This window comes from Antechinus flavipes, chromosome 1 (assembly GCF_016432865.1).
Source record: "Antechinus flavipes isolate AdamAnt ecotype Samford, QLD, Australia chromosome 1, AdamAnt_v2, whole genome shotgun sequence".
NCBI classification, from domain to species: Eukaryota; Metazoa; Chordata; class Mammalia; order Dasyuromorphia; family Dasyuridae; genus Antechinus; species Antechinus flavipes.
The window spans coordinates 222,875,483-223,019,661 of NC_067398.1; the positions used below are offsets into that span (position 1 = coordinate 222,875,483).

The 144,179-nt window shown below is 34.0% G+C and overlaps 1 protein-coding gene across 1 annotated transcript; it reads left to right on the plus strand.

Moving 5' to 3' along the window:
- The first annotated feature begins 64,789 nt into the window (after window positions 1–64,789).
- On the plus strand, window positions 64,790–113,642 carry FAM240C (family with sequence similarity 240 member C). Its single transcript, XM_051996738.1, has 3 exons — window positions 64,790–65,326; window positions 104,831–104,979; window positions 111,386–113,642. The coding sequence occupies exons 2-3, from the start codon at window positions 104,834–104,836 to the stop codon at window positions 111,513–111,515; spliced, it is 276 nt and encodes a 91-aa protein (XP_051852698.1). The 5' UTR covers window positions 64,790–65,326; window positions 104,831–104,833; the 3' UTR covers window positions 111,516–113,642.
- Window positions 113,643–144,179: the final 30,537 nt, after the last annotated feature.

The window sequence follows — 144,179 nt, forward strand, 5'->3', positions numbered from 1 at the left end:
AAGGAGTGCTAGTGATATAATTTCATCATAATGGAATTGTTTCCAAACAGAAGTAGAAACATATGAGAAAGTGCTAAAATCAATGGTTTTTATGACTATCTCTGAGTAAAATGTGTGCACATATGTTTTCCATATATCCATATGTTTCTGTGTATATATGCATGTGTATAGACATACACATTGTCTATCTACATATGTGTTTATGTATATAATCTACCAAGCAAGCTACTCAGACATAAGATTCAGGATTAAGCAGGTAAATAGTTTACATTTACTATTGAAAGAAAAAGAACATAAGGTTCAAATTCACAAACTCTAATGAGAAATCTTGGCTTGCTCAGGAGATAAGAACCGAATTGCAGAATCTGTAGCAAACTGGGCCTCAAGATAGTCGTTTATATAATTGGCACAGAGCAGATGTTTTGTTGTTGTCGATGTTCAATCATCTTAGACACATCTTACTCTTTATGGCTCTATTTGGGGTTTTCTTGGTAAAGGTACTAAAGTATTTTGCCACTTCTTTCTCCAAATCAGATTTGAACCCAAATGGGGTCACAAAGAGTCAGATATAACTAATGACTGAACAACAACAGCCTATCAGAGAACACATTTAGTGGAACTAGCAACCAGCCTAGACATCCTAGTTCTGCCATTGACCTTGCCTGTCTTGAATGTATTTCTGTGCCTCACTAGTGAGAGCTGACTACTATCCTTAGCTGCCACTTTTCCCTCTCCCTGAAGACTGAAAGCATCTTTTACTCCTTGCAGAATGGGAAAAATAGCTGCTGACAAAATGGCATTACATCAGGCCTGTTTTAAAGGAGAATTCTATTGAGGTATATCTTCTAAGGTCTTCTACTACTCCAAGACTATATGATTTGGTTCTTTAGACTAGTTTCAAGGAAGGTTTGTACTGTCCAGGAAGCTGACCTAGATCAGCAAAACCTAGTGTCTTTATACTTGAAACTACTTCAAGGCAGAAATTTGGTCTTGGGGTATTTGTCTTTGCATGTAGGTCAACTAAACAGCATGAGAGAGCAATTTCCACATGGTAGACTTTTAATAAATCCATTTGAATTTAATTTAATTTAGCAAAAGGACTTTTAAGATTTTTTAAAGGCATAGCAGAGAGGTCAAATGATTACTACAGGTCAAAAAATTGGGCCCCATTAACTCTTAGCCATAAATCCTGACATGTAATGGTTACAGAAAGCTACCTGACCTACAGCTTTAAATTGTTGTTGCTGTCTTAGAAGAACTTTCTCTCTTGGGCTTCTTGTTGAATTAAAAAGGATGAAGAAAGGAAAGGAAAGTGAGGAAATAACAGAAAGGTGCTAATTATCTCTGTGGGGAACATGCTAATAAAGCAAAAGGAGTCAGAAAACCAAGTTTTTAGTGCTTTTAGTCAGGGCCACATGGTAACTTCCTCAGCTAGCTTTCTACACTCTAATTGTTTTGTCAGCTCTGTGACCTGTGATTTGAGCTTCAAGGAAGAGCTACTGTAATCTACACTTTTCCCTGAGGAATAATATACTTGTCCAGGTAAGTTAATTCTGAACTTTTTGGACCATTATGGTCCCATAAAAATATGCCCTCAAAGCATTCATTTGACTTGGTGCTCTTTTAATGCTGTTTTTTTTTCAGTTTTATTACTTGAGAACTTTATTATTGTGAACTATAAATTGTCTAGAAAAATAAGAGATTGAGAATACTGTAGTTTTAGAACTGATATATCTATAGTTACTTAATAAATGCTTGCTGGATGAATGAATAAAAAACAAATTATGGGTGAAAGAATGAATGAGTGAATGTGTAAGGGAGGGAGGGGGGCTGCCCAGGAAGACAAGTAAATCTTGAACATCAGCATTGGAGGCAGCTAAGTGGTACAGTGGATAGAGCACCAGCCTCGGGGTCAGGAGGACCTGAGTTCAAATGCGGCTTAGATATTTACTAGCTGTATGAGAGCCTGGGCAAATTACTTGATTGCTTCCGAACATCATCAAAAACATAAAACAAAACAAAACATTGAACTGTAACAGAACTTTACGTGCAAAATAGAGATTCCCTATTCTAGAAAGAGAAAGCAGCTTCTATATCTCAATTGCATATGAATAGGCCGGCAGAGGTAATAACTTGCCTCCAGAGTTTATTCTTTTTTTTGTCCCTAGCCTATCTGCTACATAATATTCCCAAAGGATCATGGAAGGTGAAACTGCCTGAACGGAAGCAAAATGGAGAAGTTTAATAAGGAAAGGAACTTCTGAGCCTGGAAGGATTTGTCAAATAGGAAGGGCAAGACTTCTTCCATCTTCTGCCTGGAGGAGACAAACCATCTTAAGAGCTGAAAAGCTGAATAAATCAGAGGGAAGAAATTTCTGCTGATCCTAAGCTAAAGGTTATAGCTGAAAGAGCTTTTGTTTCACTCCAATTAAAGAGAGAGAAAAATCACTCAGTCAAGCCAGTGGGTAAAGCCAGAACAAGTCTACAGCTGCCCATTGAAGAGTAAGTCCAGGAGGCCGGTCAGTCTGCCAACTAGCATTTCCTAAGTTATTCACTATGCGCCAAGCATCATGTTATGAAATGGGCATACAAAGAAAGGCAAAAAATCATCCAGCAGACTTATGCCCTGAGAAGAGCCTAGCAGCTGAGCAATCTACCTGTCATGTCTGACAGCCAGGAAGAAGCATCTGCCCAATCCAGTCAAACAGCATCAGAACCTGGTAAGGAGCCAGCACAACCAACCAGCTGAGATACTGATACTGCACCTTAGAAGCAATTGGCCAGCTCAGCCAGCTATTCTTCAAATACAAATATCTACAAATACTCTGTGGAGAGTCAACTCAACTGAACAACAGGGTGACTCACCAAAACCAAGTCCTGCAGTGAATGTTGTGAAGATGTTCTGAAGAGACGAAAGGCTATTGAGAGCCTGCAGTTTCCAGATTTCTAAGTTTCTTCAGCCATGTGCACCTTAGTATTTTTATACTTTAAGTTAATGCTCCCTCTTCCCATTCCTATATTCTAAATGTATCTAAAAAGAGTGTATTTTTGTTTGAGGGGAGCATGCTTTGTTACTATATTTCTTGGGGATTCTCAAGGAACACTGCAGTAATTGCTGTGGACTCTTCTGTTTCCTTTCAGTTAGCACCAATCCCATTAGACTCAAGAGCTCTTTACCTCACAAGGCCTTCCTCTAAACCTCTAAGTATCCACACTGAGGTAAATACTCATCATCACCATCATCTCAAGACTAGGAAAGAACAAACAAAAAAGGCAGGTCAAAGCTAAGCTCACTGGCCTAGATAGGACATGGGCTTTAAGTGCAATGTGCTCATAGCTCCCTGAAGGCTAGAATGGAAGATTAGAATAAGTTGTTTCTTTCTTCAGTATCCTCGTGGGAACCATTTTGATCTAGTCCTAGCATGATTTTCAGCTGTAAAATAAGAAACGAGGTGAGGCACATTTGCTTCCTCTATCACTAGGTCTTCTAACTTTATAGACACAAAGAAGACTTTTCATCATCTCAAAGTATAAACCTTTTGCCCTGAATCACACATAACTGGAAGAAGGCCCCAAAGTTCCCACATGAAATAATAACGTCAAATCTAAATATTTTATAGAATGGTACCTAACGACCAAGTCAACATTGATACACATATTTGCACACAGATTTCCCTAGTAGAATATAAACTGTTTGAAGAAAGAGATGTTTATTTTTGTCTTCATGTCACCTAGTACACAATAAATGCTTATGCTTAATAAATTATTTTTGCTTGTTTGGAAGGAAAAAAGAAAATGTTATTGTAAAATTTGATAAAGGGAGTTGGAAATAAATGATATTGATAGATCTCTTAATAGAGATAAATGGAGATGAGAGGAAATGGATAATAAAATGATGTAGGTTAATTTAATGGATTAGAAAGAAAAACAATCATTTTTATATCAAAAAACACATAATTATTTGAAATGAAGGGATGAAATATAATTTGTGCTTCTACTAAATGAGAAAAAAACAAGCATCGCTCAACATTTCAGCAGCAGTAAAAAATATATATGGTTGAAAAAGACAAGCAGGAAAATTATATTATACTTAAAAACACCATAGACAAGGTCTACTTTCTTTGTTTCCTTGTTCCCCTATGGAATTGACCCAAAAGGACCTCCTAGTATATTTATAATCCATGAAACAAGGTCTTCTAAATCCCTCTAGATTAACATAGATTAAATTTGATCCTAGTACCTGCCCTCAATGATAATTTTTTCTCTGGCTTATTGCCCTTACTTGGAATCAAAGTCATTCACTAATTATTCTCCCCCTTTTCTAAGAAGCATGTACCAGCAAAACCACTTTTTCTCTGGAACTTCAAGATTACAAACTCTTAAACTTAGAAATTTAAATTTGAGATTATCTATGAGACAATCCACAAAGTTAGAACTCCTTTCTTGGGCTGACTAGGTATGCATATATGTGCTTCTGTTATATGCAAGATACCTCTCAGTGTTCTCAGCTTATATTATCTTAATCTAAGAAAGCTTCTACTCTCATGCATGCAATTTGATTTGTATTTTAGAAGGGAAAGAGAAAAGAAGAAGTTGATCAGGGGACCTGTGATATAAGTACTTCCCTCTGGGCTACCTGGACAACCAAATGCAGCTCTCACAAATGTGCCTCTGTCAAGAGTCATATCATCTGCTCCTGGGATGAGGGAACTAACTGAATCGGTATAGATTTTCTCATAAGTTAAATGCAACTCTATAGTGTTGCCTCTGCCAGATGCTTTTGCCACAAATTGCCATCAACTCTTCCCAGAATGGAAGGGGAAGAAAAAAATGCTTACTTCTTACTTCAGTTTACAAGATACAAATTAAAGTGTAGAGAATGTGCTCTGAAAAAATAGAGAGACAGAACTCAGCTGTGTGCTCTCTTTTAGATAGCAACGAGTTATTCTCCTAAATCTTAGTAAATCAATTATCTTTAATTCTCAGTGTTCTCTCAATGAGATATCACTGAACATGCCTAGTTTTCCACAGATAACTTTAAATACCTCTTTATAAAGAGTAATGTTTTATAACCTAATCATGTTGATTTGAGAACTCATCAAACTGATCAGTGACTACTGTGATAACCCTTCTTACAGTTTCACATGATAAAACACTTGTTTCCCTAATTTTCTTATCCATCTTCAGAAGCAATTAATGATAATTTGTTCTAGAAGCATTTGGAGAGATGCAAGTGCTTGTAAATAACCACAAGATCAGAGATGGTGAGTAGGGATCATAGATAATATTCCAAAGCTTCTCTGTGTTGTGTAGAGGAGGGAGAATTAAAATTTTAAAGCAATGTGATACCAGAATCTAAGCTTTTAGCCAGAAATGGAAGATTTCTTTGATAGTACCACTTTTGAGAATTGCCTTTTGGGTAATTTCAAGTTTGAGAGCTCCCAAATGGTACAGTTTAGGAACTAGATCTTCTAGAGAATAGCAGGCATTTACCGATGTGGTACATTACTTGGAAAAGGAAGAGGATTGTCTACATTGTTCCTATACAGGATCCTACTTGGAAATTAAAGTCAGTACAAGATCTATTGGAAAGGGGATTTATTATTCAGCTGCCTTCAAAGTAGAGTTGCTTGATAAACTAAAAATCCCTTCCACGTTGACTGATTGATTTCTCCTCTGAGTGTGAGAATCTGGTTTACAATCAACCTTAAACCACAAACTCATTTTGGAAGATCTTCATTTATTTTAGGAACATATCTGAGACTTGGCTTCCCCTCTGAGGATGAAAGCAGCAAATTTCAAATACAGAAGAAGAAAAAAACACAGATAGAATAAGAGCTATAGTCACTTTAGGCTTACTTCTAGGCATCCTGATATATAGTGGTCATTATAATACCATTTTTAAAGTGTCACCATCCCATAGAATTTATCAGCAAAACATGAAGCAAATTTATAAATTAAGCTTTGTAATTTTTAAAGAGAACATGTGAAAAATCTATATATTTTAAATTACATAAAGAAAGGAGAAAATGAAATTTGTTATAAAGTATTTTATACAAAGTATTCTTTTGTATCTAATATTACTCCTAATTATAAAATCTCTGTTGATATGTCATCTCCTATTTATTAAATAATTTATCATATTGTAGATTTCAAATTATGCTGATTTTAAAATAAATTTTAAAACAGCTTTACTGATTTTAAATGACTATAAAAATAACAAAGGTGCTTTAGAAACATTTCTTTCCATTCACATTAAGTTGTTTTACTCATTTTTATCATCACTGTTTATTTTATTCTTATGACAACCCTATGAGAGGCAGGACATTATTATCCCCATTTCACGGATGAGGAAACTGAACTTCAGAGAGACCAATTCATTTGTCCATGCTTATCCATCTAATGTTAGTAGCAGGATTCAGATCTATGTTTTTTCTAAATCTATGGCTCCTTCTGTTATTTCATGTTGTTTCTTAACATTGTTTAATATGCCTATTTGGAATGCTAAATAGCCATTCTTATTCCAAACATGGCTAAATAGGTAATTACCACATCCAAATGAAGAATTCCTAATTAGGAACATCAGGATGCTTTACTATCTTTGTCACCACAATAAGGTTAATTCTAGCCTCTATGTGCCTCATGAGAAAAAGATTGCACTAAAGGTCTGTGACAGGTCAGGTTCAATTCAATTTTAAAATGCCTCTACCATAAGCAAGGAATGTGCTAGGTTCTGAAGATAGAATGGTCAAATTAATCAATTTTTCCCCCTCAGGAAGCTTCCAATGTTTAAAAAACAAAAGACAAAATGCAAATATCTATGAAACAAGGAAGAATGGGACCTTTACAAAGAAGAGACCTAGACAATGTTGGAAATGTAAGAAAAGGGAGATTGTAGGTTAGCCATCACATTGACCATTACTTTTCAAATAACTTTATGTACATATGGAATATATGGAAATTAATTAAGGTGCAGTGGTTAGAAAGCCTTCTCTGAAAATAAGAGGCTCACACAAGGCCAAGATGGCAGAAGAGCAGAAAGAAAAACAGCTGAGCTCTTTCCAAAATTTCTCCACATCCAAGAAAAAATTAATGAGTCATTTCTTCTAGCCTAGATCAGAATAGGGAGACAGATGGAGAGATCTATGGGGGATTGGGGAGCCAGTTTAGCTAATAACAATCATGTGGAGCATTCCAATACAAAGAAGGAAAAAAGGTTGAGGCTAATAAATCAAGATAGGAAGACATTCCAAACTCAAAAAGGGTGATTTGACTTTGCCAGGGCTTCTTAAATTTTTTCATTTGTGACTCCCTTTTCAGCCAAGAAATTTTTATACAACCACAGGTATATAGATATATAAAATAGGTATACAAGTCAAGCATTTATTGCTAATAAGTCATCATTTCATAACCCTCATATTCAGTTATACAACTTCATATTGGGTCACAATCCACAGTTTATGAAGCTTTGGTATAGGTGTAGATTAAGTGCTCGACCTGGAAGGTGGGTTTGGGGATAGAAAAGGGAAGTTTTAGCATAAAGAGAAGAACCTAGGTTATATATTAAAAGCAGCAGCCATTTGGCCCTGACCCCAGCAACAGAGTAGGAGATCTATTATAATCTGCAATCTAGTCTCCAGCATGTAGTGAAATGATCAAGGCAAGAATTCCAGGATAAAGAGGATTCTAGAATTCTGTCATTCAGAACCTGCAGAACTTTCCAGATGACTGATAGCAGCTGAAAATAACAGGAACCTATTAGAATTGTTAACCACAATTGTAATTCCAAATTCAGAACCAAAAATCAGGTCAGCAACATGTCCAGCTCCACCCAGAAGGGTAGGGATCAGATTTTGCTCTTCATCAGATCATTAGAGTTACTGTAAGTTTACCATCTCTGAGATCCTAGAATAAGAAAGCTCAATACCACCACTCTTACCCCATTACAACCAATCACAACAACAATAAAAAAAATCCTCACAAACCAGCAGCAGGAACAAAGAAGGCACAAGCTCATTCCAGGCATCACTTTAGAAGTACACAGAATCAGACCCTAATATAAAGTCTATAGTCAGGAAATAAAAAGAATAAGTAAGGAGTGTTGGGGGGTAAGGGGAGGAATCCCACCATAAAATTTATTATAGTGACAGGGATGATCAAAACATAAATCCAGAAAAAAACATGAATGTCTTCAAAATATCTACAAGCAAAGACTCAAGGAAAAATATAACATATGCATGCATTCACTAAAATTTTTGGAAAATAAGATGGAGCAAGAGGGGTTTTATAAAAAGAAATAGCACTAGAGGGAGAAATTTAGAAGAAATGAGAGAAATGGAAAAAAGAATTGGAAAACAAATAAACAGTTTAGAATACAATTTCTCTGAAAATTAGAATGGACCTAGAATCTGACTTCTTGAGGTAATAAAAAAAAAAACAACATAAAAATAAAATCAAAAGATTGAAAACAAAGAAGAAAATTACTTCTGTGTCACAACCAAAAACAAATATATATATATTCTATTTAAAGGAAACCTAATAAAAATGCTCATATTTCTTAAAATCAGAGGGCAAAGTAGAAATAGAAAGAATTCACCATTTACCTCCTGAAAAAAACTCCCAAATGAAATAGAAATATAGCCCAAATCCAGAATTCTAGAATCAAGGGATAAATGGAGCAAGAAACCTGAAAAAACGAATTCAAGTACTAAAAAGCCATTTTCAAAATCACACATGACTTAGCAGCCACCATAATAAAGGAGTATAGAAATTGAAATGTGATATTCCAGAAAGCTTTTCAAAGAAAAATTTAAGCAACAAATATAAGTATAATTCTACAAAAGAAAAAAAAATGGACTTATTTAGAAGTCTTCTAATCTTTCCTGGTAAAAATTCTAAATCTGAGTAGAAACATTAAAATATAAACATAAGAGCCAAGAGAAACATAAAAAGATACACTAAATCAAACAATCCTAAGGGACTAAACAAAGATAAGTTATATTATAATATGGGAAGGTTGTACATATATTCCTTCAGATCCCATAATTGAAGAGAAGGAAAAGTATAAAAAAATCGAATGGTGAATTTCACAATTAACTATTATATTTCTGAATGTGAATGGGATGAACTCACCTAAGAAACAGAAGAGGATAGCAGAATGGATTAAAAATCATAATACAATAATAATTTGCTCATAAGAAATATACTTGAAATATAAAGATTCATGGAAAATTAAAATCAGGGAATAAAGCAAAATTCACTATGCTTCAAATAAAGTTAAAAAAGCAAAGAGCAAAGTTAGATAGAATGAACATTGAGATCAGTAAGTGAGAATAGAAAAGAGTTTACATTATCTCAGATGAGTAAAACACCTTTATAAAAATTGATCATTAAGTCATAAAAAGTTCTCAGATAAATATAGAGGAGCAAAAATATTACGTGTATCATTTAATAGACCACAAAATAATAAAATTATATTCAAGAAGAAACAATTAAAATTATTAATTGATATAAATTTAATTCTAAAGAAGAGTTGGTCAAAAATACATTATAGGAACAGTTGATAATTTCACCAAAAATAATAAATATAATGAGCCAACACATAAAATTTTGGGGGATACAACCAAAAGCAGTCCTAAAGTCAAATATTTATATGTAAACAATTTATAAATAAAAGAGAGAAAGTACAGGCATACAACTAAAAAAAAAAACCTAAAAAAACCAACAGGTTAAAAATCTTTCAGTACAAAAATATAAATGCTGAAAAATCAAAAAGAGATTAACATAATTTAAAGCAACAAAACAAAATTGAATTAATATATAAAACTAAGAGTTGTTTATACATCGGCAAGAAAGGCAAACTATTAAGTAACATTGTTTTTATCTTCTTTTGTTAAATAAGTATTTATTGTTATCTTCTGTTTCTTATGTCATTGTAGTTAGTCCCCCCTCCTTCTCTCAGAGAACCATTTTATATAATAGGTTTTTTAAGAGAAAAAAAAATCAGCACAACTGATCAATAAATTGAAAAAGTCCAAAAAATGTGTAACAGTTGGACTTCCCAAAGAGGAGGGAGATTTGGGAGAGTCTTCTCATATTTCTTCATATAAGTCATATTTGATTTTTGTAATTCTGTTACTTTAACTTTGAGGGAGGAGTTGTCTTCTTTCCATTTACATTGTTGTAGTTATTGTGTATTTTGTTTTCTTGGTTCTTCTTATTTCACTCACTGCATTAGTTCTTTTAGATCTTTCTATTTCTCTGTATTTATCACAAATATCATTTCTTTTAACATAACAAAATCCCATTACATTGATGTTCCACAATTATTTATCCATTGCCCAATCAGGGAGTACATATTCTTCTTTGTTAACAGAAAGTGCTGCTAGAATTATTTTGTTGTGTATGGGGACTTTCTTCTTATTGATGGCTTCCTTGGGGCATAAGCCAATTTATGAAGTCTCTAGTTCAAAAAGTATGAACATCTTGCTCACTTCATGTGCATATGTCAAATTGTTTTCCAAAATGATGGTACCATCTCACAGTTTCATCAACAATTAGTGTGCCTATCATACCACAATCCTTTTAACATTGAGCATTTTTTGTTCATCTTTGCCAATTTTCAGGGTGGAAAACAATCAAGAATTGTTTTGATTTACATTTCTTTTGTTATGAGTAATTTGAAGCATTTTTCATGTGAATACTTTGCAGTTCTTTGAGAATGTGTGTGTCTTAGATATCAAACCCTTATAAGAGAAATTTAATATAAATATTTTCGTCCATTTTATTACTTACCTCTTTATCTTAGGTACATTAATTTTGTCTCCATGGAAGTTTTTCAGTTTTTAAATTGCCTCTATCTCTTATTTGGTAAAGAATTTTTACAACCCCAAATTACAGTGTCAGCAGAAATGTGAAATGTTCACATTTAGATACATCTCCACTCCAAGTGTTCATATGAACTGTTTGTGCTCATAGATCATGGTAGAACTTTAAAGTTAGTATTGGTCTGATCAGTCCCAGTCTGACACACTGTACTTTGACTCCAATATAGTGATGCTATTTTGGTCCTTTTCAAAAATGTATAGCAACCAACCATTCAACCAACCAACATCTTTTATTCATATACTGAGAAGTATGTGATCTACTTTTCTTCCAATTTTTTTAAAAAACTGCCTGATTGCTAATCTTAAGGCTGCTTATTCATTTAGAATTTCATGTAGAATGTGATATAAAGTGTTTATCTAAGCCTAATTTATATTAGACTGCTTTCTAGTTTTCCAAACAGTTTTTTTTTAATATAAACTAGGTCGTTTTTCCTATATAATTTAAGTTTTACATCTTATTAAACATTGGTCTATTTCTATTGTTTCTGATTTTTACTTGTCTAATCAGTTCTATTTTTCTTCCTCTCTGTTTTTTAACCTGTATTAGATAGTTTTGGTGACTGCCACTTTATAATATAATTTGAGAATTGCAAATACTATTCTCTGCATCTCTTCATGTCCCTTGACATTTCATATCTTTTGTTTTTTCCAAATGAATTTTGTCATTATTTTTGTCAAGTTCCATTTGATTGGTGTAGTATGAAAAAAATAAATCTGCATATATAATTTCATTGTATTGGCATGGCCCAGCCATGAACATTGAATATTTCTTCAGTTATTAAGCTGTTCTTTATTTCTGTAAAGAGAACTTTGTAATTCAATCAATCAATATTTTTTTTTCAATTGTTTCAGTTATGTGCGATTCTTCGTGACTCCATTTAGGATTTTCTTGACAGAGATGCTGGAGTGGTTTGCCATTTAGTTCTCTAGATCTCTTACAGATGGTAAAAATTGAGGCAAACAGAGTTAAGTGATTTGTAAGGGCTCACATGGCTAGGAAATGACTGAGGCTGGATTAGAACTCAGGTTTTCCTGACACCAAGCCTGACTCTCTATCCACTGTGTCATTTTGTTGCCCTACAATGCCTAATAGATGACGGGTACTGTGCTATGTGCAAATGATACAAAAAGAGGCAAAAAGCAGACAGACCTTCCCCTCAAGGAGCTCACAATCTTATGAGAGAGACAACAAACAAATAAATACAAATAGGCTAAATACAGGAGAAATGGGAAATAATTAACAGGAAAAAGATACTAGAATTAAGAGAGGTTAGCAAATACTTCCATGAAATATGAAATTTTAGTTGAGACTTAAAGGAAGTCAAGGAAGACAATAGGCAGAGATAAAGAAGGAGAGAATTCTCATAAATACAACTAGAGAAAATGTCTAGAACTGAGAGAAATACATATTCATGCTAAATTTACATTTAATTAAACCATTCAAGACAGTAAAATCCTGGGAACAGAAGTGGGGAGGAGCAAAGACTTGATTTTCAGCCTCAGTTTCCTAATTTCTCAAATATAGGGTTGGAATGAATGAATGATCTTAAACATTTATTTCAGATATGGATATATTATTTGTGTCAATATTCATATAATATCACATTTTCATTCTAGAAATATTTATGTGTGTTTTTCCCTTGTTCCAATAACAGCACAACTCTGGAGCATTAAATTAATAATGTGGATAATTTCATTAATAATGACCAAAAATGTCCTGATGAGCATGGCAGGTAGAGGCATCAATTACTTCACAGCTTGGAACACTCATTTTGAATTCCTTCCCTTTTACAGTTCCCAGGAAACAGCCACATGGTACAGAGGATAGAACCCTGGACTTGAAAACAAGAAGACTCATCTAAATAAGTTCAAATCTCATTTGAGAAACTTGTTGGCTAAATGATGCTGGGTAAGTTAATTAACTCTGTTTGCCTCAGTTTCCTCATCTGTAAAAATGAGCTAGAGAAGGAAATGGCAAACCACTCCAGTATCTTAACCAAGAAACCCCCAAATAGGGTAATGAAGAGTCAGGCAGGGCTGAACCACTGAAATGACAGAACATTAACTTTTTCCCAAAGGTATAGATTTGGTTTTCTTTTCAAGTCCAGTATGCACTGTTCTGCTGTCTTCCATGGAAAAGGAAAAAATGCAGCCTACTTCTAACACTTATTTCCATGGTTTCATAATACTTAAATTTCGAGGAAATCAGAAAGAATAAAGAATAACAACTCTCTTCTCTCTTGAGAAAATTATTAATTCTAATAAGCTCTCAACTCTATTAAATTAAACTCCCTTGACAGTTTGCACTTCTAAAAAACATCCTCATTGAGTTTATAAAACCTCAATATATCTTCCCCCTTCCAGCTTAGAATCTCTCCTTTGTTATCTCTCCTATTTACATTCAATACAATTGTCACAGTTTTGATGACTATCTATTTTTAATTTAGTTCCCAATATGTAACATGAAAACCCCACAAATACTGCTTAAAGAGATGACAAGACTAATGATGGTCACTCAGTCTGCCTTCAGGAGGACTTTCTTTTCCCTTTTCTCATTCACTAGTGAGCAGGAAAAGTTTAGGAAGCAGATGAAGATAGATGAATTCTGGAGCAGGTCCTCACTACAGCACAGTACCCAGAAGATCCTTAAACTAGTCTCCTCTATACCTGCATGCTAAATCTTGCAATCTCTAAACTGCATCACTTTTTGAAAAAAAAATTAACCCCTCCTGTCAGGGGAACATTGTCAGTCATCCCACTGTGCAATCCATAAGTTAAGGCTGCTGCTGATTCCCAAGTCGTCCTGAATCACGACTATTCTCTGCCATCTATTACCTTATTTAATACTAATTTTCACTCTCTCTTCCCTATAGAGTTTTATGCATAAGAGAAAATTCCAAGCCTTCCACTGTTCAACTGTTTTCTTTTTGAAATTTTCCTTTAAATTTAACTGGTTCAGGGAACTGAGGCTAGGTATTGATTCAACTCTGGCCATCTAGGTACAAAGTAGTCAGGTTACAAGAGGCTGGAAGTCTCCTCGAAGCTTTAGATGATAAATTAGCAGCATAAGCCAACATTAGAAATCTATGTCCAACTGAAATAATGTTTTTCTTGAATAACATTTCTCTCTTACTCTGAATATACTTCTGCTATGACTGAGTCCAACTTTTGTTAACTATTCAATGAATTACAAGTGTCTCATTTCATTCCAGTTTTGGACTGGACTGGATCGGGTCAGTCCATTACAAAAGAATACATTTCTCTAACAATCAAAGGTCTCTAACAATCAAGAAAAATCTAACAATCAAGCTCCACCCCACCAGGGACCATAACCTTCAATTTTACCTCATGATTTTCCATCATCTCAAATGCAGCCTTACCAATAGAGGCTCACACACCCCCCACTAGGATTCTACCACTGTGGTGCCTTAAAAGTGGTAAAACTGAGGCAGAGTTATGTGACTTGCCAAGGTTCACATGGCTAGAAAATGTCTGAGGCTGAATGAGGGCAATATTGTCCTTTCTCCTACTGTCCCTTCTTTTGGTCTGAATTCTCCCTATATTGTTTGGCTGTTCTTTCATCTCAGGTGAAAATATTATTAGTTATAGCTCAGGTTTCTGATTTCCTCCCTCTCTTTTCTCTCCCATTTCTCTGCTCTACACACACACACACACACACACACACACACACACACACACACACACACATTTTGTTTCTCTGTCTCTGTCTCTGTTGTTCTATCTGTCTGTGTGTTCATAAGAAAGAAAAGTAAGCTTTTCTTGAGGTATATAAAAATTAAATGAGGACAGAAATTATAATATATTCCTTTTTTTAGTTAGGGTTGGAAAGCCATTTGATTAGTAGTGAGAGCTCTTTCGTTAATTCAAGGTGTTGAGCATAACTATTAGAGATGCAGTAAATTCTCTTCCAATGAAATATAGAAGATAGAAACATTTAAACATTCTGATAAATCATATTCAGTTGAACTAGAAACTCATGTGTTTGTGTGTGTGTATGTACATTATGTGTGTTGAGATTTTCTTGCTTTTTAAAAAATTGTTAACTGGATTTTCCATTAACATCATTTTCCATTGCTCTTCCCCACAAGGCTAAATTCACAAAAGAAAATTCTACCCTTTCAATACCTTCAACTTGTACCTCCCCCACTAAAATTGTTTCCTCTAACCACCAGTTCCGTATTAATTTACAAAGAAAATGTAGCCGAACTTAAAGCGGTATTCTGTCAGATATCCTGTATTTATATGTGAATGTGTGGGATTTTTTTCCCTCCTTCTCCCATGAGATGCATAAACTCTCATCAGTCACTGCTTAAATGGTTCTCTAAATGCAGCCTTTTACAGCTCTTTCATAACTGTATGAAAACTAGCTTTAAATATTCCTTTGCCGGCTATTTAGACAAGTTTCTTAGAAGACTGAAAGAAAAATACTTTATTAGAAAAACTCACTGAAGTTCTGCATTGTATTTCATGGGAAGTAGGCGATTCACAAATGATATTTTTTTTTCCTTTTTCTCCTCTCTGTTAATTTCAGTTTCTTAGAAGAAAGATAAGACTGATTAGGTATAATATAAAATAAATCAGAAGAAGCAAGACATCAACAGAAAGCAGTTTCCCTATATCTTCATTATATTCTTCATTCTTTTCATATGACTGTTCTAAATGTACACACAAGCGCGCGCACACACACGCACACACACACACACACACACACACACCAAGGAATCCTGAGAGTGAAATAGGAAATGAGATGTTCCAAGAGCACCATAACACTTCCATGCATTTAACCATTACTTTTCCTCAGACTCTGATCAAGACCCAGAGTCCAAGATCCCTGAGAACTCCAGTGCTCCAGACCAACATACCTGCTTTTAACCAGTCATCCTCAATTGGAGCAAATGTTATTGATAAGGAGTCTGTCATAACCATCATCACCAACACCAATGGTCATCAATAGACAGGTAAGCCCATAACGCTGGGAATGAAATCAAAGGGAAATTCTAACCTTTTAATACCTTCAACCTTTTTTCCCATTTGAAAAAAAAAAATCTTAACAATAAAACCATTTCCTCTAACAGCTATTTCTAGATGCATTTACAAAGAACATATAGTCAAACAAAATAGAAATTGTCAGATATCATATATTTGGGGATGACCTCTTCCTCACTATCAATTATCTTGCCAGATATCCTGAGGAAAAATTCTCATGGAAATAAGGCCATTCCTGTTCCAATGGTCCTATGATGGAGAGCCATCTGCACCCAGAAAGAGGACTTTGGGGACTAAGTGAGGATCACAACCTAGTATTTTTACTTCTTATTGTTGTTGTTTGCTTGCATTTTGTTTTCTTTCCCATTTTTTCCTTTTGATCTGATTTTTCTTGTGCAGCATGATAATTGTGGAAATATATATAAAGGAATTGCACATGTTTAACATATATTGGATTACCTGCTACATGTGAGAAGGGGTGGAGAGAAGGGAGGGAGAAAATAAATTTGGAACACAAGGTCTTACAAAGGTGAATGTTGAAAACTATTTATGCATGTGTTTTGAAAATAAAAGGCTTTATATATATATATATATATTAAAAAGATATAAGGCCTATCAACTGCTCTTCCTGGTACTATAGACCCCAGCTTCTTAAACTGTGGATCATGACCCTATAAGGAGCTTCATAACTGAATGCAAGGGTTGTAAAATCATAATTTATTTAGTAAATTTTTTTATTTGTATAGCTCTTTTATATACCTATATATCCAGGGATGTGTAAAAATTTCTTTAGTGAAAAGGGGTCACAAGTGGAAAACATTTAAGAAGCCCTGTGTAGACTACATGTCTTCAGAGCCACAGCTACTGAAGACCAAGGAAAGAAAGTCCTCACTGTGAAGTCCTTGGCACTGTCAGTCAAATGGTTTCACCACCAAAATATATATGGTATCAACCATAGAAATTATATTAAAGGAAATGCATTACCATCTGCTTTGCAGCTGCATCCTAAGGACTCCTGGGTCTTACCATCTGTCTTAAAACCTAAGCCCCCATATGTAATTATCTCCCCCCTCCCATTAGAACAACAACTCCTTGAGAACAGAGGCTGTCTTGCTTTGCTATTTATATCTCTAGCATTTAGCAGAGTCATTCATTCTGTGATTTCATGGGATAAAGAACCACCCTTTGCCAATGAAGGTCAGAACCTTCTCTGCAACTTTACAGTATTAGAGAATTGCTTGGAGCTCTGAGAGGTTCTGACTTTCTCTAAGCCACATAATTCATATATGTCAGTAGCAGTCTATATGACATACACAGTCATACATGTTACATAGCATATATGTCATACTACATGTGACAGTAGCATATGTCACACCCAAAACTCTCTGCCCAAGAGACCAATTCTGCTTCAATGCCTGCTTCTTCTCTTGTGAATACAATGACTTCAGTATGGCATTGTCAAACTATAATCTTCTATTTTTTATATAATCTTCCAATTGACCAATAAAGGACATTTTGTGGTGACTTAGGTTCAAAGCTTTATCAATATTTTAAGTGAACATCAGTTTGCTCATTTTTAACACCAAAGAGTTGCACTAAATGGTATAAAAGCTCCCTCTAAGCTCTAAAAGTCTAGGTGATCTATCAATTGCTATGACACACTCAACTCTCAAATATCTACAAAGAGGTATTGGAGTCCATCACTCTGATTTAAAAGGACTTCAAAGAAGAATTAAATAAGCCAGTTATTAGTCAAAGCATTATACCTTTTTATTTGGTGTGTTTAAGGGCAGCCTTGTGGATCTAGTTAAGTCACCCAAAGGAGCATGGAGGAGATGAGCAATAAAGGGTTTCCTGCCCTAAGCAGGGCAGGAAAGAGCAAAGAAGGAATATAACCAGGGATATCACCAGAAGTCCATGGATTTCAGAACAAGGCAAGAGAAAGGATTCCATGATAGCCTTTGTGAGAGACCGTATACAGTACCTAGTGCATCATTATACTAAGTTCTTGACACTCTCATAGTTACTCCATGCAACACATATCTAGGTTCCCAACATGCCAGATTTCAGGAAAAGTGCAGGACAAGTAGTCAGAATCACCAGATAAAGAAAGAAAAAGGTCTGGGTTTTCAAGAACTACAATAGATAAAGAATAAAGCAGAAAGTCAGAAGAGTAGAAATAGCATAGGGAAGTAATAATCCACAGATGATGGTTCCAATCTTCAGATCATTTAAAAGAGCAAATAGAAACAACACTAATCAATATTTCTTGTCCTCTTAATTCTATGATTTATTCAATTAGAAGAATTGATGGGCAGTGAAATATCCAAAAGGCAAACAAAAACAGGAGAGCTAATGGTCAAATCCTGGAGAGTTAACTGGATTTGTGAGAATCCCCTTTTCTTTATTCTGAATGAGGTATAATAATGTGTTTACTTTAAATATAACTTTCTAACTTTTTAAATCCTACACTCTTTTATAAAGTTGGATATGTATTAATTATTCAAAATTCACATTTTTTATAAATTAAAATGATTAAACTTTTTGTGCCAAATGTTTATAGCATCTTTTAAAAATTTTTATCAATACATTTTGTTTCCAGACAAGAGACAGGTGATAACAAATACCTCTAGAAGCTATATTCCACCAAAATGAAATATATTCCACCCAGTTTGTTTATCAGCTGTTAAGAGAGAAAGCATATGTCCTTTAACCTTGAGAGTATGGTGCTAACATTGACATTTCTTTTGGACAATTTTTTTCACACTCCATGTTGACTAAATTTACATTGCTGCAGCTGACATGTCTATTATTCTCTGGGCTCTAATTTCTTCATTCTGCTTTATCACATACACGTCTTCTCACACTTTTCAGAATTAATCATATTTGCTGTTCTTCATTTACCAATGCATGGAGATGATTCTGCTTCTTCAAATGCTATGCCAATAGAATCCAAATTTTGTCTATTTTATGTCTGTACTTACATTGTTGTATTTTTTTTTAAATAATAGCTTTTTATTTTCAAAATACATGCAAAGATAGTTTTCAGCATTTACCTTTGCTTTTGTTTCTTGTGTTTCAATTTTTTCTCCCTCCCTTCTCCCCCTTCTTTAGACATCAAGTAATATAAAATATGTTAAACATGTGCAATTATTCTGTTGTATTTTTTAAAGAGCAGACTAGCTAAATGTAAAAAATTCACGTCTCCAGAAAATTAGCAATGTTGTTATAATTTTTTTGACAATGGTATTACATAATATGAACAAAAATATAAAATAGCCCTTATTCCCATTTGATGTCCCTTTGCTTATACAGTGATGGTACATGATGCTAAAATTCATACAAATTGTAAAACGTCTACAAATATTAATATAATTATTACTAAGTTTAGTTTAGGGCAACTAGTGGCAACAGTGGATAGAGTGATGGGCCTGGAGTCAGGAAAAACTCATCTTTATAAATTCTTTCCTCATACACTTATTAACTATATAACCCTGATAAGTCATTTAATATTGTTTGCCTTCATTTCTTCATCTATAAAATGAGCTGGAGGAAATTGCAGTCACCCTAATATTTCTGCCAAGAAAATCCAAAATGAGGTCACAAAATGTCAGATATGACTGAAAGATGACTGAATGACAGTCTTAGATTGAGCTGTTTGTCCAGTGATCACTGATTTGACACATTACAGAAGCAATTGAAAGATGTCCAAATTGACATTTTCTGTCTAAATGAAGGCAAATGACACAAAGAAGTTACAGCTAAATAGAACTTTGGCTTGCAGGTTCTCCTCTGAGAAGAGGAAAAAAGATTTCAAGGGATCATTTTCATCATGCACCCAAAGGCAAAAAGAAATATAATTTCATGGGACATTTGATCATCTGACCTTATGGCTCTCAGAACAACTGCCAGCATACTCCACTCCTCCCCCCCCAGCATTAATATAGATATAGATTTATATGAGAACATCTGTTATAGCAGCAAAAAAATGGATGGATGGATGAAAGAATGAGTGAAAAGGGAATAATTAATCATTTACTATGTGCCAAGCAGAATGCTAACCTCTGGAGACACAAATACAAAAGCTATGCTGGTAAGGAATTTTCATTCTAATGAGAGAAACAATACTCAAAGGGAAATGGTGAGCAGGGAGAGTCATTTTGGTCCAGAAAATTATTGGGACAATGAGTAGGGTCACTTAGAAAGAGATCATAATCTCTGATAGTAACATATGGTTTTTAAGAAACAAACTAACAACCACACACAGTTCTTAAAAATCGAGTATATAAAACACAATTTTTTCTTCAAGCTGCCCCAAAAGCTATACTACTGAGTAAGCCCACTGTCATTGCAGCTGGTCTGATAAGGATATTATCCAATGGGAATTCAAGGAGATAAACAAATAATTAGTCATTAAAAGGTACTAGTTCATATTAGACTGGAATACAAGGTTGACTAAAGGTGCTGTTTGGGAGGCAAGGAGAGCATCAGAGCAATTTTGTAACTCTCTTTTTTTGTTATATATATATAGAGAGAGATTGGTGGGGAAAAGAAAAGAGTGGCAAGCACCTGATCAGTCATGCACTCCACAATATTCTAGAGTGCTATCTAAACCACATTTAAAATGTAATTAGAAAATATTTAACAAAATTAATAAAAGCAATAATAGTATAGCATTGTTGTTCAGTCATATAGGACTTTCTGTGTTTTCGTGAACCACATCATATCAATATTGCCTAGGGAATTTTCTTAGCAAAGATACTGGAGTAGTTTGACATTTCCTTCTCCAATGAATCCCGTGGATTCTTTAGTCAAGCAACCAGAGATTAAATAATATGCCCAGAGTTAAACAGCTAGGAAGTATCTGATGCTGGAGCTGAACTTAGATATTCCTGACTCCAGGTCCGTGCTCTATCCACTGAGCTACTAGCTGCCTCAAATATATAATAAAACATAGATAATGTTAATTTGTGGTTTTCTAAGTCAATATGAGACCTTTCTATTTGACACTATTGCTGTAGATTTCTTAAATTCAACCTATACAAAATTGAACTCATTAATTTTTCCACCTCCCAAAAAAAAACTCTTCCTAACTTCTTTATTGCTCTCAAGAAAATCCCCATTCTCCCAGTTGCTCAGACTTGCAACCTAGAAGATTGACTTCTTACTCTCCTTCACCCTTCATATACAATCAGTAGTTGTTTTATTTCTTTATCTTTACTATAAGTCCCCTTCTCTCCTCTGACACTGCATCCAGTCTGGTGCAGGTCCTTCTTCCAACCAGACTATGCCTTAGTCTCCCTGCCTCAAGTTTCTCCCCACTAAAATCCATCCTCCATTCATCTGTGAAATTGGCTTTCCTAAAACACAAAACTAATTTTCTCCCTCATCCTTTTTCCCTCTCCCTTTCTCTCTCCCTCTCCTTTTCTCCTTCTCCCTCTCCTTTTCCTTTTCCCTCGCTTTCTTTCTCTCCCTCTCCCTCTGTTTCCTTCTTCCTCTCTTTCCCTCTCCCTCCCACTTTTCCTCTCCTCTCTCTCCCTCTCTTCTCCCTCTCCCTCTGCTTTCCCTGTTTATCTCTTCCTTTTCCCCTCCCTCTCCCACTCCTTCTCCCTTTACTACTGTCCCTCTCTCTCTCTCCTTCTCCCTCCCTCCCTTCTTCCCTTCCTCTCTCTCTCTCTTTCCCCACCTCGCTCTCTCAGTCTTTCTCACACAAACACACATACACACCATTCAATAAACTCTGAAGATTCATGATCAAATATAAAATTCTCTTTAGCTTTCAAAGCCCTTCCTACTTTTCCTATCTTCTGATACTTTTTTCCAACATAATCTATAATTCAATTGCACTGTGCTCTTTATTGTTTCTCACACAACACTCTATCTCAGATTTTTTATTGACTGTTCTCCAGACCTGAAACTATTTCATTCTTCAATTCCAGCTCCTAGTCTCCCTGGACTCTTTCAAGCCCTCAACTAAAGTCCTACCTTCTGTAAGAAGCTTTTACTAATCCGACTTGATCTTAGTGCCTTCCTTCTAAATTTACCCCCAACTAATCCTGTATGTCTTGTTCATACATACTGGTTTATATTAGACTGTGATCTCCTTGAGAGCAAAGACTGGTTTGTTCTTTTTTTTTTTTCTGTGTATCCTCAGAGCTTAGCACAGTACCTGACACATTACAAGTGTTTAGTAAATGCTAGTTGACTGACTAGGTCACTTGATATTGGAAGTTCTGAATTACAGTAGGGTTGAAGTCAAATAGTTGTCTGAACCAACTTTGGTACTAACATGGGGAGCCCCCTCAAGCCAGGAGCCATGTTGCTGCAGGAAGGACAAATCAGCCCCTATCAGACACAGAATAGATTAAAAAGTGACTCAGTATTATGATAAAACTTGTGTCAGCAGCATTTTCAACCTGGGCAAGATAGGGAAACTCAGTGTCAAATGGACAAACATTAAGCAAACAAAAATGCATATAAACAAATAAATAATGTTATTGTTCAAGGTCAAGTACAAATACATGAAACATTCCCCTGGCAACCTTCTTACAAGCTGATTCTAAAACAAAAAATGATTCTTTGAGTCCTGCCCTTCAATTCATTGCATTACTGTCTGCTTCTCATCTCTCTTTTCTAAAAGAAAAACATGATATACTTTATGAAGTGCCTTCCTAATATCTAGGTTAATTATAATAACAACACTCCCCTGAGCTAGGTTAATAACTCTGTCAGGATGAAGGAGAAGGAAATAAGGTTAATCTGGTAAGACCTGATTTTCATGAAGGCATACTAGATATCTGTCTGTCTGTATGTCTGTGTCTCTAATAATCATTTACTTTTTAAAGATGTTCACAAGGCTTGTCTTTAATTATCCTTTTTAGAATTTTCTCTGAAATCAAAGTCAGACTCATTGATCTCCAGTTTGCATATACTTTCTTCCCCAATCCTCCTTTTTTTTTTTGAAAATTTACCTTTGAAAAGGAAGTATTTTTTTTGACAAAGGGAAGTATTAAATCTTTCATTTTCTGAAATCTCTTAAATATTGCTGACAGCAGTTCAGCAATCTAACTAAAAAGTTCTTTCAGTGTTTGAGGATATGCTCCATCTGGAGCTGGTGACTGGAATTCATCAATGGCAGAGTGTTATTGTTATTATTGTTATCATCATAGCTAATATTTATATAGTTGATACTATGTGCCAAGAATTATGTTAAGTCCTTTACAACTATTCATTCAATTTGATCCTCACAGAAACTCAGGTAGGTGCTATTATTATATCCATTTTAGAGATGAAGAAATTAAGTTGAGTGACTTGCCCAGAGTCACATAGGAAATAAGTGACTACAGAAGAATTTAAGTTTAAGTCAGGTCTTCTTAGTTTCAGGTCCAATGTTTTACCACCAAGCATCTCACTGTTTCATGTGTCCACATATATTTATTTTAGCTGTATCTTATATGCCAATATATGTACATAAAAGCTTTTTGAGCATAATGAACAATTTTATTTTTGTCTTTGGATCCCCAGAGACCAGCACAATTCCTGGCATGTAATAAATTATTAATGGATATTTGCTGATTAATCAATTTCCCCATCATTATGAACCCAAGACTCTGGCTTAACTGCTGCCAGGGTCCACCCTAACAATCACAGCTGCTATTGATTCCTCTGTCAAGATAATTTCTCACAGCCACCTCAGCATCTGCTGGTCTGTTTTCTGACAGCTGTTGGACCCTCTGTTGCCTTGTTATCTTACATCTGTCCAGTCTATAACATCCCAATATTCCTTGGAGAGATGGGGGTAGGGGAAGAGGAAAGAGAAGACTATTCCAATAATCCCATGTGTTCCACTTCCTCCTTGCTCCCTAATATTGCTATTTATCCTCCACTAGTAGTCAATAATAATAGTTGGTTATTAACTATTCGATTACTAGTTTATATATATTTTACTAATTAAATGGAAGAGGCCACAATAATATGGCCCTAATCTTTAGCTCATAAAAACCAAGTTTAATATGGGAATGTAATGATTTAAAAGTGTTCTCGGTGAAAGCAAGTAAGAATGATAAGCTAGAATAGTAAGCTGAAGACCTCAAGGGAGAGTTTTATTGGATGCCCTCATGTCTTTTCAGCACCACATTTAGTATCTCATGATTGAAGGAGGTCAGATTCGCTGTCCTCCTGCTACAAGGAAGCGTTCTCAGCTGGACTATAAATGACAGAATGGGCAGTTAATTATAGCAAAAATGACAACAGACTCTAATCATGTTCCATCCTTGTGTTGCATAGGTCATAAGACAGGATTGCAGGCCTCATAGACTGAGATGATACTTCAGCCAGTGATTTAAGACTTGGTAGACTGGCTATGAAAGGTAACATAAGGCGATGCAGTTTGTTGTTCAGGAAAATACCAAAAAGTGCTTCTGGCAACAGTGCAGTCTGTGGGTAATCACTTGAGAACATTTGTTTTTCCAGGACTTTCTTTGCTGTGACACATTTTAAGAAGTATGTTCATCACCATGACTGTTCAATATCAGTAGTGACAGCCTTCAAAGAAAAATTATCAAGTCATGTAAAATGCCAAACCGGGAAAGTCACTAAAAGATGCAGCTTGAGATATTGTCTATGATTGTAGTTTTCTATCTGTGTGCTATATTTGAATGAGAGATGTACTAGAACAAGTTCAACAAGATGTCACTGTGTCAAAATTCAACTAGGCTCCATGAGATGAAAAAGTGATAAGTTATTGTAGTAGCAGGCTCAAGCTTCAGACTAACATGTCCATCAGAAGTTTATTAGGTTTTTTCCCTTTTTTCCTGCTTATAATGATGAAAATATTGCTAATACTTTATCAGCTTAGTGTGAATTTAACTCAAGGTTTTTTTGAGTTGTTTTGTTTTGTTTTGTTTTTTGCCTGTTTTGTTTTGTTTCTTAGTTTGGATTTGTGATTTCATCAACAGAGGGCATGAAAGAGTTCTGGGTGTAGAAATTCCCACCCATAATAAAAATGGCCATTTAATTTATAAATTCCAGGAATCATCTGAGTCAGTAAAGATTAAATAACTTTTCCATGGACTGATTCTAAGAATCAGAATTTTTTAAAGATTCTCATTTTTTAGCTGGAGTTCAATATCACACAAAGTATTTGCACTTTGGTCAATATTATTCTAGAGATCCTCTAGGTAGGTACTTTCATTGCTTTTGTTATTTTGGTTTAATTTTTAGAATGGGATCTATCTGGCTCAGGCTTACAGTTCCAAAGATTGCTTATAGATGATTTAATGCTATTCTGCTTGTCTATGTCTCCCTCAAAAAAACATTTTATTCTCTTCTTTGCATTTAAAAAAAATGCTTCCAATGACTCCTTTTTGTTTCTTATTTTCTCTTTGAGACATCACTTCAATAATCTCTTCATTCCCTCCCCTCAACTATTTTTAAACAAATAAGCCCAGTCAAAACCAATTAAAAACAAAAACATATACTGTCATAAAAATCCAAAAATTAATCTTTAATTCTTGATTTTCTGGGAAACTTGCTTCATCATTGATTGGTTCATTGGAGCTCCAATTGATTCTTCATTAGAGTTCTTAAGTCTTTCAAAGTTATTTTTCTTTTCAATAGGAATAATGGAAATGGGGGTGTAAGGGATATTTAGGAAGAACTAAACACCTTCAGTGTGATAGCTTGCCAAGCACTTTTCAAAGTTCTTCATCCATGTTTATTATCTACCATTACCCAACTCTCACCTGTGACTCCAAGAAGTTATAGCACAGGCAACAGCCATACTCCAATAAAAATATTCTCTGCAGATGGTCTAAAACACTGGTGAGGTAGGGGCATATCTACCCCAACCATTTGAAGACCCAGCAGAATGGTGGATGAGAACAATTTATTCCAGTGACAATGAAGATTGCACCTACAAATTGGTCAGACATCAAAGATGCCAAGGTCATCCATGCATCTCATGCCATTGCCAATTGTCCAACTTTTTTTACCACTAGACTTCAAAGACTCTGGAAGAGAGAGTGACACTATCAACTTTGCACAAATCTGTCTCATTTAAATCCAATTTACTCAAAAAGACATTGAGTGATGTTATTAATCCTCTTCAAAACAGGACAAACAACAATAGTGGAAACTTTTACTTCTTCCCTTATCCCATATGTACCTTACAAAGGACCAAGAAGGACATAATTAAAATGTATAAAGGGGATGCCAAGGAATCTTCTTATAATTCTACAAAGTAAGAAGAAATCTCTTAATCAACTTGAAAGGATTGTAGAACTTTGGCCATTAGATGAAAGCCATTCACACCACACAAGAAACATGTTTTTACCTGAGATAAAAAAAAATCTATGGATATTTTAGTGACAGAAATCCCCAGGATTATGAAGAATTATTTTGCACTTACTATATTCAGCAAGCTTCTACTAATAATAAATAATGTCATCTGACTGATTGTTAATGAGAAGCGCAATGAACTAATGAGACATGGGTTTAGAAACACAGACCTATGATTATATCTAGACTTCAGTCTAATCTAGACTTCAGTGGATCCAAACTATAAACACAAATAGGAGTAAAAGAATAACCTAATGGAAGTATCATACAATTTTGTATTACTGTATAAATTATTCTCTTGGTTCTGGTTATTTTACTCTACATCAATAAATATAAGTGTACTTAAGTTTTTCTGCATTAATCCTAATTAAATAATTAATTAAGGTATAATAATAGTCCCTTATATTATTAGGGATTTGAAGTATTTTTACGGGTTATTGATAACTTTTTTTCTTGAAAACTGTTTATTTATGTCTTTTTAATAATTAACAATTGGGGGGTGGAACCAAGATGATGGAGAGGACACATATATCTATCTAAGCTCTTCCTTGCCCTCAGATAACTTTTTTTCATGACAAGATCTCGGAATTAGTTGACTAAAAAAAAAAAACCACGAGTACATTATCAACAGAAGATATCCTCGAAATTTGCCAGAAAAGGTCTGTTTTTGCTCACGGGTGGGGATGGTTAGATCCGGCACAGATTGAAGGCAGGCAGTGAGAGCATGGAAGGCAGATCATGCGGAGTAGATGGTGGGGAGAGGGCAGGGTTGATCTCAGCTAGTGGAAAATTTGTGGGGAGAATTTAACTCACTGTGAGCTACTTTGCCTTGGCAGCAAGCCAGTAGATCAGCAGAGAAGCTATAAACACAAGGGGTAAAGATTCAATCCTGAAACACTGAGGTCTTCCGAGACCTGGCCACATCCACCCAGAGTGACTCAGCACACTCTCAGAGCATAACCACTGTGCAGACTCAACATAGCCATTGCTGTCCTACTGCTACTTCACTGCTACTTCCTATTGTCTATAGAAGAAGCTTGGTAACAATACATTGCCCTAAAAGCAGACCACAGTTGTTGGGGGTTTTTTGTTTTGTTTTGTTTTCTTTGTTTCTTTTTTGTCAAAATGACTGAAAAAAAATAGAAGCTAACTACAGATAGCTTGCTTCTATATTGATAGAGAGCAGACTTCAAACGCTGAGGAGACTAAAAACAGATTGTCTCCAGATGAATCCCCAAAAGGGGGATATGATCTGATCCTCACCACACAAGGATCTCATAGAAGAAATTAAAAAGGCTCTCACAAGAGAGCTAGAAGAAAAATGGACAAAGGAAAGGGAAGCTTGGCAAGAGAGTCTGGATAAGTTATCCCACTCATTTAAAGATAGAGTAGATAAAGAAATCAACTCCTTGAAAAACAGAATTAGTGAATTGGAAAACAATTCCAAGGAAAATAGAATTAATGAATTGGAAAAAGCAAATAGCTCTCTAAAAAATAAAATTGGCGAAATAGAAAAAAATTCCATAGACCAAAACAACTCACTTAAAAATTCAATTAGACAATTACAAAAAGAAAATTTAAAAAGTAAATAAAGAAAATAATTCATTAAAAATCAGAATTGAACGAATGGAAATGAATGATTCAAGGAGACACCAAGAATCAGTCAAGCAAAAACCAAAAAAATGAAAAAATAGGAAAAAATGTTAAATATGTACTTGGAAAAACAACAGACCTGGGAAATAGATCTAGGAGAGATAATCTGAGAATTATTGGACTTCCTGAAAAGTATGATGAAAAAAAAAGAACCAAGACACTATTTTTCAGGAAATCATTAAAGAGAACTGCCTAGATGTTATAGAAACAGAGGGTAAAATAGATATTGAAAGAATTCATCGAGCACCTACTGAAAGAGATTCCAAAATCAAAATACCAAGAAATATTGTCGCTAAATTCCAGAACTATCAGACCAAGGAAAAAATACTTCAAGCAGCTAGGAAAAAAAAATTCAAATACAGAAGAGCCACAATAAGGATTACTCAGGATTTAGCAATGTCCACATTAAAGGATCAAAGAGCCTGGAATCTGATAGTCCAAAAGGCTAAGGAACTTGGTATGCAGCCAAGAATAACTTACCCAGCCAAAATGAACATGTTTTTCCAGAGAAGAAGATGGACATTCAATGAAATAGGTGAATTCCATCTATTTCTGATGGAAAAATCTGACTAAACAAAAACTTTGAACTCCAAACATAGGACTCAAGAGAAACATAAAAATGTAAAAAGAAATCTTGGGAACTATATTTCTGTTATGAGTATAATAAAGAATACATATATAATTTGGTTTTACTGTTATAATATAAAAAAGAATCTAGAGGTCGAAAGGAAATTGTACCAGAAAAAGGGTAAAGTGAGGGTACTACATTTCACAAAGAGGCAAAGGAAACCTATTATATTTTAGGGAAAGAAGGGAAGGGGATGAACATAGTGTGTATCTTACTCTCATCAGAATTGGCTTAAAGAGAAAAATCTTAGACATATTCGATTTACAGAGAAATTTCTCCAACCTCATTGAAAAGTGAGAGGGGAAAAGTGAAAAGGTAAGAAGTAAGCTAAATAGAAGGGAATACAGAAATTGTGAGGAAAGGGATTAAGAAAAGGGGAGAAATTTTAAGCTGAGGGAAGAAATCCTAAAGAGGAAGGGCTGCGTGAGACATGTGGTGCTCACAAGTTTAATACTGGGGATAGGGGGAAGGGGGAAGGAAAGGAGAAAAGCATAAGCTGGGATTAACAAGATGGCAGGAAATACAGAATTAGTAATTTTAACCATAAATGTGAATGGGGTAAACTCCCCTATAAAGTAGAGGCAGATAGCAGACTAGATTAAAAGCCAGAATCCTATAATATGTTGTTTACAGGAACCACACTTGAAGCAGGGTGATACATACAGAGTAAAGATAAAAGACTGGAGCAGAATCTACTATCCTTCAGGTGAAGTCAAAAAAGCAGGAGTAGCTATCCTGATCTCAGATCAAGCAAAAGCAAAAATTGATCTAATTAAAAGAGATAAGGAAGGGCACTATACCTTGCTAAAGAGTAACATAGATAATGAAGCAATATCAATATTAAACATATATGCACTAAGTGGTGTAGCATCTAAATTCTTAAAGGAGAAGTTAAGAGAGCTGCAAGAAGAAATAGACAGCAAAACTATAATAGTGGGAGATCTCAACCTTGTACTCTCAGAATAAGATAAATCAAACCACAAAATAAATAAGAAAGAAGTCAAAGAGATAAATAGAATACTAGAAAAGTTAGGTATGATAGATTTTTGGAGAAAACTAAATGAAGACAGAAAGGAGTACACTTTCTTTTCAGCAGTTTATGGAACCTGTACAAAAATTGACCATATATTAGAAAATAAAGACCTCAAATTCAAATGCAGAAAGGCCAAAATAGTAATTGCATCCTTTTTAGATTACAATGCAATGAAAATTACATTCAATAAAAAGTCAGGGAAAAATAGACCAAAAAATAATTGGAAACTAAACAATCTCATTCTAAAGAATGATTGGGTGAAACAGCAAATCATAGACACAATTAATAATTTCACCCAAGAGAATGACAATAATAAGATGACATATCAAAATGTGTGGGATGGAGCCAAAGTGGTAATTAGGAGAATTTTATCTCTAGAGGCCTACTTGCATAAAATATAGAAAGAGAAGGTCAATGAATTGGGCTTGCAACTAAAAAAGCTAGAAAAGGAGCAAATTTAAAACCTCCAGTCAAACACTAAACTTGAAATTCTAAAAATAAAAGAAGAGATTAATAAAATGAAAGTAAAAAAAACTATTGAATTAATAAATAAAACTAAGATTTGGTTCTATGAAAAAAAAAACAACAAAATAGATAAACCCTTGGTTCATTTTTTCTCATTTTTTCCCCTTTTTGATCTGATTTTTCTTGAACAGCATGATAATTTTGAAATATATTTTTGTTGTTGCAAAGAATTAGTAACTAAGATGGGAGAGAATTCTCCTCAATTGAGAAATGACTGAACAATTATATTATATGAATAATATAATATTATTGTGCCATGGGAAATAACAAAAGAGTTGGATTCAAAGAAACCTGAAAAGACACGCACAATGATGTAGAGTTAAGTAAGTAGACCCAGGAGAATTATGTATTTAATGACTATAACTTTGTAAAGGAAAACAACTTTGAAGGACACAAGAACTTGGATCAATTTGATGACCAATCAAAATTCCAGAAGCCTTATGATAAAGCACGCTTTCCACTTCTTGGTGGAAACATGACGGACTATAGGTGCAGAATGAGACATACGCATTTAGACATGACCAATACAATATTAATTTGTTTTTCTATTGAACTCATTTATTATAGAAAATGGCTTTAATTTTAATGAGGTAGATTTGGGAGTCAATTGATAGTGAACAGAAGGAGATGAAGGGCATAAAGATGAAGGAGAGAAGAAGAAAGAAGGAGGAGGGGGAAAATGAGAAGAAATAAAAGAAGGAAGAGAAGGAAAAGAATATAAATGACAGGGTAGTACAAATAAAACATTTAAAAAATATAGAAAAGAGAGCAATGAGAGATCCAGAGGAGAACACAGATTAGAAGGTCATGCTAACACTACCAGAAAGAATGTCATATATGTGTGTGTGTATATATATATATATATATATATATGTGTGTGTGTGTGTGTGTGTGTGTGTGTGTGTGTGTGTGTGTGTATATGTAAAAAACAAGCTGTAATAGATCCATGGTTTTATATACAATTCTCTATGTGGAAATGTTCATGTTTATTTATGATTTTCTAGTTCACAATAATTTTTTTAAAAATACACTGTATTATAATTTACAAACTCTAGGATGAAGGGTATTGGTAAAAGTGTGATTTAACTTAACCTTAATGTTTTCCCATTAACTTTAATGACTCAAAACTAAAGCATAATTTTCTTAGCTGATAGAGATTTTTACCCATATTTACACTAACTATACAGAATCAGAGGTTGTAAAGTAGTATTAGAATAACTCTCTACAATATGAGAAATAGGAGTCATCAGACTTGAGACAGAATATTAATTTGGGTCCTTTAACTAAGTAGACAAGGAAAATGTAATCAAACCCTTGCAATGATGTCTCTGCATCTTTACTAGAAACCTAGTTTATCACATGGGAGTGAAAATTTTCACTGCAAAAGCATCCTTTGCTATTTTCTCAGCATGTTAATAAGAGCAATTAGATTCTGAAGGCAGAGTGAAAATTAAAACAGTTCCCCCTCCTCCCTCCTTTCTGCAAGCTTATCACCTCCCTCATTGCCCATAAATGGTCCCTACTCTAAGGAGGTAATATGTGCCTTGAACTTAATTACTCCTCAATCAGATTAGGGATTTTCTACTGTATTTATATTTGTTTGATAGCTATAACTTCTATGACTAAATTATTATAGTTTTAATATTTTAGAATATTGTTCCTCTTTTTTTCTTTGTAGATCTTGTTGTCCTAGTGCTAATTAGACTTTTCTTCCCTAAAAAGTCACTGTGGTCTCTGATCTCTCTCCCCCTTTCTCATTTAAAAATAGGATATGGTAATGAGCAAAAAACTAATCTTGCTTCAGAAAAGCAAGGTGAAAACATTTAAATATTCTCATTTAGTATTTTATGAAACTCGCTGATTATATACATGATGTATATAAATTATATACATATACATATACATATATATGTATATGTGTGCATATATATTTCCTATCAGGAGGCAATCTTTTAGCTATATTATAAGAAATGAATCTAATAGATGTAATCAGGTGAGCATCCTCTCTCTCCCTTCACTCCCATTTGCTAGACAGGGAATCATTCCCTGAAACTGAGCATTCAACCTGGCCCCTCTAGTGGACTTGGCCCTTTGCTAAAGGAAATGGGCAGTCAGAAATTTCTGTTTTGTTCCCCTGTACACAACCTTCTTCATTTCTCTAACCCATGCCCAATTGGAGCTTGTGTTGAAGATGATTGCCAAGTAAGTGGGAAGAGCCAAACACTCTATAATAAATATCTTTCTAAAATATCTTTGTGCATCTCTATCTTTCTATATATCTCTCTGTGTGTCTCTCCCTGTATCTCTCGCTTTTCTCTGTATCTCTGGCTCTGCCTCTCTGTCTCTGTCTCTCTCTCCCTGTCTCTCTCTGTCTCAGTATTTCTCTCTTTATCTTTTTAGCTCAGTGTGAATGTATCACTGTTTCTGTCTTTGTCTTTCCCCCTCCTCTGTCCCATCTGTTTAGGGTGTTAGGATTCTTCAAGCTTCCTCTTCTTCAGACTTCCTGGGGATGGGTCAGAGGCGTGATATTGAGGGTATTTCTCACCTCCCTCTGAAAACTATAATGTCTGCTTGTACATGACAGTGAAAACATGTGCTCTCTAGAAGAGTCAGAGATAGAACCTTAAAGCTCTAATTGTCTTTTCTGGTTTAATATTTCTCCCCCTGAACACAGTTAACCAAGTGGTGATTCTAAAATCAATTTTTTTAGTCTTGGCAACTTTTTGAGCTTAAAAGATCAGGAATTCCTACCTTCCAGGGCAGGCTGTCCACCAGGAAGTGATCTCTGAAACAATTTCTCAGGGGAAAAGATGACTACTGCCAGGAAGAAGAGTTCAAATAGGGACGAAGTTTGCAGAACTGGGAGAATTACAGAGAATGTGCAGAGTCAAGGTGAAAGTGAAATGCCAGCTCAGAAGTTTCCAAGTGCTTCATGTTTTAACTCTTTAAGTATCAAACTCCCAGGATAATAGAATAGAAATAATAGGTTACTTTTTAATGTTTAAGCCTTTATCAATGTGAATTATGAATGAGTTTTTAAAATATTTCTTTTGTAGTAAAGAAATACATAATTGTTGAATATTAACTTCTCTGTACATTTAAAATAAGTCGATAAGTATTTATTAACTACTTACTAAATGCAAGGCACTCTACTAAGCACTAGAAATATAAAGAAGGGAAAAGGCATGGTGTCTTCTTGTATAGAGTTCAAATCCAATGAGTACATTGAATACATTTCTAGAAGAGACCATGTTAATTAATTCTTTGTGGGAGGAACCTAGATCACAATCAAAGAAAATTCTGTTGAAGAGATTTTCCCTAGAATTCATAATGAACTATACTCTTCAAAGAGAGTCCAACTGGTATCTTGGGGTTAGCATTCTTTAGGTTTGAATCTGGATCCACTTGAGTACAGAACTGGGGCAGGACCCCTTATCGGAAGAGTGCCCATCCAGAAATCAATATGATCTTTTATTATCTGGAGAAAACATTTCACAGAAGGTTAAATTATAGAAACTTTTTTTTTCCTTTTAGCTAGAAGAATTTCAACATTATGCCATTGTTTCTTTCAGGGGTTAAGAGCCTAGCATCAAAATAGGAGATGCCTTATTGGAGTGTGAATGGCTTTTTATTTAATTAATTAATGTAAAGCCCTTTCATAATAAAAATGCTAAATAGGAGCCTAAGGTATGTGCTCTAAAGCACTGATAATGGAAGTTAAAAAGAACTTGATTGATAACATATATCTTACAAGAAATATAACTTGTACTTGGTATTCAACGAAATGGTTGTTTTCTTTTTTTTCCTTTCTTTTTTTTCCCCTGAGGCAACTGGGTTAAGTGACTTGTCCAAGATCACACAGCTAGGAAGTGTTAAGTGTCTGAGGTCAAATTTGAACTCAGGTTCTCCTGACTTCAGGGTTGGTGTTCTAATCACTGAGCCACCTAGCTGCCCCTAAATGGTTGTTTTCTTATACACAGACCAAAGAGCACTTAAGATTTTGGTTTGGTTAGATTTTTATCATTTGGAAAAGTCTGAATGAAGAGTTCCCATAATCTAAGATTTTCTACTTGGCAAATGGAAATGGCCTCACAGAGGACAAGGTTGCCATGGACTAATAAAATGTCAGGAATAGAATCAGATCTGTAATTTAATTGATATAGGGAAGTCTAGATGACAAAACTCTACCAATGCAGTATCTTCCATGCAACTTCTAGTGTCAGAGAAGAAAAGTCAAATAGTCAATAAGTATCAGAGGTAGGATTAATCAAAAATCAGCTCTTTTCACTATGGCATGTTGCTATTACTCTAGAAATTATTGAAATCTCTAAATGATACTGAAATCAATATTTTTGACTGTCAATTTTAATTGGTTTCTCTCTTTAAACCATGACTAAGAAGTTGAATTGATTTGCTTGAACTTGCCTAAAGATTGGCTAATCAGCCAAAATAATTTAATTTATCTTTTACCTTAATTCAAGGGAATTTGTAATGAAATAAGAAATGCACACAGAGAAAAATAATGTGTTTTAGATAACACCGTTGATAGATGAATTATGTCTGTAATGCTATCACTAAAAATGATGCTCTACGTTCTTAACACCATGACTCACATATAGTAATCAATTAATAAATTCATGTTGTCTATTGCTTTCATTGGCTCAATAGTGTTATAACAAGATATTTGATGAAGCAACAATTTTCTACATATGTACACACACACACATATACACATTCACATGGGGACAGCTAGGCGATGCAATGAGCAGAAGGCTGAGTCTAGAGTCCGGAAAACATCTTCCTGAATTCTAATTTAACCTCAAACACTTCTTACTTACTAGCTATGTGACCTTAGGCAAGTTACTTAACCCTGTTCACCTTAGTTTTGTCATTTGCAAAATCATCTGGAGAAGGAAATGGCAAACTACTCCACTCTCTCTGCCAAGAAAACTCCAAATGGAATCATAAAGAGTCAAACATAATTAAACCAAAAAAAAAAAAAAAACCCACATACATGTATAGAATATGTATTTGTGTGTGTGTATATATATATATATATATATATATGTGTGTGTGTGTGTGTGTGTGTGTGTGTGTATATATATATATATATATATATGTACATGTGTGTATTTTGGTTTTTCCAACATTCTACTTAGTAAATAATAAGATGTGGTAGACACCTAGGGTAGAATATAAAGGGAGATTTGCATAACAGGCTCATACTTCAAGCAGAAAGGTAATATGTCATAGTGGAAAGATAGATTGAACCCAAAATTTATCATGTAACCTTGCACGCTAGACAATGATTTTCTTGAAGGCAGCCATATTCCCCTGTCCTGCTCTTTGGATAGAGTCTTATTTATCAGTATATTCAGTTCAATTCAGTTTAATAAACATTTGTTTAAGATGATGTAAAGCAGTGGTGTCAAACATGCAGTCAACTGAACTGCTGACAGCTGCAACACTCCCAAGAGTGTGTGGCCTGAATAAGACAGAAAACTAATTGGGAAATATTCAACAAAGGAAATAAAAGTAAAATAAAAGATAGGCAACATTTTAAAGCTATCAATATGTCTGCTAATATGGAAAGATGTTTAAAATGATTGTACATGTATAACTTAGATTGCTTGCTGTCTTGGAAGTCAAGGGAAAGGTAGAAAGGAGAGAGAAAAAATTTGGAATTCAAAATCTTGCAAAAATCAATGTTATAAATTAGTTTTACATGTAATTGGAAAAACAAAATACTTTTTGGGGAAAAAAAACCTATCACTATGTCCTGGCAAGGATTCCTTATGTATCAATTTAATAGCCCCTTTTCTAGTTGAATTTGACACCATTAGGACAAAGGGTGTCATGAAAAAATAGACAATTGAAAAAGATGCTTTAGTCACAAAGTGAGACCAAAAGGTCACTAATGGATAGTCCACAAGCTTTCCTGGTAGCCTAAGGATGTCAGACAAATTCAATGACAACTCTGGTATGTTGAATGGACCTCCTGTTGCAAAACTAGAGGAGGTCTGAGATGAGAATCACACAGGAAAAACAAAGTTGTATGGGTGTATTATGCCCAATGGGAGGGAATACCTCCCAAAGAGAAGATCAGAGATACCCTGAAATATCAAGTATATGTAAGGCATAGTGTGTATTCGGGGCACAAGCGTGCGAAAAACAAGGAGTCCCTGTTTACTATAAAGATAGGTAAAATGGGGCATCTAGAAGGCACCGTGGATAGTGTGGGGCTTGGAGTCAGAAATACTGATCTTCCTGAATTCAAATCCAATCTAAAACACTTACTAGCTGGGTGACTTGAGTGACAAACACTCAAACCTGTTTGTCTCAGTTTCCTCATTTGTAAAATGAGCTGGATAAGAAAATGGCAAACCACTCCAGTATCTTTGCCCAGAATGGGGTCACAAGGAGTTGGACATGACTGAAAAACAACTGAACAATAACTAAAGGGAAGATAATCTGAAGTCTCATAGAAGAAGTGGCACCTGAACTGAGGCTTGAAGAAAGATAAAGCATTCACATTGACAAGTTCATGATGACTTGCACTGTGTTTCTTTGTCTCCCTCTCCCTCTTCATCACCCTCTTTTCCTCTCTCTCTCTCTCTCCCTCTCTCTCTCTCTCTCTCTCTCTTTCTCTCTCACTCTTTCTCTCTCTTTCTCTCTCTGCCTCTTTGTCTGTTTCTCTCTCCCTCCTCTCCTCTCCTTCTCTTTTTTCCCTCTCTTCCTTTCTCCCTTTTTCCTTTCTTTTCTCCCTCCCTTCCTCTCTCTCTCTCCATCCTTCTGTCTTTCCCTCCTTCTCTCTCTGTCTCTCCCTCCCTTTTTCCCTTCCTCTTTCTCTCTCCCTCTCTCTCTCTCTCTTCCTCTCTTTCTCCCCACCCCGCACATACACTCATTATGATGTCCACTTCACCAGTTCCTTTCTTTTTAAAAATCTGCCAGTTACTCAAGCTGACTTTTTTAAAATTTAGTTTAAATTTTCAATTAACAAGGGTCTTTGTTCTTCCTCCTACCTTGCTTAATGGAAGGAAAGTTTTTTAAATTCCTGTAACACATATGCATAATTATGTGAAATAATTTTCTACAATAAAGTAATCACTGCAAGAAACCTCCTGCAGACCTCCTTAATTTTGGTATTTTCCTCTGAGACTATTTCTGTATCAGCTAGCTAGGTAGGTGATAGAAATAAACAGATTAAGGGTACAAATATATATATTCATTCAATAAACATTTATTAAGGGCCTACTATGTGCCAGCCACACTGTGCTAAGCGCTGGAGATTACAAAAGAAGTAGGAGAGTCTACCTTGAAGGAGCTTGCAATCTAATGAAAGTGACAACATGCAAATATGTACAAAGCAAGATAATCAGAGGATGAATAGGAAAGAATTAAGAGAGTAAAAGTACTGGAATTAAGAAAGGTTAAGGTAGACTTCCTGACATATACATATCTTATTTACACATAGTTGTTTGCATATTGTCTTAATCTTAGACTATAAGCTACGTGACAGCAGAGAATATTTTTTTTTTTTTTTGCCTTTCTTTTTTCCCAGCACTTGGGACTGGATGCCTTGTAGGTAAATATTAGTTGACTGACCGACATTGCCCATGTCCAAAAGTAAATTTCTTTGCTCATCTTAAATCCAACACTTCTCTGTCAGGAGATGAGTCACAAAATTGGTCATTGGTCCTCTAGAATCATATTATCTTAATTCTGTCTGGTTTCCTATTTCTTTATCCCTGACCCACCCAATATGTCTGGATTTTCTCTTAATCCATCTCATCTGTATGCACGGTGCAGTAAATCTGTGCCAACCATTATCTTTCCTGTTTTCTAGCTCCTATTTCTGCATTAGCAAAGCCTACAAGGGCTATTGTGTATCCCTGACCAAGCACATGCATACCAACTTGTCATTATATTCAAAGGAATGTGTGTCGAACTGTAAGTCAAGAGCTATTCTAGGCTTCACCTTTAAATTATTTTATGATAAAGGACTCCTCTTTTCATTTTTTTCCTTCATAAAGTGGGGATGATATTGTACTATATCTTCCTTGATTCTTAAGAGGATTTTTTTAAAGAGGATTTTTTTTAAAAAAGCACTTTCATTGTTATTACCTGTCAAGCATAAATTATCATGATTTAAATAAAATATTTTTTGAATGGCTATGCACACCTCTCAGCTAGGGCACCTTATTATTTCACCATTTTCTAACTATGTCTCACCCAAGAAAGGAATCAACTCAGAGAATTAGAGGGAAAAATGCTATGTAATCGTGAAAATGAATAAACAGGGGTTAAAAGGTTAGTTATCTTTATCCAGGGTGATAGTCTGAGAGTTATTAGAATTGAACTTTTGCAAGGATTGTGAACCTTCATTATCCTTATTCTTAATGTAGTAGGAAAATTGGATACAGAAATACATTTTGAACAAAACATACATAATAATATAACAACAGCAATTCAATTCAAAGATATTTTATAAATCCCTTGCACTCTGTTAGGCATTGAAGGAAAAACAGAATTCTCAATCTTGTCCTTAACTAAGTGATAGTTTACTTTGGAAGAGAAAAATGATAAAAGATGGTGATGATGATGATGATAGCTAATATTTCTATTGCTCTTCTACATTCCAGGCACAATGTTCCAAGCACTAAGTGCTTTACAATTTTTATTTCATTTGATCCTCATGACATCCTTACAAAATGAGGGCTGTTATTATTCCCTTTTACATATGGGAAAACTGAGGCAACAGAGGTGCCTTAATAAAATTAAATGAATTACCCAAGGTCACATAGTTAATAGTAGCTAAGACTAAATTTGAACATGTCTCCCTGATTCCAGCTCCAGAGTTCTATCCAAAGATTAAAAAGGTATAGACATAAAAGTATAAATTAGAATATGTCAAAAACATAAAGCATTATAGAGAAGAACAAGATTCTTTCCAAACTAGAAAAGATGCAAAATAGAAAATGAGGAAATCAAAGAAAGATACATTAGAAAAGGAAGCATTTGAACAATGTTTTGAAAAATGATGGATAGGATGTTAATAGATGAAAATAAAAGGGAAGATGACTTTACTCATAAGATATGTCAGAAGCAGTGACATGGAAGTGACCTAACACATTTCATAGTACAGAGGAGTTCATAAGATAAAAAACACTGTTAAGAAAGACTTTATGGAGGAAGTCAGCCTAGATATAGACGCTCACATAAGATTTGGAATGAGAAAGAAAGGAGTGACAAGATGTTTCAAGTGCAAGTTAATACATCTTGAAAAAGCCAAATGCCTAAAATGCATGATATATTATAATGTATTGAGAAAGAAAGTTGATGTTGGGGCTCAACAGGACCCCAAAAATGTTGGGGTTCCAGAGTTATGAGGTGTTTCAAAAAGGCTCTGATCCACTTCCAAATCAAGGGACAAAGTTTATCATAATTGTGACCCCAACTAAAGTGAGCTAAATTCTAAAAGATGTTAGCAAAGTGCCAGAGCAAGAAGGTAAATTTATAAGGAAATATTAGAGAAACCAGATCCTTCATGTCACTGATTAGCTCATTTTATGACTTAGAGGTAGAATTGGGGAGTGTTCTGTTTTGATTTTGGGCACTATAGTTCCCTGGGTAGAGCTCATGGTGAGAGCCTTCCAGAGGTATGTTTGTAAGCCTGGAACATCACTAGGTCAAGTGGCAAGCACCCAATTTTGTTCTGTGCCTACATTAACTTTAAGCATCTCATTTTTGCTGCTTATTAGGCTCAGGTACCTGTTATCACTGACCAACAGATTGTTATCTGACAGCCAGCAATCTTTTGGGCTCAGCATTCTGATCATCTAGAGTAAACTAAGGCAGGATAACCTGAGAAGAAATACATCATTTCTAACTGAGTCATTCCCAAGGCCAGATGGCTTTGAGGTTATTGCTACTTCCTTCTTAAGGACCACATCATCAAGAAAAGGGGAGATACCTAGAGTTGCCTAGTTCATATAGTACCTGAAGTTTCAGAATATTGTAGAAAAAGAAATCCATTATAGACCTTTAGGGAGGGAAGTGAAGTATGTAAACTGAGAAGTCTATGCATTTCAAAAGAAGAATGGACTAGTATTTGGTAATTGAGTTCTGGAAAATGAAGTCTGGAAAATTGATAGAGCAGTTTAAAAAATAACTTTAGAGTTGTTTTTATGAGAAAGTAAGTTGTTTTGAACATTTTGAACTTAAGATGTTAGCAGGGCATCCAAGTAGAAATGTCCAGTAGGCACTAAGAAATAACATCAGAGAGTTTTTCCTCAAAAAGAATATCTTCAAAATCCCTTAAGCTTCAGGCAAGAACTATGTGTCATTTCAGATCTATGTGACATGCTGAGTATGAGATATTAATGGGACACCAGAGTAAAGATGAATTCCAGACAGATGGAAATTTGGAGTGGAGGAGTGTTGTCTTGATATAGATATACATTTATGACTCATACTTAAAAGGGAGACAGTTGAAGCCACAGGAATGAATGGATGTCAAGAGGAATAGTGTTGAGAGAGAGAGGAGAAGAGGGCTGATGATGGAGCTGTGAGGTTGCACATATTTAAAGGACAGAGAGAAGAGCCAGTAGAAGAAACAAAAGAGGAATTGTCAGGGAAACAGAGGAGAACTTAATGAGTGAAGTATTATTTAAACCATGAAGGAAAGAATTTCAAGAAAGGAGAAATGATCAACATCAATGCTGTAGATAGGACAAGAAAAATGAAGACTAAGAAAATACCATGAATTTAGAGAGGAAAGAGACACTAATTTGATTGGTTAAGAGGAAGAAGCAAGGGAGTGGGAAAGAGTAAAGGCAACATATATACCTTCCTCTTTCTATATGTTAGTAGTAAATTGAAGGCAAAATTTAAATGGTGTCCTAATAAGACTGTTTTGTTTGGGGATAATGAAAATCTAAAAATGTTTATAGAAAAAAAGAAACACTGGAAAAGAGAGATTCATTTCAATTCAGCATTTACTTATATGAGCAAAGTATTACATGATATTAAACTGCAAAAATTAAGTTAATCAATGTAGCAAGGATTCAAAGGAAATAGAATAAAATAAAACTGAGAAACCATATTCGAGAATTTGTCATGAGAAAGAGGAAAGTTATTTTCTTCAAAGAATAATGTGAAGAAAGAAGAATGGAAGGCAAAGTAAAGAAAATGGTTGTAAAATTAAGAATTATAACAGATGGCCTCAATGTCATAATACAGTAAAAATTAAAATAATTTGTTGATATTTTTGTGGTTTTAAGAGAGTAAAAATAATGGTAGCTGATATTTATATATCTCTTTAAGGATTGCAAAATATTTTTCATACACTATCTCATAGTCATAGACTTAGAGCTAAAAGAGGACATCTCTGCTAATTTCCTCATTTTACAGGTAAGAAAAAGAAGGATCATAGAGCCTGAAAATAAAGATCAGAGAGTTGACCAAGCTCACATAGGTCTCAAATGATAGGTGGGATAATAATTTAGTCTGATTGACTACAAGATGATGGCCATTTGAAATAAAAAGCAAAGGCAGATTACCGAATCTTGAGGTAGATTCAGTAAAGTTTGACATTGTAAAAAATGGGTTGAAGAAGAATAGGGAATGGAGACTGATGCTGAAATTATAATCCTGTATTCCTGGAAGAATGGAGTTTCTCTCGACAGAAAATGGGAAATTATGATGAGAAGGAATTTTATAGTAAAAATATAGTTTCCCTAATGGAAGAAGCTGATTTTGAAACACTTATGGGACTTCTCAGTGGAGGTATCAAGTGAGAGTTATTAACTTGAAATAATAAACAGGAAAGAAATGAATGCTAGATTTGTACATTTGGATAAAGATGATAATGAAACATATTTGAGCTGATATTATAACCAAGAGAAAAGAAAAAGTGCAGGAAAAAATTTTCAATCAGTAAGCAAGTATTTTTTAAATGCTTATTATAAGAGGAGAAAGGACCCACATGTGCAAAAAATGTTTGTAGTGTATTTTTTTATGGTGGCAAGGAATTGGAAAATGAGTAGATGCCCATCAATTAAGGAATGGCTGGATAAGTTATGGTATAGGAAAGTAATGGAATATTGTTATTCTATAAAAAATGATAAATAAGTTAATTTTAGAAAGATTTGGAAAAATTTACATGAACTGATTCTAAGTGGAGCAAGCAGAATCAGGAAAATGTTGTCCACAGCAACAGAAGGATTGTGAGATGATCAACTATAATAGACTTGATTCTTCTCAGCAAGTCAGTGATCCAAGACAATTTCAATAAACTTTGAATAAAAAAAAAGGAAAAAAATAAAATTTTGGATGGAAAATGCCACCAGTTTCCAGAGAGAGAGAACTATGGAGACTGAATATAGATCAGCACCTACTATTTTCACCTTTTTTTTTCCCTCATGTTTTTCCTTTTTGTTCTGATTTTTCTCTCCCAACATGATTCATATGGAAATATGTGAAAAAAAAAGAATGTACATTTATAACAAAGAAAAGTTCTTACATGTAACTAGAGAATTTTTTTTAATTCAAAAAAAATCATCATCAAAAGAGTTTTTGTTCAATCAGAGAAAACAATGTACATCTACACACACAACAACAACAACAACAACAACAACAACGTCTCCAACCCATGGAAAAAAGAATATCCAAGAGTTTCAAATAATGCAAAGAAGTCAAAAAGGATGAAGACTGAGAAGCCACCAGATTTAGCAATTAAGATACCTTTGGTAATTTTTGATGGATCAGTGTAGTTGAATAGTGAGTTAAGAAGCCAACTTGCCAAGGATAGAAAATGAGACACAAATAGTGATCCAACAGAGGAGACTAATAAGGAGCACAAGGATTACTTTCCTAAAATTCAGGGAGAAGAAGATACAAGGGAAGAAAAGATGATCAACAGGTTAAAGTATTGCAGAGATATCAAGAACATTAAGAACTGAGGAAAAAATTATTTTTAGTATTGATTATGTATATTTGTTACACTATTCTTTTTTTTAATGAAGAAGGAAAATGGTCATGTGAACTGAAAAAAAGGCAATAAAATTTAAAAGGAAAAAACCCCATCATCACAATAGAGATTATTGTTCACCCTGGGACAATAGTTTCAGTTGAGGATTAGAGTTAGAATTCAACTAATAAAGAGTTTGAAAAGTAAATATGAGGTAAGGAGGTGGGGCCATCAAGAGTAGGTGACTTTTTCTAAGGATTAAGAGAAATATGGATATGTTTGTAGGCAGAGAGGAAGGAAATATTATTTAGATAAAGAGAAATGGGAGATTAGAGAGTGGAAATATACATATTCTCCCAGTAGAATCTAAAAACCTTGAAGGGAGGAACTATTTTGTTTTGTTTAATCTTTGTTTCTCCATCATCTAATCCTATGTCTTGCATATAGTAAATGCTTAATAAATGCCTATTATTTTGCTTTGAAGGGATCAAGGATATATCAATGGATCAAGTTTCTGAAGAGGCAGAAAGAGAGGGGATCAAAGGCATATAAGGATTGGTCTTGACAAGAAGAACTTTCACTTCTTATTCAGAACCTAAATGGGGAATGATGCTCAGAATATTTGAGGGATACAAAGGGGGAACAGGGAATGGAGCTAACAATATATGGTCTTTATTTTAAGGGTAAATATGAGTCAAAGTCCTGAAATAGGAGGGAATGGAGAGTAGAGAGTATGGGCAGCTGGAAAAAAGAAGCACTTTGGTGTCCACAACTTTGTGGAGTGTGATAACCAGTTCGTGATGAGTAAAAAATTTCCACACAACAGTGGAGCCCCAAATAAAATAAGGGATATAAATAGGCAATGGACCTGTGACTAATATAGGGAATCCCAGGTTAGGAAAGTCTCAACAAAAATAGGTTGGCACTTCTGTCCCTTACTTCCTTGCAGAGCTGCCTAAAGCACTGATCAAATGACCTGCCTACAATTATACTCCATTATATGTCAAAGACAAAACTTCAATTTTGGCCTTCCTGTATTCAAAACTTGCTCTTAATTTATTATGCCATGCCATATTTCCTAAGCAAAATTAGATAACAACAATTTGTATCCTAATCAGCATAGTTTACTGCAGGATTTAATAAAACACATGTAGGATTTAAGAAGGCAGATGCTAGGGAGTAAATGAAGGCTGGGTTTAGAGACAAATGTGCAGCAATAGGACAAGATGATTAGAGGCTAAGCAGTATAAAGTTGACCTAGTTATTCATAAGGTAGAAGATAGCGTAAAGTTGCCATGATAATTTATAGGATTAAAAGTGAGAAAGGAGAAATATGAATCCAGAGAAAAGGTACAGAGATGGTAGAATGACTAGAAGACAAAATAAAGAAAAAGAGTAGATTTAGGAAAAGCAGTGAAAAGTTTTAAGAATAAGAATTTATGGTATAAGATAGGAATTTCAGAATTCTTACTCAAGGAGACTAAATAGTTCTGGTCAAGTGGTGGTGAGCTCAAGGATATCCCTATTCCTAAATGGAGCTGAAACATTATTACTATTTTGCAGATGAAAAAAATGCTCACAGTGATTGTGACCTTCATAAGCTAAAAAGTAGTATGAACTTGAACTCAATGTTTTGACTTTAATTATGTTATATATACAGAAATAACTATAATTATAACCATACATACATACATAAATCCACCTATGCTGCATGTACAAAAATAACTACAATATAAATTACAATATAAGTTCATAGGGGAAGTGCATATGAAAATCACTGTTATATAGTAAAAAGTGGATTGATATTTGAAGTCAGAAGATCTGGGTTAAAATCCTGGGGATGCTATTTGTCAACTGTAAATACTTCATCAAAATATGAAATCTTTTTAGATCTCAGTTTTCCCATCTATAATGTGAGAAGGTTAAACTAGAATATTTATTTTCAAGATTTTTTACTTCCAAATCCTGGAAAAACAAAGATATACTGAATCAGTTAAAATTTATAGGATATGAACAAGTAGAAAAAGAGTAGAATGAGGATGGGAGATGGGAGGAGGTATACATGCTAGCACTAGACATAGCATAATTAAAAGTACTTTAATCCATCCTACATTCAATAATCAGTAAATGTTTATTAATTATCTACTATGTTCCTGGCTGCCAAAATGATTTTCCTCAAAAGAGTTCTGAATACACACTCTCTCTCTCTCTCTCTCTCTCTCTCTCTCTCTTATTTGTTTATTTATTTCTAGGGTCAAAAACCTTTTTCTGTTTGGCCTTTAAAACCCCTCACAACCTACCCTTAATTTACCTTTTCAGTCTTATTATTCATTTCAGCACTCTACATATAAGCTAAATTGTCTTTTTAGGTGCTCCTCACATATAATACTGCCCTTTATAATGACTGTCCCCACTGCCTGTAATACTCTCTTCTCTCTTAAGAATCCTTTGTTTCTTTCAAAACCCTCAAGTGCTATGTTTTCCATTATGCCTTTCCTGATTCTCCCTATTGCTAACGCCTCTCAAAAAATTACTTTGTGGTTATCATGTTTAGATAGTATATTACATGTAGATAAATATGCCTAGATAGATAGATAGATAAATAGACAGACAGACAGATAGACAGATAGATAGATAGATAGATAGATAGATAAAGATGGACAGATTGAGAGCAGGAACTATTTCATTCTTGTTTTTGTGTTCCCATTGAATAGCACTGTCTAAAACATAGTTGGCCCTTAATAAATGCTTGCCAATTGATTGAATGTAAGGAAAAATCAGTAGTTAAGTTTGTTAGAAGCATAGAATTTATGAATAGAATTAGTCTGGGATAAGGCTGGAAAGGATCCAATGTTATTGAGAGTCCTCAATGCCAATCAATTAATGTTTGGCTGAAGAGTATGGATTTTTTTTTAGTCAGCAGTTGCTAGTCATTGCAGGATTTTTACTCAGGAGAATGATATGATAACAGCTGTACTCTAAGGAGATTAATTTGACAGCAGTATATAGGATGGATTAGAGGAGCTGGTAAGGAGAGACTGTTTGAGGAGGCCAATTAAGAATCCATAACACTGGTCTACAGGAGAGGTGAGAAGGGCCTGCACTAGGGTGATGGCAATGGGGATAGAAAGGAGAGCTCACTCTCAGAAAGCTTTATTACAAAGATAGAATTGACAGGACTTGGAAACTAATTAGATTCATGAGATGAGGGATAGAGAGGTATCTAGATGACTCCAAGGTTTCAAGTCTGGAAGACTAATTCCCCCTAGCTGCTGTTTTGTCATCTTTTCACTTTTCTTATGATCACAAAATCTCCAAATTTCCTTACCCCTCCTTCTCCCAGAATAAGGGCTTGGATCTTGGAATTAAATTTAAAAACCTGATCATACTCTCTGACTCAGGGGCTGCCAATCAAGGCAGCCTATTAAAATCTTTTGCTCAATTCACAATCTTCTTATAAGCTTATCTTTTTTTTCCCTTACAGCTTGTATATACTTAAAAATTCACATTTACATTTTGCTTCTGATCTAGGGTCTCCTATCAATCAATCTATAGAGATTTGGGGAATAGAGAAGGAATTTCTGCTGTATAGACATTGTTGGGCCATTACATGCTTTCTGGGGAAAAGGACAGCTACACATTCTCCTTTTTCTCACATATATCTATAATGATGCTGACCTCCAGCATTTTATGGTAGCCATTTTCCAATTTACAAATCATAAAGTGGGGGTAGAAAATGCCTTTTAAGTAGTTATGAAATCGAGATTAGATTAATAAAAAAGCCTATAAATTAAAATATCAGAGGAATTAATATTGTATTTGATAAATGACAAAACTAAAGGGTTGACTTTTTTAAAAGGATAACAATTGAACTCAATTGAGCAGAACAAACCTTAGATTTAAATCCACTCTTAAACTGAAGAAAACAGTAATCTAGTAGTAGAACTTTAGGCATTCTCACATAATTCTTGGGAAATGAGCTTAACAATACATGAATTTGTAATACCAGTGATTGTTTCAGAAGAGATGGAGGAATGGGGTAAAGCTGCTAATAATAGCAGCTAACATTTATATGGGTTTGAAAAATGTTTTACAATCATCTTATATCTCGCAAAAGATGGGAGATAAGTGTTATTATTATTATCATCCTCATTTTACAGCAGACAAAAGATAAGCAACTTGGTCAGAATCACACAACTATTTGTCTGAGGTAAGATCTAAACTCAGGTCTTCCTGTATCCAGGCCCAGCACTCTATCCACTGAAACACCTGATTGCCCCAAAATAATATTGTGGTCAAACATGAAAAACTAACCAAAAAGGGCAACATGGTGCCAAACAGAAACCTTGAGAGAAAATGAGATAGGCTTACAAGGGAAAGGGAGGCAACATGACCTGATTCATAGAGCAATAGTCTGAGTCAAAAGGTCTTTCCAAGTCCAAATCCAAAATTTTCTGTACCACATGGTGCTACTTAGTGGATGGACAGAGCAAAGACTGAACCCTGGATCCTGACCTCATTAGTACCGTGTTTTCACCAAGTGAGATAACTAGCCCAGTTGGTATCTAAATATAAACAAATACTCGTCATAACGTGCTGGCAAAAAGCAAACTTGCTATACAGACAGCTGAAATCAGATACTCTTTCATCAAAGGGAATATGAGCTTAAGGAAAAAAGTCACTTGAAGTCACGAATATATTCATGTGCTGAGCATGGCATTGAAATAAATAATTCAAATATTACTTTTGTCCCTCATAGGCAGCTAAAAAAAAAAAAAGGGACTGCCTTGTAGGAAAGAGCATCTAAGGATATTCTCTACATCAAATAGGCATTCTTTGAAAATTGCTCCAAAGACAAGAACCAAAGAAAAGAAGAGGTGCATGGACTTCCAATGTGAGAGTGTCAATGTACTTCAATTCCTGAGGCAATGAACCAAGTATGTTCAGGATAGAAGACCAAAATAAGGGGACAAGCCTATCTTTAATGGATGGTTCTCTTTTCAATTGAACCCCATGGTTTTGTATAATTTGGATAGAGGGGACAGGAAAAGAAAATAAACTTTTGCACTCTAAGTATTTGACAGAATGAATTCCAAACAAAAAGAAAAGATAAAACACTTTTTTTTTTTTAAATTTTTACTAAGATGTGGTTTGGGGCAGAAAATTATGAATAAAAATTTACCACCTTATTCAATAGCTTATAATCTGTATGTACTATTTATAAATACATTTCTACTGCTTGTTTAAAACATATGTAACTTGTCAAGAGGAAAAAACATTCTGTTTTAACACCCCTGAGTCCCATAAAACTATGGTAAAGAAAAAATAACTAATATCTATAGCTAGTCATTAAGCTAAGCACTTTCCAATTATTACATCTCATTTGATTCTCATAACAACTCTGAGAGGTAGATGCTATTATTAATACCATCATACAGATGAGTAAACTGAAACAGAGCTTAAGTGACTTACTTAGGGTCATACAAGTAGTAAGAGTTGAAGGCTAGATTTGAACTTGAGTTTTCCTGCCTGACAACAGGACCAGTGATCTGTCCACTGAGCCACATATCTGCTATTAAAGGACTCTAACTCTTCATTCAGTTAGGGTAAACTCACTCTAATCTAATTGAATGAATGAAAAAATTAATTACATTTAAATACATTTATTGTTTAGTTTGATGCCAAGCATTGTGCTAAATACATTTCTCTTGTTCAAAAATATCTTAATTTGTCAAGGAGAAGATTCCTTGGTTTTAAGCTTTTTTATTATTGTTGTTCAGTTGTTTCAATTGTGTCTGACTCCTAGAAAACCCCATGTGGGATTTTCTTGGCAGATACTAGAGTGGTTTGCCATTTCTTTCTCCAGATCATTTTATAAATGAGGAAACTGGGGCACACAGGGTTAAGTTACTTGCCCAAGGTCACATAGCTAGAAAGTGTTTGAACTCAGACTTAGCATTCTATACATTGTGCCACCTAGTTGCCCTTGTTTTAACCTTACTAAGTTACATAATGGAATGATTAAAGGACTCTGACCTCATTCCAATATAATTAAATGAATGAAAAAGGTATTTATTAACTTTTTACTATACATCAGACTTTGTGTTAAATGCTAGAGCTATAAATTAAAAATAAGCAAGATTGCCTTTGTCCTCAATGATCTTACATTCTAATGGGGGAAGACAATCTTGCTTCAAAGACAATAAGATCCTTGCCAAAGTTATAGGAAGAATTGTTTATAACTGAATTCTCTATTTTCTTACCACAGAATCACAGAATCTTCAGTAGAAGGTGTCTCAGAGATAGTCCAATCCATACCAGAATAAGAAAATAAGAACAATTCCCCAGAAATGGTTATCTAACTACCATTTGAAAAACACTAAATGTTGAGGTAGCCCACTTTGGACACTTATAATTGTTAGGAGTTTTTCTTATGTTGAGCTGAAATCTGCCCTTCCATAATTTCTATTCATTGCTCTTAGAAGATTACTAATATATATAATGTATAATACAAATGATTTCATAGGAGACTATTTAAGAGAGAAGAGCCTGGAAGAATTACATTCATTTCTTGATTCAGAAATCTGACTTCCTATCCCTTCTACTTTACTGAAACAATTCTTTCCGAAATTACCAACAATCTCCTCATGGCCATAACTTCATCTCTATGTCATGGGGATGAAATAGACTTAGATTATTCCAAAAGTCCCTCCTAGTTGTAATTCCTACAATTATGTAAATAAATTCAGTGACTTGACCTATCTCTTCATCCTCCCTGACTTCTATAACATTTGTTGCTGTTCAGCCTTCCTTTTTAGGGAAAAAAAAAAAATCCTGAGTTTCTTTGACACTGCTCTCTCTCTTGTTTCTCTTCCTATTTGCCTTGCAGTTCCTTCTCAGTCTCCATTATGGATGCATCTTCTCCTTCTATCTTATTAAGTGTAAGTATCACACAATATTCTGTCCTAGACCCTCTTCTCTTCTTTCTCTATGTTCTTTTGCCAGGAAACTTAATATACTCTCATTGATTCCATTATTAATACTATTCAGATTAAGTCCTTTCTACAATTTAATTTAGTTCTATTACTATAACAAACAGAGCTCTATAATATACAAGGTACTATCCTAACTAATAGGATGACAAACTGAAAAATAACATATTATCTGCCCTCAAGATGCTTACAACTCTCTAGTCTCACCCTCTCATCTGAGCTTGAGTTGCATTAAAAGAATTTTTTTTCATGCTTTTTTCTCTACAAGTTTTCCATGGTAACCCATACCTTTCTGAATCTCTTAGCTGAGAATCTTTCTTCATAATTCATCTCCCAAAGGCTATTTGTCAAGAGGTCCCTCTTCTACTCTTTTCATCTCACATCCACCTAATATCTTCCTTCCTCACTCCAGTCTCCAGAAAGGCGACCTTTCTCTTTGTCACATAAGATTCCTTTAAAGAACAAATGAGTCAAAATATAAAGGAGCTTTGAAAGACTTAAACCACTGTTATATGTTCTATAATAATTGTAAAACTAGAGGGAAAATATCAGTCAGACAGGTAGGAGAAGAATCAAAAAAGAGCATTAAGGCCAATCTCTATTGGATATATCCTCAACTTTTTCCCCTGCCCTCTTCCCCAGCAATTCCCCAGCAGCTCTTGTCATGATCTCATATTTCTCTCATCTTTCTACTAGTTCCTTTTATGCTGCCTACAAATCTGCTCAAGCCACCACATCCTTTAAAAAAAGCATCACTAGATATAGATGCTACCTCACAACATAGCATTTTCATTCTTTTTGGTTTTTGCTTGCATTTTATTTTGCTTCACTTTTTCTCTTGTGCATCATGGAAATTATATAAATATGTATGCATATATTGGATTTAACATATATTTCTACCATATTTAACATATATTGGATTACTTGCCATCTAGGGGAGGGCATGAGGGAAAGGGGGGGGAATTGGAACAGGGTTTTGCAAGGGCTAATGCTGAAGAATTGTCCATGCATATGTTTTGAAAAATAAAAATCTTTAATAAAAAAAGGGATCTAGATGCTACCTCTGTGTTAACGATTCCATTGTATCTCTTCTTTCTTTTTAGTTTAACTCCTCAAAAGATTTATCAGTACTTGTTATCTCCTCTCCTCTCTTCTCATTTTCTTCTCAACTTTTTGAAATATGGCTTCTGATCTCATAATCCAAATTATTATGATTTGGATCATAATTCTGCTCTAAAGAAATTATTCTCTCTAAAATTATCATTGATGTCCAACTTGCCAAATCTTGCCTTTTTCTTCATCCTTCTTATATCATTGGATTACATTGACCACTCTCTTATTTTGAATATTACTTTTTCTCTTGATTTTATAGGCCTAATGTGATTTCTCATTCTCATTTCCTGGGATCTTTATCCATATCACACATCTACTAATTGTGGGTGTAGCCCAAAGTTTGTCTTGTGCCTTCTTCATTTTTCTGTTTATAACCTCTCCTTGGAATCAATTATTATAATACGGATGCATTTTCTCCTTCTATCTTATTAAGTGTAAATATCACCCAATACTCTGTCCTACGCCCTCTTCTCTTCTTCCTCTATATTCTTTTGCAAGGAAATTTAATATACTCTTATTGATTCCATTATTAATGGACTTCATGGATTCAATTATTATTTCTATATATATCAGTTATGTATCAACCTCCAATATTTCTCCTGAGCTCCATTTCATCACCATAGCTGTTTATTTGATATTTCAGATTGGATGTCCTCTAAGTACCTCAAATTAAACAAGAACAAATCAGAATCTATCATTTTTCATCACCATCCCAATTCACCATCTTGTGAACCTTCCATTACTGTCAAGTATCATCATCTTTCCAGTCCTCCAGCTTCTAAATCTCAGTGTCATCCTCAACCCCCCTCAACAGACTAGCACTTTAATCTAGACACATCCAACTGAACTCATTGTCTTAAATTCCCTCCTTTCTTAGCAATTCCTCCATTTGTGTTTATATTAACACTGTACACAGTATAGCCATCTAGACTCAGATCTTAGAATCATGTTTTTCTCTTCCCTCTCCCTCACTGCTCAAATCCAACTGGTTATGCTCCATTAATTCTGCTTCAGTCTGCCTCTGACTTTTGCTTTTTACATCCTAGCCACTCTGCTACCATCCTAGTTCTTAACCTTGTTATTTCTTTCCTGGATTTTATTGTATTTGTGTCCCTCCTTCCAGTCATTCCCCTTCCAATCCATCCTTTTCACAGCTATGAAAATAATTTTCCTAATCCCCAGTCCAAAATCCTATAGCAGGTCTGTTATGGCCTGATGGGTAAAATGAAGGCAGTTTGAAAATATTTCCAAATCTTCACAATTTAATTCCAAACTGCTTTTCCAGTCATATGTTAGCTGTTCTCTGATCTTGTCCTGACATCTATTGCCACTATACATTCTTTCAGGCAACGCACCCCCACTCCAAACCCCATGTGAAATGTACTTCCTCCTTATTTCTGCCCATTGAAATCTTTGCACTTCTATGAAGATTTCCCTAGAAAAATAATCTTTCTTACGTTAGATTTCTTAGTTTTTTGTATGGAGCTCTCCTTTGTCCTAATCACTTTTTGTTTTGTATCACATCTCTCTCCCCATTCCTCTACCTTTCTTCACTCTTCCCTCATATAATAAGATTCTTGAGGCTCTGTGTCATTCACATGTTTTGTGTCCCTATTCTATTTAGCACAGTTTCTACTAACTAGCCAACTGTGTAAATCTTATAGGAAAATCTCTACAGTATATGAAGAAATATGGAGTCACATGAGTTCATTCTGGCATTTTTGCATGAATGATTCAGACAAAATAACATATTAGCACTTATCTCACTACTTTTAAGCAGCTTTTCTTTGCTATGCCATATTTCCTTCTGGAAGCATTTTCTCTCCTATCTGCTGCCCAAAGCATCTGGACGATAACAGTATTTCCAACATTTCTATAACATTTTAAAGGTTAGAAAGCTTTTGAGTCATACCAGTCCCTAAAAGAGATAATGCAAATGTTACTATTAACTCTATTTTACATTGAGGAAACTGAGGCACAACAGGTTGAGGAAAAATAACTAATTAGTAGCATTGGCAAGAGACTTCTTGTACTGGAATCATAAACTGACAGGGGCTTGGCAACTCACTTGTGCTAACTGATATCTCTGAAAGAAGACCATTTAAAAATTCTTAGTAGCATCTGTTTATGAAGGCCAGGCTGTTTGACATGATTCTAAAATGATGAAAACCCAGGTGGTATATTTGGCATTTAACAACATGAAGACTGGTACCGATCTAATATAATCCCCTGATATGCCATGGCAGCTTTCAGACTATGCTGATATAGCAATATGAACATCCCCAGGATCATTTGTTGCTATTAAGTTGTTTTTAAGTCATGTCCAATCCTCTGTGACTCCATTTGGGGTCTTCTTGGCAAAGTGATTTGTCATTTCCTTCTCCAGTTCATTTTACAGATAAGGAAACTGAGGCAAACAAGGTTTAGAGATTTGCCCAGGTTCAGAGCAAGTAAGTGTCTAAGACTGGATTTGAAATCAAGAAGGTGAGTCTTCCTAACTCCAAACCCAGCTCTTTGTCCACTATGTAAACCAGTCATCACAAGATCATTTAGGGGAAGGTTAATGCTAGGAAAGATGTCATCCTCTAGATACGTAGTAGAAAATACTGCATGGTCTTAAAATGGCCATGGAGACAACAATTAAAGTGGCACAAAAGAACTTTTAAAAATTTTTGTTTCTCAATTGGTATAACAAGATTTTTGCAAAGGATAGCAACAGGGAAGAGAGTTTGTGAATTCAATAGTATTGTATTTAAAGCCTTCTAAATCTGTGCTCAATTTATCTGTATGAATTGATTTCAGATGTTGAGAGATATAATTTCTGGATAATTTAATCATTTGTTAATAATACCAGAATTTTAATAAAAGGATGGTCATTTGATCATCTCTTTCTTAGACCAAAGACAGTCATGGTTGCAGGCTCATGGTTTTTATGCAGTTCCCAGGTTGGCAATCAACTCTGATTATTCAACAATTAATGAGAGAATGATTATTCAAAGAGGGTTTAGAGCTGAACTTTGATTACATCATTTATTTACAAGTTCCCCTCAGCCTTGGATAATTTATTCAAAGAACTTATGCCCCACCCAACCCTGAGAAGAACACACTGACTTCCCATCTGTGTGGGGTCTAGATAGAGGAAAAGGTTAGTTCAGCCTCTGGAGACTGAGGTCTTGAAATGAAATAAAGAAAGAAGGAGAAATCCAAATCTCTCCAAATCATTGTTTATTAATAATAATTTCTCCCTATACTCTATATTCTAGCTAAACAGACTTATTTCCTATTTTCTGGATGCAACATCCTATTTCTAACCTACTTTATAAAGTTGCTATGACAGTCAAATGAGATAATATTTGTTTGTAAAAAGTACTTAGCACAATGACTGGCACATAGTAGATGCTAAATAAATGTTTATTCCCTTCTCTTTTATACTGCCTGTTTTCTATGCTTAGAATACTCACCCTTCTCAACTCTATTTCTTGTAACCCCTAGTTTTAGTGCCTCTTCTAAAGGCAGTGAAGTGCTACAGAGGATAGAATGTCAGCCCTAAGGTCAGGAATACTCATCATCTTGAGTTTAAGTATGACCTCAGACACTTACTAGTTGTATGACCCTAGCCAAGCTACTTAACCCTGCTTGCCTCAGTTCATCTTCTATAAAATGAACTGTAGAAGAAAATGATGAGGCACTCCAGTATCTTTATCAAAAAAATCCCAAATGTGTCACAAAGAGTTGAACATGACTGAAGTGACTGAATAACAACTGCATGACAGCCCTTTGAATATCTAAATGTAGTCAACTATCAGTCAATAAACATTTATTTAAAAGTATTGAATAATTAGCCTATCTGGACCTCAGATTTCTCATCTGAATGTTGTGCCCCTCTAGAACTCTCATCATTCCAACTTGCACTCCCAGTTCAAGTTCCCCCAAGAATGACTATCCCAAATTCAAGGAATTGTATAGGTCTGTACTTCTAAAACTATAATCTATGGGCTCCCACTGATATGCTTACTTTCAAAAGTCAACCAAAATATATAATCAGTCAAAAAATATTTATTAAATACCTATGATGGCACTTTCTAAGCACTGGGGATAAAAAGAGAAGTAAAAAGCAGTTCCTGCTCTCAAGAAGCTTACAATCTAATGGAGGAGACAACATAAAAACAAACATATACAAAGCAAGCTATATGAAGGATAAATAGAAAATAAGTGAGAGAAAATGTTGCAATTAAGAGGGATTGGGAAAGGCTTCCTGTAGAAAGTAAGATTTTAATTGGGACTAAGAAGAACCCAAAAAAGTCAGTAGTCAGAGTAGAGGAAGAAACTATGTGTGTAGTGAATAGAGTACTGAAACCAAAGTACAAAAACCTGAGTTTGAACCCTATATCAGATAATGACTAGCCTCTCTCAATCTCAGTTGTATCCTCTATAAAATAGAGATAATTATAAAACTTATCACATAGGATTGTTGGTGCCATCAAATGAAATAACAAGTAAAGTGCTTCACAAACTTTAAAGTTCTATATAAAGGAGAGCTAGTTTATTATAAATCTATAAAACTCCTTTTTGGTCATCTCATTATTCATTAGAAGAATATACAAACCTTGGCCAGGTCAGGTGAGAAAAAAAATCTTTACTTTTTTCCTAAAAGGTTTTGCAGGTATTTGTAGATAGATATTGACTGAATTGCAAAATGGGAATTTTATGGAAATCAGCTATTAATATTATCTCCATCATTCATTATCTTGTGTGACTGAGAGTCGATTGCATTTTCTTAGATCTAAGAAAAATGTGCAAGCAGTTCTTTTAGAAGTTTGCAAATAGAAATTTATTTAAGTGGAATGGTGAATAGAAAAATATATTTATTTTCTTTCTCTTCATTCCCTAGATACTACCAGATCTTCCATAAAACATGGATATAGAAGAAATCTAATCTCAAAATGTTCAAATAAATTTATATATCTTGATTAGATTGTTTCTATTTGTTCTGGAAATAGACTGTCTTCTATTTTTAAAATGAAGAAATTACCCCAGCTTTATTTGAGCTTAGTTTGAGTCGTGTGTTTCCAATGAAAATAATAGCATTTTGGAGAGGCATCAAAACAAAGAGGATTCACTAGAGAAAACATGAGTACATATTAGAATTTAATCATCCAGGCCAATATTTCACTCTGGTAAATATCAACAAATATCTGTTATTCTTGCCTTGACCTAGGCATTCCTCCATAGATGGGGGATTTGTTCAAAGGACATTCCTCATACTCGAAATTATTCCATTTAATTCAAAGCTATTGAGAATCATTACTAATCCTTTCTTATTCATAGGATAAGTGAAGCAGCTAAAACAAACAGGGAAATATTAGCTCAGTCAGTATGTCAGTTTAGCTTTCCATATTCTTTTAAAAATTCTGATAGTTTATCTTTAATTTTTTTTCTTTTTCATTGTGAACTTAGAAATCATCAACAAACAAATAATTCAAGATGACAAAAGAAAATATGAAAGTGAATTTATAAGAAACTGTTAACTTGTTACATCCAATTTTTGAAATCTATATTGAATTTAACAAAATAGTAGTACAATTAGTCTATTTGTGTATCCTTCATTTAATTTTTTTTCTACACACTAAAAAATGTTTTATTGGTCTTCATTTTTCCATATCACTCACTACTTAAGCCCATATTCCTATGCCACATCAAGCAGAAGTATTCCTTCATAACAATTACAGATAATCATGCAAAACAAATGTGCCATGTCTGAGAAAACATCCATTATTCTCTGCCTCTCACACAGAAATTCTCAAATTTGATCTCAGACTCCCTTTATTCTATTAAAAAGTATTGAGTACTCCAAAGAGTGTTTGTTTCTGTGGGATATAGCTATCAATAGTTGCCTTATTAGAAACTAGAACTGATAATTTTTAAAATCATTAATTCATTTTAAAATAACTAATAAACCTATTTTGTTAACATAAAAACATTTTAATGAAAAAAAAATTCCAAAAACAAAAAGAAATTAGTGAGAAGAGTTACATTGATTTATATATTTTTGCAAATTTCTTTTAATGTCTGCCTTAATAGAAAAAGCTAGATTTGCATAGTCTGATTCTGCATTCAATCTATTGCTAAATGTCATTTTGATTGAAGTATATGAAGACACAGAGAGACAGAGAAGAAAGAGAGAAACAGAGAGACAGAGAAAGAGAGAGAGAGAGAGAAACAGAGAGAGAACCAACTACTACTCTAATTTTTCACTTCTCTACCAAGAAGTAAAAGAACCATGATTCATTATTAGTCTTTTAAAGTAATTAGTCATTGCTTTGATCAGAGTTCTGAGGTCTTTTAACGTTGTTTCCTCTCACATTATTATTACCGTCACTTTGTAAATTGTTCCCATGGTTTTGTTAAGTCTAAAAGGAACATACTAAGATCCTCAAAAAAAAAAAAATTCTTCACTATTTTCTCTGTAATTCAATTAGCTTTTCATTTAAAATTTTAAATTCTGTGATATTTGATGCATATGTTTAATAATGACATTATTTAATTATCTATGGTTCCTTTAAACATTTTGTAATTTCCCTACTTATCTTTTAATCATGTCTAATTTCACTGTAATCTTATCTGATCTCATGATTGCCACTCCCATTTTTTAAATTCACCCAAAGGATAATGAATTTTATTCTAGTCCTTCATCATAAATGTGTATAAACTTTTCTATTTCAATTGTATTCTTTGCAAACAACATATTTTGCATTACATTTTCCAAATCATTCTGCCACGTTTCTCCATTTAACAAATGAATTTATTCCATTCACATTCATGGTTATAATTTATTTTTACTTCATCACATTTTATTGTAAAATTTCCTCTTTGCCCCTGTCCAGCTCTTTTCCTTTTACAAAGAGAGATTGTGTCTTATTTTTTAATTTTTATTCCCAGTACTTGGCATACAATGAGCACTTTATAATTTTTTTACATTCATGCATGCATTCAAATTACATGCTTCTTTTGTGATTTCCCATAACATGATAACCATTTTTTTTTATTTGCTCACGGTTTTTAGAAAGTCCAATAACTCTTAAAAAGCCTCCTCATTCTGTTTCAAAATATCACTTTTTTATGTGAATATTTAATTTCTAATTTTTAGTTTATTTCTTTGTTCTAATTTATGTATGTGTGTGTTTCATTGAATAATTGAATTCCATTTGCTCCCATGGGATTGGAGTTGAGCTTCTTTCATATTGCTAACTTAGCTAGAAATCCTCTCCACACTTTTTTTTTCATGAGCCAATTAGGCTTGGTAATAATTTTAATACACAATTTTCAAAATAAATAAGGAAGAGAAGGGAAAGGAAGAGATTAATTGAAATACATGTCTGCCAACCCCTAGAAGTCAGACATAGCATAGCAAAATTTACATGACCACAATTTCTTGTTAATATCTGATCTCCCTCCATATCATTTAGAAATAATTCTCTTATTACATTATATCTTAGGCTTTTCTATTCAGGTTTCATAATGAACTAATTTCTCTTCAGTGGCTATAGTGATAAGCAGAAGGGTAAAAGAGCTAAAATGGAAAATATAAGAAAAGGGATAGGAAGTTAGAAATAGTGTCATATATTTATATTCATGAGACTTCCCAAACCCCTAAATTATTTATGAGTACGTGCACAGTACATGACACATGTTTTCTAAGCAATATGACACCCTGTTTATGTTTAGTTATGTTAAGCATTAGATGAGGTGTTCGAGATGAGTCACTCTACTAATACCAACATAGAGAATTCAGCAACATGCATTCCACTTGTCCAAGTGCAGAAGACCCCTGCTGATGGTATGTTCTGCTGTGGTTTTACACCCATGATGTTAAATGACAGCTCAAGGATCAGTATTTCCTTCTAGCTCTTTAAGGATTTTACCTTTTTTCTTAAAGCCACATTAATTTTAATTTTTTAAGTTTTATAAATGGCAAAAAACACTTTTAATCTCCTCCCTTGGAGACTATTATGCTTAATTATTTTTTTAATTATCTGAATGCAGAATTCGTTATGCTTCCTTTCCCATATATTATCTGTTTTCTAACATTTGATTCTTTCTATCACAACTATTTGCCTCTACCCTCTTCCCAGTCCTCTCCTACTACTCAGTCAGTTTGGAATGAAACATAAGGGATATTACATAAATAAATGTTGAAATTTAAAGAAAGAATTTCTAGCAGAATGAAAAATAGGAATACATGTGTAAAAGGAAAGAATGAATAAGGTCTTTGGGGGAAGAAAATGTGGACCAGGGTGTTTGGAGCAGAAGGTTGAATTGTACAATCATTTGGGAGAGGCAATATGGTACATTGGAAAAAGTACAGGCTTTGGACCAGTCAGAAGACTGGATTCAAATCCTGGCTCTGTCATCTCTGTAATCTTGAGCAAATAATTTAACCTTCCTGGACTTCAACCTCCTCAACTACAAAATAAAAATATTCTATTAGGTGTCATCTGAGGTTACTTCTACCATTATATTTATTATGTAAATTACTGTAATCTCCTTGAACTTCAGTTTCTTCATCTGTAAATAAGAGGGACTAAATGACCCCTAATAATTCATTTGAGATTTAATCTATAATATTGGCATCCTATGGGGCATATTAAGTCCTAACTGAAGGGGAATTTGAATGCTAAACCAAAGATTTTAAGGCTATTAATGTAAGAAATTTAAAGTATAAATTTTTTTGAGGGAATGACTTGAGGAAATTTCAGAAAATTAATCATATGACATCACATAGGATAGCTTGGCATAGTAAGAATGTATAAATACTATTTCAATTCTTTTCTTGTTTAAAAAAAAAGGGGGGGCGGGATTGAGGGAGGGGCTGAATTTGAACTGGATGATTCTGAGGTCTCTTCTACTAGTTCTAATACCTTAGCATTATTCATTAGATAGATAAGAGACTTTCTGTTTGTGTCTTATTTCAATTGGTTAGGTCCTGTTCTAGCCCAAAAACTGTTTCTGGCTCATCTCACAGATGCAAGATGCACTGATGTATGAAGTGCTGAACAAAAAAAAAAAAGGTCCTTAATGAGTATTAATCTGCCGTACTTATAGCATGTTTTATCGTCTAGACATTGGCATAAAACTAAAAGTTAGATGAGAAATACAAGCCATGACAAACTGAATAACTTTGTTATTTATTTTATCATGAGGTTTGTTATAAACTAATGGATACTTATGTGAGAAATTGTTTCCTGAGATCTAGAGTAGTTTCTCAGAAGTCAGACAAGACTATGAAAGTTAGGGTTTCAATGTCTCCATGAGAATAGGTTCAAAATTGGCCACGGGATGAGTAAGATGTACTCTTTCGTTCTTTTTTCTACTTCCTTTACCCATCAACAGTGAAAATATATAAATTTCCCAAAACAAATTTAGGAGCAGAAGTAATAGATAATACTTTGCTTCCCCAATAGTCATTGCCCTAAAAACCATGAAAACCCCCCCAAAAAAATCTACCTACATATGTAAGAGATGAAACTAATCATGTACTAATTTAAAAAGTTGGGAAGCCATTTTTGTGAGCTGCTACCTCCCACTCAACTATTCTCCATATATTATATTGCATACTGACTTGGAATTTGTAGTGGCCCCCATCTCTAGTCTTCAGAAAGGTTTTGTAACTGTGTGCTGTAGAGGAATTAAATATCTCCAGATGAGATTAATTAAAGGATAAGGGTATCAATATATGTATCAATATCCTTCAATTAATCTCTGTTGGATACATATCTTCTGTTTGGGTCTTATTCTTTTTTCTCTTTCTAGGGACATTGGAAGACCTGCATTTAAACTTCACTTATAGGATAATAGTATCTATCATCAGAGTTGTTATGATCTACATAATTAGATTGCCTATGCAAAGCGTAAAGCACTATACAAATGCCGGTTATTATTTTTATACTCTTTGTCTAGTTCTACTTTCTGCGTTTTGCATTACAATACTTTATATATCTTGCCATATTATTCTTAATTTTTACACTTATCATTTTAAATGTATTAAATGTGACAGTGTTATTTTTAAAACCATTTTCCTACTGCTGGCTTCTAATTTTTCAATGTTATAAATGTCACCTATTAATATCCTTGTATAGATCATTAACTTTTTAAAAATAAAGATTTGATAGTTAAAAATGACAGAGGTGGTTTTAGAGAAACATGGAAAGTCTTGTGGGAACTATGCAGAGTAAAGTAAGCAGAACCAGAAGATGACAAAAACACCATAAAGACTTACAACTTTATATCAAATTGTGCATACCCTTTGATCCAGCAGTTTTTCTATTGGGCTTAAATCCCAAACAGATTTTAAAAAAGGGAAAAAGACTCACATGTGCAAAAAGTGTTTGTGGCAGCCCTTTTAGTAGTGGCAAGAAATTGGAAACTGAGTGGATGTCCATCAATTGGAGAATGGCTGAATAAGTTATGGTATATGAAAGTTATGGAATATTATTGTTCCATAAGAAACGATTAATAGGATGATTTTAGAGAGGCCTGGAGAAACTTACATGAACTGATGCTAAGTGAAATGAGCAGAACCAGGAGATCATTATGCATGGCAACAACAAGATTATGCAATGATCAATTCTGATGGATGTGGCTCTTTCCAACAAGGAGATGATTCAGGTCAGTTCCAATGGTCTTGTGATCAAGAAAGCCATCTACACCCAGAGAAAGGATTGTGGGAACTGGGTGTGGATCACAATATAGCATTTTCACTTTTTGTTGTTGTTTAGTTGCATTTTGTTTTTACTCATTTTTTCCCCTTTTGATCTGATTTTTCTTGTGCAACAAGATAATTATATAAATATGTATACATATGTTAGATTTAACATATATTTTAACATGTTTAACATATTACCTGTTATCTAGGGGAAAAGGTGGGGGGAAGGAAGGGAAATTTTGGAAGACAAGGTTTTGCAAGACTCAAAATTGAAAAATTATCCATGAATATGTTTTGAATATTAAAAAAGAGAAAAAGAAGACTTACAACTTTAAAAGACTTCAATACTCTGATCATCATAATGGAAAAGCACATTTCCAGAGAATTCATGATGGTACATACTACTCACCTCCCCATAAAGATATGACGTACTGAGACTCCAACTTGAGATACATTTTTTCCAGACCTGGCCAATATCAGAATTTGCTTTCTTTATGACACATGTTTTTTTAACAGTGCTTTTTTTCCAGTTTGAATGGGAAGGAGGAAGAGGAAAAAGAAAAGACAAATCATGAAAATAAAATAAAATTTAGATTTTAAAATGTTTTATAATGTCTCTGAAACGTGTTTCTAATGATTTTAAATACCTCCAGCAATGAATGTATATAATTATTTCCCCATCATGCTTCCACCATGATTTTTTAAAACTTATTTTTGCTAATGTGGGTGAATTCTAGCTGATACCTTTTTTTTTTTTTTTTTTTTTTTGCTGAGGCAGTTGGGGTTTAGTGACTTGCCCAGGGTCACACAGCTAGAAAGAATTAAGGGTCTGAGGCCAGATTTGAACTTAGGTCCTCCTGACTTCCAGGGCTGATGCTCTAACCAGTGCTCTCTACCTAGCTGCCCCCCAGATGATATCTTTACATTCACAATTCTTTCATTTAATTTTTCAGTGATTATTTGCAATTTTTTTTTTTATCATTTCTCTTGATTGGTTATTTATGATCCTTGGTCACTAAACAAATGACAATTAGTTAATATTTTAAAATATTTTTAATTATAGTGACTCACACTTACAAAGAACTTAAAGGCTTACAAAACACTTTCTTCAAAATAATCCCATGAGGGTATTGCAAATATTATCACAAATGCCAAATGAGGAAACAGTGTCAAAGGTTAAGAGATTTTCATGCTCCTCACCTAGTAAATGTGAGACCTGAGCCTCAAATTCTAGACTCTTGATCACAGATTTTATTCTCTTTTTAAATATATCATACTACTCACAGTTCTGTATATATTTTACATATCACAGTTTTCACCTGAGACTTTTGAAACAATCCAAAAGTGAGGAAATGAGGACTTTGAGTTTTTAATCTAGGGTTTACAGATCCTGAAAGGGTAAATAGACTTCATGGATTCCATAATTTTGTATGAGGGGAAAAAATTACATCTTAATTTTCACCAACCTTTAACTAAAATTTAGCATATCCTTTAAATGTTTTATTTTTTATTATAAAAATTATTTAAAGTTTTAAGTTCTAAATTCCATCCCCCTCTCTCTCCCTTCTATCCCCCCTCACTAATTCAGTAACCAATCAGATATAGGTTACACATGCATAATCATGTAAAACATTTCCATACTAGTCATTTTGTACAAAAAGGCTCAAATAAAAGGAAAGAAAGTCAAAAATAGTATGTTTTCATCTGTATTGAGAAAGTATCTGTTCTTTCTCTGGAGGCAGATAGTATATTTCATTAGTCTTTTGGGATTCGTATTGCTAATAGCTAAGTCATACTTCATAGTTCTTTAATGAACAATATTGCATTTACTATGTACAATGTTCTCCTCATTCTGCTCACTTCACTATATATCAGTTCATGTAAATCTTTCCAGGTTTTTCTGAAATCATCCTGCTTGTCATTTCTTATAGCACAATAATATTCCATTATTGTCATATACCACAGTTTATTTAGCCATTCCCCAATTGATGGGCATTCCTTTGATCTCCAATTCTTAGCCACCACAAAAAAGAGCAACTACAAATATTTTTGTAAAAGTAAATCATTCCCCCCTTTTTTGGATGTGTTTCAGATATATACCCAGCATTGGTTCCTTCAGTGATTTTTAAAAAGTATTTTGCAAAAGGATTCATAGGTCTCACTGGTCCATCAAGGAGTCTGTGAGTTGAATTAAAGCATTAGGAACACCTAAGAAATAGATAAAAGAAATAACTTGAAGGAAAAACTGTCAGAATTAAAAGAATATAGAATACCAAGTAGAGAAAGGAATGAAGTCAAAGATGACCCTCAGAATATACCAGGTGACTGGCATAAACCTTTGGGGATATGAACTAAAAATGTGCATAAATTAGTTAAGGTTTTTTTTTTTTTTTTTTTTTTAAGGCTAAAGAAGTGATTTAAATGCCAAGACAGAAAAGGTAAGTAGAAAAAATGGACATGGAGATGTAGTTGGAGACATTCAGAAATATGGTTCATTGCAATCTCTGATATATCAAAGGAACACAAGATAGCATTCAAGAACCTGATTCCAATTACAGCTCCCACACTAACTAGCTATGTGATCTCAGCAATTTCCTGATTTCTTCTTTGCAAGATCTTTTTATTATTCTTAAGGATGAAATGAGATAAATTTTGAGTTACAAATAATATTAGTTTTCTATCTGTTTTTCATTTTTCATAACTAATTGACTGTAATTCAACTAGAGATGAATTTTAAGCCCAAGCTTTCAACATTTAGTTCATTTGCTGCTTGATACACTTTTATCATAACATTTCAGAAGCACAGTTCAGATTTTTCTTCCTTTGTTCTAAAGGAGAGTGAATCAACTTGCAAATATCATAGAGACTGCATCCCTATCAAATTTAGTTGTGTGAGTCAGTTGCAGAATCTACAATTTTGCTACAGTAACTAACAATGCTATTTTCAAAGATGTACTTCAAAAGAAAAGAGAAGAGAAAGGGGAGAAAATAAGATCAAAAAGATTTCTGTTAGTCACTGTAGTAACACAATCTTGAAACATGTGAGCTGTGTTGAACAAGGTACATTGTGTAGTTTTCTGGATGAGCATAGCCTGGAGTTCCAGCAAACCCCAAACTAAGCATGCTCCAGTCATTTGTGCCTGTCAAAGAACTATTTGCTCCTGAGCCCAGTTGTGATACCAGGGGCACTTGCCAAAAATTCTAACACAGCTCGTGTGGCACTGAGTCAATGCCCTGTAACTGTCTGACCATCCCACTCTGCATGTTGCAAACTTCTCAAAATGGGGTTGGTCTTTTGCTGCCACTGAATCAATCCCAAATATGCCTTGTCACCAAATCCAAAATAAATATGAGTGACAGATGAAATAAAGGTATTTACTCACTGAGACATATTACAGAGAGGAAGCCTGAGATAAAGACATCCTCTTCAGCACTCAGGAGAATCCATTGATTTGGGTGAAGAGGTTGCTATTTGAAAAGTAAGCCTTTTATGATTTGATAGATTATATTATCCTATTCTTAAGATTAGGATTTTTATCCTAGAATGGATTTGAGTGTGTGTATGTGAGTATATGTGTGTGTGTGTTTTTCTAGAACTGATAATTATATAAAAATCACCTCAAGCTCAATTGCACATTTTTATTTAAAAAGAAATTTCTCTTTCTCTTTTACACATATAATATATATGTATATGTATATTTATATATATGCATCTATATCCACAATATAGATAACCTTTCTTTCTTATTTTCTTCCTCTTTCTCATGTCCTTTTCTTTCCTTTCTTATCTTTTTTCTTTCTTTCTTTCTCTCTTTTTTTCTTTTCCTGTTCCTCTTCCCATTTCTGACCCTTTATTTTCCCTCCAAGTATGTGTTTCAAAAGCATCCTTCCTTCTCTTTCTAAACTTCTTGGATTAAATTTTTTTCATATCATTTTTCTTAAATTTCCTATTTGTTGTTCTTATTTCTATCCGCCACTAGTCTAACTTAAATTTCATTTTCCCATTCATGGGTTTATCCTCATTTGTTCCTTTGTTACTCTCACTCTGTCCCTCAGAAAGATAGAGCTTCTGAAGAGGCAATTTTGAGTTTCTTTTTCTTTACCATTTTAAAAAAATATGATGGTTTCACTCACCCTTCACCTCATATATTCTTTGGGGGGAGGGGTTGGAGAGGGGACATTTTTTTTACTCTGCCTCACTCTTAAAAAATATAACTCATAAAAAAATTAGTATTGTATAATGGGAGTTATTCTTTATCTCAAGTTATCCAGCATGGATCTGTCCCTAGTCTTTATTGTGATCACCAACCACTTCTAGTATGATGTTATACTATCTATAGTTCTTTGTCCTCCCTAACATTTTGTGTACTGACTACCCTGGTGACTTTTACATACCATCCTGGGAAAGATACAGTCCTTGGATGTACAATCTTAATTTCAAGTAAGTCATCTCTGAGTGTTTCCATTTCCCCATGGGAAATATTTACATCTAATACGTAGTTATTATATACACATATATTTATTCATGTATGTATATATTTATGTATATATACATAGATAATAGCTTTGCCTCTTACTAGAGACATATACTCTCCCCACCCTCAAGAATATTCTTTAATGGCATTCGGTCATTTCCCCTTCTGGGGCAAGACCCATCTTTTATTTCCTCTCTCTGTCTCTCCAATTCTTTACTTTATACTTTTACTATTCTCTCACAATGCTTATACTCTTGTTAGACTAAAGAGACTAAACTAAATTATAAAGAAAAAATATCCAAATTATCTTTTGGCTCCTGGGCTGAGTCAGAACTATCTTCTGCTATCTTCCTCTCATATCTTCTTCTATCTTCCTCTCAACCATCAAGCAATTCCCAAATGTGTTATTCCTCCCATAAAAGATATTACTTCACTAACATGGGAACAAAGGATTTAATCTATCCCATTTTTTAGATTTGATGTCATTAGCCCATTAACCTCTTTTTGTCCATTGGTGATTTCTTTCTGTTCTTTCTTCTCAGTGCACTTAACTTTTCTAAAATCCTATAAACATGAAGGAAATTATTTCATTTTTTTTCTTGATAATTGTATTTATTTAGTTTTTCTGTAATTCCCTTATGTGTAATATTTGAAATTCCTGCTCACTTCTAAGTTTTATAGGTAGTCTTTTTTAAAAAAGAATGCTTTAAATGCCTTCCTTTTGTTGAAAGTCTGTCTTTTTTTGTCTTTTTGTTTTTTGTTTTTTGTTTTTCGCTGAGGCAATTGGAGTTAAGTGACTTGCTCAGGTCATACAACTAGAAAGCATTAACTATCTGAGGTCAGATTTGAACTCAGGTACTCCTGACTTCAGGGCTGGTGCTCTATCTACTGCACCACCAAAAGTCTATCTTTTTCTTTGCTGATTACATTCTACCTTGCAGTATATGTTATTTTAGGTTGCAGATTGAGCTCTTGCTTTTTGGAATATACAATTTCATTTTCCCTCTAATATCTCAAGGATATGGAATTATTCTAAATTATTTTAATTGACACCATTATGAATAAAGGTGTTCTTCTTGATTGCTTTCTAAGTTTGTTGTATGGTAATAAACTTGAAATTTCACCACTATATGCCTTCGAGTTTGAAGTACTGGATTTTTTTCATGATGGCAATTTGAAGATTCAATTGATCAGTACTTTGTTGTGGGTATTTAAAAGTGCTAGATATTTTTCTTGACTTTTTTTTCCTGTAAATAGTATTCAGGCTTTCAAAAATATGTATTTGTTCTTCTGAGACACCTATGATCTTTAAGCAGTCTCTGGGAGTTTCATTTTCAAGATCAATTACTTTTACTAGTATAGATTTCTCATCAGAATCTTTTGTTTTTCTTCTAAAATATTCTTCTACTTCCATATATTTGTTCTCTAGACTTGCTATTTTCTTTTTTCAGAACATCTTTTTCTCTAGAGAGATTCACTTTCATTTTTTCTAAGTTGTACATTTTAGAATTTCTTTCCTCTTTTTAAATGATATCAGAGGAATCTGTAAAGTTCTCTTTTTCACTAGGAATATAATATATGAGAGTATCTATCTATACTTGGTACAAATTACTCATCATATAATGTGTTTCCAGTATTCCCTGGTCTTAGAATTTTTCTTCATTTTTCCTTAATGCAATATGAATCTCACTTTTGTTGTATTTGCTTAGAAGTTAGGTTTATACCTATCCTTTCTCTCTTGAAATATTTGTCAGGGGAGGGTTTTTCTTTTTCTCCAATAACTTATTTTTCTCCCTGGCTTCCCTCCTCATTCTCAGTCTCTCATTCTTCTATAGTTTAAGAGTTTCCTGGTGTTGGAGGTTCTCTACTCAGAGCAAACTCAGTAGAGAGAGGATTGACTCAAGTTGGGCTTCTAGTCTTCTCTTCTGAAGTACAGAAGATTTTTAAGCAAGAGTTCTTAACCTGGGGTTCATGAACTTGCACACAGATACACATTATACACACAGACACAGACACACACATATGTATGTATATATGTATTCATGAACTTTTCTCTCTCTCTCTCTCTCTCTCTCTCTCTCTATATATATATATATATATATATATACACACACACACATATTTATGTATAAGACTATACTATACCCATATATTATCTATGCTCATACATACATATATAAATATATGTATAAATGTTTTTCAATATAATTAGTATTTTAGGCATTTAGAAATATCATTCTGTAAACTGTTTTCATTTTTGTTTTTCTTCCCGGGTTATTTATACCTTCGGAACAATTCTCCCTGTGCAACAAGAGAACAGTTCCGTTCTGCACACATATATTGTATCTAGGATATACTGTAACCTATTTAACATGTATAGGACTGCCTGCCATCTGGGGGAGGGGATGGAGGGAGGGAGGAGAAAAATCAGAATAGAAGTGAGTGCAAGAAATAATGTTGTAAAAAATTATCCTAGCATGGGTTCTGTCAATAAAAAGTTATAAAAAAATAAAAAAAGAAATATCACTCTGAGAAAGGAGCAAGTTTCACCAGGCTGTCAGAGGGATCCATTTCTCTCTCTCTCTCTCTCTCTCTCTCTCTCTCTCTCTCTCTCTCTCTCTCTCTCTCTCACACACACACACACACACACACACACACACACACACACAGAATTAAAATTCTTCATGGGGGCATTTATTTTCTAGTTGGTTCTATTCATCCATATTCTCCCTATCCCCAACCCCTCTCCTCTGTTTGTACTCTTTTTCCTTTGAATGAATAGGCAGGAACACAGCAATTCCTTCTTCTTTTTGTGAATCTATGGGAATTAGCAGAAGCAGCTAGGAGGTATGGTGGATAGATCAGTGCTCAGGAACACTTGAGTTCAAATCCCATCTCGTATACTTACTAGCTGTGTGCCTCTGAATAAGACATTTGATTTCTATGTGTTTCAGTTTCCTCAACTAAAAAATGGAGATAAAGACAGCATCTATCTCATAGGGTCATTGTAAAGATAAAATAAGACAACATTCATCAAGTGCAGTGATTGGCTCATAGTAGGCATTTAATAAATGTTTTTTCCCCCTCTTTTTTTTTTTTTAAAGAGCAGGAATCAGACTAATAATTGTCAGGAAAGCTTGGTGGCAGATCCTGAAACTCAAGCTTTCTAGCTTACATGGGCCTTCTAATTCTTCTTCTAAGGATGGCATTCTTATCTTGATTTCAGACCTTTGGTGAAAGGAAATGTTACTCTGTGTGTTTTGAAAGAATAATTTCACAGGGCTTAAAAATCTTTAGAATAAGGAAGCTATTAAACTTGGGAAGTATAGATACATTTATAACATCAAATACTAGCAAGCTATGCAAATAGCATTTTTTTTTACTTGAAAATGGGCAAACATCCATTTTAATAGAAAAAAAAAATCACCTCACCCAGGAGTATATTGGAGCCAACTTGAATAAGCTGGCTAAAACCAATTGTTAAATTTTCAGTGTAAGCATTTACAACTCAGAAATAAAAACAAATTGGAGTTTGAGTTATCAGTTTTTTGACTGCCTGAACTTAAGAAAATGTTAATACAGATCAATCTTAAAAGTGTCCCTTATATAAATTTTCTCCTCTCTGCTTCAGTTACCATTTGCCAGAGCACTTCCGACCATACGCCCAAGAATTTTTTGAAGGAGAGACAGCGTATAACAAGGAAAAGAATGTCAATTACGTGTTCAGAAACATGGGTTTAAAACCACCTCCCCTAATTATTACCATTGAAACTCTGAGCAATAACAACTTCTGGTCTCAGTTTCCTCATTTGTAATATGAGAGAATTGGACTAAATAGAAGAATTTTAAGGTTCTGAGGAGGCTGAACTAGACAAATAACCTCTAGGAATTCAATTCTATGATTCTTAAAATTAAGCACTAAAAAGTGTTTTGATTTTTTTTCTACTTTTAGCAAATCTCAGACATCTCACTTTAAACTAGGTCTTAAGAGACATTACTATTGCCTTGTATATTCTTAATACTCGTTCTGAAGATGACCCAGAGAGTGCAATAAAAAAATCCAAAATATTTTTGTACCTTGGAACATTATATTTTGTAGCAATGACCTGGGATAAAAATGGGGAGACATAAACAGAAGAACTCATAAACAGGAGAGTTTTCTCCATAAATCAAAAACATAAAGTTGGCCATCCATCTTTTTAAAACATTAAGATGAATTTATTAAAGTGGCTAACACTATTACTGTTATTCTGTAACACTAATTGGAGTGTATCTTGATTTCTAATCAGTCTTTTTGTTCTATCACCTTAGCCTATAAGCAATATACTGATTAGTTAATGAGAAACCATAATTTCATGATATTTAAGTTCTTTTTTTATGCTGACCTTTTCATTTACTTAATTCATGGACAGTATTTATTCAACACAGACAGTTATGGCTCACACAGTCATTTTTAAATAAATTGTCATATTTCCAAGCTACTGGAAAACAAACAGCACCATTCAGGAAAGCAAAAGCTTAATTATCTATGATTTACACATCAGAAAACATTTAAAATAAATGTTAAGAATAAATAGACATCAAAGTATTTGTTTTCTTAAATTCATTAATGTCAAACATCCTAACAAGTTCACAAATCACATTACATTTTTTAACCTATTTCTATTGATGGCGAAAATAATGATTGTGACAACTAAAATAATAATAATAATTACACTAAATAGTTCATTATAATTAGCTGAATTTTTTAGATTAGATTATTTAGATTAGAGGCAGCTACACTGCATAGCACTTAGAGCACTGGACCTGAAGTCAGGATAGACCTGAATTCAAATCCTCACTCAGACACATAGTAAGTATGTGACCCGAAGAAAGAAACTTACCAGTTCTCCACTTCCACTATATGTAAAATAGGAATTGTAATAGTTTCCAAAAATTTTTTATCATATCCCCCTATCAATCAAAAAAGAAAAAAAATTGAATACACCTCTTGCATATGCATAATATTTATAACATATATTCTGTGTAATCTATAATTACATATATCCATAGGTGTGATTATATAGATGTATAATTGTATATGTATAAAGTATATATCATGTATAATCATACGTATGTATAGTGAGATGTGATATATACACGATATATACATATTTATATTATATAATACATATATCTACATATTTATATTACAGTATACACCATGATATATAAGCACATCTATACATACGTATATATCAGTCATATATATAATTGTACATATGTGTGTATATTATGTCATAATTACATAACATCTATAAAATATATATTCAAGTATGTATATGATCTGTTACCATATCACATGATGTATTATATATATGTGTGTACGTGTGTGTGTAATATATATATATATATATGTTATATAGGTGTATTATATATGTTGTATAGGTATATGTGTGTGTGTATGTGTGTGTGTATATATACACACATATACCTATACAACATATATATATTACATATATGTGTATAGTATATATATTGTATAGGTGTATTTGTACCATTTCCTCCTCAGAAAGGGGGAGATTGGAACTTTGTACATCAGAGAAAGGAGACAGGACAAAGGGAGGGACCAGTATAGAGCAATGCTGGGGAATAAGGGGAACAATAATGAAATGAAATCCATTTTCCACCCTTTGACTGGTCCATGACATACCTTTGTAGTTAGATCTTGTCCCTTCCTGGGCTGAGACCACAATGGTCTCCCTCACTCCCCCAGGGACTCTGGCTCATACTTTGAAGAACCCTAATCTGCTATATCAGCAAAGTAAAGAACTGCATAATTAAGAATTTGACCATTGTATACTCTGCCTCTAGATAACTAAAGTCATATTAATGTGACTCTGACTTCAGTATTGTCTCTATTTTTTTGCCTACGATAATCAGGTAAATTTGTTGTTTAAATACAATAGAAAATTCTTCAATATGGAGACTAGCATGTTACAATCTTGATTCCTTCCTAAATCACTCTGAGATATTTTCATTTTGTGAAACTTCTATAGGTATTCCCCCCACTTGTCATATAAAACATATGTGTGTGTGTGTGTGTACATATAATTTAAAAGACATTTAACATTTGCCCTTTGTCATCCACAACAAAATTCATTAAAGAATTGCACCAGACAATATTCTTGTTGACTGCAATTCCTTTCATTTGCATTACCATGCTAAGGAAATTCAGACAATCAGTGTGAAGGAATGAAAGTAGCAGTTATAAGTGATAATCTTCAGAACTAGACAAAATGTTTTTTTTTTTTTATTTTGGGACTGACTATGGGCAATAGATAATAGCAGAGAGAGGAAGAATTTTGCATTTGGAACTTGTGGACTGGCCTTTTATGTAGACTATTATTTGAATAATATTTGTCATTGAAGAAAGGAGAGTTCAAAAGTTATATAAGACCTCTTTTTAAAAAAAAATGTTTAACATTTTTATTTAAAGTTTGGAATTCCACATTCTAGACCTTCTTCCCTATCCCTTTCCCAAAGATGAGAAGCAATCACATATAAGTTAAACATAACTTGAATAAAAAGGGGGAAAAATGAAAGCAAGAATGTAAGAAATAACATATTTCAATTGTATTCAAACAATATTGGTTCTTTCTCTGGAGGTGAATAATATGCTTCATCTTTAGTCCTTCAAGATTGGTTTTGATTATTTTATTGTTAAGAATAGCTGTCATTCACTGTTATTCATCCAACAATATTGCTGTTTCTGTGAACAGTGTTCATTCTGTTCCCTTCACTATGCATCAGATTATATAAGTTTCAAAGTTTTTCTGAAAAAACAAGGCAGTAATATTTTATTATAATCTTATACCACAGTTTATTTAGCCATTCTTCAATTGATGGGCATCCTTTTGATTTCCAAATCTTAAATACCACAAAAAAGAGCTGCTATAAATATTTTTGTACAAATAGGTTCTTTTCCCTTTTTTTTTTTTTTGGATTTGTGAGAACTCTTTTTGACTTACTAGTATAACTTTGGCAATCTATTATTCCCAGTTGGCTTTCCCTGTGTTGTTTGCAGGCCTGGGGATGTCTTGTGTGCTGGCCTGTGATGTGAGTCGCCTGATGGGGCTAGATAATGATGACTTCATGTCATGTCACTGCTAGTTACATCCTTGATATCACTTTTGAAGCCTTTCCTCAATCCCTTTGGATTGTTTAGGTCAGAGGTATCAGGACTGTTCCCAAGAAAACTGGTTGAAAAGCAAAACACTTAGAAAACTGTGACATAGTCTGCAACACGTCAACAGCTGTTGAGGCTGATTTTTCCACTGAATGGATCGATTCAGGTATTTGGTTATTGTGTATAATATGACTAGCTTTACATCTCCAAAGGCAGATAATGGATTATAATAACCTCCTTACCCGAAACTGTTACTAGATTATGGCTACTTAGATCAATTTGTTGTTTTAATGATGAAAACATTTTATTCTACTATATAGACATTCTGACAATGATCCCTATGGATGAGTAATTTAAGAAATTGTATTTGCCAGTGACTAATACAGATAATTCATTCTCTATACAAACTGTAGTCGAGAAAACAGTTTAATATAGAAGTGAAGGATTTTCTACTTTACCTCTCTCAAAAGAATTGCGTTTCCTTCCCTATTTGAAGCCAGATGAGGAAAACAAACCAAATCATGACTTTTTTCTTTTGAAGTATGGCACTCTGTTATAGTGGTTAGAAAGCCATCACTGGAATCAAAGAGATGTGGGTTAACATTTTATCTCTGAGACATATTATAGTGGTGTATGGATTCCTTGGAATAAACAATATTTTTAATATGATTTCATTTTTGACAGCAATAGTTCTACTTACATAAGCTGACTAGAAATGAATGAATTTAACCAAATGAGAACAGATTGAACTAATTTTCCCACAGTTTGAAAGTTTTCTGCCAGTTGGGTACTAAATTTCATTCCATATAAATATTTCATTGTTGTCTTTTGTTGTGCTTTTAATTCTATAATTAAGACTGGACATAATTCCAAAGAAATATACAAAAAATGTAGCTTTTTGAACATATCTCAGTAACTATTAGACCTATTACTGGCATGGGGAAATCTAGTGTTTTAAACATTATTCAAGTCTATAATAAAACAAGATCAAAACAAGAAGGGCAAAGGAAAGTTTTGTTGAAAGAAACAGTATTCACATTGATAAACTATTACTGAAAAACAACCTACTTAATAATCCTCAGAAAATAAAACAAGACTTAAAAGGGAATCTAGAAACTCTAAAGGTTGTTACAGATTCCTCTACTATGTGGTAGAGAAAGTTGAAATTTGAAATTGAAAATACAAGAAAATCAGTAAAATAAACAAAAAAGAAACCAGTTGCTAATCATTGCTATGAAATAAAATAATGTGCTATGAACAAGACAGTAGAAAGACTGGAGTATTGGGGGAAAGTCAGTTTTACTTGATAAAATTTACTTCTTCGTTTAAATATATCCCCAAGCCATCATCAGATGGTTGTACAAGCCTTTAAGATCTGAGCATTTTCATCAGACTATAAAACTTTTACCCTAAAAATACTTTAGAGAATTTTTTCTTTAAATATGCCTTAAGGCATTTCTTCATTGAATAAATGATGAACTCTGATAAATATGTTGACATGTGAGAAATAATTGTTCTGGAATCACAAAATTCCCAAATAGAAATGAAGTATTATGGCCTTGCAGCATGCCATATATTTCAAAAGGTTACAAAATTTATGCAAGTGGTAAAAATAAACATGTTTCAAAACTGGCTTCAAAACATGATAAATCATTTTAAAAGTCTATAGATTATAATCAAGGCTAGAGTTGGAGAAATTTTTTGTCAGAAGTGTGCCTCTTATATTAAAGAAGGCAAAGGGACCTGTGGCAAAATGTTTGTGGCAGCCCTGTTTGTAGTGGCTAGAAGCTGGAAAATGAATGGATGCCCATCAATTGGAGAATGGTTGAGTAAATTGTGGTATATGAATGTTATGGAATATTATTGTTCTGTAAGAAATGACCAGCAGGATGAATACAGAGAGGACTGGTGAGACTTACATGAATTGATGCTAAGTGAAATGAGCAGAACCAGGAGATCACTATATACCTCAACAACGATACTGTATGAGGATGTATTCTGATGGAAGTGGATCTCTTCGATAAAGAGATCTAACTCAGTTTCAATTGATCAAGGATGGACAGAAGCAGCTACACCCAAAGAAAGAACACTGGGAAATGAATATAAACTGTTTGCATTTTTGTTTTTCTTCCGGGGTTATTTATACCTTCTGAATCCAACTCTTCCTGTGCAACAGTTCCAAGAGAACTGTTCTGTTCTACACACATATATTGTATCTAGGATATACTATAACCTATTTAACATGTATAGGACTGCTTGCCATCTGGGGGAGGGGGTGGAAGGAGGGAGGGGAAAAGTTGGAACAGAAATGAGTGCAAGGGATAATGTTGTAAAAAATTACCCTGGCATGGGTTCTGTCAATAAAAAGTTATTTAAAAAAAAAAAAGAAAAAAGAAAACTGATTCAGAAATGAATTCTATATCAATATTAATTTTTTATCTTTTAAAAATAAAATCAATTCCATTTTTTATGATTAAAAAAAAAAGAAGTGTGCCTCTTAAAGCTTGGTCCCTGAATGACATATTGCAGACAGTCTATCACTGGATTCAAATTCAAAGCTTTTACAATTCAGTAGGATTGATAACAGAGCTTTTATACCACTCCATAGCCTTCAAACAATAAGTATTTACAAGGTGTCTACAATGTGTCAGGCACTCTTCTAGCCATTAGGCATAAATAGAGTAAATGAAAATCCCTACCTATAAGGTACTTAAAATATGTACATATTAAAATATATTTTAATTTGATGGAGAAGACATCACTAGATCAAAAGGTTTCCCATAGAAAGCAGGACTTCAGTTCAGCTTTCAAGGAAATTAGGATCTCTAATAGGCAGTAGTGAAGAAAGAGTACATTACAGGAATGGCAGTAGAGGGGCAGAAACAGCCAGTGTCCTGTATGAGAAACAATAAAAAGACAGTTTTCTGATCTGTAAAATATATTCATTGTACAAAAAAGTTTGTCACTATCATATTTACCCTCTTCTGAGTGCTTTCCAATCTATTAATGTGTTTTTAAAGTAATCTTGGTGTGGCCTGGGTGTAATAGGGCTGGGAAAGATAAGTTTGGATTAGATTGAAAGAGCTTTAAAATGTCAAAGAGAGGAATTTACATTGGATCCTGGAAGCAATAGGGAGCCTCTGTAGTTTTTTGAGTAGGAGAGTTATAGGGTTTGATCTTAGTGTTAGGAAAATCATTTTGGCCATCATATGGAAGATAGGTTGACATGTAGTGAGACTTCTTAGAATTGAAGAATATGAGTTGGAAAAAAAACATGAGAGACCATGTAATCTATTTAAGACATAAAGGAATCCCCATTATAATATACCTGAGACATGGTCATTTCGTCTCTGATTTAAGACATTCAAGGAGATTCGGAAACCCATCATCTCAAATAAATTACATTTCTACTTTTGACCAGCTCTAATTGTGAGGAAATTGTTTTCTGACATCAAACCTAAATTTAGGCCTTTGCAGCTTCTACCTGTTGTTCCTAGTTCTGTCCCCATCTGCTTCAAATACTTGAAAACAGCTATCATGTCCCTGGTTAGGCTGCTTTTTTTTCCAGCTTAAGCAATCACTAGGTAGCTAAGTAGCACAATTGTTAGATCACCAAGCTTAGAATTGGGAAGACTCATCTTTCTGAGTTCATATCTGGCTTTGAACACTGTGTGACCCTGAACAAGTCTCCTAATTCTGTTTGCCTCAGTTTCCTTTTCTGTCCAAATGAGCTGGAGAAGGAAATGACAAACCACTCAAGTATCTTTTCCAAGAAATCCTCAAATGGAGTAATAAAGAGCCAGACATGACTAATTGACTCAACAACAAAAGATCAATTAGTTTAATAATCTTATCATAAAAAGAAATGAGCTTAGTATGGTATGACCAGTTCTTGATAAAGCCATGAAATCACACTTTGAAATTGTTCTTTTCCTTTCTATATATTTATTAACCTTCATTATAACGACTGATTTTTAAAATCCCAAGCATTAACATCAGACTCAAAGACCTTTAGCTTGTAGAATGTTCTGTTACCATTTTAAAAATTGAAACACAAAATCTCTTCTCCATTCTTGTGGGATTTCTCATGGTTTCCAAGACCTTTAAAATATCACTGACAGGGATTCAGAAACTACAGCAAGTCAGTTCATCTAGGCCAGGTGAGCTAAATTCACTGAAAATAGCTAGATGCTCTCTTATTATCAAAGTAATTATACAGATTACTTGTAGTAATTGGATTGGAAGCTTGGATTGGAGGATACTCCATGAAATGATGAACCTAAGCTATGGCTCCTTCTGAGGAAACTCTTCTGCATTTAGGAATTCAGTGCTTTGAGACTGATGTACCAATACCCATACTGACTACTTAGTAAGAAGAACTGCTGCCTCAGTAAACCTTAAAAAAAAAAAAAAGTAACTGCTTAAAAAAAAAAAAGTACTTTTTTTCTTTAATAAAAAAGAAAAATACTTTTTCTTTTTCCTTCCTGTCTGCATATTATGCCAAGATTATTTGAAACAATCCATAGAAAGGCAGAGAAAAGAACCAGTGACCTTCTCCCCACTATGGGAGAAATGGCAAACTGGTATCAAATGGCAACAAAAGCACATGGGCAATTTGGCTATTTCTTTTGTTTGCTGCTTTCCTGAACATAGTTGACCAAATAGCAATAGGCAGACATTCCCAGCTTTGGAAAACAATTTTGTGATTTTGAGTAGTTTGGAGAATCTGGGTATCTTAGTTATAGCTAGCTGTTAATAAGGAATTTCTGCATCAGAGAAAATGACTAGCAATAAAGGAAAGAACTCTGCTCTTGGCCTCTCTTTATAGAAGTCATGGGTCTAGAAGAGGGAGCTGGACAGTGTAGAGCCAAGGAAAATTGTGAAATACCTATTTAGAAGTATTTCAAATGATTTATATTTTAATGACTTTAAATCTCAACCTCCCAGGACAATATAAAAACCATTGTATTACTATCTCCTGTTTTGTGTCTCTGAAAATACATGCTTGAAAACTTTTTTGTATTTAGCTTCTTTGATGTAAAGAAAATAAATAGCTATCCAACACCTGATCTAAAAATGTACATTGTTTATCTTTCCACTCTTCCTGCCCTTTGAGAAAACCTTAAATATGATTTAAATGTAAGTTTTAAGTAATTTTCCCCTGAACACCAGAATAAAAAATTACAGAACTAAAGTATAGAAAACAAAAGTCTGATCCTTATATTAGATATCTGGCTCCCTAAGAACTTAACCCAATCCATCCACATGTAGTTCTGTCTTCCCTCTTTTTTCAGTTATTATCATTAGATATTTTCCAAGTAAAGATTCTCTTCCTTTAATGCTACTTTTTCTTTCAGCATAGTTTGAAACACTGGTTTGTTTTTAGCTTCTTTTGCCAAGCATTCTCAGCTTTAGCATTCCTGATGCTATTTTTACAGAACAGTGCCATGATCTTATATTAACTTTCCTGATATCTGGTCTTGCTTTCACCTTCTGTGTATATCTTCTTAAAATCTAAGTTGCCGTTGTAGAGAAAAACAACCTAAAAAGATTTTTGAACTCTGGTCAATGCAATTGTAAAGCACAAATCCAGAGGATTGAAGATAAATCCTTCTGCTCACCTGTCATTGAGATAGTGAACTTTAAATTCAGAGAAACACATACATTTTCAGGCACAGTCTCCATTAGCTTCTGTTTTGGCAGATTATGCAAGTTTATGATGAGAATTGCATTTTTCATATTTTTTTCCTTTGGTTCAATCAAAGGGTAGAGATAGAAGGCACAAATAAATAACTATTTGAAAATTGAAAATAACAGAAAATCTAAGTTTCTTGGGAAGGTGTCAGTGCATCTACATAAGTCTCTTCAGATAAATTCCATTTTTTCTCTTCATTGAAATGGTTTCTCTCGTGTCTTCAGAATTTCACTCTTGAATATTTCTCTCCTGAACTGATTTCATCTGTGCATTTTAGTCCATGAGATAATAATACCCATCTTTTCTCTGATACCTTTGAAAACTGCTTTCCCAATATCAAAGATGTATATCGGGCTATGTTCAGATTTCTTCTCCTTTTATATTACAATCTTTTAAAAGGAATATATTCTTCCCTGCAGGGTTTACATCATTTTCACCAGAGTATTCATTCTCTCCTGTTAGTAAGAATCAGATCCAGAAAAAAATCTGTCTGAGTCTGAGACACAATTTCAGAAGGTATTATAATTATTCAGGAGCTAAAGTTCCCCCATTAAACTGTGAGCTCCTTAAGAGCTTTTTGATTTATTTTGTTTCCTTTCTCTATATATGTCTAGCACATAACACAAATCCTTAGACACAATTGGGGAGGGATCAGTAATTTATTAAATGCCCACTATATGCTAATTGTGCTAATCACTTTATAAATATATGTCATTTGATGCTCACTTGATGAAGAAATAACTCTGTGAAAGGCAGGTGCTACTTTTATCTCCATTTTACAATTGGGGAACTGAGGCAAACAATGGTTCTAATGACTTAGTCAGAATTATATAGCTAGTGTCTGAGGCCAGATTGGGACTCAGGTATTTCTGACCTAGAACTAATGCTCTATCTGCTGCACCACCTAGCTGACCAGTAGACATTAACTGCTAATTGACTTATCAATAGCTAGTGATATAAGTGGAAAATGGGGGATTGTAATGAGAAATTTTATGGCGGTATAACTGACAAGATTTCTGAATGGATATGTGGAGTTAGAAAGAATGAGGAATCAAAAACTATACAAATTTACCCAGCTCCCCAAGGCATCCTGGTTGGAGATTAGGGGAGGAATGTAGCTATTTAGAGAGAAATTAAACATCTTGATGTAATTTCTATTTCTTATGTCCTGTCCTAAGATTCATCCGTTTTTACAGTTAAGGAAGTAGGAGAGAAGGCATCAGCAATATCCTGTTCCTAAGTCAATGTTCTACTCCTTATAATGTCCATTAAACTGACAAAATTATTCCTAAGAAAAAAGGGAAGCCCTCAGAAGACATTGCCAAGGACACAGCTGTCACTGACCTTGTGACATAATTATCAGCAAGCCTTTTGATGTCTTCCTCTTCTGTGCCTAAAACCTTAGGTGGCTTATAGCAGCTTACAATGCATAAGAGTTTCCCGTGGACACACTCAAAACAGGAGAACACAAATACAAATTTACTTCTTTGATCTGCAGTGCTTTGCCTGAAAAAGGTCTCATCTGGAATTCTTGATTGACCTCCAAGAAATACATTTAGCTTCTTAATATCAAATTAAAGACAGTTTAAGAAAACCAGCAAAGACTGGGCTTTCCCTGCCTTTCTCTACATCAATAGATAGCCCTGTAGCAAAAAAGTAGCAAATGTGTTCACCCAGGTCTAATATAACCAGTGGTTGCCTTCCCATTCCACAATTCAACAGCTTTCCTCCTGGATTATGACATATTCTCAAACTTTGTTGCTATAATTTAGTCATTTCAATCGTGCCTAACATTTTGTGACCCGTTTGGGATTTCCTTTTTTTTTTTTTTTTTGCAAAGATATTGAAATGTTTTGCCTCTTTTTTCTCCAGTTCATTTTACAGCTGAGGAGACTGAAGTAAACAGGGATAAGTGCCCTGTTCACAGTAAAACAGCTAATAAATAGGTGATGCCAGATTTAAACTCAGGAAATTGAGTCTTCTTGACTCCAGGCCCAGTACTCTATTCACTGAATCACGTAGATCCTAGGAATCCTAAGAAAGTTTGATATGTAGGTAAGTCAGTGTTTTAGAGGAGAGGTCATCTAATTTTCTGTCTGATTCTCAACCAGAATCTCAGATTTACAAAGAACTACAGCCTATAGTTTCACAAAAAAACCATCTATAACACACTTCACAAACTGTTGTGCACCCCTTCCTTGGAGAGTGAGGAAACTATTCCATTTTGAGAAATCTCTAATTTCAAAAATCTCCACCATCACCACCACCCAATCTTTCTATATGCAAATTCACCCATTTTTCCCAGTCTTTCTTTCTGGGATCTAGCAGAATAAATTTAATCCCTCTTCCACTTGACAAATATTTGAGTACTTGAGGATAGCATCCCTGAAGCATTCCCACCCTTAAGTATCTTAGGTTAATTCAGTCAGCGCTAATGTGATACAGTCTCATTCATTTCTGCACTCCTCTGGTTGCTTCCCCCCTTATTGATATCCTTCTTAAAAAGTGGTACCTGTCTTAGAACATTAAAATCCAGCTATGTTTTGGATGCAGGAAAACTATGGTTTCCCTAATCCTAGAAACTATACCTCTTTTGATATAAATTCCTCATCTTATACTTATAAAACTGACTTTTTTAAACCTGTTAAGATTTTATGTGTATTTCTATTTACATCCTCCTTATTAGATTTGGCCCAGCACATTGAGATATTTTCAGATCCTGTCATCTTGTCAGCTATTCACCTCAGCTTTGTGTCATCTGCAGATTTGATAAACATATCATCTACGACTTTATCTGAGTTATTGGTAAAAATGTCAAATAGCTCAGTATAGTATTTGTCCCAAGACAAATCCTTGGGATATTCCACTGAAGATCTTCTCACAAGGTGACATTGAATTATTTGAGGCTAAACATTCAACCAATTCTAAATTTTATCCTACTCCCTTAGGAGCTATCAAAGGCATTCTTAGATTTAAAATGAATTTATTAAATAATCTCTCACATGTGAAATCTAACTTATAGTGTAAAGACTCATATAATTATAAGAAAATTCTAGGTCAGACACATTTTGAGACTTCTTAAAGTCTGAATAATGATGCCTCTAGTATCTACTTACAAATTATGGGGCTCAAATAAGCTAACATGTATTAACTTGCATGAGATAAAGTATTCTGTGAACTTAAAAAGCATTATATAACTATCAGTTACTATATTAATATTATCATTATTACATTTTGATTCTTACATTCCCATATCATAAAGAGCAGAAAGAACTATCATAAAATTCTAGAGGTATGCCCTGAGCATCCTCCTGTACATGTTTGTGGAATGAATCTAGCTATTCAATCAATTCTGAATTTTATTCTACTTTCCAAGTAGTGATCTAAGTTATACTTGGATGAAGACATTATTTCCTCACAGGGGAGTTGTAGCTATGCATTTAACCACGTGGTTCAAGGAAAACTCAGGCATGTAACTAATTTTATAGATCACATTTAGGACACAGAAGTAGCAAAGTTGAGGTTGCATGTGATTGGTGTTTCTGAGGCTATTATTAACAGTTGCTGCAGTGATAGCAAAGAATTCAATAAATAAGTTATTTATTAAGTGCCTACTACTAAGTCCAGGGATGCCCAAAAGGTAATGGAGAGATGAATTGTAGGTATAAACAGGTTGTGATACATTTTAAGTAAGGAACTATACAGAAAAGGTAAAGTCAAGATTTCCAAATAAATGCATGATGAAAAGAAAAGTTAGATGGGTCAGAGAGTATAAACTACAGAAAGACTTCTCTTGCTCTATTACAATGAGTAGAACCTTGTGGTGAACTTATGGGAGGTATAGATAAGAGTCACACAAGATGAACAGGCATAGAGGGTTTGTGGTCTACATTTCTAGAAAGATACCATATCAATGAGTGCCAGTCACATGATAGATGTTTAATAAATATATGCTGAACAACTGGCTCATCTATTAAAATATTGAAGCATATGCTGGTAGTTTGCAGATGCTGGTGACACAAATGCAAAGATGAAATTATCCCCGATCTCAAAGAACTTATAGACTACCAGGATGTCTTTAATTATTATCATTTCAAAGAGGCATAAGTAATTATTTATTAAGTATCTCCTATGTGCAATGCAGTATTCTAGGCCTTGGGGCTACAAAGATTTTTTAAGAGTTTTTTTAGAAGTAGAAGTGGAATATATGATGAGGACAGGAATGAAATATACACAGATAACTTTAATATAGTTTAAAATTAATTCAGTTCAACAAGTGTTTAATAAAGTGGATATCATATGCAGGATACCCTGCTTAATATTGAGGGTACACAAGAATAATTCCTTTCTTCAAGAAGTTTAGGCTATATTGAGAAAGCAAATGAATTTGTTATTTTAGCAATTAGAGAAAAAAATTAAGCCATGAACAATTTAAAATCTTATAAGTTTCCATATCAACATTGGCTACCTATTGCTATAAGCCATTTTTAATATCATCAGATGCTTAATGCTTTGTTTTGTATTCTGTGGTGGTTTAATAAATCCTTGAGACTAACTGTTAAGAAATCTGGGTAAAGTAGGACACAGGACATGATAACTGAGATTGACTGGCAACACATGTCAGCTTAACACCTACCCTCCGTCAATGAGAGGTTTTTTCTCCTTTAGCTGCAGAGTACATCACCCTGGAATTTTCTAACTCTGAGCCAGCCTAAAGGCTGGATTCCTGCCTGGTGTTCAACAGTATTCATTTATTCTTAGGATTCAAAGCTTCAATGTAGTGTAAAGAGTATTTGATTTGGATTCACACATCTTCTTAAGCTGAAGTTCAGGAAAAGAGAAACAGAGACAGAGTCAGAGACAGAGAGACAGAGACATAAAAACACAGAGAGACAAAGACAGAGAAATAGACAGAAAGACAGACACAGCGAAAGACAAAGAGACAGACACACACAGACAGTCACACAGAGAGACAGAGAGAAAGAAAGAGAAGGGGGAAGAGGGAAGGAGAAGGAGGGAGAGAAGGAGAGAGACAGAAGAAGAAAAGAAGGAAGAGGAGGAGGGAAGGATGGAAGGAAGAGGAGAGAGGAGGGAGAAATCACATTTCAACAAGTCAATTTTTTTCAATTCTTATGTATTATATTTTTTGTAATTAAAAACATAGTGAGGAGTCCTTGGGCTTCACCAGACTGACAAAGGAGTTTATCTCACACACACACACACACACACACACACACACACACACACACAATTTAAAACTACTGATTTATAAACCAAGTATCTGAGTCAAAATCTCCATCTCGATACTTATTGCATTTGTCATCTTGGACAAACCACTTAATTTCTTTCAGTCTTCTTTCTCATCTACAAAATAAAGAACATTCTAGTTGATTTCCAAGATCCCTTCTAAAATTATCTTCCTCAAGCCTAGGTCTAATCATATCACTGACTACTCAGTAAACTCCTGTGGCTCCCTCTCATCTCTAGGATCAAGCATAAAATCCTCAGACATATAAAGCTCTGCATAATTTACACACACACACACACACACACACACACACACACACCCCTTTCCAGTCTTCTTATACCTCATGATTTCTCCCCATTTACTCTGGGATCCAGTCACAGTGGTCTCCTTTTTGTTCCTTGCCCAAGACACTCCATCTCCTGGCTCCATACATTTTCTGTCCCACATGCTTGCAATCTTGCCCTCCTCATCTCTGCCTCCTGGCTTCTATCAAGTTCTAGCTAAAATCAAACCTTCTACTAGAAGCCTTTCATAAATCCCCCTAATTTTTAATGACTTTCATCTCTAAATTATCTCCAATTTATCCTGTATAAAGCTGATTTGTTCATAGTTGTTTGCATGCTTTTCCCCCACTGGACTGTGAGGTCTTTCAGAGTAAGGACTGATTTTTGTATCCACAGGATACAAAGGCCTTTCTTTGTATTAACAGTGCCTAGAAAGTTACCAGTACATAGAAAAGTATTTTGGGTATAGACTGACTTCTAGATTTAAAGCTATTATTCCTTTTCCCAGAAAACTGGGAAGCTTTCATTCAGGTATCATCTGTCTTAGATTAGGTCTTACTAATGTCCTCTGAATGCTGTGTATCCATCTTGCCCATTTTGTATGAAAGAGCAAAGCTCACTGTTGCCATGAACAGGAATAAAAGAAGGGAGTTCCCAGCACTTTAGCTAAAGGATCTGTGCAAAGCTTAGGCAGACACTTTGGCTCTTGGCAGGGACTGGGTGCTGAAAGGGAAAAGTCAGCCTGTCATGATATATTGAAATCCCCTAATCCATTCAACTCAGTTGGTATACCAGATATATAGGTATCAATGATCAAAATGTGTCTTGCTGTGTAAATATTCAAAAGTAGCTCCAATATTTCCCCTCTCTGTGTTATTTTCTCTTGATTTGTTTTTGGCAATCAGCCTGTCTCCAACTAAGCAACACGTTTACCTCTGTTGAAATTCTCTCTGAGATTTTTTTTTATCTCTCCTTCCCTTAACTACTGCAAAATTGTTTTTCATGGTCAACCTCCTTAATTTTCCAGATTCTGGCATATGAAATGTGGTATGAATCTTTGCTTCTCTCTCTCCTCTTTTCTGTCTTTGTCACTGTCTGTCTTTATGTCTCTCTCTTGTCTCTCTGTTTTTCTGTCTCTCTGTTTCTTTTTATCTCTGTCTCTCTCTGTCTCTGTTTCTGTCTCTCTCTCTTTATCTCTCTGTCTCTCTCTCTCTCTCTTTCTTTCTTTCTCTCTCTCTCTCTCTCTTTCTCTCTCTCTCTCTTTCTTTCTCTCTCTCTCTCTTACACACACACACACACACACACACACACACACACACACACACACATACACACCATTCAAATACACCTCTCAAGAAATAAGCTTACCTACTCCTATCCTAAAATAATTGCATTAGTGTATTTTCCAAAGCTCTTTATTTAAGATATAAAATTCTTTAAGATATCTTTATTCTTAGGATCATAGGATTGAAAGACTGAGAGCTGAAAGGATCTATGATCCCGATCTAGTGGTAATGAAACTATTTTATTAGCATATTATTATCTTTTTAAAAAGCATACAATCAATATGCTACAACTTTTCTAATACATTATGTTCAAGGCAGGGGAGGGAGGAAATAAGCATTTGTGTAGCATCTACTTTGTACCATTATCTCATTAGATTAGTATATGATCTCATTTGATACTCACAACAGCCCTTTTACAGTTGAGGAAACTGAGGAAAACAAAGGTCAAGTGACTGAACAAGAATTAAAGTGAGCATCTGAAGTCAGATCTGAACTTTGCTCTCCAGACCCAGTTCTCTGTCCACGGACCCACCAACTGCCCCTATTAGAAAATGTATTCAAAAGAGAAATTGAAACAGATGAGATAAAGACACAGTAAACAATATTTTAATGTAGATTTATTTTATTTACAGAATCAAAAAAACTTTTGTTCTCACTCCAATGTTAGCATTAATAACCTAATTATGTTTTTAATGAGAGCAAAGTGATTGAATATGCTTCACTAATTTGGAAAATTTAGGTTTAAATCTTTGTGTTACAGTGATTAAAGGTCTGGTTCTAAGTTCAGTTTATTCTGATAGTTAGTTTTAATGGTAGCCATAGCTGAGAAAAGATAGTACACAAAAATACATAAATCCAAATAGAAGAAATATGTCATTGGCTGGGCTCACTAAATCATGATACTCATGGGAAAAGTGTATGTTCTTTTATTTTAATTCAAAAATAATTTATTAAGTAGTTACTATGTAACGATCACTATGCTGGGTGATGAGTACAAAGATAATAAGAATGAGATAATTCCTTTCCTCAAAAGCTACATTCTATGCTGGAAGGAAACCTGAACACAGATAAGCAAATCAGCACATAGACAATACAATTCTAAAGTCAGACCAGGTATGATATCATGAGAAAACACTGAGGTATATAGAGATGAAAAACAATTTTAGGAAGAGCAAGGCACTAATGAAGATCAAATGAAAAGAGGTTATAGATAAATAGGGGAATTTCAGAATTCATGATTCTTAGAATGGTTGAGAACAAGAATATGGACATACCTACATGTGGCTAAAGCATAGATCAGATAAATTAGGAAGATTGATGAATTGGAAGGGCATTGTGTTTGAGAGGACAGAACAAGGGATATAAAAAGAAAAAACTGTGAGCCAGTAAAATAGTTTGGTCATTCTCCTCACTTAGAAAAAAAAGTTACTCTGAACTTAAACACCAAAATAAAATGGGTATTGCCATATGGGAGAAAGAATAAGCATTTATTAAGAGCATAATATGGGCCAGACACTGTGCTAAGCACTTTACAAACATTTTCTCATTTGATCTTCATAACAACTCTGGGAGGTAGTTGTTAGTCATATCATTTTACAGATGTGGAATAGAGATGTGGAAACTAAACCAAAGATTAAGGGACTTACCCAGGATCACAAAACTAGTAAGTGCCTAAGGCAAAATTTGAATTCAGTTCTTTTTGATTCCAAATCTTGCACTCTATCCACCCCACTCTGAATACAAAAAAAGAAGATTGTATATGAAATTATATACATGAACATTGTATATGAAAACAACATGGAATGTATTATGTAAACATAGTAAATCCTACTTATGTACTGTATATTATACGTTGCTTTCTACATTATGTATAATAATTTTACATTACTTTTATAATTATAGATAATAAATGCCATATATATACATATGTATATATATATACATATACATATATATCAAATACAACCTATGTTGCTTTCAAAATTACCCTATTTATCTGTTTCCTTCTAAACATTCTTCTGTATCTTTGCATTAAAAATTTTTTTCAATGGCCCTTTTGTGGGGTCCACCCCTCACCTATGCCCCCAATTGAAAATAAGAGGAAAAGACTCCTTCTAACAACAAAATCAAGAAAAATAAGCTCACATATAACCATTTTAAAATTTTTTCTCTTTTTGCACCTTGAATCTATCACCCGTCTGACAGAAAGCAGATCATATGTTTCATCACAGGTTCTCTGGAAATATGATCGGTCACTGCATTAATCAGAATTCTTTTCTTTCAATATTGTTTTTTCTTATAATGTTGTATCCGGTGTTCTCCTAGATCTATTCTTTCACTCTGCTTCCATTCATACTATCCAGGATTCTATGAAATTATCTCTTCTTGGACAGCCAGCTAGTGCAGTAGTTAGAGTACTGAACCTGGAGTCAAGAAGATAGGAATTCCTGAAGACAGGAGTCAAGATAGAAGCTACTAGCTGTCTGATCTTGGGCAAGTTATTTAACCTGTTTGTCTCAGTTTCCCATACAGAAAATGAGAATTATAGTGGCACCTCCCAGAGTTGTTATGAGGAACAAATGAGGTAATAATTTAAAATCATTTAGCATAGTACCTGGAATGTTAGCTATTATTAATTCTCATGATACAGTAATATTCCATTGTATCCATACATCACAATTATTCAGTCATTTCTAAACTATGTGCCGCCACCACTTAGATGCTAGTTCTATTCTTATTGTTTTTTTCTTTAATTGTCCTTTCAAGATTAGAAAGTTTATTTTGTTTGCTACTATTCCCCATCTCTTCACTTGCCCCTTCCTATCTGTACCTGAATATGATATATGTCCCACCAAACTACATGTGTTCATGTCTGTGTTGAAATAGAAAATCAAGAGGTCTGTATATTCAATTCTACTTTGTATTCTCTAATTAAGAATGGAGTTCATCTGAAGTCTCCACTCCCTTCCCCTTCCTCTGTATTTGAATAAATTTCACATGCCCCAACTATAAATATAAGCATGTAACCAATGCTTTTTTCCTTCTTTTACCTTTCCTTTCCTTTGCCCTCTCAAAACTTTCAGAACAAAATCAGTCTTATATAGCTCTCTCAATATTCTTTGAAGACATTAGGGGCCTGAAGAGGCACTGGTTTCTTCTCCTACTTATAGGATGCCATTGCTACATCATAATCAAGTTCCTTCTAATTGCTCAGATAAATTTACCTTATCCATTACCTTATAGATTTCTCTTAACCTCTTTTTGGTCTTTTCATTACTTATGCTTGAGATTTCTCTATTTCATTAAAGGTCTACTTTCCCCCCCTTAGGATTATGGTTGTAATGCCTTTTGGCTTTTAGAATATTACATTACAAAGTCTCCTTGTCACTTTTCAGTAGAAGTTGCCAAATCTTTTGAGATTCTACCTGTGGTTCTTTGGTACTTAAATTACTTTCTGAATGCTTTCATTATTTTTAACTTGATATGGAAAATCTGGATTTTGGTTATGAAATTTCTAAAATTTCTTTTGGGTTTTTTTCAGGAGGCAATAAGTATCTTCTTTCTATCTTCCCTTTGCCTTTTGATTCTAATAGATTTGGGATGTTTTAATTTATGATTTCTTGAAACATAATGTCCAAGCTTCTTTCTTTTTTTAAATCATATATCCAAATTCCAATGACTTTTAAATTATCTCTCCTTGAGGTGGGTAGTCTGCTTTCATTTCACCTGCCAATGTGACAGAAGTTGAAAAGCTTTGCCTGGAATTCAGGTAGTAAATGTCCATCTCCCCATCAATCAATTATTCTTACAAATTAATTAATATTGAATTTTAATATTTTTAATAAATAGACTAAAATATATTAGAATTCTTGAAAGATTTTTAATTAGAAGGTTCTAAGTTTTTTATTGTGCAGATATGAGGGTTTTATAGGTGGCATAAATCATTTCTGGCAATAAAACTTTAATTTAGGTTTCTTAATATTACTGTAATCTTACCATTAAATAACCTTTCTTACAGAGACTACAGATGCTATTCTGCATCTATAAAAAGGTATTGAATCTTTATGAGATCTACAGCTTATATGGTTTCTGGAAGAGATGTCACATATAGAGAAATACTGAGGTATACAGAGAAAAAACTATAAGAATTGCTTTCTTGAGAGAATAAATGAGGTAATAGTCAATGAAACTTTAACTGTCAGACTAAGACACTGATTTCAATGGAGGACTCAACAGCTACAATCTATGATTAAAGATGACAATGGCTGTAATATTTTTAAAAAACTTGCAGAGTGCTTTATAAATACTAATTCATCTGATCCTCACTACAACTCTTAGAGGTAGATGCTACTATTAACACCATTTTGCAAATGAGGAAACTGAGACCTTGAGAAGTTAAATGACCTTCCCAGTCACACATTTATTAAATGTCTGAGGATTAATTTAAACTCAGTTCTTCCCAGCTTTAGGTCCATCCCACAACCTAGTTATGTTATAAGAGAGCTATGAGAACAGAATTTAATACTGAACAGAAGATAAACATGGGAAATAAAGTTTTCCAGTTTATAGAAACTGAGATAAGGCTCAGAGATAGTTAATCAATTAGGGAGATTATACATTTCTATTAATTTATGAGGAAATATGAGAATATGATTCATTAGTGACTTAGAATCTGGGATCAAAATTAATAAATAAATCAATAGCAGTTAAACTACAATGGGGCTACACATGGAGTTTTGATTCTTAACTCTGCTATAATATCATTAGCCAATATGTCAAAACACAATATGTACTTAAAATGATGTTCTTTATTCTGAATATAAACAATACAATGAGAATATCAGTGCTTAATTTCCAAAAGGATTATTGTTAGAAAAGTATTTTGTAAGTTGTAAAGTACTACATAAATATGAACTAAAATTTTATTTTTAAATTGGTATTATTCTAATGATATTATTCTTGCTACTCATTAACATCATGTTCCATCCTCATCCTTAACTCTAATAGGATCATTATATATTTTTCTCTACCAATTCCTCTCATCTGAATCAACCTTCTTGCATTTATCAACCCAGTAATTTTGTAAACTTTTTTTCTGCTCATTCCAAACTTTGCTGTTTATACTTCTAGAATTCTCCCTTGAATGTTGTTTGTTTTTCAATCTGGTGACTATGTGTTCTCAGGGTGTTGGTATAGTCTATATAGAAAATAGTGATATTAGAAGTACTTCCAATTTCACTGCCGGCTTATAGAAAACTGGTGGTATTCAATCTAGTTCTTTATCTTTTTGTTTTTCTGGGGGAAATGAATGCTCTTAAAACACGACAATTTTAAATATGCAAATGATTCTTTCAGAGAAAGAGTTGCAAAACATCTCTTCAGTCATTATTCAGTGTTTATTTGTTTCTATCTAAACTCCAAAAATTATCCATGATGACTTGCTTTGCAGAGCTCATTTTCAAAACTTGCTGCAATTATAGAACAAATGAAAAGAAAGACACAGTTGAATTGGGGGGAGGGGGGGAGGAGCTTACCTTAGTAAGATTACTTAGTAGCAAAATACTTCTCTCACAAAAATTAAGTAACAATATAGCTAATCCTTTCAAAAAAAAACATTCTGGACAAGAATTATGATACTTTCTTTGCATTGAAATTATTTTGTATTCATTAAGCAAAGATAGCTTTGCTTTTTAATGTATAATTAATTATTAAACATGCAGCAGAAAGATAGTCATAATAGATATTTCAACATCACAGTGAAAACATGACCAACAGTAACATGTCTTGCATGATTGCACATGTATGACCAATATCAAATTGTTTACATTGGAGGGGGAAAGAAGGGAGCTGGAGAATTTGGAACCCCCAAAAAGTGTTTCTACATATAAGTTGGTAAGAATAAAATATTATTAAGAGTAAACATCAATGACAATAACATTGTAGTGAAGCTGTAATCTCATTGATGAGGATATTTCATTCAATGACATAGATCTCAAACTAGCCATGCCTTCCCATCCTACATGACTTGTCCATGTCCCCCTGTAAATTCCCCAAATTGGTTCCTCTAATCTTGATAAATGTCTTCATCTTGTTCCATTGACATTATGTGGATACCAATGGGACTGTCCATCTTTCAACCATGCCATACAACTAATCTATTTTATTTTCTTGTCATGCATTTCTTTAATGACATCGTTTTCACCACTTCTCCTATGTGATTCTTGTTAGTACTGTGTTTCAGTATTCTTGGATTTTTAACCCCCCAAAAATTTAAATAATATCTAAAATATGAGGTATTCATTGAATTCTGAGCTTGTAGAAACTTGAACATGGGTATTCTAAAAACTTGACTTTTAAAATATATAAAGGAAAGAGTGGATTGCTAGAGCAAAAAGTAATTTTTCAATATTTATTGGGTATAGATGATTTTTTAATCTTCTAAAAATAAATTATGCAAGATAAAAATATAAAGAAAAAGTCTTGAGATGGGAATAAGCAATTGTAAAGTATCTACTATGTGCCAGACTATGCCAAGCTCCTCTACCTTTTAACATATATCTCATTTCATCCTTACAATAACTCTGCAGGATAGGAAGATATTATTATTAGTCCCATGTTACAGTTGAGAAAACGAAGCACACAGTGGTTACCTGACTTGCTCAAGGTCCCACAGCAGGATTTGAGGCAAGATGTAAACTATTGCCATTCTTCCTGACTTCAGGCCCTTTGCTCTATGCATTGTATCACCAGACAGATAAAGATAGTAAGAATAATATCAAGAAATAAATATTCATCAAAAGAATGAGACAGTCTCACTGATGAGAGGTAGTCAATATTCTAATATATTCTAATACTTTTTTTCTATCATCTTTACTTTCGCAAGTAAAGTCTCAGAAGTATCAAGTATTAAAAAGTCAGTGTTACCATCTTCATGTCACAGAGGATTGATTCAGCTAAATTTCATAAAAACTCCATTTTTGACTCCAACTCTAGGTTCTTTCTACTACACTTTCTAGCTTTCCCCCTAATTCATGTTGCATTATAGACATCATCACTTTCAAAGAGTAGCTGAGCTAAAGAAGAATCTTAATATCATGCATTCATATATCTTTAAAGATATAATGTAAGATGTGAAAAATATAAACATTTTCATTGACTCAGTCACTAATTGCTTGTGTCAAATGGTAAAAGCCATTTTTTCAAACAAATAAATCTTGAAAGAGAATTTTATATAATATGTATAATCTATTGTATCTTGTGATGACTACGTATTTAAAATCAGCCGTAGTCAGGAATTCAGGTTAAGGGAAAAATCTTCAATCTTTATTGAAGTGAAGAGGGGAAAAAGGATTGCAAAAAGCAATATGGGCAGCTGCGACAGGAAGCCAGCTAGCAGAGGGGGATTCGAGATGAAGAGCTGTCACAATGGCAATGCGAGCAGCTGTGTCAAGACGCCAGCCAGCAGTCTCTCCTCCCGCTTCCCTTTCCACTCCCCTGCCTCCACCCACAAAAACGTCATTTCCTATATAACACATCAGGACTTGCACAAAGAGTGTTTGGGGGACATTCTTTCTCCAAGCTTATATATTAATAGAGTATGATCCAATTACTATTTAGCCTCACATGCTTGGGATCTCAGTACATCAACTCAAACCTCAGCCCATTACAGTATCTATCTTTCAACATACACATTGGGGGGAAAACAGTTCTGGAGTCACATAGACCAAGTCCATTCTTGAGACCGAATTCCCAAAACATTATTTCTCTCTTTGTTTGTTGCCTGAATCTGGAGTTTCTCCAAGAAAATATTTTAACATATTCAGAGTATATCTTATGTTTAGGTTTCACCAAATATAGTGAAAAGTAATTCCCAGGCAGCTAAGAGGCACAGTACACAGACAGTCAAGTAGACCTGAGTTGAAATCTGACCTGATACACACTAAATATGACCCAGGACAAATCATGTACCCTATCTGTCTTAGTTTTCTCATCTATAAAATGGGGATAATAATAAAATTTATCAACAGTCAGGTTGCATAGTGGATAGAATGCCAACCCTTGAGTCAGGAAGACCTAAATTCAAAACTGGTCTCGGATTCTTACTCTCTGGGAAAATCACTTAACACTGTTTACTTCAGTTTCCTCGATGGAGAGAGACAAACCAAAAATTGTATCTTTACCAAGAAAATCACAAATGGAATAACAAAGAGTCAAACATGACTGAAAAATAACAAAAATAATAGCTATGTCCCATAGTTGTTGTGAGGATTAAATGAGACGCTTATAAATTGATTAACACAATGCATGGAACATAATGAACATTTAATAAAGTCTTATTTCCTTCTTTTCTTCCTTTCTATAAAATCATTTAAGGTTTAAGTGAGAATTGGGTGTGACAAATACTTTATTTCATTTCACATAAAATGAAAAAGTCACAGGAACCCAAGGAACACCTACAGCACTCAAGTGATCCATTAGTTCCTACCCACCTACCCCCCAAAGAAATTTAGTGCTAATAGAAGAACAAGATCCAAAAGTTTCATTAAAATCCTCTCCAGCAGGGTCCTACAAAATTGCTTCCCGACTCAGTGACACTGTGACAGATCTGGCTTAGATTCTCCCTTCTTCCCAAGTTAAAAGTACTCAAGTGTAGTTCCAATTGTTCAGTAATGAAGAGAATCAGTTATACCCAGAGAGAGTACTATGGGAAATGAGTGTGGACCACAACATAGCATTTACAGTCTATCTATTATTGTGTGCTTGCATTTTTGTTTTCCTTCTCAGGTTCTTTTTTTCATTCTTTCTAGCTCCAATTTTTCTTGTGTAGCAAGATAATTGCATAAATATGTATATATATATATTTATATATGGTTTAATATATATTTTAATATATTTAACATGTATTGGACTACATCTAGAGGAGGGGGTGGAGAGAAGGAGGGGAAAAGTTGGAACAGAAGGTTTTGCAGGGGTCAGTGTTGAAAAATTACTCATGCATATGTTTTGTAAATAAAAAGCTATTAAAAAAAAGAAAAGGATACAGGGTGTTACTGAACCCTTCCTGTTAGACCAACACTATCTAAGTCATTAAGTGGTTTTCCTCTCTAAGTAAGATAATTCAAAGAAACATTATGTACTGTCCATTTTGCTGCCTTCCACAAAGAGAAAAAAAAGTGAAGAGGATATCATCAAAAGAATAAAAGAGACAGAGTCTAAACTTTTATAGATCACAGGGAGTAAAAACTGATTCTCATTCCACCAAATAGCAGAAAATAGCTCTAGTCTTTTGTTGTTAGTCATATCCAATTTTTGGGACCCCATTTGGGTCACAAAATCTCTCACAAAATCACAAAAAATCTCTCAGCAGAGATACCAGAATGTTTTTTTCATTGTCTTCTCTGGTTCATTTTATAGATTAGGAAACTGAGGTTAACAGGGTTAAGTGACTTGCCCAGGTTTACACAACTAGCAAGTATCTGAAGCTAGCTTTGAACTCAGGAAGATGAGTCTTCTTAACTTCAGTCCTGGCACTATTCAACACCAGTCTATAAAACTCAATTAGTATGGTACCAGGGGACAGACAAACATTCAGTTATGCTATACCCTTTTGATTACTTCCTAACAATGGCCTACATCCTGGAATCTTATAAGATTGATTAGAGAATTCCTCAAATTATTCAGATTTCCTTGGTCACCCCCTTACATTCAAAAGTGGTACAGTGGATAGAATGCTGAACCTAGAGAAAAGGCCAGAATTCAACACTAGTCTCAGATACTTAATAGAAGTGTGACCCTGGCCAAATCACTTAATCTCTATCTGACTCAATATTCTCATTTGTACAATGGGGATAATAATGGCACTTACTTACCAATCCTGTTAGATAAAATAATATTTATTTTTAAATTTAAATTTAAATTATTTAAAGGGGCAGCTAGGTAGTGCAATGGATAGAGCACCAGCCCTGAAGTCAGGAAGACCTGAGTTCAAACTTGGCCTCAGACACTTAATACTTTCTAGCTGTATGACCCTGGGCAAGTCATTTAATCCCAAATGCCTCAGCAAAAATAAATAAATAAAGTGCTCTGTAATCTTGATACATTATACCTGTGCTAGTTAGCTAAATCATAGTAATAGTCAATAAATTTACTAATTATTCTTTAAAGAGGATTGTATTAGCCTTATTCTTTCTTCAACTGTGACATATCCATTATGTAAATCACAGAAGATCTAAGACCTGTCTATATGGTAAGTGGGAAAACATTACACATGCCCAAATAGCAAATAAGTGATGTTTAAAAGTTTGTGCATAACTCAGAATATATAAACTAATCCAGTTTAAACGGAGCAGAGTAGCTCCAGGAAGTTCCAAGGTCTACAATAATTGTATAGGAAAAAGAAAGAGAGAGGGAAGAAAATTCCTATTCTTTTTCTGGCCTGGGAGCAGGGACAAGGGCATTCCTATTTAATCATTCTTCTGTAAGAAATGAATTTAAGCTAGGTTTATGTAAATTAAGGATTAGCAACTAACATCACTGCATATTTGATTCAATCTTTTCATTTATTTCAGTAACCAATTCTGAGAGCTGGAATATTCATTTTAAAAGTTGTTCAAAATCAGTTACTGAGAAGTCCTAAAATGTATCTCGCTGTTGCCTCCAGGATCAAATACAAAATGTTCTGTTTGGCATTTAAAATCCTTCATAACCTAATTATTTACTTCCTCCCTTTCCAGTCTTCTTATACCTTACTTCCCACACATGTACTCTTCTAACCAGTAATATTGGTCTCTTCAATGTCAATGAATAAGAGACTCCATCTCTCAATTCTGGCATGTTCTTAGGTTGTCCCCCTTGCCTATAATGCTTTCCACTCCTCTTTCTCCATTCTGCCTTCTGACCTTCATGGTTTCCATTTAAATGTAAACTAAAATCCTGTCTTTTACTGGAAATATTTCCCAACTTTTATTAATCCCAGTGCCTTTCTTCTATTAATTATTTCTTAGGTATAATACATACATAGATAAATATATACATATGTAATAGATGTGTATGGCTAATTTTGTATAGTTTTTTCATCCATTGTCTCTCCATTAAATTGCAATCTCTTCAAAGGCAGTAAGCTTTTAAGGGAAGTCCTCATCGTATCCTCAGTTCTTAAAAATATTTATTGATTCATTGATAGATAAGGTCATATAATTGGACATGAAATTGTCTAACATAAAGGTCAATATCTTCAAAGATAACCCCTGTTCTCAAGATAATTGGTTGTGCAATTATAACTTGCATTCATGTAACCCTTTACAATTTGAAAAAACATTTTTCATATTTGTGTTTCCTTGTATTTCTTTTCACTATTTTATAAAGCAATGTTGATCATAATAATTCTTCCTCCTCCTCTATAAGATTTTTAAAATGTACTTTTTATAGAGTTGCTATTTTAAGCTACTGTTGCTCCTAGCCATTGTTGACTGAAGCAGTTTCTAGGATTGTTTGACCTACTTATTGTGGCAACTGATTTATATCAGTTAAACTATTGTAGGATATGGCCATAGTCTGTAAAATGTATCTATCTTCTTAACCATTTCCCTTTTGAGGACAACAATAGCTTATTTAAACAAAATAAGTTTTAATTATGTATTATAAATCTTTTAATTTTTATTCTTTTAATGTGATGTTGAGTTTGCTGTTCCTCTAATAAACCAATGAGCTAACTGTACCCTTATAGCTAATTCATACAGTATTCTAACATTAGTAATCAGTAATGACTGATTACTGGCAATGTAGTGTGGTAGGAAGAGTACTATAAGGCTTTGGAGTCAAAAAGCCTGGGTTCATATCGCAACTTTGCTATGTACTAGCTATATTATTATGGAAAAGTCCCTTAACCTTTCAGAGTCTCAGGTCCTTATCTGTAAAATGTCAATAATAATACCTGTAGCACCTATATATGTTGTTGCTTATAGCTCCCACTCAGAAGAAATTATATATGCAAAATGCTTTGCATAAAGGCAATATTGCATAGTGGATGTAGAGTAGACTTCAAAGCTAGGAAGACTTGGTTGCCACTTCCATTTCTAATGCATGATCCAGGGCAAGCATTTAAGTTGTGACTATTCCATGCAATTCTCTAAAACTATACATTGCAGAGAAGGTGCTGATCTGTATCGGTAAAAGGAGTTTCCTCACCCAGGAGTTCCTGAGATCACTGAAATCTCTAACACAGTCCCTATTCCTATTTTTCCTGTCTAAGGGATGAACACAATTATTTTTTGATCTGCAATTCAATCAATGCCTATCATGTCCCATTCCTTCTTATTATTTTCTTAGAAAAAAACACTTGTGGTATAAAAGTGTGAGACACCTATATAGGCCATATATTCTTTGAAATCTTTTATTTCTTACTCTTGAGACATATTTTCCAATACATTGCTCTTCAACTTCTCTATATCTTTCTTTGAATTGAGCTAGTAAGTGGTAAAAATATGTACTGATTTAATTTGGAAGGTCATATCAAGCTCATAATAGAATTTCACTACCTCTCATCATCTACAAGTTATTAACAGATAGAACATAATTATCTTCAGAGAATTTGTTTACAAATGTTCATCATGAGCACTACAATGTGAGGGGACTAAGTATCCCAGGGAATGTTTCTTGTTGCCTTTGGAGATATGATAACAACAATTCCACTCTGATTTCACTCTCCAAAGGGAACCTGTGAACTGCCCCTTTAACTTTAATTTTCTTTTGTTTTCTAGTTTCATTAATGGAGAAAAATAACAATATCAAAATGACTCACTTCCTCTAATAGTAATATCTACTCATTGACCATTGTTCAAGAACCTTACATTCAGTTTACCAAGTCTAAGATTCTTACACACCAAAAATCATGAGATTCTGAAAACTCTGCCCCCTCACCCCCCTCCCCCCCCCCAGTTGCACCAGTCTGCCAACCATCACTGCAGCAGTGAAATAAGAGCCGCTTAGGAATTAGAGTCATTATATATTTTTTCTTTGTTTTAGCAGTTGTCATGGCCAAATAATTCATCATCTATTGGCAAATTCACTAGTGATGAGTCTCTTCACACTTAACTGGAGTACCCAGAAAACAGTCAAAGTCTGGCTCCATGGTCATACTCAAATGGGCTAAAGCTTAGTCTCTCCAGGTAAAGTCAAGAATATGCCACAAGAAATATAGAATACTTTAGAAAAGAAATACCAACTGAGCAATAATTCTCTAAGATAGGTGTTGGATCCTTAGTTTTACCAATGGAAAAGGAAAAAATAATAATTCATCCAAAAGCATCTGGTAACATTTAAATTGACCAAGAGGATTTAGAGAGAAAAATATCAATAGTAATTAAGGAGTTTTCTGTTCTATTGGGGAAAGTTTTGTTTGTTTGTTTGTTTTTGGTTTAGGGTTTTGTTTTTGTTTTTGTTTTTTTATATACCAAGTAAGTTAATAGCAATTGAACAGTGACGGATATTTCAGATTTCACTCTTGAATCAAAGTCAAGCCCAGCATGGAGGAATGTAATGTGATTCAGAGAAGAATGGCATTGGTAGGACAAGCTGGCTTAGACAGCCCATCAACAGCCTGCACTGGATTTTAGAGACAAGAGTATAACTATCTAAAGAGCTTGTCTGAGAGCCAACAGCCCGTCCTGGAAGAGTTTCTGGGTGTCAGCATGATTTATAGATACAGAATGATGAAAGGGTGTGAAGATGTAAATAGCACATTCTCTCACTTTTTTTTAAACAAATGGTAGCTCCTGAGGAAGACAGTCTAATATTTTCATGAAGTATGCTATGAACACAGTTTCAAGATATGAAAGGGCAAATTCCCAGGAGTCATTAATATATGTCTCATTTGCTTTGTAAAGCAAGGTGCTGCTGGCAGCAGTCAGAATAGTATTATTCTGTGGCCTCTGAGCATTCCAGCTGTGCTTATGGCTGTTTTTTCTTATTTTTTATTCTAAAATCATTGATCAAATCTTTCTATCGAACATAACAGTTTATAGTAAAAATCAATTTCCCCAAAGGGAAAGCTGTGAGTTAACAGTATTTTAATTTTGTTTCCTACTGTTCTTCATTTTCCAAACTCAGTTCAAGGTTGAACTCAAGGAAATGAATAGTCAGTGGGTGGTAGTGAGAAGTCTAAATAGGACTCCCAAAAAGATTGAATTCTACTATAAAATTTATCATACCTCCATCTAAAATTTATTTTTGTTATTAATTTTATATTTTATTTTTCCCCAATTACATATAAAAACAATTTTCAACATTTTTAAAAATTGAGTTCCCAATTCTCTCCCTCATTGAGAAGGCAAGCAATTCTATGTAATTTATACATATATAATCAAGCAAAACATATTTCCACATTAGTCACAGTCAAAGAAAACAGAAAACAAAATAAAAACCCAAGAAAAATGAAGAAAACTTTAAAAAGAATGCTTCAATCTATATTTAGACTACATTCAATCTGTATTCATCAGTTATTTCTCTGGAGATAGATAACATTTTTCATGATAAATCCTTCAAAGTTTGTGTTTCTGAGAATTCATAGTTGATTATCTTATAATATTGCTATTACTGTGTACAGTGTTCTCCTGATTCTACTCATTTTACTTTACATCAGTTCATGTAAGCCTCTTCAGGTTTTTCTGAAAGCATCTAGCCCATATTTTTTATATCACAATAGTATTCCATCACAATTTTATAGCACAAATTAGCCATTCCCCAATTGATGGGCATCCCCTCAGCTTCCAATTCTTTACCACCAGAAAAAGAACTGATATAAATATTCGGGCATAGTTCTAAATTGTTCTACATAATGGTTGAATCAGTTTACAACTCTACTAACAGTGTCTCAATTTTCCCCCATCTCCAACATTTATCATTTTGCATCTGTTCCATTAGCCAGTCTAATGGATTTGAGATAGTACCTCAACATTATTTTAATTTGCTTTAGAAATTTATTTTTAAAGTGTCCTTTTAAAAAATAAAAAATTTGGCCACTCACTTAGATAACTACAAATAAACCATGATCTTTGTATATTTTATGTTCCCCAAAGGGAAAAGGAAAACAAGAAACAAGGGAGAAACAGGGAACTCAGTTCTAAGGAGTTCATTGATCTCCTTGGAAAATGGATATCATGAAAACAAGGTTCTTCCTTATTGTTTTTATGTTACTTATTTTCTCTTTTTAAAACAAGCCCTCACCAGATAAAAAGATGTGATCCACCTCATCAGCAGCCTTTCCATTGCACATTTGCTAAAGATGTCACTTTTCAATTTTTTCTAACTCAAATCCCAAACAAAGCCTCTTATCTCTTAAGTTTTGCAATTCAGAGGGATTCATAAACAACTAATTTTCCCCTGCATATTCTGACAACCTTGTAAAAGATTAAAAAATGTTATTTCTCTAAGTCTTCATAAATAGTTTTCAGGGTTTTCCCATGGCACTCTAAAGATTCTGTTTGAGTAAGCAAGGCTCTTGTGGCAATGACAATTTCTCAATTGTAATATCTTCTTGGGATTTACTCTTCAAAGTACTATTTGAATAAGATTCCCACAAAATAGTGTCATATTCCTCCCTACAAATACATGGTTCTCATAGAAGAGAGAGTGTGGCAGAATGGATAAAGAGTTGGAATCTAGGAGACCTAAGTTCAAAAACTACATGAAATAGTTACTAGTCTTATGAATTTGGATAAGTGTATTAATCTCTATGAACCTCAGTTTCCTCATTTGTAAAATGGGAGTGATAATAGCATGCATAGGCTTGAAATGTTAAAGATAAATCAATAAATCTTCCCACCTCTGCTACCCACACCTTCAAACTAGTCTTCAAAATAATGACAGATCTGGTTATGTCATTCCTACAGTCAAAATCCTACAATGGCACCCTACACTTGTCTACCATGTAAAGTTCAAAATCTTTGTTCTAGTTAATAATCAAGATCCTCCATAATCTGGATGCACCTTATCTTTCCATATTGATCTCAAACCGCTTTTTTCTATGTACTCCATTGCTCCAGTGAAGTATATACATTTTTCATTTCTAGCCTTTAGACTTTTGATGTTTCTTCCTTTGCCCACGATGCCCTCTCCATTCATTTTAACCTGTAGAATCCTTTGTTGTTGTTATTGTTAAGTCATGTCTGACTCTGTGATTCTATTTGGGTTGGGTTGTTGTTTGTTTGTTTGTTTCTTTTTGACAGATACGAGAGTAGTTTGTCTTTCCTTTTCTAGTTCATTTTGCAAATGAGGAATCTGAGGCAAACAGAGTTAAATACTTGCTCAGGATCACACAGCTAGTAAATGTCTGATCCAGATTTGAACTTACAAAGATGAGCCTTTCTGGCTTCTATTTATTCTGCACCACCTAGCTGGTAGAATCCCTATCCATCTTTAAAAGCCTGTTAAACTCCATTTCTTTCTGATCTTTCATTAATTGGTGATAATCTTTTTCCACCTTATCTCTAACAGAGTCCTTTTTCATATTTCTCTGAATTATTTTTCATGTATTTTTCATATTTAATGCTTTGTACTAGTTATTATATGTTTCATGTTCCCCTTCTAGACTTGAAGTTCCATAAATGCAAGGACTCTGCCTTATGTAAACTGTGCATACAATTTTAAAATGAGGAACTTGGCATGAATAATCTTTGAAATTCTAAATCCTATGATCCAGTGAGTTCTGTTTATGGCAGTTAATAAAGGTTTTGATCCAGTCCAGTCTAATCTGACAAGAGTTTGCTACGTGCCTACTCAATGCAAACTGCTGTGCTAAGTTCTGGGAATGCAAAGAAAAAACTAGAGTTAAGTCCTCACAGAGTTTAGTTCCTATATACTGTGACTACATAACATATGAACAGATAAGCATATATATGTTCATTTTAAAAGAATAAAAACAATCCCAACTACATCACACATAATACAGCAAAGATTTAGACCTAGAGGTAAGGTAATCAATAAAGGCTTCTCATGTGGAATTACATAATCAGAGCCTTGAAGGAAGCTAGGGATTTTAAGAGGTGAAAGTTAAAAGAAAGTATTTCTTGAGTGGGAGACAGCCTAACAGTGGCATAAAAATGAGATAAAATATCAAATTTAGGAACTACCAATAAACTAATTTTTCCAGAAACTATACTGTTTAAAGAGGAGTGATATAAAATAATTCTAGAAAGAGAGACTGGACATATTGCAAAGAAATTAAAATGATGAACTAGAGAGCTTATATTTTACACTGAAGGTAAAAAAGTAGTAACTGAAGATTCTCATATTTAGTACAGTTCCTAGCACACATTAGCTACTTAATAAATGCTAGTCACTGGACCAACTGACATGACAAAAAGACTATTTTGGCAGTTATATAGAAAACATATTGCAGTATGGAAAGTGGGCCAGATGAGGTGGTGAATACATGAATTAGGGTGATAGCTGTTTGAAAAGGGTAATAGAGAAGGGGATGAATAGGAGAGATGATTTGGAAGTAAAATAAATAACTATGATTTGGAATCTAACTTAATATGGAGGAGGAATGAGGAAGAAAAAATAGTTCAGGACAATTCCTATATTGTAAACCCAGATGAGCAGAAAGACAGTGATACCCTCCACAAAAATAGAAATGACTGGAGGAGGAACAAGTTTAGGGGAAAGATAATGAGTCCTGTTTTGAACATGTTGAGCTTGAGATATCATAAAAGTGAATTCAACAAAATTAAAATAAATGGTTTCGAACACCAGGATACTTCTTGATGTCTTGGCCATTTTCCAAATGGTATCATGTACTCATGAATTCAGTTACCTTATAGGAAATAGAATTAGGTCCTGGTGATATCATGAATCTCATGAGGTAGCTGCATGTTTTGGAATTCATACAATTGAAAATTATAATTACTTAAAATATAGTCATTGGCTCCAGTTCAGTGGAATTGTGAAGTGCAATTTTGAATAATGTGATCACTTCAGGAGATTCATTATTTGGACTAATTGGAAACTAGTTGAAGTACTTCAAGAAAATATCTCATTCTTTTTTAATATGTCACAGAATCAAACTCACTAAAACTCTGCATAATGATTTACATCAACTCAGCAACATTTTTAAACAACTGCTATGTGCTAGATTCTATGTGTGACAAAAAAAATTCTTAAAAGGAATTAAAGAGTTATATGCAACTTGTTTAACCTATATCACATCATTTGCTGTGTGGGGTAGGGAGAGAGGGAGAAAAATTTGGAACACAAAGTTTTGCAAATACGAATGTTGAAAACGATCTTTGCATGTATTTGGAAAAATAATAACAACCAATTTGCCACCAAAAGATATATAAAATGAGACAGAGAGAAAAAAGAGAGACAGACAGAAAAAGAGACAGAGAGAGAGAGAAAGAATTGCATTAAAGTTTTTTTTCTTGTCACCAAAAAAAATTATATGCAAGTTACCTATTATTATTATAAAAGATAGTATTAACAATATCATATCAATAATGAGTGGTTGGTTATATACAGTATTATACCAGAGATCTCTCCAAAAATGTAACTTTTTGTTATAAGATGCTTATGAGTTGCAGATATAGACCTCTTGAGATGTACTATGGACTTCCTCTATGCAAAATATGATCTTCTTCTTGTGGTTGTCTCTGGCTGGTTTGGGGAGGGGGGAGTTGTTTTGGGGCTTTTTTTGTTTGGTTGGTTTGGTTTGGGGGTGGATTTTTGTGGGTTTTGTTTTACTCATAAAATTTAGTCCATTTCCTAACTCTCCCACTCAATCATTCTAAACCATAGCCAAAAAAAAAAGTTACATTTTTTATAACTTTCAGAAAATGAGTAAGAACTATAGATGGAAACATCCTGAAATGACCGTGCATGATGCAGGTGGACTAAAAAACTTTTGGGAGAAAAAAATTGAACACCATGCTAAACAAGTGGAAAATGAAAACTCTCGAATAAGCAGGAGTGCCCTGGATAAGTAAGTAGTGTCATGTAACAGCAAAATTTGTCTGGATTTTGTCCAACCCCTACCCAAATATACAATGATGGATTAGATGAAGATTATGGTACTGCTACATGTCTACAAAATGTTGGAAGCCTTTCAACACATTAACACTGTCATACTGGAATTTACTATTAAGTTTTATTAGTTTCCACCTGGTATTTAGAATACTAAAGAACCAAAAGCTAACACTATCTCTTCTTGGGGGCCCTTTAAGTCACTTTCCAAAAAAAATTATCTGCCTACAAATGATTGGCAATTAATTCCAAAAAGTGATTACTATTAATTTCTGCATAGAATTGTTAAAGAAAAAATAAATATGAAAGGAAAGGCAAGCAGTTGAAAACATTAAATGAGCAGAAGACTTTTCCTCCTGTGAGAGTTGGAATGTTCCAAATGTTGATGACTTGCTTTTAAGAGCAAGTTCTAATCATTCCAAAATTATTAGAATTGTAGCATCATAATTCTGAAAAAAATTACTTTTCATGAATGATAATGAACCTTGCTATTAATGGTGAAGAAGTAGGACTTTGAACTTTGACACATCAATTTTTATGGGGGATATATGACCGTTGAGAAATATATATATAGTAATCATGTTCACATTTGATCTCAGAAGTTGGTAAGAAGCTTGAGACCAAAACTAATATTACTTCTCTTTGTTGATAGACTAAGTTCAATCTGAATATGATGTAAAAATACTAGCATATTGTAAAATGGTATGTGGAAAGGGAGAGGAGAAAGAATGGATATAACAATCTGAATTTGGGATTTCATCAAGATAGGGAACTTTCAATGCCAAAACTCCCTTACCAATGCATATTGGCAACTCAGCTGTAGTTTATAATCTTAAAGAATTGCCTAAAATACTCAGTTAAGTGACTCACTTGTGATCATCCAACTAGTATAGGGGAGAAGACTTGACAGAAAGTTTTCTTAAGTACCAAAGCCAGTCTTTTATCTACTTAATCATATTTCTTTTTATAAATATTATTCTCAACATACAGATGGGGAAACCAAGTCAGACAAATTTTATCTTGCATAGATCTGGAGCTAGAAGAGAATTCTGAGACCTTCTAATCCAAACACAGGATACTGAGGCCCAATTATACTTACACAGATAGTAAACATCCTAAATAAATATGAACTCAAGTCATTTGACACTTGAGTCAGTACTCTTTCCCTTCATCACATGTCTAGTAAGGGGCTAAAATCTAGATCTTCTGACCTCAGATCCACTGTTCATTCCATTCCACCAAGTCCCTGCTTCAAAGGAAAAATTGGTTATATGACCCGCAATAAATTAATATCTTTGCGATCCAGCTTCCTCATCTATAAAAGGAGTGGGTTGGATTAAATACCCTTTCAGCTCCCTTCCAACTCTTGTGAACTGAGTGAGGGTTCCATGCTTTGAGTAATATATAAAACTAATTTTTGACCCCAAATTTGCCTGTCATTATAGAATTTATCCAAGTAGGAAGATTAATTTATAATCATACTAAGAAAGTGTGACTCTGAAGAGTTCGAAATTAACAAAGTGCTCTATGTAAAGCATCCACAGCACTAATCTCAAAATTAAAGTACCCAGCTGTTGTCCTTGTTAAGCCAGTGTTGAAAATGAAAACTGTCAGTCTTCAGATCTGACACGGCCAGAGGAGATTTGATCTCACAGAACTGCCTGGGCCAAGTGTGAAAGGTTCCCCTGAAAATCTATTCTGTCAGCACTCCCTTCCTTCCATGTTCCACTGTGTCTTTAAGACATGGGTCCTGTCTCTGTCACTCAAGATATCTGTTCCTTTTATTAAACACATATAGTTAGATGATACTTTAAGTACCAAATCTTCAAGCTTAAGCAAATCCCTCTCACCACCCTACAGCACCACACGCAATTTTCTGTCCCCCCTCTCGTCTCAGTTTTCATCTGCTCACCCCTCACTTGACTGCTACATTTGGCTATTTCATGTCTTTGTACCTTCCATGAGATTGCCCACTAGGCTTGGCACAAACTAGTGCCTTCCTTTTATCCTTTGAATTCTACCCCGAACACCTGTCAAGAGGCAACAGAACAGTTCTCTCCTGATGCAGTTGTCATTACATCAGTCCTGAAAGCCAAGGACATACTGTTGGTATTTTCCTTTTGATGTAGTGGAAAGTGCACAAGGCGATTTGGCATCTGCAGTCTAGTCTCTGATACTTACTGACTAAGTGATCTTGGGTAAGTCATTTAGTCTTTCTGAGCTTCTACTTTGTAATCTGGAAAATGAAGATAATAATAACAGTTGTATTATCTAAATAGCGAGACTTGGGAGAAGAAAAAAAATTTAAACCTTAACACACTATAAACTATGAGTCTTTCTTATTTCATCTCCCATTGTTCTCATCCATTTTTATCTTTATACAATAGAGGCTCTCTTTAATAGTACCTTCTTTTTTATTTTTATATCAAATTACAAATTTTCTCCCTCTCTCACTCAGTCTGTCACCCATTGAGAAAACAAGAACAATATCTATTATATACATGAAATCATACAAAACATATTTCCACATTTGCCAAGGCTGTAAAATAAGCAAGAAAAATAAAAGAAAAATTATGCTTCAATATGCACTTTGAGTCTATCAGTTAATATTGCCTTCAAAGCTCTGCAATATTTCATTATAAATGAGGTAGTAATTATTAAGGTCCATTCTAGTATTTTCAGCAATGAATATTTTTAGTCAATGTTCAGAATGGATATGCCTTATATCAGAGTATAGAACCCTCCTAATAAAAGGTCCCATAATAGTAAGATATCCATCAATTTATGCAGTTACTTCCAATACTCTCTTTTCTTATCAGGTATTTTCTCTCATAAAGGAGAGAGGAAGACAAGAAATAACAAGTATTAATTATTCACTAACTATGAGCAGGCTAGATGGATCATTGGATAGAGTACCTGTTCTGCAGTCAAGAAGATTTGAATTCAAATCCAGCCTCAGACACCAGCTGTCTGGGCAAGTTCCTTGATAATACTTGTCTTCATTTCTTTATCTATAAAATGAACTGGAGGGGCAGCTAGGTAGGGCAGTTGACAGAGCATCAACCCTGAAATCAGGAAGACCTGAGTTCAAATCTGACCTCAGACACTTAACACTTCCTAGTTGTGTGACTTTGGGCAAGTCACTTAACTCCAATTGCCTCAGCAAAAAAATAAAATTTTTAAAAAATAAACTGCAGAAGGAATTGGCAAATCACTACAGTATTCTTGTCAAGAAAACCCCAAATGGGGTCATAGAGACTAAAATATGACTGAAATGATTCAAGGACAAGAAAATGCACTTCACTAAATATAGCTAAGCACTGTGCTTATTTGCAACTTGCTCTCAACTGCTATTGCTGACAGGTTGAACCAAGATGTCCCACTAGTACCACTACCACTAGTAACTTAGAATCACAGAATTTTAGGAATCTCTTCTATAGAAAGTATTCATTTAGTCTCCACTTAAACACCTCTAGTGATTGGAAGTTAATTTACTTTCAAAGCAATCCATTCAACTTTGGGATAATTCTAGTTCTTAGTATGTTTTACCTCTGTATAGTCTAAAATCTGTCTTTTGCAATTTCTACCTATTCCTCCAATTTTTGTTCTCTGGGGACCAAGCAAAAGAATAAGGCTAAACTCTGTTTTATATGGATATGTACAATGCTTATAGGCTTAAGCATTAATTTTCCCTGTGTTGAGCTTCTGATAACTTATAAGAACAGTAGTAAAACATTTGTTAATTTCAAAAGAGTCACATACCTCTTTAACTGTTTCTATCTTGTTAATAGCTAAAGGAACTCCCAAAAGAGAAATTTTTTTTTAACTGGGGAAAAATGCCACACTGGTTTTCAAAAATTGAGTTTATGGGATTATACAAGTAAATACACTATATTTTTAAGGAACATTTTTAGTTGTTTTTCTGTTTATGATTTTGGCTGTCTTTTTAGTACCAGGGATTGTCACTTCCTCTCATTAAAAAGAAGGAAAAATTATGTAAGCTCCCATTCCATGAGGTACTAACTAGGACATCTAAAATGTCAACATTAAAGTCTGTTGTTGTGTATGTGAGTGTTTTTTTTCCCTGGCAAGGACAGAGACAATTGTCATTGGCATCTATGCTCCAGGATTAACACATGAGCCATCAATCTTTCAAAAATTGTTGGAGATCAAAACTACCCAGTTCTGAATCCCCAGGTGTTTGTATAGAAATACAAACATTAAGCCAGATTTTCTCATTGCCCAAGGGCACCTTTGAAAACAAAATTAATTCCAAGTAGACACCTGGTACATTATAGAGCCCTCTAGCAAGCTATCATTGTGGCCTGAGTGAATTCATGGTAATTCCAAAGATTCCTAACATACAACCAAAGAATTAGCTTAATATGGGTGATTTACTTTTGAGCTTAGACCTTCCTTTTACATGGAGTGTTAGCTTCTTCTACCAGCAATCATCATAACTACTCCCAAAAGAGCTTTCCTTTGCAGGACAAGAAAGCAGCAATTACTGAACAAGAACAGAATGTCTGGTCATGTAGCTGGCTGAGAGTCATAGATTTAGAGCAGAAGGGACCTTCAAGGTCATCCAATCCAACCTTCTCGATTTATAGATAGCTAAGGGCCATCCATACTGGATAGAGTACTGAACTTTAAAAACCTCAGTTCAAATCCTGCCTTATGATATTTTCTAGCTTTATGGATCTATCTTGGCAAGTCACAGTCTCTAAGACTCAGTTTCCTCATCTTAAAATGGGGACTATAATAACCTACCTTACAGGGTTATTATAAAAATCAAATAAGATATTCATAAAGTGTTTTGCAGAGCTTTTTGTTGTTTAGTTTCAGTCATGTTTAATTTTTTGTGATGTCATTTGGGATTTTCTTGGCAAAGATTCGGAGTGATTTGCCATTTACTTTACCAGATGATTTCACAGATGAGAAAACAGGCAAATGAAGTTAACTTGCCCAGAGTCATATAGTGCTAAGCGGCTTAAAACTGGATTTGAACTCAGGGCTTCCTGATGCCAGGTCTGGTACCCTAACCACTGTGTCACTTTTCTGCTCAATCTCAAACCTTAAAGCACTAAATAAATACTATCTATGATTATTAATGGACATAAAGGTGAAATTACTTGTCTAGGGTCAAATAAGTAGCAAGTAGGAGAGTTGGAACCAAAATCCTTTAGACTCCAAATTCAGCCTTCTTTCTATTGTTGCACATCTGCAGCATCCCTCTTAGAAGAACTTTCAATAGGGTGCCTTTCAGAATAATAACATGACAGCATCCCTGTAATGATCAGAAAAAATGATCCCTATCACAGTGGAATTTTTGTTCCAGAGCAGGGCTTGAATGTGTATGAAATATTGACTTAGAAAGCTTCCAAGGAAAAGAGAAATCACTTTATAATCATAGGGACCTCAATTCTTTTTGTACAGCAAAATAACTGTTTTGACATGTATACTAATATTGTATTTAATTTATACTTTAACATATTTAACATGTATTGGTCAACCTGCCATCTGGGGGAGGATTTGGGGGGAAGGAGAGGAAAAATTGGAACAAAAGGTTTGGCAATTGTCAATGCTGTAAAATTATACATGCATATATCTTGTAAATAAAAAGCTATAATTAAAAAAAAAAAGAATTATAGGGACCTTACATACACATCTGTAAATTTCACTAATTCACTCAAGACAGCAAGGGTTATAGCTGTTCCCTTTGAGTCCTGGATTAATTATTTTAAATATGCCATCCGTAATTCTAGATTTATCTCTGGAAAATGAAGTTTGACAAGGTAGACATTTAGTAAATTCTTAACGAGTGTCATTCGTTTTACAAATGTTCATTGGTTGATTCATGGGTTTAAGAAAATCTGTTTCATAAAACTACTATTCTAAGGCAATATAGCCACTATCCCAGCACACCAGGAAAGACACGAAGCAGTGTCAGTACTAAGCTAAAGCTTTCTCTTCTTTCATATAAACTATGACCTTGAGTGGAAAGTCTTTAAATAGAAGAGAGCCCTTTCCTTGTACCTAATAGCACAACCCACAGAAGATATGACACTAAATACTAATAAATACTAATACTTTGCACTTGTGATTCATTAGGAATCTTGACAAGGTCACACAGGCTTCTCACTGTGAAGTGATACCCACCCAACCATATGTTTTCCAAATTTCTTAGCCCTGAAAGTCAAAGGGCTGCCAGGGGTGGCAGGATAGAACAGAGTAGAGCCTTTCAGTACACATGTGGCAGAGTGATGAGAGAAGCTGGGGAGGGAGGGTGAAGAAGAATAATTTCTAAAAACTTGGATCTGCAAGTTGGTTCATGTGTGCTCAAAGTATCTTTTTCCTGTCTACAGGCTCCGTTGTGAATGGACTCGGAGACTGGAAGGGAGACTCAAGATGCTACAGCAGCCTCAGGAAGAGCCCAAGAAATCATCCCTACTCCCAATTGAATCTTTCCACCTTGCTGATAAAACAGTAGCCTAAAGTTATTAATAATATGGTAATAGGAAAAAACATTGCTTCATGGAGAGGGAGAGCCCCCTTAGGAGATTCCTATGAAATAGTGAAGCCCAAGCTGAATGTTGAGCAGGAATTTTAAAGTGTTAATTTAAAATGTGTTCATACAGGAATATATTCAATATGGAAATTGTGGCCATGTTTCATTGTTTCATTCAGATCACAGTAGGATCCTTTCATAAAATTACTCAACATGTTCTCCAGATCAGATTCTTTCTCCCCAAACTTAGGTACTACAACTGAACGATGGCCAATATTGGAGTCTGTGAGAGCAGATACATCTGGTTATGTGACCTCTTAAGGACCCCAAGTAATTCTCTAAGATTAGAAATTGCCTATGAATTTCAAACTTCAGACTTTGCATTGGTGGAAGGAGTTTCTAAATTAGAAGTTCTCCCTAAGAACAAGGGATGATTTACCTATCAGATCTTTGAAGGGATTTATGACCTATCAGGTCTTTGGAGAAGGGAGGAATTATGATGAGAGAACATTATGAAAAGCAAAATGGACAACTTTTGATTACACTAAATTAAAAAGGGTTTGCACAAACAAAACCAACAGAAACAAGATTAAAAGGGAAGTACAAAGCTGGGGGAAATCTTTACAGTCAGTATTTCTGATGAAGTTCTCATTTCTAAAATGATTATAAAACTGTGTCAAATTTATAAAAATACAAGTCATTACCTAATTGATAAATGGCCAAAGTATAAGATATTTCAGGTGATGAAATTAAAGCTATTTATAATTATATGGGGAAAATGCTCTAGGGATATCTAAGTGATGTAGTGGATGGAGCACCAGCCCTGAAGTCAAGAGGACCTCAGTTCAAATCTGACCTCAGACACTACTTCTTAGCTGTATAACCCTGGGCAAGTCACTTAAGCCTAATTATCTCAGGAAAAAAAATGCTCTAAATGACTATTGATTAGAGAAATGCAAATTAAAAGAACTCTGAGGTACCACCTCAAACCCTCATATTGGCTAAGATGACAGGAAAAGATAATAATAAATGTTGGAGGAGATGTGGGAAAACTGGGACACTAATGCATTGTTGGTAGAATTATGAAATGATCCAACCATTCTGGAGAGCAATCTAGAACTATGCCCAAAGGACTATAAGACTATGCATATCATTTGACCAGCAATACCATTCTTGGGTCTATATTCCAAGGAAAACATAAAGGAGGGAAAGGACCTACATGTGCAAAAATATTTGTAGTGGCTTTTTGTGGTAACAAAGAATTGGAAAGGAGTAGATGCCCTTCAATTGGGGAATGGCTGAACAAGCTGTGGTCCATGAAGGTAACGGAATGTTATTGTTCTATAAAAAATGATGAACAAGCTGATTATAGAAAGGCTGGAAAGATTTATATGAACTGATGATGAGCAAAATGAGCAGAACTGGGAATGCATTACACAATAACGGAAATGATGTGCTGGGATCAACTATGAAAGGCTTGGTTCTTCTCAATGGTTCAGCGATCCAAAGCAATCTCACTAAACTTTGGACAGAAAATGCCATCTGCATCCAGAAAAAGATCTAAGGAGACTGAATGTAAACCAACTATTCACTTCTTTTTTTTCTCCCATGGTTTTTCCTGTTTGTTCTGATTTTTATTTCCCAACATGATTCATAAAACAATATGTATTAAAAATAAAAAAGCTTACCAAAAAATAAGGTTCTCCATAGTCATGAATTTAGAGAACAATCTCTTCTCTCTGCTCCTACCACCACTACAAATGCACACAAATCTCACAGATCTTTCCTAGATACTGCAGTTATAAATGATTACACTTTACTTCTTCTCCTGTTCAGTTTCCTGGCTTCTCTCTCTTGCTAATTTAAGTTTTTCTAGTACTAATGCTCAAAATTAACTCAAAAAGAAATTTAGCATAGGAAATATCAATAAAACTACATTATCTAATAAAATTTCTTATATGTTTTTCACTTCTTCAAAATGTGCTTACAAATATTTCTTTTTATCCATGCAGCAACTCTGTGAAATAAAAAATGAAGAATCATAGTTCTCTTTTTTTTCTTCTAGTTAAGTAGATTAAAAAATAGAGAATATAAGGACTGTGGCACATAGTAAAAGACCTATCTTTGGAATGGAAATTAAGATAGTTAAGTTTGGATTCTGGCTAGGAAACTTCCTAGTTTTGTGATGGTGAACAGGTCATTTAGGCTTACTGATTCTCAGTTTCTTCTTGTCTAAGAATTAGTAGTTATCGTTACAGATAATCTGAAGTTATCATATAAAATTTAAGTGACTTTTCCAGCGTCACACAGTTAGTGTCAGAGGCAGGATCTGAACATAAGCTCCAAGCCCAGGACTCTAGTCACTGAATTATGTTAGATCTTCCTAACTGATAAAATAGTGAAAATAATACTTGTACTTCCCACCTCATATTGTAGTGAGGGAAGTACTTTTGTAGATTTTTAAGTGATTTATAACAATAGCTCTTTCTTATCTTTTCCCATGGATTTTAGCTAGTAATTAATCAGATTCAAATCACTATCTTGCTAGTATTCTTTTATATTGATTGTTCTGACAACTATTTCACTGGTAGATACATAATTGACTTTTATAGTTTGATAAAAAGTATTGTAATATAAATTCATCCTCTATGGGTTTACTGAAAGCATCCTCTTATAGCAAAGCAATAGACATGATATGTAGTAAATCCTGGTCCCATTTTTCTCATATTTTCTACTGGATTTCTATATTTGAAAATTTTTTTAGCTTGGTTTTGCTTGAAATTCTGGTATATCTATACTATGTTCTTTTTCAAAATAATTTGGGATGTCAATGATGGTTTTGTCCTCTATTTCATTAATAGCTGTAACTTACAGAATTTGAATTTTATATACATGAAGATTTTTAATAAATTGGGGATTTAAAACTTTTTCCTCTTCAGATTTTCTTAGTTTCTCTAATTTCACCAAATTTAGACTTAGGGAAGAGATTGTTGGGTTTATTTTTTAATGAGTAAGAATCTGATCTCTCTTCCTCCTAATTCTCTCCTCTTACCCCGAAAGAGAAAAAGACAGACAGAGACAGAGACAGAGACAAAGATAGAAACAGAAACAGAAACAGAGAAAACTTTGTAACAATTGTATATAGTCAAACAAAGCAAATTTTCCCATAGACTATATCCAAAAAAACTCTGTCTTATTCTGTACCTTGAGTCTGTCACTTCTATTAGGGGGTGAGTAATATGTTCCATCATGGGTCTTCTGGAATCATAAGTTGTCATTATATTTATCAGATGTCTAGAGATTTCTGATTCTATAACTTTGTTGTTACTGCATGAGTTCTGATGAAGTTTTATTTTATGAATGTCCTGTACTGATGGGTAATGAGTTATTTTATGACTTAGAGCTCAGGATCACATTAACAAAAAGCAGTATGAAACCTTTGCCTATTACTGGTGAGATCAGTTACCAATTCTAACATTTTAAAGTACTGAAACATAACAAAAATATGCAAGTCTTAAGTCCATTTTATATATGTTTCAGTTCTTCTGTTTCAGCGTTCAGTATCTCCATTGAAGCATTTCCAGTTGGATAATACTTGTGTTTCTCATTCATTATCATCAAATGACTTGGCTAAGATTATTGAGAGCAAAGGATTTTAGATTTAGGACTGAAAGAGACTTAGGTTATTATCTAGTTCAATTCCATTTTACTGAGCCCTAGAGACATTGAATACTAGTTTGTCTTCCTCCTAATTTAGTGGTCCTTGTAGCTCCACACTTTTAAACTAATTTTATGTCATTGAAGTTTTTAATATTCAAGACAGGCTATTAAATCACCTGCTGAATATTTGGTCACTGCTGTTGTTTTGTGGGTGCTATTGATAAAATCTTGAGACAGTATATCAATTAAAAGCATGAAAGTTATGCATTAATAGACATTACTTGCACAGTAGTAAGATGCAGAGAAGTAATTTTATATGATGGTATATTTAGAATGGAATTAGTATCTTCATGACTTCATGTTTTAATTTTTTTGGAGCACACTCATAAAATGTGTGTTCGTGTTAAAATTAGGAGGTACAATACCTTCCAGCACATTTGTGTTTATGCCTTATTATCACGTAGCAATCATCTCACTCACTCTTTGGTAGCCAGACCACCCTCTTTGACATTAAACTCTTTGATGTTAAACACTGTCTTGATCATGGAGAATCCTAGTGATTTCTCAACCACATTTTCCCTATTTTTAGCATCCACCTTTTTTTGTGAAAGGTTAAGTGGAAGCTCTTGAGCTCAAAAGGCAAAAAGTGAAGAATAGAAGAAAAGAAAGAGAAGGAATTGACTATGGGTAGAAAGAGCATTAGGTTATGGATACAAAGAGTAAAAGGAAAAAAATTCTATTGAACCAGTATTACTTGTATTTTTGTGGATTTGTTTGTTTTTTTTTCAGAAAACAAGTCAATATGGTAGGCAACATGAGTGTAAAGGAATGATCATTAATTGGTCTTGGATTCGGAAGTCATCAATTAAAGTATCAGTTCCAACATTTATTAACAGTGTACCTCCTCTGAACCTCCATCTCTTCATCTGTAAAACAGGGGTTATAATTTTGAGGAAAGAATTTTGAAAGCATAAAGTATCATATAAATAGAAATAATTATCAAGTATGAGAGAGGCCTAAAGTAAATTACTTTAGGATGGGTACAAATATTGCCCAAAAAACTCCTATGCTTCCTCTAGCCTGGGGAGTAAAACCACTTTTCCTGAGCTCTATTTATGTATTAAGAGAGTACCAAGCAGATTTTTCTGAAATGTAGGGTTGGGTTGCTGTGAAGTAAATTTATCCCTAGAATTTTGCTTTGAAAGCCAGAAAACTAATTGATTTTTAAAGGGAATGTTTGAATCCAGTAAGTGAAACCATCAGTAAAAGTTAAGTTGAAAATAGGAGTTCAAGTTAGCATCATGCTTACAGAACAGCTATTCTAAATGGAATTTCTCTTACTCTCTCTTACTGCTGGATTTTGTTAGTAGTATATAGGAATGATAATGATTTGTGTGGGTTTATTTTATATCCTACAACTTTGCTAAAGCTGTTAATTGTTTCAATTAGGTTTTTGGAGGATTCTCTAAGTATACCCTCATATCATCTGCAAAGAGTGATAATTTTATCTCCTCATTGCCCATTCTAATTCCTTTAATTTTTTTTTCTTTTATTATTCCTGAAGCCAGCATTTCTAGTACAATATTGAATAATAATGGTGATAAAGCTCTGTTTCACCCCTGATCTTATTGGGAATGCATCTTGCTTCTTCCCATTACAAAAAATGCTTGCTGACGGTTTTAGATAGATGCTGTTTTTCATTTTAAGGAAAACTCCATTTATTCCTATGCTCTCTACCATTTTTAATAGGAATGGGTACTGTGTTTTGTCAAAAGATTTTTTTGCATCCATTGAAGTTATCATATGATTTCTGTTAGTTTGTTATTGATATTACCAATTATGACAATAGTTTTCCTGATATTGAACCAGCCCTTCATTCCTGATATAAATCCCACTTGGTCATAGTGTATTATCTTTCTAATAAATTGTTGTAATATTTTTGCTAATATTTTATTCAAAAATTTTTGCAACAATATTTACTAGGGAGATTGGTCTGTAATTTTGTTTCTCTATTTTGGCTATTCTTCCTGGTTTAAGTATCATTACCATATTTGTGTCACAGGAGGAATTCTTAGGACTCTTTCTTTACCTATTTTTCCAGATAGTTTACATAGTATTAGAATTAATTGTTCCTTAAATGTTTGGTAGAATTCATTTGTAACTCTATCTGGCGCTGGAGATTCTTTTCTTAGGGAGTTCAATTTCTTTTTCTAAAATAGGACTATTTAAGTAATTTATTTACTCTTCTGTTAATCTGGACAATTTATATTTTTGTAAATAATCATCCATTTCAATTAGAATGTCAAGTTTGTGGGCATACAGTTGGGTAAAGTTCATATTCACAGATTTAACTGCTTTTATCACTTGCCACCTCAAGATAAATACAATCAATGGTAGTTCCTGTTCTGAACACTAGGTGAAATATAGAATTTCCCCAAAGTCTTAAGACTTTGGGGAAATGCTATATAGTCAAATGTGGAATCCTACTCTACAGAAAAATTTATTTCTAACAAATGCTGTCCTTATGAGAGTGCTTGCTCTTTTAAATTTTCACCAAGATCTATATGTAAATTAAGTTTTGTGTCTGATTTGAATGTACCAAACAACTCTGAATAGTTTGAGGGCATCTGTCTGTAAGCCTAAGTATACAGCATGCTTTGTAATATGGTGGAAAGATTAAATATAGAGGTTAAATTAATGTTTGGACTATGTGCTGAATATATCATACAAATATAATCTTATCATATATCATATCAAATATCTGGGTTTCCTTCCCTCCACTAACATAAGCCCCATCCTAATTCAGGTCCTCACCACCTAGTCTATAGATCCTTCTCACAGCTGACAAAATATTCTTTCTAAAACACAGGTCTGACCATGTTCCTCCTACTCAAAAATCTTCCAATGGCATCCAATTACCTATGGGATGTAACACAAATCACTTAGTACAGCACTGAAGGCTCTCCACAGTTTAAATTCAACCTACAATTCCAGCTTTATTTCTTTTAGAAATATCTTCTAAACACAGTACACTGTCAGTCATCCCCCTAGCTCCCTAAATTAAAATTCTATTTACCACCTCTGTGCATTTACAAAAGTCATTGTCTTGCGTGCAATGGATTTTTTCTTCATCTCTCTCTCAAAATCTTTACCTAACTTTAAGACTCACCTTAGCTGCTACCTTCTCTATCTATTCCCAAACCTATTTCATCGTTCTCAGTGCACTCTCCCTACTCAATATTCTAAGCTTGATTTGTTTCCCTCATCTTTTTATCACAATCACCTCCTCCCCAGTAGAATGAAGCTTATTGAGGACAAATATTATCCCTATATTTGTAAAATAGAGACTAATATCTGTAGAACCTTCTTCACAAGCTTGTTGAGAAGTATAAATGAAATAATGTATATAAAGGCACTTTGGAAAAAGTGTCCCTATTAAAGTTTTAAGACTTTTAGGATAGCCTGTAAAGATATTAGATATTTTTCTCATGAAGAATATTTTTTAAAATAAAAGTATAAATTCTGAGCACAGAAAAATATGAAAATTTTTAAGCCTCAATACTATTAAAGCTTCATTCTGCACTAAGACTTTTGTGACACCTTGTATAAATGTCATTTGTTTTTATCATGAAAAGTAGACAAGAAGGGTATCAATTTTGAATAGAGAAAATAAAGAAAGTTATTTGTAACTCCATCCCCAATAAAATGCTATTTTCAGTTGCTCTTTCAAGTCTTATATTTCAATGTGAATCTACTTCACATTGTTCACTGCCCTTGTACTGTTAAAAAAAAATAGCACTTTGCATAAAATGATTCCCTCTATTTTGTCATAGTCTACCAATGCTATTTATTCTTTACATAGGGATCATGACCATCTTAGTGAGTCACAGTATTAGTTTCCTTTCAAATATTTTTAAATATATGGAAAGTCACATGCACAAAATTATAGCCATATATAGCAACAAGAGGAGGTAGACTCCCAAGAAATAACAGTCTCCTGTAATAAAACAAGCTATGGAAGACAATGGAGAAAATGTACCACAGTAGCCAGATAGTAGGTGTTTAAAACATTTTTCAAAGAATTTATTTAGATGAGGCTATTTTAAGAGTAGTCATAGCATAAAGAAAATAGATACTTGAAAAGAGTCTAAAGTCTGTACAATCCCTATCTTTCTTGTTCTTGTTCATACATAATTTTTAAATGGTACCAAACTTAACTTTTTTGCTTTTTTTATACATGCCTCCAGTTGAACAATGATAAAAATGAAAATGTTCATCTATCTTCTTGAATCTGCATATTCCAACAAAACAAACTCCACACTGCCCATACCTGATATGTCTCTCTCTTCATTTTACCTTCATCAAACCTCCAGAAGGAAGTCAATATGGTATTTTATTTTTGTTTCTGGATTTGTGGTTTACCAACTCATTGATAGAGTTTAAAATATTTCCAATTTTTTCTTATACATTGTTATTCCATAAATTATTCTCCTATTCTATTCACACTTCACAGAGATTTTCCCATTTTCCTCCAAAACTGTTCCCTTCATTATTTCTTATGTCATAATAATATCTCATTACATAAATTATAATTTGTTTAGCAGTTACCCAAAAAGATGACACCACTCCCTTGAACTCCTCCACCAAAAAAAATTATGCAAAACCAGCTGCATCTACTAATATATTTAAAATTCCAAGCCCTTAGTCTATCATCTTTCTATTTTAAAAAAGCAGAGACATTTCTTCAACTCTTCTCTGAGAACAGGATTGATTAATAAAGACTGTTAAAACTGCATCAATTTTTCAAAATCATAACACAGAGAGATCATTTTTAATACTTGTCAGGCAGTCCTATACCAAAGATTCCCAAGCCTTTTATAATATCACTCTAAAAGGTCAGAGGATCCCTTATTTTTGGAGATAGTTCTGAGCAGAAGCTGGTACTAATAACATTGACCTTTTATTTTTATAGCAGGGAGGATCTAGAGTGGTAGGATAGATCTTAGGAAGGGAGGAAGGTTAGGACATGGTTCTTAGTTAAAATAGCACAAGATCTAATTACTTGATTCACATAACTAACTAGAATTAACTTAATTCCAAGGCAAATAAACCAGATACTGTGCTAGGCAATAAAAATAGAAATAGAAAAAGCAAGATAGCTTCTGCCCTCAATAAATTTATATTCTAATAATGTAAAATAACATATATGGAGGAATGGTGATGTCATTAGTGAGTCACAGTTTTAGTTTCCTTTCAAATATTTTTAAATATATGGAAAGTCACATGCACAAAATTATAGCCATATATAGCAACAAGAGCAGGTAGATTCCCAAGTAATAACAGTCTTCTGTAATAAAACAAGCTATGGAAGACAATGGGGAAAATGTACCATGGTAGCCAGGATGTCAAAAAACATTTTGTTTAATTTGTTTAAGCAGGATGTCAAAAGTATCCTGATTAATCAGAGTGTCATTTACTGGAGTAACTAGGTGGCACAGTGGATAGACCATTGGTCCAGGAGTGAGGAAGATCTGTGTTCAAATCTGATCTTAGAACTTACTATCTGTGAGATGCTGAGCAAGTTAATCCTGTTTTGCCTCTATTTCCTCTTCTGTAAAATGAACTTAAGAAGGAAATGACAAATCCTTCCAGCATCTTTGCCAGGAAAACCCTAGATGGGATCCCAGAGAATCAGATGTCCAACAATTAATTGGATATGTCTTTTCTAAAATGTTGGTGTTGACTTAATTGCTATTCTAAGAGCTAAAATTAAGAATCAAGATAGAGAATGGGAGGGGACAGTATAGGTCCAATGACTTGAAATAGCTCTGTATGCCTGAGACTAGGATAAGATAAGTCAAATGCTGACCAATAGGATCTCTGAGTTTCACAACTGGAAGCTTGAGTTCAAATGGGAGGAGAAGGTGATGGCCAGAGTTGCAAGGGATATAGCATTTGTACATATTATTGTGTAAGATACCATGAGAATACAAAAAATAAAGTATAATCCTTACCTTTATAGGAGCTTACCTCCTACATATAAAGAATGATAATAAGAAAGAATACAAAAATAAAATAAAGAGAAGCAAATAAAGAATTAGAGGAGTTCAGAGGAAAGAGAGTTCTTCAGTCCATGACTATAATATATTAGGCATCAAAGGATGTGTACAAATAGTTGTCAAAAGAACTGCAAGCTATATCAACCATATGAATGAATGTTGCAAATTACTAATAATAAGAATATAATTTTTAAAAATGGTTTCACTCTTATACCTTGCAGATAGGTAAAAATGACAAAAACCAATATTGGTAGTATTGTGGGAAGTTAAATATTCTAGTGCATTGTTGGTGAAGCTGTTATGGAAAGCAATTTTGAATTATTAAAAAAATTATGCAAAAAGATATTAAAATTCCCATATCCTTTTATCCACATTTCTTTTTCATTACTAGGCTTATACTTCAAGAAAGTCATTGCTCAGAAGAAAGTTTTAATATATTTGAGAATGTTTATAACAGGATTTTTAAGCAAAATATTAGAATTAGTTATCTAAGAATTAGAAACAAAATAGATATCTATTGGTAGTGGAATTGCTAAAAAATGTGGTACATGAATTCAATGAAGTATTACTATTTTTTAAGAAATGATGAATTTGGTGAATATAGAAAGATACAAAATTATTTACATGAACTGATGCAGAATAAAGTAAACATAGCCAACAAAACAGTATGCTCAATGACAACAATATAAATATAAAGAACAACTACAACAAAATCAAAAGTGAATGTTAGAAAATTACCAAGAACAAAAATGACTCCAAAGAAAAGATATGAGAAAATAGCCCCAACCACTCCTTCATAGTAATGGGACATATATAAATACTGAATATTATACTTATTTTCAGACTTTTTCCATGTGTATTGATTAGTTTTTCCATTTTTTTCTTTAGGAAAAATATCTTTTATATGAGATGACTCTTTTATATGAGGGATAGAAACATTGGGAGAAATTTTGATTTGTTTATTTAAAAATACAAAACATATCAATAAAATTTTATTTTTAAACTATATTTAAAAGCAGTTAAACCATAGAATGGATAGAGCACCAGCTCTGAATTCAGGAGGACCTGACTTCAAATTTGGCCTCAGACACTTAACACTTCCTAGCTGTGTGACCCTGGGCAAGTCACACAATCCCAATTGCCTCAAAAAAAGGGTATGTAACATTTTGTTATTATTGTTCTCACGTCTGACTCTTTGTAACTACATTGTCATTTTCTTGACAAAAATACTATTGTGGTTTGCCATTTCCTTCTATTCATTTTATTGATGAGGAAACTGAAGCAAACAGGGTTAATGATTTGCCTAGGGTTTCACAGTCAGTAAAATGTTTGAGACCAGATTTGGACTTGTTTCCTTGACTCCAGAGCTGGCACTTTATCTACTATGCTACCTAAACACCTGCTTCTAATATTAAGCATTGACTTGTATTATCACATATTACCAAAGCTTATTTGATATGATAAAAATATGATTCAATCAGATCTCTTCTAGCTCAACATTTTAGAAATCCCCAAGGGAATGTCATTTTAATGTTAACTATTACTTAAGGAAGGGCTTTTTTTGTTGTTGTTGTTGTTATTGGGGAGAGAGAGATACATTTTGTTTGGATACAACAGACACTTCCCAACAAACATCCAAACAATTACATCTCTCTCCCAACTTATCACAAAGCCCAATAAGACCATCACATATTATAGCATACCATTTTCCAATTCTGTAGTTTACTTACTGTTAACAGAAGGGTAATGTATTATTTTCAACTTTGAAATACAGTATCACCTGTATTCTAATGGAAGTGGATTTCTTCAACAAAGAGAAGATCTAATTCAGTTCCAATTGATCAATGATGGAAAAGCAGCTACACCCAGAGAAGGAACACTGGGAAATGAGTATAAATATTTTTGGTTTTCTTCTCAGGTTACTTTTACTTTCTGAATCCAATTCTCCCTGTGCAACAAGAGAACTGTTCGGTTCTGTACACATAAATTGTATCTAGGATATACTATAACATATTTAACATGTTTAAGACTGCTTGCCATCTAGGGGAGGGGGTGGAGGGAGGGAAGGGAAAAGTTGGAACAGAAGTGAGTGCAAGGGATAATGTTGTAAAAAAAATTTCCCAGGCATATGTTCTGTCAATAAAAAGTTATAATAAAAAAGAAATATAGTATCACCATTGTTTGTTTTATTTGATCCAAATGTTGTTGCCCTGAGATATTATCTTTATTTATATTATTATAATCCTTGCTTTATTCTTTTGACTCTACTTTCTTCTCTCTGCATCACTTCATATAAATCTTCTCATGGCTTTCTGAACTCTTTATATTTATCTTTCCTTAATAGCATAATAATATCACATTCAATTCATATATTCATGAATAGGTGGGCATAAGTATTGTTTAACATAAATAATGTTCCTGAACATTTTATATCTTTGGCCTTAGAAGAGTTTAGATTCTCAGTAGCACAATGGACAAGAGATTTCTTGAATTCTGTCTGATTTTTTTCTTTCACTAAATTCCAAACACTTAGCACAATGCCCAGCACAAAGCCTAGTACTTAATAAATTAATGTTTGTTGAATGATTTACTTGGTGGCATGAAAAATTAAAGTCTATGACTTTCCCATTGCTTTTAAGTCTTTCTAATCGAAGTTTTAGAAATGGAATATTCTCTTATTACCAACTGAGAGGATATTAGACTTTTCCACCATCCCTTATTATCATCTCCTCCATCCGAGGTAATCTTATCTTTCCTTTGACCTTCCTTTTGTTTTCAACACAGCTGGGGAAAAAAGTTTTTTTGGTTGTTGTTCTTAGCTTTCCTTGCCAACCTCAAATCATTCATACTTTAGCACTCCTGACAACATTCTTATAGGACTGTGTCAATCATTTGTATTCATCCTTCATTACTTACCCTTGTTTTCATCTTTTATGCATGTCTTTTTCAAATCTGTCAACCAATGAATTCCTTGTACTTTGTCTCTTTAGACAGCTCCCCCTTTTCTTCCTTATCAGGAATGTACTTTGTTGCATCTTTAAATTCCATTTTTCAGACCTTCCTATATCTTTTGGTCTGATTTTGCTTATAGAAGTTCAGGCCAGGGGTCCTACCTATGCTTTCTCTATACATTTTGAAGTCTGTTCTCCCAAAATCAAAAGAGGCACATCAGAGTATAAACCTATGCAATATCTTTCTTCTCAGTCTTTTTTCTCTCTTATTGCTCTGCAGAATTTGACTCTGCCTTCCAACTCCTCTTACCAAATATTTCCTCCTTCTTTGGCTTCAGAGACACCAAATTCTAATAGTTCCTCTAACTCTTCAACCATTACTAATCTGTCTCCTTTGCTAATTCTTCATTCTCTTTCCAATAAGTGAAGTTAGTTACGCCTTAGAATCTGTCCTTACTCTTTCTTCTTGGAAACTCTCTTTTTGTCTTCATTAGCTCTCATAACTTAAGGCAGTGTGGTTCAGTGGAAAGGCATTGCAGCTGAAGTCAGTTAACTTTGGCTTTCCCATTTACTACATGGGTGACTATGGTAAGTAACTATCATTTGGGGCTGTTTTAATTGGAAAAATTAGAGGGTTAGGTGAGGCAATCCTTGAAATTTCTTGCAAATCTAATCCCATAATGTCTATATAAATAATTTTCAAATCTTCAGCTCTGGCTTGCATTCTGAGACTTAGATCTATATATTCATTTTTTTAGATCTCTCCTTGACAGTTCCCAAGACTTCAATTCAATGTGTCTAAAAGCGAATTTGTTATCCTTACTGCTTTCTACTTCTCATTTGTCTATTTCTGCCAGTGGCAACATCATTCACCTCATTTCCCATGTTCAAAACTTTGATGTTTTTGATTCTTACCTCACACTCTCTCATTCATATCAATCAGCTCTTATCACTTCTACTTTAAAAGTACTTCTTGCACCTTCCTCGCTAATTCCCCTGTCAACATAGTAGCAAATACTAAGTACTAACACTACCAGTATTGGGGTGTAGAATGATATAGATAGATAATATATAATTCCTAAAGTCAAAGAGTTTACAGTCTAGTAAGAGGATAAGGCAAAAATAGATAATAAGAATATATAATATTTCATGACAAATGCATCAATTTGTTGTAGGAAAAAATATTATAAGACATGATCAGATATATGCATTAAAAGGATATTTCTGCTAGCAACATGAAAAATTAATTAGAAAAAAATGAAAATAGAATGAGAAAAACCTCTCAGGATGTTATTTTAATAGTCCAGGTAATCATCAAGGAATATATATATTAGATTTATAGAAGTGGAAATAAAGAGGAGAAGGTTTATTAAGGGAAGAACAAGTGAGAAGATAAACAGACAAGGTAAATAGAGAACATGGATAAAAAGGAGAAAAAAGATAATGTGGGATTGGAACTGACCCTGGTGTCTTATCAAGATGTGGAAATGTCTCCAGGATTTCAAAAGCCATGCCAAGAAAATACAAGCTCTGGCAGGTTATATTAATCTGGAAAGGCTTTGAATATAATTTAGAGGTAAACTGGATGCTTGTCATCTGTGGATTAGCTTCAATAATTTCAAAAAAACTCAACACTGGGTTGACTACAGTTAAATGAAGTCTTGTGCCCCAGAAAGAAATTTTAATTTTATCAATCAATCAACATTTATTAAGCAATTACTATGTACCAGGCACTATGCTAAGCATTATAAATTGTATATGAGTTTTGGTTTATATTGGTAAATGTAGTACTATTGTCAATGAAAACATATATCCTCCCTACATGTGCAAAAAATGTTTGTAGCAGCCATTTTTGTATTGGCAAAGAACTAGAAACTGAGTGGATGCCTATCAGTTGGAGAATGGCTGAATAAGTTATGGCATATGAATGTTATGGAATATTATTGTTCCATAAGAAATTATCAAAAGGATGATTTCAGAGAGACCTGAAGAGACCCATATGAACTAATGCTAAGTGAAGTGAGCAAAACCAAGAGAAAATTGTGCACAGCAACAAGATTATATGATGATCAATTCTGAATCCTTGGCTTTTTTCAATATTGGGGTGATTCAGAACAATTCCAATGGCCTTGTGATGGAAAGAGCCATTTGCATCCAGATAGAGGACTATGGGTATTGAATGTGGATCACAATATACTTTTTTTTCATTTTTTTGTTGCTGTTTGCTTACTTTTTGTTTTCTTTCTCATTTTTTTTTCCTTTTTGATCTGATTTTTCTTGTGCAGCATAATTGTGGAAATATGTATAGAAGAATTGCACATGTTAACATAATTGCATTATTCACTGTTTCGGGGAGGGGGTGCGGGAACAGAGGGAGAAAAACTTAGAACACAAGTTTTGTGAAAGTGATGCTAAAAATTATCTTTGCATACATTTTGAAAATAAAAAATTACCAGAAAAAAAGAAAACACATATTTCAAAATGTGTTATATTAACAACAAATTAAATATGAGATAAGATTTTTTCTACCTCACAGCATTCATTTCATCTATCCAAAGTACAATAGACTCCTAAAAGTTTTTCTATCTGTATTCTCTTTTTTCCTAACAATATTTCATACTACCTCCTTTCTTAAAAATAGTTATTCTTAAAATAGTCTTTCTTAAAAATAGTTATTCAGATTACTTCTCTGATTAGAATTCTTCCTAATTCCCTATAGGATAGAATTCAAACTTCTTGTTGGTATTCAAGGTCCTTCCATCAAATGATGCCATCCTACCTTTCCAATTTTGTCTCATATATAATCCTCCTTCTGACCAAACTTCGGGGTTTGTTCTGGATGCAAATGAGTTAGTATCTGAGGCCATATTTAAAGTGAGGGAGATAAGTCTTCCTAATTCCAATCTTGGTGCTCTATCATCTGTACCACCTCACTCCCCTATGTATGATTTAGCTAGAGAACAGTTTCTATCTGAATTTGATACCATTGTCTCACATATGTTACTCACCTCATATTCTCTATACTTGAGACAAACAGGATTATCTCGTCTTCCAAACATGCCCTGCAATCACCTTGTCCATTTTGTTTTCTATAACTGGAATGTCTTCCCTTCTCCAAATTTTTTATTAAATTCCCACTGACCTTTCCTGAAAATCAGTTTTATTTTGACAAAACAGCCAAACCCCAACTCATAAACAAACTACCCACAAAATATTTTCTTTAAAAATAATCAAAAGAGTCAAGAAAAACTGAAAAGATATTGATCTCTATAAGCTGAAAAAAATTTTAGTTTATTAATAGTAAGAACAAATTCTTACTTAATTCAATAGAATCTGAATCTTCCATTGTATTAGCCTTGAATTTTCTTGCAATTTAGTGATGTCTTTATCTATCTCGTTGTCCTTGCCTATTTGGTTCTGCTTTCTTCACTAGGCATCAGTTCATATAACTTGTCCAACAATTCTTTGAATTTTTCATGTTTGATCTTACAATATAGTAATGTTTAATCAGCCATTCCCCTGTTGTTTGTCACAAAGTTTATTTCCAGCTTCTTACTATTACAAATAAGGTTACTATGAATTTTTTGCTCTTATGGGTATCTTCTTGTTATCAAAAACATCCCCTTCTATTTTCATTTTTAAATTTAGTTTTCAACATTTACTTTTATAAGATTTTGATTTCCATTTTTTTCTTTCTTCATCTCTCCCTCTTCTCTCATCCTTCCCCAAGATGGCAAGCAATTTGATTCAAATTGTGAAAGAAGAATCAGAACAAAAGGGGAAAAAAACTAGAAGAAAGAAAAAACAACCAAAAAGTGAAAATAGTAAGTTTCAATATGCATTCAGACTCTTCTTTTAAACATGGATTGTATTTTCCATCATTAGATTTTTGGAATTGTCTTAAACTATTGGATTGCTGTGAATAGCAAAACTATTAAAATTGATCATTGGCACAATGTTGCTATTACTATGCACAATGTTTTTCTGGTTCTGCTCACTTCACTATGTTTCAGTTCATGTAAGTCTCTTCAGGTTTTTCTGAAATCTGCCTGCTCAACAATTTTTATAGATCAGTAATATTGCATTACATTCATATGCCAAAGTTCAGCCATTCCCCAATTGATGAGCATTCCCTCAATTTCCAGATCTTTGCTATTATAAAGAGAGCTGCTATAAACAGTTTTATACATGTGGGCCCTTTTTCCATTTTTATAATCTCTTTGGGATACAGATATAGTAGTGCTATTGCTGTATCAAAAGATATGCACATTTTTTAGCCCTTTGGGCATAGTTCCAATTAGGTCTGGAGAATGGTCTAATCAGTTCATAATTGCACCAACAGTGTATTGATGTTTCAATTTTCCCATATTCTCACCAACCCAATATAAAATTAATAATAGGATTACTGCATATGAAGAATGTTGTAACTTTTCCTAAATAATTCCAAATTAATTTTCAAAAAAATCAGTCATTTATAGTTCTATCAGCAGCAAATTAGCCTTCCTATCTATTCTGTAAAGCCTACTTTACATATCATTCCCCTCATCAAGACTTCTCTAATTCTCCTTTGGTAATAATTCTCCTCCCAATTTCATGCAGGACTGTAATGAATTTATCAAATATTCTCATAATTTATAATTATCTGGGTAGGTTTTTTATTGTCACACTAAACTATAAGCTTCATAAGAATAGAGATTATACAAATGAAGGTGACCTAGCTATACCAGATCTAAAACTATATTATAAAGTAGCGGTCACCAAAACCATTTGGTATTCGCTAAGAAATAGACTAGTTGATCAGTGGAATAGGTAAGGTTCACAGGACAAAATAGTCAATAACTATAATAATCTAGTGTTTGACAAACACAAAGACCCTAGCTTTTGGGATAAGAATTCACTATTTGACAAAAACTGCTGGGAAAATTGGAAATTAGTATGGCAGAAACTAGGCATTGACCCACAAATAACACCATATACCAAGATAAGGCCAGAATGAGTCGATGATCTAGGTATAAAGAATGAGATTATATATTATGGAATATTATTGTTCGGTAAGAAATGACCAGCAGAATGATTTCAGAAAGGCCTGGAGAGACTTACATGAACTGATGCCTAGTGAAATGAGCAGGACCAGGAAATCATTATATATTTCAACAACAATGCTATATGAGGATCAATTCTGATGGACGTGGCCCTTTTCTACAATGAGATGAACCAAATCAGCTCCAATAGAGCAGTAATGAACTGAACCAGCAACACCCAGCGAAAGAACTCTGGGAGATGACTATGAACAATTACATAGAATTTCCAATCCTTATATTTTTGTCCACCTGCATTTTTTATTTCCTTCACAGGCTAGTAGTACACTATTTCAAAGTCCAATTCTTTTTGTACAGCAAAATAACTGTTAGGACATGTATACTTATATTGCATTTAACTTATACTTTAATATATTTAATGTGTATTGGTCAACCTATCATCTGGGATGGGAGGAAGGAGGGGAAAAATTGGAACAAAAGGTTTGGCAATTGTCAATGTAAATTATCCATGCATATAACTTGTAAATAAAAAGCTATAATAAATAAATAAATAAATAGTACATCTTAGCTAAAAAAAGAGAGAGAGAGAGAGAAAGAGAGAGAGAGAGAGAGAGAGAGAGAGAGAGAGAGAGATTATAAATAAATTAAAAGAACATAGGATAGTTTTCCTATCAGACCTGTGGAGATGGAAGGAATTTGTGACCAAAGAAGAACTAGAGATCATTATTGATCACAAAATAGAAATTTTTGATTATATCAAGTTAGTAAGCTTTTGTACAAAACTAATGTAAACAAGATCAGAAGGGAAGCAATAAACTAGGAAAAAAAATTTTTACAGTCAAAGGTTCTGATAAAGGCCTAATTTCCAAAATATGTAGAAAATTGACTCTAATTTATAAGAAATCAAGCTATTCTCCATTGATAAATGGTCAAAGGATATGAACAATTTTCAGATGAAGAAATTGAAACTATTTCTAGTCATATGAAAAGATGCTCCAATCATTATTGATCAATGCAAATTAAGACAACTCTGAGATACTACTGCATACCTCTCAGATTAGCTAGAATGACAGGAAAAGATAATGCTGAATGTTGGAGGGGATGTGGGAAAACTGGGACATTGATACATTGTTGGTAGAATTGTGAATGCATCCAAATCATTCTGGAGAACAATTTGGAACTATGCTCAAAAAGTTATCAAACTGTGCATACCCTTTGATCCAGCAGTGTTACTACTGGGCTTCTATTCCAGAGAGATCTTAAAGAAGGGAAAGGGACCCATATGTGCAAAAATGTTTGTGGCAGCTCTTTTTGTACTGACTAGAAATTGGAAAATGAGTGGATGCCCATCAGTTGGAAAATGGCTGAATAAATTGTGGTATATGAATGTTATGGACTATTATTGTTCTGTAAGAAATGACCAGCAGGATGATTTCAGAAAGGCCTGGGGAGACTTACATGAACTGATGCTGAGTGAAATGAGCAGAACCAGGAGATTACTATACACTTCAACAACAATACTATATAACGATCAATTCTGATGGATATGGTGCTCTTCAACAATGAGATGAACCAAATCAGTGCCAATTGTTCAGTAATGAAGAGAACCAGCTACATCCAGCAAAAGAACTATGAGAAATGAGTGAGGATCACAACATAGCATTTCCACTCCTTCTGTTATTGTCTACTTGCATTTTTGTTTCCTTCTCAGGTTATTTTTATCTTATTTCTAAACCCGATTTTCCTGTGCAGCAAGATAACTATATAAATAAGCACACACACACACACATATTTATATTTATAAATAGATAGATAGTATTTAACATATTTAACATGGATGGGATCACCTGCCATATAGGGGAATGGGTGGGGGGAAGGAGAGGAAAAGTTGGAACAGAAGGTTTTGCATGGGTCAATGCTGAAAAATTACCCATGCATATGTCTTGTAATTATAAAGCTATAATAAAAAAATTTTTTTAAAGAATAGGGATTATATCTTATTTAAACTTAACTGTGCACCACAGAGAACTCAGAGTTGTCTCCAAGATATTTTAGAGAGAAACATAATGGTTCAATATTTATTCTAAGACTATCTACCTAAGAAGTCACCCAGATACTTAGATCTCTTGTGTACTGAAGCTGTGCCTACCTCAAGTTCAGGCTAATTCAATTCCATGACCAATGTTAAAAAAAAAAAAGTTTTATTGGTATTTGCCCTCTCTCTGCTGAATCTAAGCACCAAAGCTGCTAAGTGCTAAAGCTCAGAGATTCCTAATTCTTTTTGCATTGTCATAATTTTTAAGAAGCTGAGCTTTCATAGACCACTATATTAAAAACCAAGCACCATGGGAAAAAAATTAATGTGGAGCAAGAGATGAGAATGAAAGTGTCCAATCTGATTCCAGAGTTTAAGAAGTTGGATAGTGCCCAACAGGCCCTCACACCTAATTAGCAAATAATTATAGAATGAATTTAAAAGATTTTTTCTTGTTTCAGTTTATACGAATTTTTTTCAAATGGGTACAAAGTTGTTAAGATATTGTTATATTAAGTTGTTTGGACCTAACTATCTAAAAATGGATCTGTATGTCTTTTAACCTGGAAAATTAATAGGAGGAAGAAACACTAAAAGGCAGAAGAATTTAGATTAATTGCAATGATCAATCTTGATCCTGGAAAATAAATAACAAAATGTCTTCCCACCTTTTGGTAAAGATGTAATAATATCACTTTCTTCTCTAAAACCACCATCTTCTACTCTACAGATATGTTATATGTATCTATTTCTACACTGTCTCCCTAATTAATATGGGAGCTCCTTGAGAATAGGGTTTGTTTTTTGTGGGTTTTTTCCTTTATTTGTATCCCCACTGCTTAGTACAATGTCTAAAAGCACTTAATGAAAACTTTTAAGCATTTAATAAAGGCTTGTTGATTGATTGACTGTTGTGAAGAACAAATGTGACATATACAGAAAGTGCTTTACAATTCTTAATGCAAACTAGAACTGTTAGATACTATTATCATGTGTTTTTGAAAACTATTTGGAAGCTTAATTTTTATAAATCAAATACAATGTTGTAATATTTAAGCAAACATTTCAAATTCAATATTTTAAAGAAATCTGTGACAAAATCTTTTGTAAGCAAAAGACTGATCAATTTTTTGTAACTTTGGATTCTTGAATATTAGCTATTTTGCATGAAGACTACATTCATATTTGAGATTTTTGACTGGTGCATAAAAGGAATATGAAAAGACACAGATTCCTTCAACGTAGTAGAGTTACAATAAGAGAACATTTTTGAAAAAAGTAGCTATTTCCCATATAAATTCTAAATTCTGCTGTATTTTAACCATTTTCTTAGGAATAGGAAAAAATTGGCATGGAACCAAAAAAGTTAATTGATTAAAATAATATGAGGAATAAGAAGAAATAATTCCAGAAAAAAAGTGTAAATATGTTAGTTACAAAATAAGTTAGAGTAATGATAATTAGTGATTACAGAATTTTCATAGTACGAAGAGCAACAATCATTTCTGGAAACAAATGGACTATATATGGCAAAAAAATGTGAATATTATACTGAGTTCATGTTATACTTGTAATTTCTGTTTTGCTATATGGTTATATAAATACTTTTATAAAGTACTAACTTAGCACCCACTAATCTAAGGCAAGAACCTCTCAATAATATAGTGAGCCAAGGAGGGTAGCATTTCCCATCTGAAGCTAACACATCTAATAACTTGGAACTAAGTCTCTTCAAGGTCCATTTATGAAATGTACATGTTTGTGCTAGAGTGATGACAGCTTTCCATTTGTCCAGAATGAGATGATGCTTCAGTGATAAGCAGTAGATGGATAACATTTGTGTGAAAGATTATGTCAACAACCTTAACAGAGAGCAACCATGTCTAGAGAGTTTTATCCATGCTCCTTTGACCAATCACTTTGGTATTTCCTAATCCCACTCCCTACCTTTAAAAGTTTATTTGAAACCAAGCATAGTCCTGTTTTTAATAAGACTGAATCCTTAGCTACAGATGTGTGGATTGAATCTAATTCTGGAGGCTATCATTAATGCTTTGAATGGAATGGACATTTTCTTTATTCTGATGCAAGCCTAGCTCACACAAGTCCATGATTCAGGTTTGGGATTAGGAATCAGGATATAAATGCCTGAAAATCATAAGATACAATAAAAACCAATTTTTATTTTCTAAAAATAATATTTTAAAGGATGGGATTTCTTATAAAAGACAAAAAGCTGTACTTTTCCACCTTCATATTTTTGATGGCAATAGTCATATTAAGTCAGAAAGGATTCCTCATAGTGGGAATTCTGGTAAAACTCTCACAACTTTATCTAGACTGGATTTTATATACCTCTGTTCCACCAGATCACCTAAGTCCCCAGTATGTCTTAACTGACTTTTATAAAGGGAAATCATCTCAGTGTATATGAAATAAATACTGTTTCTACAACATTCCCCTCCTTAGTGGCAAGAGCCCAAAAACCTTCGAGGAAACCATCCACTATTGATAATTACTCTGCTTAAGAAACTTTTCTCAAATTTCACTAGAGGCAGAACATAAGTTTAAAAAACCCCACAAAATCCAAAGGTTTTTATAAAAAATATAATCTAGGAAGTGTGATATAACAGGAGCAGCTTATAAAGGGTCTTCCAATGTAAAACAATAATGATGAACAAAAAGAGCCCCACATATAATAACAACGATAATATCTGCTGTGTCATCACCAATTGTCATTACAGGTCTCATCATGTGGAGCAAGTTAGCTAATAGATCCTTAGACTTTTTTATGCAGCATGTCTTTGAACCTACAATTATACCAAGTCTCACTCCCTATTACCATTGGTCCATTATCCTCTGGCCTATTAGTGAAATTTCCTACCCTCAAAGCCCCATAAATAGAATGTTATCTCTTTTTTTTAATATTTTAAAAGTCTCTTTTCTTACATTTTAGAGGGTCTACCACCTTCTGCTGTAAGCAGTGGAACAGATTTCCCTTTACCTTCACCTAAGATCTCAAGATTACCACCAAGAATCCTTTTCCCTGAGATAAATTACTTTTTGCTATGATTACAAAAAGCCAGCTTTACCTTATACATGTAATAAAAAAGCAAAATATCTCCTAAAGATTCCTTCCTTTGGTCTCTTAAAATTCATTTTAGGAAAAAAATTATCTGAACTATCCATGGAGAAATATCTATCAAGGGAGATTTGAACTGTTTCCCAAGGATATCTAGATTATAGAGGTTTCAGTGGCAACAACAAACCCATTAAGTGCAGCACAAAGCAGATTAAAATGTAATTGGGAAATATCTAACAAAATGAATAATAATACATTGTTAACACAGATGATGTTCATTTGTGATTTTCTAAGTCAATATGTAGCCTGTAGAGATCCATTACTATTTGAGTTTGACACCAGTAATCTAGAACATCACAGTCAGAAATTTCAAGAACTGATCAATTCTGAGTGAAGGAAGAAAAAAGGAAGGATAACAGAAGACTAACTGGGACTGGGTTTAGAAGTAGTTTATCCTTATCAGATGAATCTTCCAAGAGACTGAATCCAAGAAACTGATAGATCGGAGAGCTTTTCCCCTTCTCAAGGTAGCACTGATTTATCAGACATAACTTCTGACACCCAACCTCAATATTCAGGAGCATGATAATGAAACTTGTTTTAAAAATCCATTCTAGCATTTAATAATCCCAGTTGGAGATTTAAAAGATTTTAATAACTCAGCAGGTTCCACTGTAGTCAACCCGATCTTAAATCCATGTCACAGTAAATTGAATGTCCTGATCAGAGGCAATGGTGCAAAAACTCTATGAAGAAAAAACAAGATATATTCTGTGAGAACTTGGATGGCAGCTGCCATGGTGGTATCACACTGGCATTCCCTGAATATAAACTGAAATAAGGGGAAATATCGTGCCTGACATGTGGGACAACGTCCAAAATAATCAATCTGCCAGTCAAAGGTAGGTCATGAAGAACATGATATTATGTCATACTGATCCTTCAAAAGCAAATACTCTGACTGACATAAAAAAGATTATTGAAAAATACCTGTATCATCCTTAGGTAAGGAGATCATATCAGCCCATTCATTTTTTAAATTTTTTTATTGAAGTTTTTATTTTCAAAATATATGCATGGATAATTTTTCAACATTGACCCTTGCAAAATTTTGTATTCTAAATTTCTCCCCTTCTCTTCGCCCTCTCCCCTAGATGGCAAGCAATCCAATATATGTTAAACATGCTAAAAATATATGTTGTGAATATATGTATACATATTTATACAATTATCTTGCTGCACAAGAAAAATCAGATAAAAAAGGAAAAAAAATGAGAAAGAAAACAAAATGCAAGCAAACAACAACAAAAAGAGTGAAAATGTTATATTGTGATCCAAACTCAATTCCCACAGTCCTCTCTCTAGAAGTAGATGGCTCTCTTCATCACAAGATAATTGGAATTGTCAGCCCATTCTTAAAGCAACATAGCAATATCTTAGCCCCCACATCCAGACTAATAATGTCCAATCAGTTTTCATTTTAGAATAGGGAATATCAATGGATTTTATGGAATCATCTGGTTTTTCCCCATCCAATGTATTCCCTCAGACTTACTGTATATCTGTCTGCTCCTCCTTTCTCATTAGACAGACAACTCTTTGAAGGTCGCATCAGCCTCTTATTTAGTTTTTGTATCCCTAACACTTTGCTCACAATAAATACTTAAATATATTTGTGTCCAGTTTGTTAAGTTCTGTGGTTGGTAGAAAAGGATAGGAGAAAAAAAGGAGGCCAGGAAGTAGAATCAAAATAGAACAAAATAAATGAGCTACATACTAAAAGGGTATTCTATTGTTTTTCCCCTCCACTTTATAATAAATACACCCAGGGGGCTGTTCTTGTGCAATATCTGCATTCTCTAAAGAATATTAAATAATTCTCAGCATGCAGACATTCAATAAACAGTGATTATGAAAAATCATCTAAAGAGGGATGCATAGAGCAATGGGAAGTCCTAGTATGAAGAATGATGTACTTTGAAATGCTCTTACTTAGCAGAAGCTAGGCACTGAGAAAGAGAGGAGGAAGAAGCCCATTATACCAGCTGGTGCCAAAGTGACCTGAGTCTTATTCCGTAAATTTGCTTATAACCACGTTTACTCTCTTAAGCAAGAACATGAAGAAATGGGACTCTTTCTCATTCCTTCCTACTTCTATCAAACTCTCTGCTTCCACTTTGGAACTTCTTTTCTCCCTCCAGAATGCCCTCATTGATAGTATCCTATCTAATACAAAGTATTAGAATAATCCTCATCTTACAACAGAGAGAAATGACTTCACAACGTTGTGTAGCCTAATCCAAAAAAACAAAAAAAAACAAAAAACAAAGGAATGACCCTGGACCCTGGAATTCTTTCTCCTCCAATTGAACCCATTTCCCAAAGGGTCTGTTTTGCATCCTTGCTTTTTTCTCCTCCAATTGTAAAATAGGAATTAAAATGTTTCTATTTAATTATTTTCGAGAGCAGAGATAAGATGAGACATTTGAGGGCATGAAATAGGGCTTGAAAGCAGATTCCCTATATGTTACCATCCACTGGAGTTTAGAATTCCTTACAATAATACAAACAACTCAAACAAGAGATAGTGAGATTTCTTGGCATTTTCTAAAATGTCCCTTTTCAGGCCCCAGTATATTGCATATTTCTTTGTGTCATATTCTAGACAGATGGCTACCTAAGTCTGCTACTACCTCTGTCCCAGATGTTTGGGGAGCATCAGTGATATATGATTTAAACTTCTCAAATGATGAATTTGTGGGTTTCATAAAATTACTGACTTGCAAGTTGCTTAGTGGAAAAACACTCTGTTTTATTTAATGACATTCAATGTCCAAAAATACTTTGTCATTTGAAAAATATTTTTTTTCTAACCGACCTTCAGAAATTGTTTCCCTTCCAAGTTTTTTTTTGAACATTTTTTCCCTTTCCCTGCTAATATGGAACCAAGGGCAGATGAGCTGTAATGAGGGGAAGATTGCCATGGCATTTGAAACCAGATCTACTTCAAGTATCATCAGCAACTTGGGGAAGGGCAAGCAAAGAGAGCATGAGGTATAATTTAGGATTGAGATTCTTCAGTAATGATGGCTCTATGTATTTGACAGGGTAGCAGTGGGCGGAGAGGGAAATCAGGTTAAGAGACCTAAAAATAAAGTTTATTACACACTGTCCAGCTGTACTGTTGTTTAGTATGACATGACAGATTCATCAACATAAATATAGACAACTATAAGAAAATCTGAGGAATTTTACCATATAGATGATTTGAAGGACATAGCAAAAGAGCAGCTGCCAACAGGGACAATCTTTTCATAATGCAGAGAAAATTGCAAAGATTTCAGTCATAGACTAAAAGCTCAAAGGGACCTTGGAGGACATTGAGTCCAAGCCTCTCACTTTGTAGATGAGAATATAGAATCACACAGCTATAAGCACTTAAGGTAGGATTTGAATCAAATACTTCTTAATTCCAAGTCCAGCTCTCTATTCATTCCTTCATGTTTTTTCTTCATTTTTCTTATTGTTCAAACACTTCAGTCATGTCTACCCCTCCATGTCCTCATTTCTATAGGATTTTCTTGGCAGAAATACCATAGAATTTTCCCATTTCCTTCATTTTACAGAAGAGGAAACTGAGGCAAACAGGTTTAAATGATTTAAGTGATCTAGTGGGAAAAAAGGCTAGGCCAGAAGTCAGGAAGATCTGAGTTCAAATTCCATTTCAGACACTTCCTCTCCTTTATGTGACTGTTATCAGCCCTTTGCAATGAAGCAATGTATGACCATGTTTCACATTTCTGTGTTAAGGAGGAGGAAGAAGAGGAGGAGGAAGAGAAAATAAGAAGGAAGAGGAGGAGGAGGAGAAAAAGGAGGAGGAGGAGGAGGAGGAAGAGAAGGAGGAAGAGGAGAACTAGCTCTTCTCTAATTTTCACAAATCCCTGTTTGGAGGACTGTTTATTAGCAGCTGATCATGTTTAATTAGCTTTGGGGGAAAGTATTGCTAATGTAGGAGGAAGGGGAAGAAAGCATTTGTACAGTATCTACTATGTGACAGGCATTGTGCTAAGGGCATTACCAAGATTATCTTAAATGTAGTAGAAATAGTCAGTGCAAAGAATAATCCCACAAAAGTCTGGATCATACTGCTTATAAGTATACACAGACCCAGAGACAGCTCAGATTTAGAGTGCAAGATGGGTAGTATACATATGTGGCAAAGAACTTACAACTTCTTATTTCTAGAAGTCCTTTTTCCTTCATGGAATCCTCATAAATTTCTCCTTATTTGAATTCCAAGAAGCAGTGCCTTTGTAGAACTCTGAAGCTTCCTTTCTTCAGCATGGCTAATTTGTCCATGGTTCCAAAGTACTACTACTAATATCAATTAGAAGATCAAATCTTCCAAGCTTTCAAAGTTCATAACTCAGTCCTCATACCTCTTGGGACAATTCCCTCAATGATTGGAATCTTCTGATAGCATGCTCAATTCTACACTTTCTTGCTGCAATATGCAGAAGTCCAGAGGTATGCCCAATTATTTCAGCCAATCCCAATATATTTCTTGTGTGGCATCATCTTATTTCATCCAAAGATTAAAGTATTTCATTACTCTCAAATTGATTTAAAATGTCCTCACACCTATTTTATATTTTTGATTAAGTCAATAGAGATGTTTAGGACTTGTTCATACTTTTAAGATATCACCCCTTATATAAAATTCAAGTTTGTTCATTAAATTTCATTCTTTCTTTCTAAAGAAAAAAGGAAAATTAAGGCTAGCTTTTAAAAATGCTTTAAAATTGAATTATTATATGAAAATGAGGCAGCTAGTGGCACAATGGATAGAGTGCTTAGCCTGGAGTCAGGAAAATCATTTTCCTGAGTTCAAATCTGGTGTCAGCCACTTACTTACTAGTTGTGTGATCCTGGAAAAGTCATTTAGCCTGTAAATTTCCTCACCTATAAATGGGCTGAAGAGGAGAATGGCAAGCCATTCCAGTATCTTAGCTTAAAAAAAAAGTCCCAAATGGGTTCATAGAGTCAGACACAACTAAAATGACTGAACAATAACAGAAGGAACATGTTCCTCTCCTAAAGTTCTGCTCCAGTGTTTCATCATGGCAGCAAAGTAATGCACAAGTTCTAGTAGAAATGCTTAAAGCTTAGCAATCAACTGTATATCTGTCAACCAACAGCTACCCTACACTAAATTTAAAGAGCTAAGATTGGCCTGATGGTGATGAATTATTCAGTCACAACAATGACAGTCATTTACTAAAGCTTACATGAATTGCAACTTGTCTCAGTGGAGGGTGTGACCTATAACCAATAAAATTGTTGATCCCTGAAGCATTTAAGTATGCCCACAAAGTATTTTCCAGCCTTATCTCACACTGTTTGTTTCAAATTCTATTCTCCTAAACAATACTATGTGCCAGTGGTGTCAAACTCAGATTGAAATAGGGGCTGCTAACTGATCCCTAAGGGTAACTGCAGGCTGTACATTGACAGAAAACTACATTTGTACATTTCTTTTTTTTTTTTTTTATTAATTCACCAACACATTAAAATCAAATAGGAACCACATTTCAAACATGACAACCAAGTGACATAGTACAAACCTGGAGTTGTGAAAATCCAAGTTTAAATACAGCCTCAGACACTTACTAGTTTTGTGACCCTGGGCAGGTCACTTATTCCTGTTTACATCAGTTTCCTCATCTATAAAATGAGCTGGAGAAGGAAATGGCAAACCACTCCATTATCTTTGCCAAGAAAAGACCAAATGTGGTCACAAAGAATCAAACACAACTATATATATATCTTTATATTCACTTTGCACAATGCTTGGCACAGGAACCATTCAAATACTTGTTGATTGACTTTTCCTTATGCCTAGAAAGCCATTCCTAAGACTATCTACTGTCAAAGTCTATCTACTTCATTTCCAACTATCCTTCAAGGCTGACTCAAATATTGGTTTTTCCACATAATCTTTCCTGATCTACTCAGCTGGAATTTGTTTCTGCTTCATTTGAGCCCATAATACTTTGTTTTTTCTCTTTTACATTAATTTTGAAAAATGCAAATACCCCAATTTGTATTGTATTGTATTATGTAAGAACTGGCCTCTAACAGCCAGGTCCCTACTATAGATCTTCACAATTAATATTCTATTTGGCTCGATTTTTTTCTTTTTTTTCTCACTCAGACTTTAAAATTCTAGAAAATTTTTCTCCTTAGCTTACTTTCAGCATGTATAATTGACTAGTAAGTCAGAGCTTCCAATGGAAATGAAATTTATTCATAAAGGAACATTATCCATAATGGAACAGGATAGCAAAGCAACAGAAAATAACAAAAGCCTTCATTCCAGGTAAATCTGATCTCAATCCCTCCTCTTTATGCCTAACCCAAGAGGATTTTGGATGTTGGAATTCTCCCAAAATTCATAATTCAAATAAGTGCAGTCTTTACAAATTCCCTCAGAGGTTAAAAATTTCAATGACTGTAGCATCAGCATCTCTACTCAGATGTCTAACCATTCTCATCAGCAGCTATTATTAGTCTTTTATAGAACTTTCTCCCTGTCTGGTCATTTTCCTAGCCCCAGGCTACTAGAAGCTGGTTCTGTAGAAAGTTGATCCTTCTGCTTTCTCTTTTTACCTTCCACTAGCTTTGACCAGATAACTGTCATGTGTCTTTGACCCAAGACATTCAGAAAAATATAGACTTTTTGCTTTTAAATAATGCATTAATATTTTTAAATCAATGCCTTTAATTAATATTTACTTTAAAATATTAATGTTAAAAATAAAATTTTAAAAATTGGTTTCTATTATCATTGCTATTCCTGTACCCCCTTTCCCACTACTGTGAAAATGAACTTTGAGGGAGAAAATATGACAGGACCTTTCTATAATCTAAAATTGTTGAATCATAGATTGTCATTGGAATAAAATAGGAATCCAATTATTCATCAATCAGTATTAATCAGTTTAATACAATTCCATAAGGACAATGATTATAAGTTCTATATATTAGGCCCCAAAGCTGTGAACTACAAAGTATAAGTTTACTTGCTTAATCATAATAACCTAACTTATGTGTGCAGAACACTGTCCTAGGTCCTGAGGGAGACACAGATTTTAAATAATTGTTTTTGCCTTGTTATGGTGCCTGAGTCCAGCGTGACATAGGTGACATAGTGAGATGGAAAGTCCCCCAGGTATTTTTGTGGCCCCTCTGTCCTTGTCATCTCTTTATCACCCACCATAGGAAGATGGCTATAAGTATTTGGCCGATAAGTTATTTTATTTGCCAGTCTATGAACTATTGGCCATCAGCTTATGTGAATGTTTTAATACATGATTTTGGACAATCTATAAGATATATTTATCTATGTATAAGTTTTATCATTTATACAAGTTAGAAGCCCTTTAAGGACAAGAAGAATATCTTAGTTATCTATCAGCTTCAAAGAACACACCACTCCAGTGTGTTCTTTAAGATGTTGATCATATATTCTTGTGTATGACGGATGACAGATATCTCTGTCAAATCTCCTAATAAATTGAGTGTTCCATGAGGACATGGACCATTTCTTTATTTAAAATCTGTGTCTCCCTCAGGACCTAGGACAGTGTTCTACACACATAAGTTATTATTTAGTTAATTAATGTGAATATAAGGGATGCCAAACCAATGAATATTTTATTAAAGCATTTCAAAGGCAGGCTAGGGAATAGAAACTATTTTGCTCACTTTGAAGTCATATCCCAGAATTAGAATCCTAGCAATGAAACAGAATGGAGATATCATACACATCAATGTCATCATTTTATAGTTAAGAAAAATGAGCCTCTGAGAGGTTTTATGATTTGCCCAAGGTTACCTAAAGCCAAAAAGAGAAAACCAGTTCAATGCCTTTTCCTCTACACTGATTTTTTATTTACTTAGCTGTTCTCTGCTCTTCATCAGTTTCTTCCAAAAACTCATCATTCCGCAAAATTATATCAACCTGGAAATTCACACACTTCAGTACCATCTGCCCTCCCTCCCTCCTTCTAGTTAGAGAGAATAAAGGTTAAACAATAGAGAAGTCCTCCCAAATCCTCCATTTAAGGAGGCTACCTAGGGCAGCCAGCTCTTCATTTTCTATTTAAATGCCATGATCTGGATTTTCTCATCCTCTCCCCATTTCTTCTCCCCACCTCTCTAGTCTGAGTTTTCAGTTTCTTTTCGTGTGTTTTTGTTGTTCAGTAATTTGCAGTCATGTTCCATACTTTATGACCTCATTTGGGGTTTTCTTGATAAAAATATTAGAATGGATTGCCATTTCTTCCATCTCATTTTACAAATGAGGAAACTGAGACAAACAGACTTAAGTGACTTACCCAAGGTCATCCAACTAGTTTAGTATCTGAGGCCAGATTTGTACTCAGGAAGAGAAATCTTTCTGACTCCAGACCTAAAACTCTATCTACTACACCACAACTTCTTAAACTATGGGTTATGATCTCATATGGGGTCATGTAACTGAATGTGGAGATCACAAGATATGATTTTTTATCAATAAATGTTTGATTTATATAACTATATACCCAGGATCACATCAGGCTAAAAGGGATCCCAAGGGAAAACGGTTTAAAAAGTCCTACAATACACCACCTAGCTGATCTTTTAATGTGTTGTTTTTTTCTTACTAGATTGTGAGATCCTTATGAGTAGGAACTGTCTTATACCTTTTATTTTATTTTATATCTCCAGAACTTAGTATATAACTAATAAATGTTTATTGACTATAATTCATTAGAAGGACCAGGTATGTCCATCAATATAAAACTTTGCTTGGTCTTTTTTTTATAATAAAAATAATGTTTTACTGGGACACTGATGCATTGTTGGTGCAGTTGTGAGTGGAGCCAATCATTCTGAAGAGCAATTTGGAATTATACTCAAAAAGTTGTCAAATCATGCATACTCTTTGATCCAACAGTGTTACTACTGGGCTTATATCCCACAGAGATACTAAAGAAGGGAAAGGGACTCACATGTGCCAAAATGTTTGTGGCAGCCCTGTTTGTGGTGGCTATAAGCTGGAAAATGAATGGATACCCATCAATTGGAGAATGGTTGAGTAAATTGTGGTATATGAATGTTATGGAATATTATTGCTCTGTAAGAAACGACCAACAGGATGATTTCAGAGAAGTTTGGAGAGAATTACATGAACTGATGCTAAGTGAAATGAGCAAAACCAGGAGATCATTATACACTTCAACAACAATACTATATGAGGATCTATCTTCAGCAATGAAAGGATTCAAATCAGTTCCAAGTGATCAGTGATGAACAGAACCAGCTACACCCAGCAAAAGAACACTGGGAAATGAGTGTGGACCACAATATAGCATTTACACTCTTTCTGTTGTTTCCTTGCATTTTTGTTTTTCTTCCCAGGTTATTTTCACCTTCTTTCCAAATGCAATTTTTCTTGTGCAACAAGATAACTAAATAAATATGTATACATATATTGTATTTAACATATACTTTAATATGTTTAACATGTATGGGACTGCCTGCCACATAGGGGAGATGGTGGAGGGAAGGAGGGGAAAAGTTTTTGCAAGGGTCAATGTTGAAAAATTACCCACACATATGTTTTGTCAATGAAAAGCTACAATAATAAAAAAAAGTTTCATTAATTGATTACAAAATATAATTGGACCCAAAAAATTTTACTCAAAGGGACCTCCCCAAAATTGAATTATGTAAGGGCTTAGATGATCATTGTCTTCAACATTTTGAATTTTCTTACAA

Bases quoted from the DNA above. Each gene is read 5' to 3' on its own strand.
- FAM240C (XM_051996738.1), top strand. From the start codon at position 104,834: ATGAGTAAGAACTATAGATGGAAACATCCTGAAATGACCGTGCATGAT. The intron at 104,980-111,385 runs GTAAGTAGTGTC...TCCTGTCTACAG, and splicing joins AGCAGGAGTGCCCTGGATAA to GCTCCGTTGTGAATGGACTC.